Raw genomic sequence first — 144,179 nt, forward strand, 5'->3', positions numbered from 1 at the left:
TAGAGAAACAAGCGATTGCAGATTCGTTAGTGTCATGGTTGCACCATTACTCCAAACAAAATGGCTTGCTGCTAGCCCAACCAGGTCAAAATATCTGACCCATATTACTGGCGCAACATTTTTATCTTTTTATAGCGGATCACCAATAAATATTTTTACATTCATAAACCATGTTGTGGGCCATTCTAAAACTATGTCACGCCTACTCCCGCTCTTCCCCTCTGGCGTTCGACCTCGTCGGTTTACTAACCACTGATCCTGGACACCATCGTTACGTGCACCTGGCATCAATTATTACGCGCACCTGCACTTTATCATGAGGCACACCTGGACTCCATTACCTCACTCATTACCTCCCCCTTATTTGGTACTCGGGACGCTACTCCGTGCTATGTTGTATTGTTCCATGTTCTTTGTCGTATTAAACTTACCACCTGCACCTGCTTCTCGACTCCCAGAGTCTACGTATGCCAAGAGTGTGCAAAGCTGTCATCAAGGCAAAAGGTGGCTACTTTGAAGAATCTCAAATATAAAATATATTTTGATTTGTTTAACACTTTATTGGGTTACTACATGATTCCATATGTGTTCATAGTTTTGATATATTCACTATTATTCTACAATGTACAAACCTTTGAATGAGTAGGTGTGTCCAAACTTTTGACTGGTACTGTACATAGTCATTGAACACTGGTCACTTTAGCACGCTTACAGTAAATGACTTACTCACATTGGTCACTGAGAACGAGAGCACACTGTCCTCATGAACGGTGCGGGCCCACGTTGGCGGCGGAAGAAGGTGTTTAGCTTATCTGGGAGCGAGACATTGGTGTCCGCGATGTGGCTGGCTTTCCCTTTGTAATCCGTGATTGTCTGGAATCTGTGCCACATCTCACGTCTCGTGTCTGAGCAGTTGAATTGAGATTCCATTTTGTCCATGTACTGTCGTTTTTCTTCTTGATTGGTTTGCACTTCTCAGTTTTGTGGGAATGCTGCCATCTATCCACAGTTTGGATAAGTTCTAATTGTCACTGTGGGAACAACATCCTCTATGCACTTCCTGATGAACCCAGTCACTGAGTCAGTGTATACTTCAATACTATTCTCAGAGACGACCTGGAACATTTCCCAGTCAGCATGTTCAAAACATAGCATAGATTCCATTTGGTCAGACCAACGTTGAACAGTCCTTGCTATGGATGCGTCCTGTTTAAGTTTCTGCCTATAGGTGAAGAGGAGCAGGATGGAGGCGTAATATGATTTGCCGAAGGGTGGGCGGGGGTGAGCCTTGTAGCTGTCCCAGAAGGGAGAGTAGCAATGATCCTGATTATGTGATGTTTATGTAGCAGAGCAGATGTGTCCCCAGATTTCCTTTATTAAAGTCCATAGCTACAATAAATGCGGCCTTAGGATATGGGGTTTCCAGTTTGCACATAGTCCAGTGTACTGTAGTTCTTTGAGAGCCATCACGGTGTCGGCTTGAGGGATATTTTGATTCACCTGCAAGTTTTCTGTCACCTCTGTCTGCACAGGGCCACACTAAATACAGTAAAGTGTGTTTAGGGTGGTGGGTATTGAGTTTCTGGTATACAGGCTCCATGGCCATGGCATTACTCTCATCATGTCTTACTTGAGTAATATTTTAACCTTACCTGAGAAGCAGTTAATGGCATCCACATGGCAAATGATGGCGTGTTCATGAACACACCACAGATCTCCATATCACCTTTGACACTACCAAGGGTTGAGGAACAACATACATACACCAGAATTCATGATACATTTTTTTATTCTGTCCTGGTTAAGATGGATTATCGTCATTCTAACAGCACGTCGCAGACAAGCAGTGAGTAGTGTGAAGTCATGTTTTCAAATTTTATTTTGAACTTTGGTCCCGGTTGCAAGTTCTTTAGGAACTTGTTATGATATAGGTGGAAAGTCTTGTTAATTGTGTGGTGATGATGAAAGGGTTGTGAATAACAGTGGCATTGGTGCAGCAACCCGTTACTACAGTCATAGTTACTCTAACACCAATTAGAACCTAAACTGGTCTTGGCGACAGTGCTAAGGGAATTGGGAATTTGGGAGGAGAATTTAAGATGGGGCCACTGTTTGACCAGGAGGAGAATATAGCCAATAAGGATGAGGGGTAAGACACTGTGGACAGTGTACTGTTGGTGCTCCTTCCTTTGTTCTCTTTAGTCTATGAGAAGTGATGAGCCATTTACATGACAGGGTCAATAATGGGTTGCCTTGATACATCAACAACAAGGTACAGAGAAACCATCCGCTGATCAAATTTTCTTGCTGACTTCACTTCAAATGCTAAATCTTTTAATGAAATGTATATGCTTAAATTACCCCATATACACAGCTTTGAGCGAAGACAGAAAACCACTGTCTAAAGAATACTGCTGGAGAACTATTGGGGATCAGTTGAAAAAAGTGATTTCTTTCTTTTAGATTAAGTCATTGCTCACTGTTTTCATGATAGGTTGAAATATGCACTAAAGCTGCACTAATATCTGTTTTCTTATTTTGGTTGCAGGTATTGATTTAACCTCCCAAGTGCTGGAATGGGAATGGAATTTGGAACCTTCAGAAATTTCTCCCATTCAGAATTTTATTTCATTTAATTTACTTCCCTGAAAGAGTATCGACGGCTCCTCTTCATTCCTTCCTTTTTCGGCTTCTGTTTCTCAATGACTACCAGCATTGCTCTGGTATTTACTATTGCGATACAGAAGACTCTCCATTCACCTATGTATGTGCTGAAAGGTGACATTGCTTATATTGACACCTTAACTCCCTTTTGGATTGTTCCCAGAATGATATTCAGTTTTGCCACTGGGATGAATGTTTTTCCTCAAGGATTATGTATGTTGCAGATGTGGTTTGTTCACTACACTTGCAGCTTTCAGTCCTCTGTTCTGTTTGGGATGGTTGTTGACCGGGTTTTGCCATTTGTATGCCATTGCGCTACAATGTCGTCATGAGCTACAATAATTGTCGAATAGCTAGCCTTGTGATTATAATCCATAACTTCATTATAATAACAGCCATGGTTGCCCTTGTTGGGACTCTAACATTTTGCTCATCCAATATCTTATATCATACTCACTGTGAGCACCAGTTAGTGGTTACATTGGCATGTGGGGACACAAGTAAAAACTACTTGGCACGTTTGATCAGTTTCTGTGTGCCCACGGTTGACTTTATGGCATTGCATTGTCATATATAGCCATTTTTGTATTTATTTTATTTATTTAACCAGGTAGGCTAGTTGAGAATAAGTTCTCATTTGCAACTGCGACTTGGCCAAGATAAAGCGTAGCAATTCGACACATACAACAACACAGAGTTACACATGGAATAAACAAAACATACAGTCAATAATACAGTAGAACAAAAGAAAACAAAGAGTCTATATACAGTGAGTGCAAATGAGGTAAGTTAAAGAAATAAATAGGCCATGGTGGCGAAGTAATTACAATATAGCAATTAAACACTGGAATGGTAGATCGGCAGAAGATGAATGTGCAGGTAGAGATACTGGGGTGCAAAGGAGCAAAATAAATAAATACCAGTATGTGGATGAGGTAGGTAGATAGATTGGCTGTTTACAGATAGGCTATGTACAGGTGCAGTGATCTGTAAACTTCTCTGACAGCTGGTGCTTAAAGCTAGTGAGGGAGATGTGATTCTCTAGCTTCAGAGATTTTTGCAATTCGTTCCAGTCATGGGCAGCAGAGAACTGGAAGGAAAGACGACCAAAGGAGGAATTGGATTTGGCCTTGTTTTTTAGCTTATTGTCCTGATGAAAGGTGAATTTGTCTCCCACTGTCTGTTGGAAAGCAGACAGAACTAGGATTTTGCCTGTGCTTAGCTCTATTCTGTTTCTTTTTATCCTAAAAAACTACTAGTCGTTGCCAATGACAAGCATACCCATTACATGATAAAGCCACTATTATTCAGTGATGTTATATGTTGAATTTGCCCCAAACATAACACTTTGTATTCAGGACATTAAGTTAATTTCTTTGGCACACTTTTGCAGTTTTACTTTAGTGTTGCAAACACGACACATGATATTGAATATTTGTTATTCTGTACAGGCTTCCTTCTTTTGACTCTGTCATTTAGGTAAGTATTGTGGAGTAACTACAATGTTGTGGATCCAACCTCAGTTGTCTCCCATTAAAACTATTTCTCAGTTTTCTCCCATTAAATTATGTAACTGTTTTAACGTCACCATTGGCCTCATGGTGAAATCCATGAGCGGTTTCCTGCCTCTCCAGCAACTGAGTTAAGAAGGAGTACTGTAGCTTTGTAGTGACTGGGTGCACTGATACACTATCCAAGGTGTAATTAATATCTTCATCATGCTCAAATGGTAAAGTATGCTTTCAAAAAATTACACATCTGTAACGTGTATACTAGGAGTCGGGAAACGAATTTAATAAATAAACGAACATGGACAAAAAAATAAACATGAGTAGCGTACAGACATGAAACACAGAAAAAATAACACCTAGGGAAAGAACCAAAAGGAGTGACATATATAGGGAAGGTAATCAGGCAGGTGATTGAGTCCAGGTGAGTCTGAGGTGCTGATGCACATAACGATGGTGACAGGTGTGCATAATAATGAGCAGCCTGACGACCTCGAGCGCCGGAGAGGGAGTATACGTGACAGTACCACTCCCTGATGTTCAGCTCCAGCTGCAGGACGCCGACCAGAGGGACGGTCCCGAGGACCAGGAGCGGGCCGGTCGCTTCTGCTGAGGCGCGTGGGCCTGACGAGCCGGCTGAGGCGCGGGGGCCTGATGAGGCTTGTTGCTTCCCTTTGGTGAGGCGTTATTGATCCTGTTCCAGTGTTATATGTCTGTACACTACTTGTGTTTCTTGTTTTGTTCCTTGTGTTATTTATTATTCCCCGAACTTGCTTCCTGACTCCCAGCGTACACGTTACAAAATAACACCTCACCAAATGGGAGCATCAGGGAGTGTTTTTTGTTTTTTGTTAGTGTATGTGACGTCAGGCCCGGGTGCCGCAACTGGGGATACCTCAGCTGGCTCGTCAGGCTTCCATGCCTCAGCCGGCTTGTCAGGTTTACAAGACCCGGTTGACCCATCAAAAGTCTGTTGCCGAGTCTACTGAGGATGCCTCAGCTAGCTCGTCAAGCTCCTATGCCTCAGCTGGTGTGACAGGCTCCCAAGACTTGTTTGGCTTGGCAGGCTCCCCATGCCTCAGCCGGTTCGTCAGGCTCCCCATGCCTCAGCCGGTTCATCAGACTCCCACGCCTCAGCTCGCTCGTCAGGTTCCCGCACCTCTGCCGGCTCGACAGGTTCCTGCGCCTCAGCAGAAGTGACTGGCCTGCTCCTCGGGACCGTCCCTCTGGTTGGCAACCTGCGGCTGGTGCCACGCATCAGGGAGGGGTACTGTCACGTATACTCCTTCTCCGGTACTCAAGGTTGTCAGGATGCTCATTATTACGCACACCTGTCACCATCGTTGCGCGCATCAGCACCTCCTCAGACTTTCCCTAGGCTTTATTGTCTGTGTTTCATGTCTGTACACTATTTGTGCTTTTTATTTATAATACCGCCGAAGGAGACGGCTGCCGTTTTATGATCCTGTAACCAATTATGCTATTGTGTATGTTTTCCACATTATTTGTAACTTATTTTGTACATAATGTTTCTGCCACCATGTCTTATGACCGAAAAGAGCTTATTGATATCAGGGCAGCGATTACTCACCCCGTACTGGAGGAATTCTTCTTCAACGAGTCGGACGGGAAAGATTTACTTCAGACTTCCGACAGGGTCCTCATCCCCGCCATTCGCAAAAGAGGAAAAGATGGAGATATTGTGGACGACAGTCCGGGTGCCTTATAAGGACCTGTCGCTGAGAGGGAAATCTATCTTCACCATCGGTCCTATTAGCCAACGTACAATCAATCAATAATAAAATAGACGAACTACGAGCATGTATATCCTGCCAACGGGACATTAACTGTAATATCTATTGTTTCACCGAGTCGTGGCTGAACGACGACATGATAACATACAGCTAGCGGGTTTTAAGCTTTATTGGCAGGACAGAACAGCAGCCTCTGGTAAGACAAGGGGTGGCGGCCAATGTATAATTGTAAACAACTGGTGCATGAAATCTAATGAAGTCTCAAGCTTTTGCTCACCTGAGGTAGAGTATCTCATAATAAGCTGTAGACCACACTATTTACCAAGATAATTTACATCTATATTTTTCGTAGCTGTCTATATACCACCGCAGACCAATGCTGGCACAAATACCGCACTCAGTGAGCTGTATACGGCCATAAGCAAACAGGAAAATAATCATCCAGAGGCAGCCATCCTAGTGGCTGGGGACTTTAATGCAGGAAAACTCAAATGCATTTTTACCTCAACTCTACCAACATGTTAAATGTGCAACCAGAGGTTAAAAAAACTCTATACCACCTTTACTCCACACACAGAGACGTGTACAAAGTCTCCCTCGCCCTCCATTTCACAAATCTGGCCATAATTCTATCCTCCTGATTCCTGCTCACAAGCAAAAACTAAAGCTAGAAGCAACAGTGACTCGCTCAATGAGAAAGTGTTCAGATGAAGCAGATGCTAAGCTACAGCACTCTCTGGGATTCTTACGATGGCATTTACGTGTACACCACATCAGTCAATGGCTTCATCAATAAGTGCATTGAGGACGTCGTCCTCACAGTGATCGTATGTACATACCCCAACCAGAAGCCATGGATTACAGGCAACATCCGCACTGAGCTAAAGGGTAGAGCTGCCACTTTCAAGGAACAGGTCTCTAACCCGGAAGCTTATCAGAAATCCTGCTCTACCCTCCGATGAACCATCAAAGAGGTAATGTGTCAATACAGGACTAAGATTGAATTGTACTACACCGGCTCCGACGGCCGTCGGATATGTCAGGGCTTGCAAACTATTACAGACAACAAAGGGAAGCACAGCTGTGAGCTGCCCAGTGATACGAACCTACCAGATGAGCTAAATTACTTCTATGCTCGCTTCAAGGCAAGTAACACTGAAATATGCATGAGCGCACGAGCTGTTCTGGACGACTGTGTTATCACACTCTCCGTAGCCAATGTGAGTAAGACCTTTAAACAGGTCAACATTCACAAGGCCGCAGGGCCAGACAAATTACCAGGACGTGTACCTCGAGCATGCACTGACCAACTGGCAAGTGTCTTCACTGACACATTTTTAACCAGTCCTGACTGAGTCTGTAATACCAACATGTTTCAAGCAGACCACCATAGTCCCTGTGCCCAAGAACACTAAGGTAACCTGCCTAAATGACTAACAACCCGTAGCACTCACATCTGTAGTCTTGAAGTGCTTTGAAAGGCTGGTCATGGCTCACATCAACACCATTATCCCAGAAACCCTAGACCCCCTCTAATTTGCATACCGCCCCAACAGATCCACAGATGATGCAATCTCTATTGCACTCAAGACTGCCCTTTCCCACCAGGGCAAAAGCAACACCTATGTGAGAATGCTATTCATTGACTACAGCTCAGCATTCAACACCATAGTGCCCTCACAGCTCATCACTAAGCTAAGGACCCTGGGACTAAGCACATCCCTCTGCAACTGGATCCTGGATTTCCTGATGGCCCGCCCCCAGGTGGTAAGGATAAGGAACAACACATCTGACATGCTGATCCTCAGCATGTGGGCCCCACAGGGCTGGGTGCTCAGTCCCCTTCTGTACTCCCTGTTCACTCATCACTGCATGGCCAAGCACGCCTGCAACACCATCATCAAGTTTGCAGAAGTCACAACAGTGGTAGGCCTGATCACCGGCAACGATGAGACATCCTATAGGGAGGAGGTCAGAGACCTGGCCATGTGGTGCCAGGACAACAACCTCTCCCTCAACGTGATCAAGACAAAGAAGATGATTGTGGACTACATGAAAAAGAGGACCGTGCACACCCCCATTCTCATTGACGGGGCTGTAGTGGAACAGAATGAGAGCTTCAAGTTCATCGGTGTCCACATCACCAACAAAGTATCATGGTCCAAACACACTAAGACAGTCGTTAAGAGGGCACGACAAAGCCTATTCCCCCTCAGGAGACTGAAAAGATTTGGCATGGGTCCTCAGATCCTCAAAAGGTTCTACATCTGCACCATTAAGAGCATCCTGACTGGTTGCATCACTGCCTGGTATGGCAACTGCTCGGCCACCGACTGCAAGGCACCACAGTGGGTAGTGCGTATGACCCTGTACATTACTGGTGCCAAGCTTCCTGACATCCAGGACCTCTATACCAGGCGGTGTCAGAGGAAGGCCCGAAAAATTGTCCAAGACTCCAGCCACCCTAGTCATAGACTATTCTCACGGCTACCGCATGACAAGCGGTACCCACAAGCAACTCCTGAACAGCTAATCAAAGGGCTACCCAGAGCCCTCTTTTACGCTGCTGCTACTCTCTGTTAATAATCTATGCATACTTTACCTCTACCTACATGTACATATTACAGTTCTAATTAACAGAAAACCTAGGAATGCACTCACTGTCTTATCTAAAACACCCCAGAGCTAAGTTTAGTTGATTCAACCATAGGTTAACTACCTTATCTGTTTACTCATTAACTTTAATTACTCCTTGTCTGTGTCACACAATCCCTTCTTATGAACTCATATTGTTAATCAGATATAATAAAACAGAGTATAAGTTTACTTAGTTATAGTTCCATTTAAAATGATTTGTTCGGTCATTTAATCATAATTTTCCTAACACACGTAATAATAGTTACAGAGAATTGGTTTGATAAAATTACAGTCTTCAGTTTAATGATGCCAAAGACACGTTGCATATAAATGATCAACTAAAGGCTTTTTCATTAACATTTTTAAGGGCAGCTCTGGCACAGCTTTTCCTTGAGGGCAAAACCTCTCAGGCCTCGAATAAATTATCAGAATTGGTTAAGGTTAGAGTTTGGGATTGGCTTAAGTTTACGCAAAAGGAAATCGATTGGCAACCGTGTGTTTACACACTCCAACATCACCCTTGAGCCATTTTTTTTTTATTTTTTATTTTTTTATTTAACCTTTATTTAACCAGGTAGGCTAGTTGAGAACAAGTTCTCATTTGCAACTGCGACCTGGCCAAGATAAAGCATAGCAGTGTGAGCAGACAACAAAGAGTTACACATGGAGTAAACAATTAACAAGACAATAACACAGTAGAAAACAAAGGGGGAGTCTATATACAATGTGTGCAAAAGGCATGAGGAGGTAGGCAAATAATTACAATTTTGCAGATTAACACTGGAGTGATGAATGATCAGATGGTCATGTACAGGTGGAGATATTTGTGTGCAAAAGAGCAGAAAAGTAAATAAATAAAAACAGTATGGGGATGAGGTAGGTGAAAAAGGGTGGGCTATTTACCAATAGACTATGTACAGCTGCAGCGATCGGTTAGCTGCTCAGATAGCTGATGTTTGAAGTTGGTGAGGGAGATAAAAGTCTCCAACTTCAGCGATTTTTGCAATTCGTTCCAGTCACAGGCAGCAGAGTACTGGAACGAAAGGCGGCCAAATGAGGTGTTGGCTTTAGGGATGATCAGTGAGATACACCTGCTGGAGCGCGTGCTACGGATGGGTGTTGCCATCGTGACCAGTGAGCTGAGATAAGGCGGAGCTTTATCTAGCATGGACTTGTAGATGACCTGGAGCCAGTGGGTCTGGCGACGAATATGTAGCGAGGGCCAGCCGACTAGAGCATACAAGTCGCAGTGGTGGGTGGTATAAGGTGCTTTAGTGACAAAACGGATGGCACTGTGATAAACTGCATCCAGTTTGCTGAGTAGAGTGTTGGAAGCCATTTTGTAGATGACATCGCCGAAGTCGAGGATCGGTAGGATAGTCAGTTTTACTAGGGTAAGCTTGGCGGCGTGAGTGAAGGAGGCTTTGTTGCGGAATAGAAAGCCGACTCTTGATTTGATTTTCGATTGGAGATGTTTGATATGAGTCTGGAAGGAGAGTTTGCAGTCTAGCCAGACACCTAGGTACTTATAGACGTCCACATATTCTAGGTCGGAACCATCCAGGGTGGTGATGCTAGTCGGGCATGCGGGTGCAGGCAGCGACCGGTTGAAAAGCATGCATTTGGTTTTTACTAGCGTTTAAGAGCAGTTGGAGGCCACGGAAGGAGTGTTGTATGGCATTGAAGCTTGTTTGGAGGTTAGATAGCACAGTGTCCAAAGACGGGCCGAAAGTATATAGAATGGTGTCGTCTGCGTAGAGGTGGATCAGGGAATCGCCCGCAGCAAGAGCAACATCATTGATATACACAGAGAAAAGAGTCGGCCCGAGAATTTAACCCTGTGGCACCCCCATAGAGACTGCCAGAGGACCAGACAGCATGCCCTCCGATTTGACGCACTGAACTCTGTCTGCAAAGTAATTGGTGAACCAGGCAAGGCAGTCATCCGAAAAACCATCTCCTTCAAAAGAAAAATGTAATTCCATGATTATGTATTTTATTATAAAACAGCATTAAGAAGATGTTCTGCAGTTTATTACATTTCATAGATTGTTAGATATATAATATCTATGTTATATGTACAACCAGTGTAATCTATACTATTACTTCAACACAATACAAACATTATAGATAAATAGAGAAACATGTACAATGGAAATCAAATCAACATCCTTGGCTACTGTATTGACAATATCCTATTCTTATTATAACAAAGTTTCAACAGCTTCACTCTTATGGCTTGAATACTTAACCCATAGATTGCTGGATTAAGAATGGGAGGGAATATCAAAAAGTAAAGTGACATAAACACTTGAGTTCTGTAAGGTAAATGACTTGTGTCAAATCGGCTTTGCAATATTTCAAAGTAGCAACCCACAAAGTAGTTGATAATAGCAAACAGGTGTGGAGTGCAAGTTCGCAGTGCTTTGAGTTTGGATTCTTTGGAAGATAATGCACAGACTCTCAGGACATGTGCATATGAGTAAATTATCATAACTAACTGTGGTACACTATACAAAACCACAGACATTAATCCTATTATGTTCACAACAGACGTATTTGTACAGGAGAGCTTTATAAGTGAGTAATTGATGCAGTATAATTTATCTATAGTTTTATCACAAAATCTCAGTTGAAGAGTTATAATGAAAAAGATGAGAAATGCTACCAAAGGGTAAATCCAGGTGAATGCTACAAGTTTATACACTTTTGTCAGAGACATGATGGTATGATATCGCAGTGGATGGCATATAGCAACATACCTATCATAAGACATCACTCCTAAAATTGTAAATTCAACAATAGCATATGTATGTATACAATAGATCTGTGTTCGACAGCCGGCTAGAGATACCTCACTAGGGTGGGAAACTACATTTTTCAACAGTGCTGGCAGCAACGCAGTGCTACCATAGAGACCATTTGCTGCCAAGTTACACACCAGGAAATACATTGGTTGATGCAATGTTTTCTCAGTGTAGATTACTCCAATTATAATGACATTTTCAGCAACAATTGCAATGTACAAAATAAGGAAAATGCTGAAGTACAAATACTTAAGATCCTCCATTCCAAAGTATGCAGACAGTATGATGGATGATACTGTTGATGAATTTTCCATCACCTGAAATGTATTTCTTCAAATACTGTAAGAAAATAAATGCTTAGATGTTAGAAGTAATGTCCTAAATTTAGCTAATTTTCCATCACCATAAATGTCTTGTTTTTAATTTGTATTATATGCTATATGTGAAATAATAAGTAGGGGAGACTGGGGACAATTGTTTCACAGGTCAGTTGTAACAGGCATACATAACTCAAATTAGAAACGACTGTTATTCAATAGTATGATCCATGGTTATATCTCTCATGCCTAAACATATTTGTATTTTTATTGTTAATCCATACATTTTGGGGGGTTTTATTGACAAAACATTTGAGGCTAAAAACAAATATATATTTTTGTCACCTTTCTTTTTGTATTATTAACCTGTGAAAGATCATGTGTTAAACATATATCATTTTTATGATATAGTAAGAAGGGATTTTGATAGGTATAGTTGATGACAATAATTATTGTTGTATTTTCTCATGACTCTAAAAAGTAAAGGCTCCTATGCTTGTGTTAAATTGTAAGGTAGTGTTAGAATTGACCCCTTACATAAAGTTTTATAGTATATAGACACATTCACAGATTTATATCAAATTGCACTTGTTAACGTCAACAAACAAACAAAAAACATTTTTAACATTTAAAACAAAATATTACATTTTGGCAACTCATTTTATTGCCAATACATGCCTAAAAGATCATATGAAAATATTTTATGTCAATTTAATATATTTTCATCAAATATCAGTTTCAAATCATAACATTGGTGAATTGCCCTTCATGTACACCATTAAAGACAGTTACAACTGACTCCTATACTGTTACTATCTTATTGGGGTTATATGAGGTTTTTCAGACTTTGGATCATAAGGCAGAATTGTGACAAGTTCACATTCAGCATAGGTCTCTAAATGGTACTATTAGTTAGCAGACAAATCTACATTGATTTGTGTGAATATTAAACAGTGTATGAGTCTCTTGCAATTTCTACCCTGTAGCATAATTTTGTAGACAGAAATTAAACATGGGAACCATTAAAATCATTCACCTTTGTACTTGTATCTCCCCACCAGTTGTATGACCTGAATTGAAGAGCTTATGAACTCTTTAAATCTGATCTCCTGTCAAATCAGGTCAGGTGGTCTTCACGGCACACCAATGATGAGACGCGATGTTATGAAAATCCCTTTAAACTTCCTTAATCAGTGTGAAAACTGGAAGTTCTGTTTCGGGTTGAAACTGGAAAGAAAATCCTTAATACAATTTAATGGCCCCAGTGAAGCCCCACTGTTGATGAAAATGACTATATCAAACAGATACAAAGTGAATGCATCAACACAAATTCATCCAATGAAGGCCTTTTAAAATGAACTATTTCAGGAGAAAACAAACAGATATTCAGAATATTCATAAATAAATAAAACATCATTGTTAATCTGATTTACCTGTTTCTGAGAGTCCCTATCTATCCAAGCCAAACACTCTTCTCCAGGTTGCCAGAAGTATATCATTATGATATTTTTGCGCACGGCTTTTGTAGACTACATGATGGGAATCACAAGGTAAAAAACAACAACATGGTGATGTGCATGATGGGAGTATAAGGTCAGAACATGGTGATGTCACCTATTTGTCTTGCACATTTTACTGACATCAAGTACCATCCCACAGTACACCAGCTGTAATTTGCATGTCTCTAGACAGCCCATGTCAATTACAATGGTTTTCCAAAACAAATTAACAAATGATGTGAGCAGATTTGTTCAACATTTAACTGTGTAATACGTACAACAACACAGGCGTACCGTTTAGTTAGAGTTTAAGTAATTTGTTTCCTATATTTTTTTATCCTAGCTTGTTGCACAATTGTAAAAGAATTTGCACTGCTTTTATAGACATTTTTTACAATCACATAAAAAGGGTCAATCTGCAATTGTTACATCCATTTTTGGACATTTATATTACTGATTATATATACCTTTTTTCTTTTGAAGAATATCACTTATAAATGCCTAATGAGCTTAGTTCAACTGTCTTACCCAATCAGAACCCATAACATGTTTTTTTTACTGCATTGTTTGTAAACAAACACTGTATTGCCTCAAAACAAGGTTCAAACTAAATTATTGATCTTATGGCTAGTCAGTCCTTGCATCCATAGCTCTGTCTATGAATTTGATAATTCTCCAGATGGAATTCCTCTGCTGTTTACCAAATCAGAAATGCAGTTATTGTTTGAACAGCAGACTGCCCCTTTTACGCAGAACCAGCGACAGAAATGATGCAGGTGACTTGCATTCATTTCTACCACGTGCAGTTTATGACCTACAGTCTGGTTTTCTAAAGTCCAACTCTATCGAATATGTTTCGTAAAATGTACATTTCTGAACACTTACAGTGCATGTACATTTTAGTACATCCAGAGCGACCTACAGGAGCAATTAGGGTTAAGTGCCTTGAAGATGTTCACCTAGTCGGCCTGGGGATTCGAACCAGTGACCTTTTGCTTCTTGCTGCCCCAATTTTTTGGGTGAGGTATGATATTTATTTCTCTAACTTTCTCACTCATCATTATTCACAATTAATTCATGATTATCCATAATCATGGCAGCATCCACATTAATGCAGAAATGTTTAGAAACATATTATATTCTTATTGACAATAAACGTGCCCCAAAATGACACAATATATTATATACCATTCATTTTTATTGGGCACAACATAATTCGAAACAAAACCAAAACAAACTGCAAATGCATCCAACATGTTTGTTGTCACAAGCATGATGTAGTCATTGCGCAATATGGGATCAAAATTCAATACACTGTAAATGAATTTGCCAAATACTTATGATACCTTCAAATGGGGGACATTCCCCACTAAACGGTAAAACAGATACTGTAACATCAAAGTATTCACACACCCTGACTTTTTCCAGATTTTGTGGTGCCTCGAAGTGAGATTAACATTGATTTAATTGTCTTTCTTGTCAATGACCGACAGAAAATACTCTAATGTCAAAGTGGAAGAAAAATTTGAACATTTGGAAAAAAATCATAAAAAAGTAACATATCATATAACATATGATTCAATAAGTATTCGACCCCCTGAGGCAATACATGTTAGAATTACATTTGGCAGCGATTACACATGGGAGTCTTTCTGAGTAAGTCTCTAAGAGCTTTCTGTTACGTTCATTGGATGAATTAGACCAAGATGCAGCGTGATAGGCGAACATCTTCCTATATTTAAAAACGAACACCGAAAAACAACAAAATACAAAACAGGCTACACAGCGATAGACAGCTGCCTCTGATTGGGAACCATACCAGGCCAAACAAAGAAATAGGAAAACTAGAATGCCCACCCAAATCACACACCGATCTAACCAAATAGGGAAATAAAAAGGCTCTCTAAGGTCAGGGCGTGACAGTACCACCCCTACAAAGGTGCGGACTCAGTCAAAACCTGACTCCATGGTGGAGGGTCCGGGTGGGCATCTAGCCTCGGTGGCGGCTCCGGTTTGGGATGTAGACCCCGCTCCGCTCGCTGATCCCTCAGCGTCCGTGGAACCGGACTGCGGATTGTTGCCGGAGGCTCTGGACTGCAGAGGTGCGGACTCAGTCAAAACCTGACTCCATGGTGGAGGGTCCGGGTGGGCATCTAGCCTCGGTGGCGGCTCCGGTTCGGGATGTAGACCCCGCTCCGCTCGCTGATCCCTCAGCGTCCGTGGAACCGGACTGGACTGCAGACCGTCGCTGGAGGCTCTGGATCGCAGACCGTCGCTAGAGGCTCTGGACCGCAGACCGTCCCTGGAGACTCTGGACTGCAGACCGTCGCTGGAGGCTCTGGACCGCAGACCGTCGCTAGAGTCTCTGGACCGCAGACTGTCGCTAGAGGCTCTGGACTGCAGACCGTCCCTGGAGACTCTGGACTGCAGATCGTCGCTGGAGACTCTGGACTGCAAACCCTCGCTGGAGAATCCGGACCTTGGATCATCACTGGAGGCTCCGGACCGTGGATCATCACTGGAGGCTCAGGGCCGTGGATCATCACTGGAGGCTACGGACTGTGGACCATCACTGGAGGCTCCGGACTGTGGACTGTCGTTGGAGGTTCCGGACTGTGGACCGTCGTTGGAGGTGGGAACTGTCGTCGGAGGCTCTGGACTGGGAACTGTCGCCGGAAGCTGTGGACTGGGAACTGTCGCCAGAAGCTTGGTGCGTGAGGCCGGCACTGGTGGTACCGGGCTGGTGCCAAGCACCTCCGGACGAGCGCGAGGAGCAGGCACATCCAGTGGATGCGCACTGGAGACACATTGCTTATCTCCGCAAATCAAATCAAATCAAATGTATTCGTCACATACACATGGATAGCAGATGTTAATGCAAGTGTAGCAAAATGCTTGTGCTTCTAGTTCCGGCAATGCAGTAATAACCAACGAGTAATCTAACCTAACAATTCCAAAACTACTACCTTGTACACACAAGTGTAAAGGGATAAAGAATATGTACATAAAGATGCATGAATGAGTGATGGTACAGAACGGCATAGGCAAGATGCAGTAGATGGTATCGAGTACAGTATGTACATATGAGATGAGAAATGTAGGGTATGTAAACAAAGTGGCATAGTTTAAATGAAGATTGATGTCAAATATCTACAAATTATGGTAATTTAATATATCTAAATATGAATTTTCTATTACATTGAAATTAATGTGTGCTCTTTCAGTTGGTCAGCTCGGGACAAAAACATCTATGGAGAGTACGCTTACTGAAGAACATTAGAATCCCACCTGACAAGGCCAATGAACACTGAGTCAGGGATTTCTTCCTTAATTTCTTCCGCTCTTCACCAACAGGTGACCAGAACAATTCATATGCATTTCTTAAAAAACAAACATTGTAAAAGCAGAATGTATCAGACTTTACTCCAACTTAACAGTCCCACTTAAGGAAGGTGTGCTCATCTTTCTGGATGTTGTGTGTTAAAGTTTGGTAACTAGTTTCGTGAAGTTCCTTACCAATTTTTTATTTATTCTTCTGCCTGTTTAACTCACTGGTTGTAAGTAAGATGACTAGCACGAATGAGTCGACGAAGGCTGCTATGCCGGGATCGTGTTCACAACCTTGCCCACAGTCATGTGGTTTCACCATGCCTTTGAATCATACTCACAAGTGTAGTCTTGTATATCTCGGCTGGGTGCATGGTCAGGCTTCCCTGGATCAAACCAGCTCGTGCGAACACAGTCGGCGGCTGCGTACAAGAGAGGTGTGTAGCCTTCCTTAGAAGGCTTGGTGGGACTGAAGTTTACTTTCCTCCCCTGGATGCCTGTATCTCGGCAGAATCTGAATTGCAGGATACGGGGTGGATCTGGGCATCTGGTCGGATCACATCGAGCTATCCTCGCAGCATGGCAATATACGGTGGAGCTGTCTGATATCTCGGTCTCCTTCGTTATTACACAGGACTCAAGTTTGGATGACGATGTGGGCTCTATGTCCACTTGCCTTTTTTTTTTACAGACGACCTGGGCACAGCCGCATTCAGCCAAGCTGATGTTACATGGATATTCCCACTTTTCGTCACATCAGTGTGAAGAAAAGACAGAGAAAAAGGGGAAGGAGGGCGGGGTGCCTTGTAAGAATTTGCTGACGAGTAGGTAAACCACCACCCCCCTCGGGATTATTGGCGTGCAATCATTTGTGCAATCATTCGAAAACAAACCAGATGATCTATGATTATTAAGACTATCCTACCAACGGAACATTATGAACAGTAATATCTTGTGTTTTACAGAGACGTGGATAAATGATGACATGGATAATATAGAGCTGGCTCGCTTCTCCATGTATCGGCAAGACAGAGCAGCTACGTCTGGGAAGACAAGGGGCGGGGGTGTGTGTATATTTGTCAATAGCTGCTGGTGCGCAATGTCTAATATTAAAGAAGTCTCGAGGTATTGCTCGCCTGAGGTAGAATACCTCATGATAAGCTGTAGACCACACTATCTGCCAAGAGAGTTCTCATCTATATTATTCGTAGCTGTCTATTTACCACCACAAACTGATGCTGACACTAAGACCGCACTCAACGAGCTGTATAAAGCCATAAGCAAAAAAGAAAATGCTCATCCAGAAACGGCGTTCCTAGTGGCAAGGGGACTTAATGTAGGCAAACTTAAATTTGTTATACCTCATTTCTACCAGCATATCACATGTGCAACCAGAGGGGAAAAAAATTCTAGACCACCTTTACTCCACACACAGAGACGCATACAAAGCTCGCCCTCCTCCTCCATTTGGCAAATCTGACCATAATTATATCCTCCTAATTTCTGCTTACAAGCAAAAACTAAAGCAGGAAGTTCCAGTGACTAGCTCAATACGGAAGTGGTCAGATGACACGGATGCCCCGCACCAGGACTGTTTTTCTAGCGCAAACTGGAATATGTTCCGGGATTCATCCAATGGCATTGAGGAGTATACCACCGCAGTCACCGGCTTCATCAATTAGTGCATCGACGATGTCGTCCCCAGAGTGAATGTACGTACATTTCCCAACCAGAAGCCATAGATTACAAGCAACATCCGCACCAAGCTAAAGGCTAGAGCTACTGCTTTCAAGGACTGGGACACTAATCCGGATGCTTAAAAGAAATCTCGCTATGCCCTCAGATGAACCAACAAACAGGCAAAGAGTCCATACAGGACTAAGATTAAATCCTACTACACCAGCTCTGATGCTCGTCGGATGTGGCAGGGCTTGAAAACTATTACGGACTGCAAAGCAAAACCCAGCCGTGAACTGCCCAGTGACGGGAGTCAACCAGACGAGCTAAATGCCTTTTATGCTCGCTTCGAGGCAAGCAACATTGAAGCATGCATGAGAGCACCAGCTGTTCCGGACAACTGTGTGATCATGCACTCCGTAGCCTGTATGAGCAAGACCTTTAAACAGGTCAACATTCATAAAGCCGCGGAGCCAGATGGATTACCAGGATGTGTACTAAAAGCATGCGTGGACCAACTGGCAAGTGTCTTCACTGACATTTTCAACCTCCCCCTGACCGAGTCTGTTATACCTACATGTTTCAAACAGACCACCATAGTCCCTGTGCCCAAGAAAGCGAAGGTAACCTTCATAGATTGTTACCGACGGTAGCCATGAAGTGCTTTAAAATACTGGTCATGGCTCACATCAACACCATCATGTTGGAAACCCTAGACCCACTCCAATTCACATACCACAACAGATGACGTAATCTCTATTGCACTCCACCTTGCCCTTTCCCACCTGGACAAAAGGAACACCTAGGTGAGAATGCTATTCATTGACTACAGCTCAGTGTTCAACACCATAGTGTCCACAAAGCTCATCACAAAGCTAAGGACCCTGGGACTAAACACCTCCCTGTGCAACTGGATCCTGGACTTCCCAACGGGCCACCCCCAGGTAGTAAGGGTAGGCAACAACACATCTGCCACTCTGATCCTCAACACGGGGGCCTCTCAAGGGTGGGTGCTTAGTCCCCTCCTGTACTCCCTGTTCACCCATGACTGCATGGTCAAGCACGACTCCAACACCATCATTAAGTTTCCTGATGACACAACAGTGTTAGGCCTGATCACCGACAACGATGAGACGAACTATAGGGAGGAGGTCAGATACGTGGCAGTGTGGTGCCAGGACAACAACCTCTCCCTCAACATGAGCAAAACAAAGGAGCTGATCGTGGACTATAGGAAAAGGAGGGCCGAACAGGCCCCCATTAACATCGACAGGGCTGAATTGAAGTGGGTTGAGAGATTCAAGTTCCTTGGTGTCCACATCACCACCAAACTATCATGGTTCAAACACACCAAGACAGTTGTGAAGAGGGCATGACAACACCTTTTCCCCCTTCGAAGACTGAAAAGATTTGGCATGGGTCCCCAGATCCTCAAAAGGTTCTACAGCTGCACTATCGAGAGCATCCTGACCAGTTGTATCACCGCCTGGTATGGCAAATGCTCAGAATCTGACCGTAAGGCTCTACAGAGGGTGGTGCGTACGACCCAGTACATCACTGGGGACAAGCTTCCTGACATCCAGCTATATACTAGGCAGTGTCAGAGGAAGGCCCCAAAAATGGTCAAATACTCCAGTCACCCAAGTCATAGACTGTTCTCTCTGCTAATGCACAGCAAGCAGTACCGGAGTGCCAAGTCTAGGACCAAAAGGCTCCTTAACAGCTTAAGACTGCTGAACAATTAATCAAACGGCCACCCGGACTATTTACATTGACCCTTCCCCACCGTTTTGTTTTTGTTTTTACACTGCTGCTACTCACTGTTTATTATCTATGCATAGTCACTTTATAAATGACCTCCACTAACATGTACCCCCACACATTGACTCGATACCGGTACCCCCTGTATATAGCCTCATTATTATTATGCAAATTTCTTGTTACTATTTGATTTAATTGATTTTCAGCCATCAACCGCAAATCTGTTACGTTTTACTCCGGATTTACTCAGGCTAAAAATGTGTGGTGTTCACCCTGCTTTAGAAAGCGCTCTACCACAAGCCAGATTAGCAAAACAGACAATGACACCCCTGGTCCGCTCAATGTACATGCATAACGCTCATACCAGACCCCAGGCATGTAACCTCGGCTGCTCCCCAGAAGCAAATAGAGGAGGCGAATAGGGAAAAGGTTTAAAAGCTAGAGACCTGAAGGACATAGTAATGACCTGTATTAGGCTGTATTAGGACGCAATTTCACCTTAGAGTTTCAAAGGGCAAACTTCATTCAGGAGGGATGAACAGAAAACGCATGGAGATCTCCAACTTGTTGAGCCAAGGCAAAAGCCATGAGCAGGACCATCTTGTAGGAGATGATCTTCAGATCCACAGACTCCATTGGTTCAAAGGGGGCCGCACGCAACACATCCAAAACCAAAGCCAAGTCCAAAGTGGACGCAATAGGTCTCAAGACCAACCTGAGATGGCACACACACCGCCAGGGGTGTGTGCTGGGGTGGCTGGGTAGCCTAGTGGTTGGAGTGTTGCACTAGTAACCGGATGGTTGCAAATTCAAACCCCCGAGCTGACAAGGTACAAATCTGTCGTTCTGCCCCTGAACAGGCAGTTAACCCACTGTTCCTAGGCCGTCATTGAAAATAAGAATTTGTTCTTAACTGACTTGCCTAGTTAAATAAAATAAAAATAAAAATCACCTGACTTAAGTTGCACTGCAGAGATGACTCACCTCACAAAGCTACCATTTTGTTAATTGTGCTTCTTTATAAACAAAAACGTGACTAACTCAAAACATAACTAGTACCGGTAAGTTTCATAATGAAAAATGATCTAACGGGCGAAATGATGAACGCAATATGCTTTATCTATTACCTGGTGCATAAGTTCATCTCGGGCCTAACAACTAGCGTGCCAATATATTCTCCAAACACCGGCTTCTTAGGCATTAACACTTAAATGTAAATACTGTAGCTACCTCAATTACCTCGTACCCCTGCACATCGACTAGGTACTGGTTCTCCCTGTATATAGCCATGTTAATTTTTACTTGTTATTGTTATTCATTATTCACTGTGTATTTATTTCTTGTGTCACATTATCTTTTCCTTTAACTCTGCATTGTTGGAAAAGGACCTGTAAGTAAGCATTTCACTGTTGTCTACACCTGTTGTTTTACGAAGCATGTGACAAATAACATTTGATTTGATTTTAATGACTTCAGCCTCCTGTTTTAATGGTTTAACTGTCTCTTCTTGAAAAACGTGTTGAAAAAAATATTTACGCTTAAATTCCTATTACTCACAATTCAAATAAGAACTTTTAATTATATATTTGTTTTACTTCATATTTATTTTGGAAATAACAGCGCTCTACCAGGTGGTTTGGAAATCAAAAGAGGGTCATACCAGCAATTACATATTTTATAGGTGGTTAACATTGTTAAATGACGACTGATGTCATATTTTAACGAATGAATGTATGTCCATACATGAATATTCAATTACATTGAAATAAATGCATTTTCTGGTGATGTATTGTGCAATGTCCCTGAAAATGGGGGCGACAAATGATTCATGTTCTTCCACAATGTTTCCCACCTGTTCAGACTACATTTGAGATAGTATGGCAAAGTGCAGTTTTGTATGACTATTTTAGGCATTCTTTTATAGGCAACATTAAGTATTTTCAGAGGGCTTCCTCTAGCAAACTTTTTTTTTAACCTGAAAAGGTTCCTCCACAGTGGCAATCTTCTGAACCCATAAAAGTTATTTGAGGCTCCTTTACTTCTAAGAGTGTACAGTAGTTTCAACGAAACTGTGCCTAAATGACAACATATATCGGTAGGAAATGGGTGCAACAGAATTTCCTTTTGAAGTGCCAATGGAATTGTTAAAGATCATATTTTCTATGTGAGTAAGCATTTCTCTGTTATTGAAATTAATTGACAGATGACATATAGACAGTATCATTATGAAGAGTGTGTCACTTTATAGTTAGAACTTTAAAACTATAGATGTTGTTATCCAATTCTATCTGATATTGTGGACATTCTGGAGTGTTCCCAGTACCTTCTGGGATATCGCTGACAAACTGCACATAACTGCACATGGGTAAACATGTTTATCAGAGGTCATAAACATGTCTATTAGAGGTCATTATCCACTTGATACTTTCATCCCCTGGAAAGCAATTAAAGGCCACACACTGATGAGACGCAAAGGACACTCCAACCCAAATGGAGCCCTCTGTGGCTGATGTCTGGGGGATAGTGTGAGCAGATGAGGACAGACCTGTAATGACCTACCGTCAGACAGCACTGATGTAACGCTGATGAAACTGGAGGGATGGAACAAGGATGTGCCCTCTGTGTCCTCTGTAGCCATGGAAATGGTGGCAATTGAAGAGTTTGAGAGGGTAACTACTATATCTCTCCGACCTTTGCATCTAGCGTTACCTTCCTGGCTCGGGCCTTATTGTAGTTGAGAACCTAAGTCAACCAGTGACGGCTCCTCAGAGGAGGTCATTCAGCCTCAGTGAATGTCATGAAAATAAAAATGTGAAAATATTTTTAAAGTTATCCTTTTTAGATTAAACTATACTAAATATATTCACGTAACCCAATAATTGACTAAAACACTACTGTAGACCTTTGCAATGAAGGTCTACAGTAGCCTCAACAGCCCTCTGTAGGGTATCACCATGGGGTAGCCGGAGGGCAGCTAGCTTCCGTCCCCTTAGTACATTGACTTCAATACAAAACCTAGGAGGCTCTTGGGTCTCACCCCCTTCCATAGACTTACACAGTAATTATGACAACTTTTGGAGGATGTCCTCCAACCTATCAGAGCACTTGCAGCATGAACTGACATGTTGTCCACCCAATCAAAGGATCAGAGAATGAATCTAGTACTGAAAGCATAACCTACAGCTAGCTAGCACTGCAGTGCATAAAATGTGGTGAGTAGTTGACTCGAGAGAGAGAAACACAGTTTTAAACTAATTAATTTCTTCAAAAATGAAGGAGAATCAAGAGAGAGTCATTTTTTTCACTTTCAGTTTCACTTAGCTAGCAAATGCAGCCTACTCAAACACTTAGCTTTACTTAGCTGGCCTACTCAAACAGAGGGATGCTATCTTCGCTAGTTGGCTATAACTGTCCAACACTGGAACTCTAGGTTAGCTTCAAGGTCAGCTTTTGGTTTTATTAATTTATTGCCACCGGTGTAACTGCCAAACTGCTTACTGACTATACACTGTAATGTTAGTGCATGATTGTATTGGGTTTACTAATGCATAAGTTTTATTAGCTATATTGACTAGGATGTTACTTTAGCTAATATGGGGTCAACGATGTTTTTATTTATTTATTTATTTTATTTTACCTTTATTTAACCAGGTAGGCAAGTTGAGAACAAGTTCTCATTTACAATTGCGACCTGGCCAAGATAAAGCAAAGCAGTTCGACAGATAAAACGACACAGAGTTACACATGGAGTAAAAACAAACATACAGTCAATAATGCAGTATAAACAAGTCTATATACAATGTGAGCAAATGAGGTGAGAAGGGAGGTAAAGGCAAAAAAGGCCATGATGGCAAAGTAAATACAATATAGCAAGTAAAATACTGGAATGGTAGTTTTGCAATGGAAGAATGTGCAAAGTAGAAATAAAAAATAATGGGGTGCAAAGGAGCAAAATAAATTAATTAATTAAAATTAAATACAGTTGGGAAAGAGGTAGTTGTTTGGGCTAAATTATAGGTGGGCTATGTACAGGTGCAGTAATCTGTGAGCTGCTCTGACAGTTGGTGCTTAAAGCTAGTGAGGGAGATAAGTGTTTCCAGTTTCAGAGATTTTTGTAGTTCGTTCCAGTCATTGGCAGCAGAGAACTGGAAGGAGAGGCGGCCAAAGAAAGAATTGGTTTTGGGGGTGACTAGAGAGATATACCTGCTGGAGCGTGTGCTACAGGTGGGAGATGCTATGGTGACCAGCGAGCTGAGATAAGGGGGGACTTTACCTAGCAGGGTCTTGTAGATGACATGGAGCCAGTGGGTTTGGCGACGAGTATGAAGCGAGGGCCAGCCAACGAGAGCGTACAGGTCGCAATGGTGGGTAGTATATGGGGCTTTGGTGATAAAACGGATTGCACTGTGATAGACTGCATCCAATTTGTTGAGTAGGGTATTGGAGGCTATTTTGTAAATGACATCGCCAAAGTCGAGGATTGGTAGGATGGTCAGTTTTACAAGGGTATGTTTGGCAGCATGAGTGAAGGATGCTTTGTTGCGAAATAGGAAGCCAATTCTAGATTTAACTTTGGATTGGAGATGTTTGATATGGGTCTGGAAGGAGAGTTTACAGTCTAACCAGACACCTAAGTATTTGTAGTTGTCCACGTATTCTAAGTCAGAGCCGTCCAGAGTAGTGATGTTGGACAGGCGGGTAGGTGCAGGTAGCGATCGGTTGAAGAGCATGCATTTAGTTTTACTTGTATTTAAGAGCAATTGGAGGCCACGGAAGGAGAGTTGTATGGCATTGAAGCTTGCCTGGAGGGTTGTTAACACAGTGTCCAAAGAAGGGCCGGAAGTATACAGAATGGTGTCGTCTGCGTAGAGGTGGATCAGGGACTCACCAGCAGCAAGAGCGACCTCATTGATGTATACAGAGAAGAGAGTCGGTCCAAGAATTGAACCCTGTGGCACCCCCATAGAGACTGCCAGAGGTCCGGACAGCAGACCCTCCGATTTGACACACTGAACTCTATCAGAGAAGTAGTTGGTGAACCAGGCGAGGCAATCATTTGAGAAACCAAGGCTGTCGAGTCTGCCGATGAGGATATGGTGATTGACAGAGTCGAAAGCCTTGGCCAGATCAATGAATATGGCTGCACAGTAATGTTTCTTATCGATGGCGGTTAAGATATCGTTTAGGACCTTGAGCGTGGCTGAGGTGCACCCATGACCAGCTCTGAAACCGGATTGCATAGCAGAGAAGGTATGGTGAGATTCGAAATGGTCGGTAATCTGTTTGTTGACTTGGCTTTCGAAGACCTTAGAAAGGCACGGTAGGATAGATATAGGTCTGTAGCAGTTTGGGTCAAGAGTGTCCCCCCCTTTGAAGAGGGGGATGACCGCAGCTGCTTTCCAATCTTTGGGAATCTCAGACGACACGAAAGAGAGGTTGAACAGGCTAGTAATAGGGGTGGCAACAATTTCGGCAGATAATTTTAGAAAGAAAGGGTCCAGATTGTCTAGCCCGGCTGATTTGTAGGGGTCCAGATTTTGCAGCTCTTTCAGAACATCAGCTGAATGGATTTGGGAGAAGGAGAAATGGGGAAGGATTGGGCGAGTTGCTGTTGGGGGTGCAGTGCTGTTGTCCGGGGTAGGAGTAGCCAGGTGGAAAGCATGGCCAGCCGTAGAAAAATGCTTATTGAAATTCTCAATTATGGTGGATTTATCAGTGGTGACAGTGTTTCCTATCTTCAGTGCAGTGGGCAGCTGGGAGGAGGTGTTCTTATTCTCCATGGACTTTACAGTGTCCCAGAACTTATTTGAGTTAGTGTTGCAGGAAGCAAATTTCTGCTTGAAAAAGCTAGTCTTGGCTTTTCTAACTGCCTGTGTATAATGATTTCTAGCTTCCCTGAACAGCTGCATATCACGGGGGCTGTTCGATGCTAATGCAGAACGCCATAGGATGTTTTTGTGTTGGTTAAGGGCAGTCAGGTCTGGGGAGAACCAAGGGCTATATCTGTTCCTGGTTCTAAATTTCTTAAATGGGGCATGTTTATTTAAGATGGTTAGGAAGGCATTTAAAAAAAATATCCAGGCATCCTCTACTGACGGGATGAGATCAATATCCTTCCAGGATACCCCGGCCAGGTCGATTAGAAAGGCCTGCTCGCAGAAGTGTTTCAGGGAGCGTTTTACAGTGATGAGTGGAGGTCGTTTGACCGCTGACCCATTACGGATGCAGGCAATGAGGCAGTGATCGCTGAGATCTTGGTTGAAGACAGCAGAGGTGTATTTAGAGGGGAAGTTGGTTAGGATGATATCTATGAGGGTGCCCGTGTTTAAGGTTTTGGGGAGGTACCTGGTAGGTTCATTGATTATTTGTGTGAGATTGAGGGCATCAAGTTTAGATTGTAGGATGGCTGGGGTGTTAAGCATGTTCCAGTTTAGGTCGCCTAGCAGCACGAACTCTGAAGATAGATGGGGGGCAATCAGTTCACATATGGTGTCCAGAGCACAGCTGGGGGCAGAGGGTGGTCTATAGCAGGCGGCAACGGTGAGAGACTTGTTTTTAGAGAGGTGGATTTTTAAAAGTAGAAGTTCAAATTGTTTGGGTACAGACCTGGATAGTAGGACAGAACTCTGCAGGCTATCTTTGCAGTAGATTGCAACACCGCCCCCTTTGGCAGTTCTATCTTGTCTGAAAATGTTGTAGTTTGGAATTAAAATGTCTGAGTTTTTGGTGGTCTTCCTAAGCCAGGATTCAGACACAGCTAGATGTAGGCTGTGTGTGGCGGTTATGACATGGTTTGGCTTGGAAAGGTTTTTTCGCCTGGTCACATTGAAATCCACAAACGAAGGGAAAAGGGAAAAGGAGGAGGAGAGGGCATTGATGCGAGAAGGAATAGAACGTGGCTGCTATGAAAGTAAACTGTGTTTACACGTGATCAGTGGTGCATCCATTCCACTGGTTCTGTTGAAAAAAGTTTCTTAAACGGAAGCAAACAAAATGGGGATAAAATACCTGAATTTGTCCAATAGAAACGCTTGTTTGCAAATGCTGGACTAATGATTACATCCTAGATAAACTAGATGCAGGCAAGAGTGTGCAAGGTGATGTTGAATGTATCACTGTCTGTCACCTCTAATTTCTTCCTCAACCTGTGTGTACCTACGTTGTAAACTTTAATTCATAGGCTAGGTTGTAACAAACTCATGATGGTGTCGTGACGTGACTTTCATTAATCTGATGACTGTTATTTATTTAATCCACTAACTATGTTTATTTTTTACACAATTTAAATAAATAATGTAACAATTAACTAATTAGGATTTGGAGCACCATGGAAGAAGTTGTTTCACGAGTTACCATCTCCCGAATTAAACTTTAGAGGATATATAAATTATATATCTAACAGTCACGTATTAATCATATCAGTCTCATTCTGAACAGTCGTAACCTTCTTGGATCCGCAAGAACCCCAACCTTGAGCCTTATTCAGTACTACACAAATGTATATAATTATTTATTTATTTACTAACTAACTAAATAATAACACAGAATACACATACACACTTACATGAGACAAAGGTCCCTAGTGGACTGACAAGATATTACGGCTTATTACACAGAGATGGAGAAGGGAGTGGGGGAAATGGCGAGAGAGAAAAAGGGACATTTATCGTGGATACATTCTAGGACTATTTGATCCAAACTTGGAGTTGGGGTCCCATGTTGGGTCCCTGAGAAAAACTGTTAATGTAAACATCTCCCCATGGCCTAACTTTCCTATAGGCCTACATTACTGCAAACAATACAGTTCTACAAATATAAGTTTGTTTATATTGGTGGTTGTTCGTCTTATCTCGATTGCCTATTTTAGTTAGTTTACCCAATTACTCACTGTTTCCCCCCACTACATCACTGATTTTAATACAGAATCACAAGTAATATTCTAATAATTCATTTGAATGTGATAATATGATCATCTGTGGGCTCCAGTGATGTCTGTTTGTGCAAAGCTTTCTGTTTAAAGATTACATTTTTTTTTTAAAGAACCCTTCCACCACCCTGTGGAATGTTGTCTCACTCCTCTTCAATGGCTGTGCGAAGTTGCTGGATATAGGTGGGAACTGGAACACGCTGTTGTACACATCAATCCAGAGCATCCCAAACATGCTCAATGGGTGACATGTCTGGTGAGTATGTAGGCCATGGACATTTTCAGCTTCCAGGAATTGTGTACAGGTCCTTATGACATGGGGCTGTGCATTATCATGCTGAAACATGAGGTGATGGAGGTGGATGAATGGCACAGCAATGGACCTCATGATCTCATCACGTTATCTCTGTGCATTCAAATGGCCATCAATAAAATGCAATTGTGTTCATTGTACGTAGATAATGCCTGCACATACCATAACCATAACCACACAGCCACCACGGGGCAATCTGTTCACAACTTTGACATCAACAAACTGCTAGCCCACACGATGCCATGCACGCTGTCGGCCATCTGCCTGGTACAGTTGAAACCGGGATTCATCCGTTAGGAGCACACTTCTCCAGAGTGTAACTGTCCATCGAAGGTGAGAATTTTCCCACTGAAGTTGGTTACAACGCCGAACTGCAGTCAAGTCAAGACACTGGTGAGGACGATGAACACACAGATGAACGTTCCTGCAGTCAGCATGCCAATCCCGTGTGGCGCAGTGGTCTAAGGCACTGCATCTCTTGGCTAGAGGCATCGCTACAGTCCCTGGTTTGATTCCAGGCTGCATCACAACCATAGAGCATGCATAATTGGTTAGGCTGTCATTGTAAATAAGAATTTGTTCTTAACTGACTTGCCTAGTTAAATAAATAAAGGTTAGTTGGATAGATTATCTTGGCAGATGAGAAATATTTACTAACAGGGATGTAAACAAATTTGTGCACAAAATTAGAGAAATAATAAGGACATTTCTGGGATCTTTATCAGCTCATGAAACATGGGACCAACACTTTTTGTTCAGTATATACAGTATTTATAATTCTAATTTATTGCACTATTGTATAATATATTGCACAGCGTTGCAGATACCTTTTGACAACTTGTCACGCTCTGACCTTAGATATCTCTGTTTTCTTTATATTTTGGTTAGGTCAGGGTGTGACGAAGGTGGGTATGCTAGTTTTTGTATTGTCTAGTGTTTTTGTATGTCTAGGGTTTTGTAGGTCTAGGTATTTGTATGTCCATGGTGGCCTGATATGGTTCCCAATCAGAGGCAGCTGTTTATCGTTGTCTCTGATTGGGGATCATATTTAGGTAGCCATTTTCCCTTTTGTGTTTGTGGGTTCTTGTCTATGCGTAGTTCCCTGTCAGGAACCTTCCGGTTACTAGTCCAACGCTCTAACCACTAGGCTACCCTGCCGCCCCACACTGAACTCTGTAGGAGAACTCTGTAGGAGAACTCTGTAGGAGAAGTAGTTGGTGAACCAGGCGAGGAAATCATTTGAGAAACCAAGGCTGTTGAGTCTGCCGATGAGGATGTGGTGATTGACAGAGTTGAAAGCCTTGGCCAGGTCAATGAATATGGCTGCACAGTATTGTCTCTTATCGATGGCGGTTAACATATCGTTTAGAACCTTGAGCGTGGCTGAGGTGCACCCATGACCAGCTCTACTTTCCAATCTTTGGGAATCTCAGACGACACAAAAGAGAGGTTGAACAGGCTAGTAATAGGGGTTGCAAACATTTCGGCAGATAATTTTAGAAAGAAAGGGTCCAGATTGTCTAGCCCGGCCAGATTTTGCAGCTCTTTCAGAACATCAGCTGATTGGATTTGGGAGAAGGAGAAATGGGCGAGAAGGCTTGGGCGAGTTGCTGTAGGGGATGCAGTGCTGTTGACCGGGGTAGGGGTGGCCAGGTGGAAAGCATGGCCAGCTGTAGAAAAATGCTTATTGAAATTCTCAATTATAGTGGATTTATCGGTGGTGACAGAGTTTCCTAGACTCAGTGCAGTGGGCAGCTGGAAGGAGGTGCTCTTATTCTCCATGGACTTTACAATGTCCCAGAACTTTTTTGAGTTTGTATTGCAGGATGCAAATTTCTGCTTGAAAAAGCTAGCCTTGGCTTTTCTAACTGCCTGTGTATATTGGTTTCTAACTTCCCTAAAAAGTTGCATTTCATGCTGTTCGATGCTAATGCAGAACGCCATAGGATGTTTTTGTGTTGGTTAAGGGCAGTCAGGTCTGGAGAGAACCAAGGGCTGCATCTGTAACTCGTTCTAAATTCCTTGAATGGGACATGCTTATTTAAGATGGCGAGGAAGGCATTTAAAAAAATAACCAGGCATCCTCTACTGACGGAATGAGGTTGATATCCTTCCAGGATACCCGGGCCAGGTCGATTAGAAAGGCCTGCTCGCTGAAGTGTTTCAGGGAGCGTTTGGTAGTGATGAGTGGAGGTCGTTTGACCGCTGACCCATTACGGATGCAGGCAATGAGGCAGTGATTGCTGAGATCTTGGTTGAAAACAGCAGAGGTGTATTTAGAGGGCAAGTTGGTTAGGATGATATCTATGATTTGTATTTTGAGTCTGATAATTATCTGTACAAAACAGGTTATCTGATAATTATTGTGGAAAATACTTGCTTGATATGTTTTCCAGTTTCTTGAAGTATTTGAAAATGCAACTTATCTCTATATGAAAACTGAAACGGTTTATTTTACTAGCCACTCTTATCCAGAGCAACTTACAGTAGTGAGTGCATACATTTTCATACTGGTCCCCTGTGGGAATTGAACCCCCCAATCTAGGCAGTGCAAGCGCTATATGCTCTGCCAACTGAGCCACAAACTCACATCACCACAAACCACTTGATGTCTCAATGTACTCAATTACTGTATTGTGCATTGTTTTTCTTCATGGTGATGGAAAGTCTACAGCAGTGGTGGATAGTAGGAGGAGCTATAGGAGGACAAGCTCAATTTAAGGGTTGTAATGGAATAAATGGAAAGGTATCAAACACATCAAACATAATATGGAAACCACGTTTGACTTCGTTCCATTTATTCCATACCAGCCACTACAATGAGCCCGTCCTCCTATAGCTCCTTCCACCGGCCTCCACTGGTCTACAGCTACAAACTTCTGTACAATACAGTAATGTAAATTTACATTAAGTGGTTTGTAAGGTTGGTAAATTAATACTGCACAAAAGTGGTTGTTTTCCATGTTATTTGAGCAGTAAAAATATTTAATTGATGTGGATGTTTTGTGTCTTTACCCATAACTTTGCGCATTTTGATGTAAATGTTTGAGGACAGGCTTTTGTTCTTTCTGTAAACCATTAGAATGACATTCGCAAAGAAAGGGACAGGGCATCAACGCTCACAATTCCAACTATTGAATCCTGCGAGATGCTATTCTTAATTATACAGCTACCAGAGATGCTGGGATTTTTTTCTTTGATGGTGCTATAGCCATCTATATTGCTCCGCTAATATCAGCACACTACTTTTGTGAAAAAATACATTTTTCAAAAAATATCTATTTTTGTCATGTTTCAAAAATATATATACATTATCATTGTTCAGGTGTTGCAGCACCCCTACTTCCCGCGGCTATGCCGGTACACATATGCATAGCTCATACAATTATATTTTGTTCGAGTCAATGACAATAAATGTTGCAGAGTAAATACGGGGGTCAAATATATCTCATTGCATTGCAAGCTACTGTATACAATCTCTAGTTGTTGTTTTTTTGCAAAGGAAAGGGGAAAAACCCAGTGACCACTAGGGGTCCTCATATACCCATATTTAGATGAAATGCACTTGATTTTTCATCATTACTGTGCGAATGACAAGCCCATTCTATCTATTTTGTGGTATATAATCTATATTTTTTATACTCAGCAGGTAGAGGCCTAGGTAAATTTGTCTACATGAATGGTTTCATATGAGGTGGGTTGCATCACCCATCCTAAAGTGTAAGAAGGCATTTGATACCACAAAGTCTGCTGTATTTCCATATATCCTAGAATGCCATTTCTCATTTAGTTAGTCCCACTTAACCTAAAAAATGCAGATCAGTTATCAAATCAGAGAAAATACATAGATGCATGTATATGTTTAACAGATCCATTAATTTTCTCAAAAATTTTCCAGATAAGTTCATATACAAATCATATGCAAAAGTTACATTTTACACCAGTGCAGCAAACTAGTTTGTGGACTCTATCAAGTACTGTTGAAATCAAATTGATCTGTGCGTATACGATGACACCTAGTGGTCATATGGTTAATTTCTCCCTAACCGTAATTTTTCTCTCCCCCTCGCTGTTCACTGTTTGTTGTGATCTGGTATGTCACTGAAAAATGTCTCCCCTTCTCCACTTCCTGTGCAAGAACGACGATCCAGATGTCAGAAAATGTGGACTAATATGCAATGTATGAGATATTTTGTTGTATACATGTGTTATGCGATAACAAGATGTATAGCTAATGGAGATAACACATCTAGCTAGCTACTTTACAGTTTACAACATGCTAGCTCATAGCTATGTGAATGTATGTGTTCTGGCTGTTATTACTAACGTTACGGCAATTAAAAAGATCATTGCATTGCATGAGAGCTGCATCTGTGTATGTGCCGGCAGTTTTGCATCCAATAGTACAGTCCGTCCTGGTTGTAATGTTGCCAACATCAGAGACTGTCTACCATCATTAACAACACTAGTTCTGCCATGCATGGAAAGTAAGCTAGCATCCTCTTTGATAATTTAGCTAGCTCATCAAACGGTATTTTCTTTGCTATTTCTGCACGGTGGCACTTATTAGAGCCTTGAATCTCATTACTGAACCTTACTGTCACCACTGGTCATATAGCTAGCCATGTAGCCAGCGGGGTTGCATCGGTTTAGATTGGACTTGATTAGAGCTTGCTAGGTAGGTAGCTAACGTTGTCTATCTAGTTAACGAACACTAGCATTGCTAACATGCTAATGTTAGCTATCTAATGACAATACACCATAGTCGTGGGTCCGCAAAAATAAGCAAATGGCACTGAACTCGTGAAATAAAACATGTTATAACATTGCAGTTGCTATTGCTGTTTTCGTTGTTTGTTTTTTGCTTTGTGACATAACAAATATCATTTTTTTTTTTACATTTAACTCTGATATAACTAGATGTATCTAATCTGGTTTGGAAATTATGACTAAAACGGATACGGAACCTCAGAAATAAAAGATCCGGTCACGGATTAGGAGCCACTCCCTTGAGATAAAGGCATGGGGCATTTAGTGGGGTTTATGCAGTGTAGCTACATTTAAAAAACAAACAATAACTTTTTTTCACCTTTATTTAACTAAGCAAGTAAGTTAAGAACAAATTCTTATTTCCAATGACAGGAACAGTGGGTTAACTACCTTGTTCAGAACAACAGATTTTTACCTTGTCAGCTCAGGGATTTGATAGTGCAATGTTTTGGTTACTAGTCCAACACTCTAACCGGTTGTTGTGGGGGTGCTTTGCTGCAGGAGGGACTGGTGCACTTCACAAAATAGATAGCATCATGAGGCGGGAAAATGATGTGGATATATTGAAGCAACATCAAGACATGAGTTAGGAAGTTAAAGCTTGGTTGCAAATAGTATACAGATTATTTGTTGAGCATGTACAGATGGACTATAGACTACCATGTTGAAAATGAAGAGCTACACCACTGAAATGCTACTGAAAGGTTAAAGTCATGCTGTTGACATATTACTGGTAGTCTGTATATAGTCTCTAGAGCATCGACAGATAGGTTATCCAAATAAAGTGTTACCAAAAAAATGTAAATGTATTCATAATTTTCACATTCCAATTTAGTATTTAAGCATTTCATTTTCAACGTGGCACTAATAATTCTCCATAATTAGCTACTTTACTGATGTCTTTGGTAGACATTTGGCACATTTTGATATTGACAAAATGCTGACAGGCAAGTCTACAATTGCAGTCTAGTTATAAACCTTTCACTTTTCAGTTTTATTTTCATTCTCAGTTTCTTTTGGGATATTCTTTGTTGTTCTCAGTATATTTTAGGAGTTAGTTGAAAACCATATTCTTCATCAGACTAGCTATCTGGGCTACTAGGTCATTAATCCACTCATCCCCTGGAAAGCAATTAAAACCACACTGATGAGACCTAAAGGACACTCCGACCAAATGGAACTCTTTGTGGCTGGTGTCTGGAGGTTAGGGTGAGCAGATGAGGGCGAGTTGTAATGACCTCCCTTCAGACAACACTGTTGTAACTCTGATGGAACTGGGTGAGGGAGCATGGATGGAGCCATATTCCCTCTGTGCCCTTGACAAAGATGAGCAAAAAACACTGTAGTTAAATGATACCAAAACTGAGCTATATTTATTACTTTTTATACTAATAAAACAGAAAGATATTTTGTTTAACAAGTAATATATGTTTTTCTCTCAAAATTATTGCCAACCCTGTTTTCAACGCTTTGTGCCAGAGGTGTCATTCCCTTATGGGGCACATGCTCCCTCAGATTTGTCCTGTTTAAAAAATAAATAATAATACTTATTATTTTTATTAGAACATTTCGTTTCTCTGTAATATTCCTAGCCACCTAGCAATTTTATAAAGGTGGCTTTAGCTAGCCCAGATAGGTTCCCAATCTCCCAACCTCATAACTAGCTACCAAGAAGCCATTTCAGGCTATCAATCAAGTTAGAGTAGCTAGCTTGTCTAACTATCTTAGATGGCATTCCAGTTGGCAAGGTTGGTAGACTTTAGAAAAGCAAGCAATTACTAAATGTACTGAAGACCGCTGGTGTGTTTGGCCAAAGACCTCTATTTTCGTCTCATATGACCATAGCTCCAGGTTCCAGTACAAGTGCCAATGCCATTTTGGAAACTCCAAGTGTTTACAGTTCATTCCTAAATAATTGAGACCCCTTGACTTTTTCCACATTTTGTAACATTACAGCCTTGTTCTAAAATAGATTAAATCGTCGTGACCCCCCCCCCCCCCCCCCCCTCATAAATCCACACACACAACCACATGACGACAAAGCAAAAACAGGTTATTTATTTTTTAAATAAAAATAAATAAATAAACATATAGCTCATTTACAGTGGCTTGCGAAAGTGTTCATCCCCTTTGGCATTTTTCCTATTTTGTTGCCTTACAACCTGGAATTAAAATAGTTTTTGGGGGGGTTGTATCATTTGATTTACACAACATGCCTACCACTTGAAGATGCAGATCATTTTTTTATTGTGAAACAAGAAATGAGACAAAAAAAACAGAACTTGAGCGTGCATAACTATTCACCCCCCAAAGTAAATACTTTGTAGAGGCACCATTTGCAGTAATTTTAGCTGCATGTCTCTTGGGGTATGTCTCTATAAGCTTGGCATGTCTAGCCACTGGGATTTCTGCCCATTCTTCAAGGCAAAACTGCTCCAGTTCCTTCAAGTTGGTTGGGTTCCACTTGTGTACAGCAATTTTAGGTCATACCACAGATTCTCAATTGGGTTGAGGTCTGAGCTTTGACTAGGCCATTTCAAGACATTGAAGTGTTTCCCCTTAAACCACTCGAGTGTTGCTTTAGCAGTATGCTTAGGGTCATTGTCCTGCTGGAAGGTGAACCTCCGTCTCATTCTCAAATCTCTGGAAGACTGAAACAGGTTTCCCTCAAGAATTTCCCTGTATTTAGCAGCATCCATTATTCCTTCAATTCTGACCAGTTTCCCAGTCCCTGCCGATGAAAAACACCCCCACAGCATGATGCTGCCACCACCATGCTTCACTGTGGGGATGGTTTTCTCAGGGTGATGAGAGGTGTTGGGTTTGCGCCAGACAGTGTTTTCCTTGATGGCCAAAAAGCTCAATTTTTGTCTAATCTGACCAGAGTGCCTTTTTCCATATGTTTCGGGAGTATTCCCCTTCCCTTTTAGCAAACACCAAACGTGTTTGCTTATTTTTTTCTTTAAGCAATGTTTTTTTTCTGGTCCACTGTACATATGATATGAGTAATGTGTAAACGTAATGTGTAGGGTATGTAAACATTATATTAAGTAGCATTGTTTAAAGTAGCTAGTGGTATATTTTACATCAATTTCCATCAATACCCATTATTAAAGTGGCTGGAGTTGAGTCAGTGTGTTGGCAGCAGCCACTCAATGTTAGCGATGGCTGTTTAACAGTCTTGCACAATTGGTGGCTGACTAAATACTTTTTGCCCCACTGTATATGTATATACTGTACTCTATATCATCTACTGCATCTTTATGTAATACATGTATCACTAGCCACTCAATGCTACCCTACCGATAAAACCCATTGAAGCAGACCTAGGTCATTTTAGATGAGTAGAAATGCTATACAAATTGCACTTTTTTAAAACGTTCTTCAAGAAAATAGAGTTAAAGGATTAAACAGGAGGCTGCAGTCAAATAATATAATTGACTTGAAAGCCAATGTTGTATTATTCAATATTGCTATTAAAATAGTACTCATATAGGAATGGGTAATTGTTTACAAGTTCCTATCTGTCAAATAAAGCCATCGCCAAAAACAATATATTTTCATCTTCTTCTGAGTCTGGCAGCGCAACAAATCCAATGGCGAAATTCAAAGTGCTCCGCACACGCCAGCAAAAAGGTTCCTCCAGGTACCCTTCGCTACATTGAAAAATTAAAGGTTACTACAAGAACCCCTCAACCAACCAAAGGTACATTGACTGCAATGGTTCTTCAGGGAACTCCAGGGTTCATTGAGAATGTCCAGGGTTCCCTGAGTCACCCCTAATTCTAAGTGTAAGGTGCAAAAAAGTGAACTATAACCTCTATTCAGCCAAACAGAGTAACATAAATTATAGGATTATGTATTATGTGTCTTAAATATGCATTTTGGTCATTGGAGTCACAGTAGGATGTGGATGTACTTGATCTTGTCAGTCTTGATCTCGTGGCCACTCGAGACCACATAACTGTGGTCTTGTTCTCATCAGGGTCAAACTCAATGTTCCCAACTTGGGGAGGTCTACGAGTTATGAACGCAACAATGTTATGAACAACAAGTAGTTTACTTAAGGATGAATCAATTTCCTCTTTTCTCACAGTAGCAATTAATTATGTATATTTTTTAAAGAGAATGAATTAGGGGGGACTCGGGGAACCCTCCCTCTTGAAGAGGTAATATAAATGGAAGCACACTCATCTGTCATCAAGCCAGTTTGGGAAACCACTATGAAAGGCAAGTACAAAAGGTATAGAGGTATAAATGTAGTATTGAAATTCTGTGAAATGCAGTATGATTTTAATTTGTTTTGTATTGCTAATGAAGTTAATGAAATAACGTTATTTCAGGTCAACTAAAGTCATTATGGCAATCTACCTGTGATTTGTTTAATTTCTTTTAAACAATGCTATGATTGAAACATGCTAATCTTTTTTATTTCAGCATCAAACATCAACATTGAAATTGAGGGAGATATGGACAACATATCATCGATAGTAATGTTCACATTTTCAGGGCTGGATGAATCTTGGACAAATAGATTAATAATATTTGTTTTTACCCTCCTGGGATTTATTTCGACAATTGCAATTTGACAATTGTTAACGGGCTGTATGGATCCACTGGTTTCTACCCTGCATTATTGTATACACTGACAGGATCAAATATGATCTCACTCAGTAACTGTGTTCTCCAGATATTTGTGATCATGACATATTCCTTATGTGAATTTACTAATTTAACTGTGATGGCTCTTGACAGGTACATGGCAATATGTAGACCTCTGCATTATCAAACTTTCATGACAAGAGTAACCATCTGCAAGTTGCTCATTTTCATTTGGCTGTTTCCCTGTGGTACAACAGGAGTGTCCATTTCAATAATGCTCAGGTGTCCTCTTTGTGGGTCACACATAGACCGACTCTTTTGTCAAAACTGGGCATTAATAGAAGGACTTGCTTGCCAAGAGGACCTTGTTAAACATATTGTCAATGGGTCTTTCTTTGTGTGGTTTCATTTACTGGTAGCATTTCTTATTTTCTCATATGTCAAAATTTACTGTTGCTTGTTGACATTCCCAAAAAAATCAACACAAATTTATGTCTACTTGTTTGCCTCATTTAATAGCCTTTGTCAACTTTATTATTTTAACAATATTTGATGCTATGGACTCTGTTTGGATCCAGGGATGGTCCAAAGGTATTAGGAAAGCTCATGTCGGTTGCTATTATTGTCATCCATTTATCAACCCCATTATATATGGTGTCAAACTAACTCCTATCAGGACACAGATAAAAAAAACATTTTCAGCAGATACAGAGTTAAATACTTGTAGTGTTAAATTGATCATTAAACATGAATTGGTTATTGCTTATTAGTTATATTCTTTGTTTTCTGTTTCTGTCACGCCCTGGTCTTAGTATTTTGTGTTTTTCTTATTTATTTGGTCAGGCCAGGGTGTGACATGGGTTTATTTTGTGTTGTGTTTATGTATAGGGTTTTTTCGTAGGTTTTGGGATTGTGGCTTAGTAGGGTTGTTTAGGAGAGTCTATGGCTGCCTGAGGCGTTCTCAATCAGAGTCAGGTGATTCTAGTTGTCTCTGATTGGGAACCATATTTAGGTAGCCCGGGTTTCACTGTGTGTTTGTGGGTGATTGTTCCTGTCTCAGTGTGTTTGTATTTCACCAGATAGGCTGTATAGGTTTTCACGTTTCATTCATTCATTCATTCATTCATTCATTCATTCATTCATTCATTCATTCATTCATTCATTCATTCATTCATTCATTCATTCATTCATTCATTCATTCATTCATTCATTCATTCATTCATTCATTCATGCATGCATGCATGCATGCATGCATGTATGTATGCATCGAACTAACCACGCTGCATTTTGGTCCGCTTCTCTTTCAACAGAGGAAAGCCGTTACATTTTCTCCCTCACACCGTTAGTTAAGCTGTTGAAAACAATAGAATCAGAGCTAAAATAACACCGCCAAAAAACATGGATTGAAATGAGTAATGGAGTGAATTTAGTTGAGCTATTCTACCTCTAATCTGAAGTATTCTTGTAAAGAGTCAGCTTGTACAGCACTGCAAATGTAATAACAAATTTAAATGTGCCATTCTGGATGCATATTTAGTAGGGGAATTTGTTTTATTCAATAATACATTTTGCTCTGTTTCCACTTACTGTGTAAGGAACACAGGATCTATTTATCAGCCCATGTAAAAAGAAAACTGAGTTGATAAAAACAAATCTAGATGCCTAGACATGCTGGTTGCTAAGTGAACCTTTATTTAACTAGACAAGTCAGTTAAGAACAAATTCTTATTTACAATGACGGCCTACCCCGGCCAAACCTGGACGACTCAAACCCAAGAGAAAACCTCAAACCATAAGAACAGCTCAAGAAGCAGAACTACTACAATGCGGCCCTAGTAGTCCTACCTTCCATACAGGCATGTCTTTACAAACCTTAACTGTGTGATCCATCAGTAGGCAGCAAACATTTATGGAGGTTTACTGTAATGTGATAATGTTATGCATCATGCAAATTTCAGCGATGCAAAAAACTCACCTACAGTATGTAGAAGTTTGAAGGTCTCTCACTGCCATTGAAAAATATGGCCTAAAAGGGCAGACAGCAGAGGTCAAAGACTTATGAGACTATGTTCTGCAAATATAGAATAAGTATATTTGATATAAACAACATACATTGAAGATATGTGTGATTTCAGGCTAACATTGCTGCCTCTCACAGAGATTAAAACATTCCCTGGAAATTGTTAACATATGGACTAAAGCATTTTTTAGATCAGGTGAAAACAATTTTTGCTCTCGAGCTCCTGTCCTGTGATGCTACTGCATCATGAGTAGCCTACTCTTTGCAGGGAAGCAGTTTTACTAAATGTGATTAGGAACAGTATGTCCATTCAGACATCCACATAATTCCATCCTGAGCTTTTCTCACAGTGACCATAGCGTTCCTTATTAAAGTCACTCCTCCCTCAAGACCAACATACAAAACAGGCCACGACTAAAGTTCAGTTCTGTGTTAAAGACGGAGTAGTAACATAATCCTCTTCAGCAGCTAGAATGTCTTGTCAACGTGTGCTCTTCCTGGTGCTCCTGGTTTTCCTATCACTTAATAGTAAGTCTGGATTAAATTTGTGTTTACATGCCTAATGAAAATAGCACTTCTAAATTAAATGCTGATATGAATGCATTGGCATTCAATAGTTACATCTAAGTTGCATGTAATACAGTATATGCAATATGTTTTTCTTAAATTTATTGTTTTATTGGTTCCATTTTGTACTCCTTTTGGTTCTAACTATAGTTGTGCAGAATGAGGCTGCATCATTTCCCTTCTCTTGCCCCACCCTGAGTGGAGTCTGTCGAAAAGTTTGCCTGCCAACAGAGATGTTCTTTGGACCACTTGGCTGTGGAAAGGGATTCTTGTAAGTTTATATTTCAACAGTTCCACATCAAGTAAATGTACTACATAATGGGACACACTTTCCTTTGGAATATGTGGATTTACTAATCCATTATTTTATTTTCAGGTGCTGTGTTTCTCATTTCTTATGACAACTGAGTAGTTCCTAGATCAGTTCTGATCATTAACACATGGGACATATGTGAATAAAGACATCACCACCATCACCTTTTATGATATTTTCTTCTTATGTCCCTCCACCTGATATTGGGATTCTGTGGACTGCCTTCCATGACTTAACTGTGTATCTAACTTCCTGTATATTTATTTGTTGCACTTTACCATTTGTAATTGGCAGTACTGAGTAAAGAAAAAACATATTTCATTGCAAGAATCATATAGTAGAAAAGCAGCTTAGATGAAGGGGGTGGTGGGCGGGATGATAAATACACTGGGAAAACAATGCAATAAATGTGTGTATTAGTGTTCTTGTCACGGTCTTCCTCCTCTTCATCTGAAGAGGAGAGGCGAGAAGGATCAGAGGACCAAAATGCGGCGTGGTATGTGTTCATAGTGAATTTTAATAAAGAGAACACTGAAACACTATACAAAAGAGTAACAAAAACAATAAACCAACAACAACCGTGATGCTACAAATGACACCTGTGCTGACATAAGCCACTAACATAGACAATCACCCACAAACAAACAGTGCAACCCAGGCTACCTAAGTATGATTCTCAATCAGAGACTAGGCCGAAACATAGAAATCCCAAATCATAGAAAATCAAACATAGACTGCCCACCCAACTCACGCCCTGACCATACTAAATAAATACAAAACAAAGGAAATAAAGGTCAGAACGTGACAGTTCTCCTGTGAGGAGTGGAGGTAAAAAAAAACTGTTATGTTACATTATGGTGGTATTATGTTATTCACCACTCTTGTTTGGAAGAATTTATCAAACTTAAAAGAGGGCAATCTTGGATTGCAACATCCATTTCTTGACTATTAATTTCATGATACAGCTCCTAGTGAAAGTCTATAAATACCTTGCACAGGGGGGGCAAGTTTGGCTGCATCTAGCCCACAAATGCAATTGTATTTGTAACATGCCGAATACAACGTGTACACCTTACCGTGAAATGCTTACATACAAGCCCTTAACCAACAATGCAGGCATAGAGTTAAGAAAATATTTACTAAATAGAGTAAAAGTTTAAAAAAATATATAATAATAAGTAAGACAAGAAAATTACATAACAATAACATGGCTATATACAGGACCAGGTTTATGCTCACTCTTTGGTGAGGTAGCCTTTCTGGGCTTTTGTTACAGCTATTTTTTTTTCAGTGTCTCTTGTACAACGTTCCTGCAGGATTTTTGCCTTTTTGCTCTTTGGTGCAATAAATAAATAAATAAAAACAATAAACTTAATGACGTCCTCCAGAGATTATTGAACATTTCCTGTTAAGCGATATCCCAAGTATAAATACATCAGTGTACACACACTAAAGAGTAAAAACATGTGTTTTGCACAAATTTGTGTTTATTTAGACTGCAAACTTCAAGGAGTAGGGCATTCAAGGAGTTGGTCTGATGGTGCCCGCTGATGTCATCAGCCTCCCCCCATGCTTGAGGAGCAAACCTCCCCCCACTTGTGCCATAATGTCATGAGGCAACTGGACCACCTATTGAGATGTGCCTTTTATTAACTAAATCAGGTCATAAATTAGGTGAAAAAGAGACTGGAGTAGGACTTTAAACTCCTGGTACCTCGAATCCCTTCTTCCACTCCACCAACACCTTCCAGTTGCCAGTGCCAGGTGTTTAAAGGTTGAAGCCCTAGGTCTCTTACTTACAGGTTTTCACGGCCCCTTTAGGGTTGAATCCCTATGTAGCTGATGGTAGCCTACTGCTGGTCTGGAGGCTGCTACAGCCTATTACTCGTGTCCAGCGCTTAGGGGTGGTTCAAGTACCTAATGCAGAGGGGCTGTCCATTAGCCAGTTAGATAGCATTTAGGGTTCATGACCCTAAACCAGCGAGCTAATTCCCCACCCTTACACTTGCAACATTATTCACCTGTCTAAATTCTCCCAGGGGTTCTGATGTGCGTGAACTTGCAAGATAGTTTAGCCTTTACCTTTAGCGAGGCCTAGGCATAGGCTAAAACATGACATTTTATCAAAATACTTGCCAGCAATGACCTCATATTCTACCTCAAGTCAACTCATGCATGGGCTGACCCTTGAATCAAATCAAATTGTATTTCTCACATGCGCCGAATACAACACGTGTAGGTAGACCTTACAGTGAAATGTTACTTACAAGCCTTTAACCAACAATGCAGTTTTAGAAAAAAATTGTAAATAAACTGAAGTTTAAAAAACTACAAAAATAATATTAATAATAATTAAGGAGCATCAATAAAATAACAGTAGGCAAGCTATTTACAGGGAGTACCGGTACAGAGTCAATGTGCGGGGACACAGGTTAGTCAAGGTAATTGAGGTAATATGTACATGTAGGTAGAGGTAAAGTGATTATGCAGGTAAAGTGACTTGATTAGCTGTTCATGAGTCTTATGGCTTGGGGGTAGAAGCTGTTAAGAAGTCTTTTGGACCTAGACTTGGCGTTCTGGTACCATTTGCTGTGCGGTAGCAGAGAGAACAGTCTATGACTTGGGTGGCTGGAGTCTTTGGAAATTATTTGGCCTTCCTCTGACACCGCCTGGTATAGAGGTCCTGGATGGCAGGAAACTTGGCCCCAGTGATGAATTGGGCCGTATGCATTACCCTCTGTGGTGACTTGCGGTCGGAGGCAGAGCAGTTGCCATACCAGACGGTGATACAACCAACCATGCTCTCAATGGTGCAGCTGTATAACGTTTTGAGGATCCGGGGACCCATGCCAAAGCCTTTCAGTCTCCTGAGGGGGAATAGGGATTGTAGTGCTCTCTTCACGACTGTCCTTGTGTGTTTGGACCATGATACTTTGTTGGTGATGTGGACACCAAGGAACTTGAAGCTCTCAACCTGCTCCACTACAGCCCCGTCAATGCGAATGGGGGTGTGCTCAGTCCTCCTATTTCTGTAGTTCACAATCATCTCCTTTGTCTTGGTCAAGTTGAGGGAGAGGTTGTTATCCTGGCACCACACTTCCAGGTCTCTGATCTCCTCCCTATAGGCTGTCTCATCGTTGCCAGTGATCAGGCCTACTACTGTTATGCCATCTGAAAAATGAATGATGGTGTTGAAGCTGTGTTTGGCCATGCAGTCATGGGTGAACAGGGAGTACAGGAGGGGACTGAGCACGCAACCCTGAGGGGCCCCTGGGTTGAGGATCAGCGTGGCAGATGTGTTGTTACCTACCCTTACCACCTGGGGGCAGCCCGTCAGGAAGTCCAGGATCCAGTTGCGCAGGGAGGTGTTTAGTGCCAGGGTCCGTAGCTTAGTGATGAGCTTTGAGGGCACTATAGTGTTGAATGCTGAGCTGTAGTCAATTAATAGCATTCTCACATAGGTGTTCCTTTTGTCCAGGTGGGAAAGGGCAGCGTGGAGTGCAATAGAGATTGCATCATCTGTGGATAGGTTGGGGTGGTATGCAAATTGGAGTGGGTCTGGGGTTTCTAGGATAATGGTGTTGATGTGAGCCATGACCAGCTTTTCAAAGCACTTCACGGCGACAGACATGAGTGCTATGAGTCGGTAGTCATTTAGGCAGGTTGCCTTGGTGTTCTTGGGCACAGAGACTATGGTGGTCTGCTTGAAACATGTTGGTATTACAGACTCGGTCAGGGACTGGTTGAAAATGTCAGTGAGACACTTGCCAGTTGGTCAGTGCATGCTCGGAGTACACATCCTGGTAATCCGTCTGGCACTGTGGCCTTGTGAATGTTGACCTGTTTAAAGGTCTTACTCACATCGGCTATGGAGAGCATGATCACACAGTCGTCCGGAACAGCTGATGCTCTCATGCATGCTTCAGTGTTGCTTCCCTCAAAGTGAGCATAGAAGTTATTTAGCTCGTCTGGTAGGCTTGTGTCACTGGGCAGCTCGCGGCTGTGCTTCCCTTTGTAGCCTGTAATAGTTTGCAAGCCCTTAATAAAGATCTACAAAACATTTAAAGCATTCTACCTTCAATCTGGGCAAGTTTAGATCAGTGGCGTGGGCAGTTGTCCGTTGATGGCAGGGCCAGCTAAAATGTAGGTGTGCCAAAATGTAGGCACTCAAATTATCATTCAATTATCATAAAAACATAGCCCACCCTAAACCATACTGTAATCAATTGCACACAACAAACCATCTAAAGTGATTTCACTATCCAGACCAAATAGTATTTTAGGCCTACATAAATCCAGCACTCTTGCATTTAACATGCGACTCACACAGAACTAAACATAATAAACCCATAGGCCTATAGTTTAAATTAATAGACTATGAGACTAGAACATAATGCCCTGATATGACACTAATTATCACAGTTGACTTGGCAACCTCTCAGATCACTGTCTCAGAAACCATGAAATTGTAGGCTAGGTGGACACAAGTGTAACCATTAACATTAGGCAGGCCAAGAGCGTCATGTTGACTCAAAACAAATGTACTTTTTAAATTACTCTGCCATTTTTTAAGTCATGTCCCCCTGTCCTTGTCCTTTCCTGATGATGGGTTCTGACTTCTAAACTTGAAATATTGTTAGACATCAGGTATCCATCCTATGGAAAGGAGAAGGGCCAAAGTCTGGTTGTTACACCAGAAGTTAATGGTTATCTGTAGGAGGAATGTATATGGTGGAGGTCAGGTCACATTAAGGGAGAAGGAACAGTTTATTACCCACGTCCCTTAACTTCCTGCCTAGCAATAAAGATGTAATGTTTAGAGGGAAGGAGTAGACTTGTGCTGGTGGTAACATGTCTTTGTCTGACCCATTGGGTAAATACACTTTGTTTGAGCTTTTCATAGTTGTCTGTGAGTTTTTACTCTGTTCATTTTAGAACCTAAACAACATGAGCCTAAATAAATATATCTAACACACTGCTGTTGTTAGAATCTTAGTGCCGAACAATTGGGATATTTTTCAGCAATTAACCAAAATATTAGTTATTAGCTATTCAATGACATCGGTACAATTATTTTAATTCAAATATTCTACCTAGTTTAGTGCTGAATATGTGGTCAATTACTACAATGACTATACTCAGAGAGTTATGTTTACTCTTTGCTATCCAAGGCAGCGGAGCCCACTGTAACGGCAGATCTCCTCTTCGTCTGAAGAGGAGTAAGGATCGGACCAAGATGCAGCGTGATAAGTGTTCATGACGATTTATTAAAAAACAAGCTGAACACTGAAATACAAAACAATAAATGATGTGATGAAACGAAAACCGAAACAGTACCGTGTGGCGACAAACACTCACACGGAAACAAACACCCACCAACCAACAGAGAAACCCAGGCTACCTAAGGATGATTCTCAATCAGAGACAACTAACGACACCTGCCTCTGATTGAGAACCATACTAGGCTGAAACAGAAACCAAACATAGAAAAACAAACATAGACTGCCGACCTCAACTCACGCCCTGACCATACTAAATAAAGACAAAACAAAGGAAATAAAGGTCCGAACGTGACACCCGCCCCTAGCGCAGCCGGGTGAGATGAGATGGACGTGACAATTCGATGTAACCATTTCACTCAAACTTTAGTAACCACTGCTCGTACAACAAACAGAGATCGAACTACAGACGCCAATGCCACAAATCGTGAGATTCCTTTTTAGAGAACAGCACAATACACAACAAACCAATGGATAGGGGAGGAGACGAAACAACAGAGTATAACCAGGAGAGGAAACAGGTGGGGGGAAATACGTGCAGGTACAATACCAGACACAAACAACAAGCCAAATAGTCAACCTTTCTCTAAAGCATCTTGAACCATCAGAAGTCTCCCTCCTTAATCATGGTTTGTCTTTTGTTCCTACAGCATCTATTAATCATTTGAAAATCTCTGTAGACCTTCAGAAATTCAGAATTATCAGAGTTTTTTCCCCCTAGAAGTGAGGCTCAATCCACCCGTCCAGGGGTGGTATAATTTAAGTCCCTTCATCCCTCCCAAACATAGAAATCATTCAGTAGAAACATACTGCCACCTTCTGGGAAGATGGGGTTAAGGTTTGGTGGGAAAATAATAAAATAATTAAGAAACCCAGTTGAAGTCACGGGGTTGATGCTCACCACATATTACTTCAAATGCTAATTCCTGCAGTGTAGCGGATGGCACCGAACCTAGCCAACCTGCACATCAAGTATGTTGAAAAAGTTCACATTCTAAAGAAGACGTCCAACCCTTTTTTGAGTACCATTGTTTTTTTTAGTACATTTTTGTTCTGACCTAAACTCCCTGATGTCCTTTCACCAATTTGTGAATTCAATTGCAGGACTCCTGCGCTATGGGACATGATGAAGGAGGTCTGGACTTCCTGGACATACGCCTCACCAAATCAGGTACCTCCCTCTCATCTGCTCTATTCAGAAAGAGCACAAATAAATACAACTTCCTCCATGCTCAACGTTGTCACACCCGCCCTAAAGTCACCCTATAAGTCAACTACATAGGGTCAACCACATCTGCTCCAGTGAAAGCGCATTCGACAGAAGGATAACTCTTAGAAAGATTCAGAGCAATTGGCTACAAAAATACATGGTTAAACCAAGCTGAAAATAAACTCACAGACATTCCTAGAGCACAAGTACTGAGCAAGCCCAGAAGCCCTAGAGCTCCACCACAGATAGAACAATGAAACCGATATTTCACTGGATGTATAAATGTGAAGCATCCGGTTTGCGTTTCCACTGAGAGGAAGCCCAGTGGCCAGCAGTGAGTGAATAAGGAACGAGATGGATTTTGCCTGACATTCTGATAATTGAATCATCGGTGAAACATTTGATGGCAATATAGTTTTCTGTCTCCAAAACTACAATATGTTATGAACAGAGTGGACTAAGTAGACTTTACCCTTTGCCAAAGTTTTAAAACATTGTGTTGTTTAGAAGGAGAGCAAAGGCAAATTCAGTTATTGCACACGCGCACTTCAGAGTAGGTGTTCCCCAACAGAATCATGCTAATTTGTGCTATAACCTGCCAATAGGATCTCGCTAGCTCGTGCTTGGCTCAATCCACCTCCTTGCTTGTTCTGCCCACTATGGCTCATTTGTTCCCATTTGAAACGACAGGCTGTGGTGTATCTTGATTTAGTTCTAAAAGTCTTTGGCCAATAAAGGCAAAAATGTGGTACTCGTGAGTAGGGATGGGAGAATCTGTGGCCAGGAACAACAAAAAACAGAAATCATAATGGATTACAATGCAACAGAAGGAGGGGTGTACAATTTATACAAGCTGGTGACTGGCTACAGCTGCAAAATAGCTGACCACTTGTGATATTCTTCAACATCTTGGAGATCTCGGCTTACAACGCGTTTGTCATCTGGATGGCGTTGAACCAGGGAGGGATGTTCCAGAGGAGATGGCTCTTTCTCTAAGAGCTGGGAAAGGCATTGGTAAGACCTCAAATCCAGAGGAGGCAACATATCCCAAGGACCACAGCTTCTGCAGCCATTGTGAGGAGGATTCAGGAGGAGGATGCTGGTGCCCCATCCGCCCAACCCACAGAACCAACAACTCCAATACCGGAAGTAAGTGTGAGTGATGTTGTTGCATGCGTGTGTGCCTGACTTTCTTACCTTGGCTTGCTGCAACTATGTGAGTGAGTGAGTGAGTGAGATGTTAGTAAAATTCCTGAACTAAGTGTTTTCATCATTATTGAATGCAGCAGGTAGCAACAAGAAGAAGTGCGGACCCAAGATGGGAAGGAAGACACAGTACACATGCACCAAATGCAGAAAAATAGATTTGCAACACACACACAGTTAAACTGGGCCTGAGCGTCCAGCTTACTCCCTGGACCTCCCTTAGAGCCCTGCATGGGCATTAATTTGAATCCCTACCCATGCCCGCGACATTCTGTCCCTACCCTACCCAGGCCCCGATTGCGTCTGCCAAATTTAAAGGTAATGAACATGTTTTTCATGAAATGTAATGATATTTTTTTATTTAACCTTTCTTTAACTAGGAGAGTCAGTTAAGAACCAATCATTTTTTACAATGACAGCCTTCCCCGGCCAAACCCTCCCCTAACCCAGAAAGGTGCTGCGCCAATTGTGCACAGCCCTATGGGACTTCAGATCACAGCTGGCTGTGATACAGCCTGGGATCAAACCAGGCTCTGTAGTGACGTGTCTAGCACTGCGATGCAGTGCCTTAGACGGCTGCACCACTCGTGAGACATATTTGGATGACAGCAGATCAAAGTATGATGCCTATCAGTTAAGAGCGTTAGGTCAGTAACCGAAAGGTCGCTGGTTTGAATCTCCGAGCTGGCAAAGTGGAAAAAATCTGCTCCCTGGGTGCCAATGATGCTGGTTAAGGCAGCCCCCTGCACCTCTCTGATTCAGTTGAATACGGAAGACACATTTTGGTTGAATGCATTCAGATGTGCAACTGACTAGCTTTCCCTTTTCCAATGAAAAATGACTGTTGCTGATAAAGTTACTGGTCCCCTCCTCAATGTCAAACACTTGGATTGAGGAGGCGGGATTATTAAGGGGCTCACCTTAACTCTCATTTTATTACACCAATGGTAATATGATATTCTCTTACCTAATTTATATCATTACCAAATCAAATCAAACTTTGTCACATGCGCCGAATGCCTTACAGTGAAATGCTTACTTACAAGCCCTTAACCAACAATGCAGTTCAACAAAGAGTTAAGAAAATATTTACCAAATAAATTGAAGTAAAAAAATATCTAAAAATTAACACAATACAATAACGAGGCTATATACAGGGGGTACCAGTATTGAGTCAATGTGTGGGGGTACAGGTTAGTCAAGGTAATTTATACATGTAGGTAAGGGTAAAGTGACTATGTATAAATAATAAACAGCGAGTAACAGCAGTGTAAAAACAAATGGGGGGAGGGTCAATGTAAATAGTCTGGGTGGCCGTTTTATTAATTGTTCAGCAGTCTTATCGCCTGGGGGTAGAAGCTGTTAAGAAGTATTTTGGTCCTAGACTTGGCACTCCCGTACTGCTTGCTGTGCGGTAGCAGAGAGAATAGTCTATACGACTTGGGTGACTGGAGTCTTTGACAATTTTTGTGGGTTTCCTCTGACATACCTACAGTATGTAGGTCCTGGATGGCAGGAAGCTTGGCCCCAGTTATGTACTGGGCCATACGCACTACCCTCTGTAGTGCCTTATGGTTAGATGCTGAGCAGTTGCCATACCAGGCAGTGATGCAACTGGATGCTCTCGATGGTGCAGCTGTAGAACTTTTTGAGGATCTGTTGACCCATGCCAATTCTTTCAGTCTCCTGAGTGGGAAAAGTTGTTGTCGTGGCCTCTTCACGACTGTCTTGGTATGTTTGGACCATGATAGTTTGTTGGTGATGTGGGAACCAAGGTACTTGAAACTGTCGACCCGCTCCACTACAGCCCAGTTGATGTTAATGGGGGCCTGTTCGGCCGGCCTTTTCCTGTATTCTCTTGATCAGCTCTTTTGCCTGGAGGCGACCGACCCTCTTGTACCTTTTAGTTCAGAGTTTCCCAAACTCTGTATTCGGTACCACAAGCAGTGCATGTTTAGTTGTTTTGTCCTAACAGCTAATTCCACAGCTAATTCCAATTATCAAAGCTTGATAATTAGTTGATTATTTGAATCAGCTGTGTAGAGCTAGGGCAAAAACAAAAAGGTTAGAGTCCCGGGGATCAAGTTTAGGAAACCTTGCTTTAGTTTAAGCTGCTGCAGAAAAACAGTTAGTTCTGCGTTATGTGTGCCCAACGGTTTCTGGACCAATCAGATGGCCCTGAATGTTTTCGCAAATGTCTGGGTAACCAGGCAAGTGTGGAGGGCTGGCTTAGGCCTACTACAGCTTGGGCTGGATGACTGGATGAGTGACTCTGTCCTTCTGGAGGGGCATAGCAGGGTCGGTAGGACGGCCCCAGAACACTCTTCCCATCTTCCCCCATCTACATGGAGCATGGAGCTGGCTGGATGGATTGGATGTGACATGCTGGTATAAATTAGGTAAATTGATTTTAGTTTACCTGCATTAAAGTCCCTGGCCACTAGGAGCACCGCTTCTGGATGAGCATTTTTCTTGTTTGCTTATGGCTTTATGCAGCTTTTTGAGTGCGGTCTTAGTGCCAGCATCGGTTTGTGGTGGTAAATAGATGGCTACGAATAATATAGAGGAAAACGCTCTTGGTAGAGATTGTGGGCTACAGCTTATCATGAGGCACTCTACCTCAGGTGAGCAATACCTAGAGACTTCTTTAATATATCTTTCTGTCCGACTCCCATCTGCTACTGCAAGGACTGGTCCCAAACCCAACCGCAGTCCTACAATGTTAAGTTAGGCGTCTGTGACATAGCTCACTTGCCAGCCATGGTCCCAGAAATGTTGCTCCCTATAGGCAATATCAAATGCACAAAATAACTTAATTAAGAAATAGGTTAAATTACCAGAGATTCTCACATGGCCCTTATATTGTATTACTAGGCTATATCAGTCAATATGCTAGATGTAGATTGAAAAGAGCAGAGTTGGAGAGATATGGGTGATCAATATTTAGGCCAATTTCTATGCAACGTAGTGGGAGGACCCCCCGACCCCCTGCAAGTTATGTCCCCCTCTGCAGATAGCACTGCTGGGTGATTTAAAAAGTAATAGTCAATCGATCAATAATATAATAATACTCTTAGCAAAAATGTTTGTCTTTAATTTACAATACGTAGAATGTATGAGAATAGAAAGGTTCAGAAATGTTGTGTAACATCACAGAACAGTTTAAAACATATATGGCACATAGAAATCAAAACTGGATGTTGTTCAGAGATAGATGGGAGTGGTTAAGTGGAGCTTAAAAACAAACAAAAGATAACTATTGTAAAATATACTGTGTGAAGAGGCGACTCCGGGATGCTGGCCTTCTAGGCAGAGTTCTTCTGTCCAGTGTCTGTGTTCTTTTCTTAAACTTTTATTTTTATTGGCCAGTCTGAGATATATATATTTTTTCTTTGCAACTCTGCCTAGAAGGCCAGCATCCCTGAGTCGCCGCTTCACTGTTGATGTTGAGACTTGTGTTTTGCGGTTACTATTTAATGAAGCTGCCAGTTGAGGACTTGTGAGGTGTCTGTTTCTCAAACTAGACACTCTAATGTACTTGTCCTCTTGCTCAGTTGTGCACTGGGGTCAATGCTCTGCCTGACCAGAAAGCAAAGACCACCATCAACGCCATCACAGGGGGTATGTACAGCAGGTTTGGCGCTGCAGAGTCCATTCACAGCGACCAAGGCAGAAACTTTGAGTCCTTTGTGTGTGTAACCATATGTGAACGGCTGGGTGTGCACAAGACCGCACCACTCCGTTTCCCCAACAGAGTGATGGCCTCATGGAGCATTTCAACAAAACGCTGGCCATCATCTCTGCCAGATACCAGCGTGACTGGGACAAGCACCTGCCCATGGTCCTCATGGCATGCTGCACCGCTGTCCAAGACTCCACCTCCTGCATGCCTGCCTTACTCATGCTGGGGAGAGAGATCCGCACTCCTGCAGAGATGGCATTTGGGCCGACCCCCTGATAGCCCTTCTGTTCCACTGGTGCCAGAATAAGCCAGGAGACTCCAGGACTGTCTTGAGACAGCCTACACCTTCGTTAGGGAGAATCTGGGGAATTCAGATGTGAGGCAGAAAATAAACTACATTGTGTACACCTGGGGAGGCACTTTGAGGCTGAGACTACAGCCCCCTGAGGAAGAAAGGCTGTTGCCCCAAGTTCGACAGGCACTGGGTGGGGTCCTGCAGCATCCTTGAGAGGATGGGGGAGGTGGTGTACCAGGTCCAGCTGCCTCCCAGGGGGAGAAAGGTGGCACTGCTCCGGGACAGGTTATCCCCATACAGAGGGGCCTCTTCGCCCACGGACACCCGAGGGACCTTAACCCCCTGTGTCACTGATAGGTCCCCTGTGGCCCCATCCTTTTCCCTCTGTCCCTGCCCTCATCCCCTGTGCACAAGCGGGACAGCCCCATGCCACAGATTGCACTCCCTTTGCCACGAGTGGACACTGTCCCCATCACGCCTGTGCAGACAAAGTAGACCTCCGAATCTGTGTTTGTTCTCCCTGCTGGTCAGTTATGTGTAACTGTTTATGAGTTTCTGGTCATGTTTATTTGTTTCACAGGGTCTAGCATTTAGTTTATTTGATTTTTTTTAAATTTCCCCTTTATTTAACCAGGTAGGCCAGTTGAGAACAAGTTCTCATTTAGAACTGCGACCTGGCCAAGATAAAGCAAAGCAGTGTGACACAAACAACAGAGTTACACATGGGATAAACAAACGTACAGTCAATAACACAATAGAAAAATCTATATACAGTGTGTGCAAATGAAGTAAGATTAGGAAGAGCAGTTGGAGGCCACGGAAGGAGAGTTGTATGGCATTGAAGCTCGTCTGGAGGTTAGTTAACACAGCGTCCAAAGAAGGGCCAGAAGTATGCAGAATGGTGTCGTCTGCGTAGAGGTGGATCAGATAATCACCAGCAACAAGAGCGACATCATTGATGTATACAGAGAAAAGAGTCGGCCCGAGAATTGAACCCTGTGGCACCCCCATAGAGACTGCCAGAGGTTCGGACAACAGGCCCTCCGATTTGACACACTGAACTCTATCTGAGAAGTAGTTGGTGAACCAGGCTAGGCAGTCATTTGAGAAACCAAGGCTGTTGAGTCTGCTGATAAGAATGTGGTGATTGATAGAGTCGAAAGACTTGGCCAGGTTTGATGAAGACGGCTGCACAGTATCGTCTTTTATCGATGGCGGTTATGATATCTTTTAGGACCTTGAGCATGGCTGAGGTGCACCCATGACCAGCTCTGAAACCAGATTGTATAGCGGAGAAGGTACGGTGGGATTCGAAATTATTGGTGATCTGTTTGTTAACTTGGCTTTCGAAGACTTTAGAAAGGCAGGTTAGGATAGATATAGGTCTGTAACAGTTTGAGTATAGAGTGTCTCCCCCTTTGAAGAAGGGGATGACCGCGGCAGCTATCCAATCTTTAGGGATCTCAGACGATACGAAAGAGAGGTTGAACAGGCAAAAAAATAGGGGTTACAACAATTGCGGCGGATAATTTAAGAAAGAGAGGGTCCAGATTGTCTAGCCCAGCTGATTTGTAGGGGTCCAGATTTTGCAGCTCTTTCAGAACATCAGCTATCTGGATTTGGGTGAAGGAGAAGCAGGGGAGGCTTGGTCAAGTTGCTGTGGGAGGTGCAGAGCTGTTGACCAGGGTAGGGGTGGCCAGGTGGCAAGCATGGCCAGCCGTAGAAAAATGCTTATTGAAATTCTCAATTATCGTAGATTTATCGGTGGTGACAGTGTTTCATAGCATCAGTGCAGCGGTCAGCTGGGAGGAGGTGCTCTTATTCTCCATGGACTTTACAGTGTCCCAGAACTTTTTTGAGTTTGTGCGACAGGATGGAAATTTCTGTTTGAAAAGCTAGCCTTTGCTTTCCTAACTGCCTGTGCATATTGGTTCCTAACTTCCCTGAAAAGTTGCATGCCAGTCCCAGCATGCCAGTATGCCAGTCCCCCTGCTTTCTGTCAATCAATGGAATACCTGGGATGTTTCAGTGCCAGGCGTCCTTGGGGTTGGTGGACAGCGACTCGAGAATTGTTGTGGACATTCGCTCATTTATGTTTTATTCTCAGTCATTACAATAAATGTGTATTTTAGTTTAAGTGTATTTCTTTAAACATAGCCTACACAATACATTTCAACATACCAGTATCTGTGTAAACTTTAAAATACATGTTGGTATAAATAACATTTAAAATTCTGTGAAAAACAGTTGTACTGCAATTGAGTGCAATATTCCCAACATGTAGTATATCTTTGCTGGGGACTCTTATTTTGAAAACATAAAATCCGCGATCGTGGTACCGCCATAATATCCTGCTGCTAGAGAACGGTAATAACTTTATCGCAGTGAAGAATTGGACCAAACAAGACACTGACTGGTAAAAGGATCACACCATTTTCCCCAGATAGCTAGCTAGATAGATATGTTTACATTTCCATAATTGAGACTGTTCTGATTATCAGTATTGAGGAGCAGCCTGACATAAAATACTGTAACTTTCAGATCGCTAGTTACAATCTTAGAACATTAGCTAACGTTAGTTATCCGTGCCGTGGTAAATGAAATTCGTCTTTGTTGTTGTTAGCAGCACACCTAATGTTACCTAGCTAACGTCAGATTGTTCAGCCAATAGCGAAGTAAACTAGCTAGCTAACAGAGTTATTAAGGAAAATAATAGTTTTGTCCACCGGACCGAATGTGTTATTTTTGTCCCCAAGCATTGATTCCAAAATGTTTAACGTCTTTTAGCTGTGTGTTAATTTAACGTTAGCTGGCTAGGTTGCTAGCTACTGTAGTTATCACTGACGAGTAACGTTAGCTAGCTACTGTACTGTATTTGTGTTTTGTATACAGGCACCAACATATCTAAACGTTGATCATAGAAACTATTGACGTTATACTGTGATTTTTTTCCCCCCGTTTATTTGGACTGGTATTGGAATAATTTATTATTATGATATTAATCCCCTTACGAAAAAAGATTGCAGACAGAGAGCAGTATAATTAAGCAATAAGGCCTGAGGGGGTGTGGTATATGGCTAATATACCACGGCTAAGAGCTGTTCTTAAGCACGACGTAACGCGGAGTGCCTGGACACAGCCCCTTAGTCTTGTTATATATGCCAAATATCACAAGCCCCCGAGGTGTCTTATTGCTATTATAAACTGGTTACTAACGTGATTAGAGCAGTAAAAATGTATGTTTTGTCATACCCATGGTATACTGTCTGATATACCACGGTTGTCGGCCAATCAGCATTCAGGGCTCGAACCATCCAGTTTATTACTGCAGTTAGAGTGCAGTATAATTGCTGCAAATACTGCGTCCAAAATAAAATACAAATTTACTGCAGTAATTTTGCAGTACACTGCAATTACTGCGTTCAAAATACCACAGTTGACTGCAGTTACTGCACATTTACTGCAGTTTCAAAACTACAGTATTTTTTTGTAAGGGATTACTATAATCAAGTGATTATTTTCACTCCTCAGGCTGAGCTTCCCTGCTACCTTGCCGTACTCATCCCATTCTCCAAATAGACAGTGAGGCAGGATGCTGGGTCTGTGGTGCATGGATGCCCAACTGGGCCTTCTCACTCTGGTGCTGTGCTGCACACTGGCTCCCTTACCTGCGCACGCATACATCTATGCTGTGAGTCCTCATAATTGTAGAACTGTATGATCAAGTTTGTTGTGGATTTACAAGTGATGTTTGCCATTGCATTTGTCATAAAAAAATGCAGTTTACTGTCCCTGTGTGCTGGCATTGATTTTAAAACTTGTGTCTCTCTGTCTGGTAGCATTACAGCAATATGACTAACATGTTGTTTGAGGACCTGTCTGCCTTGTTTGGATCATCACTACCCAAAGAGGGACTTATGGTGAGAGTAGGGGAGGGGATAACATTCCCATTCATCCAATGGATAATTTGGCTAAAATGACATAATTTTCTTTCTCTTTGTCTTTAAGGGTGTGTTAGTAGAGTCCCGTCCACTCAACAGCTGCACTCCGATAGAACCTCCACCACCACGGCCCACATCTAGTGATTCCAACACGACCACTACTAAGTACATAGTCCTCATCCGACGCTATGACTGCAATTTTGATATTAAGGTTAGTGTGTGTCGCTATGCTGTTGGGTTGCTTAGGACATATGGTGTTTTCCATTTGAATTCAACCTATTTATTTATTGCAACATATTCAGTGTAAAACCACACTGCGTGTAGTGTTTACAATTATTATAGTGTGAATTATGATTTTGTAATTTAATGCAGGTGCTGCATGCACAGCAAGCAGGATTCAGTGCAGCCATCGTTCACAACATGTACTCGGAGACTCTACTCAACATGAACTACAGCAATGGTGAGGATCCTGAAATCGTCTTCAACTTCCCTAAGCTGCCTTTTTCCATTTCTGACAGAATCAGTTCCGTTAGTTTACTTCCCCTTAACCAGTTTGACTGATTTGTGTTCTCACTTCTCAAAACCTCAAGTAGTCTTTAACCAGTATGATCCTCCCAGGAAGTAAATACTTTGGTAATGCTGAGTGACAGTGCTCCCCTTTTTGTGTGTTTGTGTGTGTAGAAACCATTGCAGAGGAGATTGAGATCCCCTCAGTATTCACCAGCTACTACGCCTCCCAAATTCTCAGGACCTTCATCATTCCTGAACAAGGGTGATTTCCATTGATGTTCAATTATTTTTGTCAAGCGCAACGTCCATGACAACCTGTTCATGAGTGACATCACAGAGATTCTTTCTAGCGCTATTCACAATGTTAGATGGGGGTACGACTTAACTATCTGCTGATGAGTTATGGTTGCTAATGTAACCATTCAACATGGGTGTGTATTGGCTCTTTGGTAATGGTCTTGCACCGTAATGAAGATGGGACCTTTATTGGTTAGAGTTGCACTGAAATTTTGTCATATTCTTCACAACATCTTTGCACTCATCATGATGTCAGCCCCGCTGTGTGTCTGGTCCTATGTGGACGTCATCAGCATGTTGGTGATGGTATTGTCTGGCAGTGTTGTCCCTCTTAGTCATAGTCGCTTTTCTGAAAAAAAGCTGATGGTGCTGTATTTGGTATGCAGGGCCTATGTGATCCTCAAGCCGGAATTTGCCTTTCCACTCTCGTATTATCTCATCCCCTTCACCGGAGTGGTGGGCATGATCGTCCTTGTGATGGTTGTCTTCCTGGTAAGTGCCCTTGGGGAACAGCCTCATTTTGTAATGAATGTGGAATTAATTTCACAATTGAATAGTTATTGATTTCATTGCTACTTCGTAAATCACATCCTGGCTTTTAAAGCATACTCATTTTTAGAAATTTCACATACTATAAAACTTAATATTTTAGCATCCCCAAATTGCCTACTGTTTAGAACTTAAGTATGGGTATCTGGACACAGCCTCTGTCTCTTCATTCCCTGTCTTGTCTTGGTTTAGATTGTGCGCTGTGTGCAGTACAGGAAAAGGATGAGGAAAAATAGGCTGACCAGGGAACAACTAAAGAGGATCCCCATTCACAAGTTCACTAAAGGTAACTAGGGGGAGTGTCCCACCACACATTAAAATGAGAATCAGTCACCAGTTTAACTGGTCAAACACATTCTGGAACAGCAGTACTCTATTTCTTCGCTAGAATGTTGAGAAACCCGAATAACAAAAATACCAATCTGATTGTCTGCTCCTGTTATCATTCTGCTCCTGTTATCATTACATTACAGTTAGCATTACAATGCATTTACACATACATGTGAATCTTATTCTTTTTCTAGGTGATGAATATGATGTTTGTGCTATTTGTCTGGATGAGTATGAAGAGGGAGACAAACTGCGAGTTTTGCCTTGCTCACACGGTAATTATAAATTATAATGTTTGTCCCTGTATAACTCGCAATTGTTTTTCTCACAGTTCCAAGGTCATGGTTGCAGTAACTGTTTTATTTCTGTCATCTCTTCAGCGTACCACAGCAAGTGTGTGGACCCCTGGCTTACAGGGACTAAGAAAACTTGCCCTGTGTGCAAACAAGGTGTAACCCGGCCCAATCCGGAGTACTCTGAGTCCGAGTCTGAGGATGAGAGGGCACGTGGTGGAGACGAAGAGAGGGGGGAGGGCGAAGCTGACACCGAGCGCACCCCTCTCCTCCGCCCCTCCAACCCAGGCTTCCCCTCTGGCAATCCAGGGGCCTATTCTGCCACTGTCACCACAGTAACCACCGCGCAGTGCCTAGCCTCTCCCACTCACTGCGACTCGCCCATCCTGGAGTATAAGGGCTACTACTCCCCTCAGGAGGTGTCAGAATCTGATACTGAGGAGGGAGTGGTAGACTCCCACCCCTCAGACGATGACACTGCCCAGCTCATTGGTAGGGGCACAGTGGGGGTCTGAGAGCCTGGAGGTAGATGAGATGAAATTACTTTCTGCTAGCTGAAAAGGGTCAGTCTTGTCCCCCAGTGTGATTTTTATCACACGAAAAGATAAACTGGTTTATGGAGCTGTGGCTATGAAGTTGTCTCAGTCATAGACTTTCTAGAACACTATTGTCACTCAATGTTGCTAGCTCTAAGATGGTAAAATAAAGCCAAGATTCTGCTAGATTTTAGCAGTCCTTTTTAAATCTGTCTTAAACATGAGGCACACATTAAGTACAGTGAATCAGTTAAACATTTTGCTTTAAGTCTTTGCCAGTGCACTCTAACCCCCCACCCTCCTCCTAAACTTAATATTTTCACAAAATGATGTGACAGCCAGGTAGTCTCAATCTTAAAAGGTCATTTCTATATTTTTCAACTTCATATTCTTCTTCTCAAGCACCACCCCAACATCAACATGTGAAAATTTGCGTTTCTATGTTCTGTAGTAAAACAAAATAGTTTCCAATGACATCATCGGTGTTTATTGTGTGATTTTAACCAATTATGAGTCGGCATTGCTTACTAATTGTCTACTAATTGGTTGATGATGTCATTGGAAACACTTATCTTTTTTACTACAAAACATAGAAACGTACCATTTTCACATACTGCATGTTGTTGGGGTGGAGATTATAAATATAACGTTGAAACATTTTGACATTTCTCTAACTGTAGGTATTTGGTTGAAGAAATCCTGTCAATGCACTACTTGACAATTGACATACCCCAAATTCTTATTTTCAATGAACATACCAGGAGATAACCCACCTGAGATGACGGTAAAATCAATGTAGCATGATTTTCTTTGGTAGTGATTGAATAGAGACTCAACTCATTCACCAGAAAGGAAACTGCAGTGCTGCTGTCTCACAAATAACACATCTTCCCCATGCTAGTGGTATACTGTAACCTGTATGCATCTCTGTAACTGGTTTCTTTCATGATATTGTCGGTAAGTGGGAGTTAAATTTACTCTATGGTGAGTTTCATTCACTGTTTTATGGAGTTTTTTTCCTCTCTGATGGATCTGTTGGACAGTTAATTTGCCCTGGACCAGTAATCATGTGGCATGTCAAAGGAGAATATATATATTGTAAACCCCACTGTAATATGTTTTTATTGTCCAGCATCGTTTCTTTTAACTACTTTTACTCCTTTTAAAAGGTCTGAATTTGTCCAGTGTAATTTTATTTCAACCTCTTCCATAAAAAAAATTCTTAATGATGTAATATTTTTTGGGTTTTCTCTCTGTTTATTTTTGGTATAGCTGGTCCTGTGATATGGTGTCCTACAGTGCCAGTCAAAAGTTTGGAAACCTACTCATTCAAGGGTTTTTCTTTATTTTTGACTATTTTCTACTATCTTCTACATTGTAGAACAATAGTGAAGACATAAACTATGAAATAACACAAATGGAATCGTGTAGTAACCAAGTGTTAAACAAATCAAAATATATTTGAGATTCTTCAAAGTAGTCACCCTTTGCCTTGATGATAGCTTTGCACACTATTGGCATTCTCTCAACCAGCATCACCTGGAATGCTTGTCCAACAGTCTTGAAGGAGTTCCCATATATGCTGAGCACTTGTTGGATACTTTTCCTTCACTCTCCTGTCCAACTCATCCCAAACGATCTCAATTGGGTTGAGGTCGGTTGATTGTGGAGGCCAGATCATCTGATGCAGCATTCCATCACTCTCCTTGGTCAAATAGCCCTTACACAGCCTTGAGGTGTGTTGGGTCAATGTCCTGTTGAAAAACTAATGATAGTCCCAGTAAGAGCAAAACAGATGGAATGGTGTATTGCTGCAGAAGGCTGAGGTAGCCAAGCTGGTTAAGTGTGCCTTGAATTCTAAAGTAATCACTGACAATGTCACCAGCAAAGCACCATCACACCACCACCTCCATGCTTCACGGTGGGAACCACACATCTGTTCACCTACTCTGCGTCTCACAAAGACAGGGTGGTAAGAATCAAAAATCTCAAATTTGGACTCATCAGACCAAAAGACAGATTTCTACCTGACTAATGTCCATTACTCGTGTTTCTTGGCCTAAGCAAGTCTCTTATTTCTATTGGTGTCCATTAGTGGTTTCTTTGCAGCAATTTTACCATGAAGGCCTGATTCATGCCTTCTCCTCTGAACAGTTGATGTTGAGATGTGTCTGTTGCTTGAACTCTGAAGCATTTATTGGGGCTGCAATTTCTGAAGCTGGTAACTAATTAACTCATTCTCTGCAGCAGAGGTAACTCAGGGTCTTGCATTCCTTTGGCGGTCCTCATGAGAGCCAGTTTCATCATAGCGCTTGATGGTTTTTGCAACTCCACTTGAAGAAACTTGAAAAGCTCTTGAAATGTTCCGTATTGACTGACATTCATGTCTTAAATTAATTATGGACTGTCATTTCTCTTTGCTTATTTGAGCTGTTCTTGCCAAAATATGGACTTGGTCTTTTACCAAATAGGGCTATCTTCTGTATACCCAGTCTTACCTTGTCACAACAGAACTGATTGGCTCAAATGCATTAGGAAGGAAAGAAATTCCACAAATGAACTTTTAAGAAGGCACACCTGTTAATTCAAATGCATTCTAGGTGACTACCTCATGAAGCTGGTTGAGAGAAAGCCAAGAGTGTTCAAAGCTGTCATCAAGGTAAATATAAAATATATTTCGATTTGTTTAACACTTTTTTGGTTACTACATGATTCCATATGTGTTATTTCATAGTTTTGATGTCTTCACTACTATTCTACAATGTAGAAAGTTGTAAAAATGAAGAAAAACCCTTCAATGAGTAGGTGTTATTAAACTTTGGACCGGTAGTGTGTATATATATATATATATGTAGTTCCACTTATAATATGTATGTAGTTCCACTTATAATATGTATATATAATATGGTCTCCTTAAAAGAGATTCTGTCTGCTTTCTGAAGAAGTTGAACAAACTCAGGAATAGGAACACATTCACTCCTTATAGAATTGACATATCAGAATTCTTGGTTAAACTCTCCTTACATCATCCTTTGTCTACCTGTAGAAGTACATATTATTGTTAGGAGGATAGTGTGTATTTTAAGGGACTATTACCATGCATTGTATATAACATTATAGGATCATATGCACATGCATCAAACTACACTCCCTGAAAAGAGCAGGAGAAGAGGGTTACCAGTACTTAAAGTATTTTATATATTTATGGGTTGTCTCCATCACAGCTATGAATCTATTGCTTTCTGTATGCCTTTTATTGATTGTCTCTATACATTGCCTTCCTAGGAATACCAGAATACACAACTATTTGTTGACAAATTATATTGTGAACTGTCCTCCCATTTCACATGATGTATATATTTGAAATCACTTGTGTTGGATGAAGGTATTTTGTCAAAATGTACTTTTAAGCACATAATCAAAACAATATTCACAGTAGTAATCATGGCTAAAAGCTTCTGTGGTGCTCATGCCAAGTATAGGGACCAAGTTTGAAGTTATATTTAACTATGTATGTCTTCTTCATTCATTTATTTGGTCATTGTTGGTTAATCTTTGATTTCTGCTTTTCCATAACCACCTTCCTCACTTTGCTGAACATTTCTGGAGTCTTGTGACATTTGAAGTTGGTGCCATAAAACTAAATTTACACACACAATCTGTTTCAGGTCTTGAGTTTTTATCAGCAAAGAATCAACTGCCTATTGACAACACAGTTAGAAAACCATAGATACCCCTCCCCCTCCAGCAAACTACCATGAGTAACAGGAAGGGTGTATTGACTGTCTGAGTTGGAAAGTGAAGTAACGGTCATATGATTCACAATGGTCTTTGAAATCAGAATAATCGTTGAAAAGCTATTTCTTTGAAGAAATGTTCTGTTCATTACCAACTAACTGCAGATCTAGTGACTCATCCTGTACCATAAGCATGAATTTGCATCTATTACCCAGCCGTTTACCAGCCCTGCAGTTCCATTTCAGCCATGAATGGTTATGGTCAATGGATTGAAACAGTCACAATGCCTGAGTCGTTCCTATACTGTGTCAAAAACCCATTCATTAATTTATAAGCATATGCCTCAGAGTACAGTCATTAGGCTAATTAACATCAGTGGTGGAAAAAGTACAAAATTGTCATACTTGAGTAAAAGTTAAGATACCTTAATAGAAAATTACTCAAGTGAAAGTCACCTAGTAAAATGCTTCTTGAGTTAGTCTAAAAGTATTTGGTTTTAAATATACTTAAGTATCAAAGGTAAATGGAATTGCTAAAAATGTACTAAAGTATCAAGAGTAAAAGTATAAACCATTTCAAATTCCTTATATTACACAAACCAGACGGAACAATTGTATTTTTTTATTGACGGATAGCCAGGGGCACACCCCAACAAATGAAGCATGTGTTACCATGATCAGAGGCAGTAGGGATGACCAGGGATGTTCTCTTGATAAGTGTGTGAATTGGACCATTTTCCTGTCAAAATGTAATGAGTACTTTTGGGTGTCAGAGAAAATGAACGGAGTAAATAATGTACTATTTTCTTTAGGAATGCAGTTAAGTAAAAGTTGGCAAAAATGTAAAACAGTGAAGTACAGTACAGATACCACAAAAAAACGACTTAAGTAGTACTTTAAACCACTGATTAACATGGAGCATAGCTCAACAAGTCTGGCTACAATATCCTCAGACTGTTTTTCTTTCAATAAGGCTCCACCACACACTTAATTTTTTTAACTTTGCATTTATAACACATCAGTTGTGTACTTGCCCTTTTTGAAAACGTTTGACGTCACTCTGAAAGCATACACAGTGCATTCGGAAAGTATTCAGACCCCTTGACTTTTTCCACATTTTGTTACAGCCTTATTCTAAAATGGATTCAATTGTTTTTTTTCTTCATCAATCTACACACAATACCCTATAATGACAAAACAAAAACAAGTTTTTAGAAATGTTTGCAAATGTACCTTGCTCCGTTCATCTTTCCCTCGATCCTGACTAGTCTCCCAGTCCCTGAAAAACGTCCACAAAACATGATGCTGCCACCACCATGCTTCACCGTATAGATTGTGCCAGGTTCCCTCCCGACGTGATGCTTGGCATTCAGGCTAAAGAGTTCAATCTTGGTTTCATTAGACCAGAGAATCTTGTTTCTCATCTTTAGGTGCCTTTGGGCAAACTCCAAGCGGGCTGTCATGTGGCTTTTACTGAGGAGTGGCTTCAATCTGGCCACTCTACCATAATGGTGGAGTGCTGCAGAGATGGTTGTCCTTCTGGAAGGTTCTCCCCTCTCTACAGAGGAACTCTGGTGCTCTGTCAGAGTGACCATTGGGTTATTGGTCACCTCCCTGACCAAGGCCCTTCTCCTCCGATTGCGCAGTTTGGCTGGGCAGCCAGCTCTAGCAAGAGTCTTGGTGGTTCCAAACTTCTTCCATTTAAGAATGATGGAGGCCCCTGTGTTTTTGGGGACCTTCAATGCTGCAGAAATTTTTTGGTTACCCTTCCCCAGATCTGTGCTTCGACACAATCCTGTCTCGGAGCTCTATGGACAATTCCTTCGACCTTATGACTTGGTTTTGCTCTGATGCACTGTCAACTGTGGGACCTTATATAGTCAGGTGTGTGCCTTTCCAAATCATGTCCAATCAATTGAATTTACCACAGGTGGACTCCAATCCACCTGTGGATGGGCTAGTGGTAGTTGCGGAATGAGTATCAAACATGATTTCTACGTGTTTGATTCCATTCCATTTGCGCCGTTTCAGCCATTATTATGAGCCGTCTTCCCTTCAACAGCCTCCACTGATGTGAGTAGTAGATCTGTGCCAGCATAGAGGGATAGGCCAACGAGTGATATATGCTTCAGTAAGGTTGACTTCTTGGCATTCATAGCAATGGTTATCAACTGTACCACAGACATGGAATGTAAATCACAGAATGTAGAGAAGTTTTTGGGCATACAGGATTTGACTTCAGAAGAGTTACAGGGTGTGTTGAGTCGGGGTCCTCCCAGGCCTTTGGATGATGCAAGAGCAGATATGGTCAAAGTAGTGGAATTTGGTAGTGGGTGTTTAGTGTATGGTTTTACTTTTTGTATTATTAGTATTATTGCTTTTACATTTTTTCCTTTTTCCTTTCTCATTTAGTATCACAAATTATAATGAATTTATATTATAGTCCAGTTGGGGGCGGTAATGTAACATATTGGATGCCATCCGTTGTTAAACTCAAAAGAAGAAACAGCTGCTTCACAAGGAGATGTGAAGCAGCTCATGTGGGAGTGGAGGGGAACGAGGCAGTTGATGTACTGGCTAAAAAAGCACTAAGTAGTGGGGATGTTGATGTGGTAGTTTCAATGAGCAAGGCAGAGGCAAAAAGCAATATATGGACAGTGATGGTGGAGAACTGGCAGGAGCAGTGGAATAGAGATACTAAGGGTTAGGCATTTATTTCAAGCACAGAGGAAAGTTGGGGAGGGGAGAGCAGCAGGAAGGAACAGAAGAGAGGAGGCTATATTTACAACATTAAGGGTAGGACACAGTCAGTAGATTAAGGGTAGGGCACAGCCAGTAGATTAAGGGTAGGAAACAGTAAATAGATTAAGGGTAGGACACAGTCATTAGATTAAGGGTGGGACACAGCCAGTAGATCAAGGGTAGGTCACAGCGAGTAGATTAAGGGTAGGACACAGCCAGTAGATTAAGGGTGGGACACAGCCAGTAGATTAAGGGTGGGACACAGCCAGTAGATTAAGGGTAGGACACAGCCAGTAGATTAAGGGTAGGACACAGCCAGTAGATTAAGGGTATCACACAGCCAGTAGATTAGGGGTAGGAAACAGCCAGTTTAATAAGACCTTACATGTGATAGGAAAGCATCCAAAAGGAAAATGTGAGTATTGCCAGGAAAAAGAGACCGTGGAGAATGTATTGATACAGTGTGGACATTATTGGAGGGAAAGAGAGAGAATGACATCTAGTATGAGGGAGAAGGGGATACAGGAAATTAATTTGAAGTGTATATTGAATGAACGTCATTAGATATATTCTCAAATATGTTATCTTTTTTTTAAATCAACGGGGCCGGCAGGTGGGATTTAGTTTCTCCCTGTCTCTGCCCCACACTCCAGTACAGTAGGCGGCGGTAATGCACCTTAACGTTGGATGCCAACCGCCGATAAATCCCACCGAAGGAGTAGAAGCCGTTTCGCCATTACACGCCTGGAAGAGAGGCCATAAAGGTTTGCTAAAACAACGGTTAAAAAAAAATTGGTGTATGTACATCTATAAAGTTTAATATCATGCTGTCAATGGATGTAGCTATACTAACGTTCATGTTACGTATAGGAAGTAACAGCACATTACGCTTTGTGGCACTTAAAATATAACGTCATTCGGCCTGGGCCTAGTAAAAGCACCAACCATGCTTTGTTTGCGTCTGCCGCTTTTAGTACAATAGTAACGGCTAACGGTAGTTGGCTAGCTATCTTAGCTACAGCGTTGGGTAAGGTAGCTAACGTTAGCTTACTACTCTGAAAATGTAAACTAAGATACTAGTAAATTGGAAGTACCTAATTAAGCTACAACTGGCTACCATTAAAAAAGAAGTATAATACCTAGCTAATTTCACTAAACCTACTTTGAAACTCCTATTCAAGCTAGCTAACGCGGCTCAAACACTAATGTTACCTAGCTAGCTAGAAACATAAACAGCTAGGTAGCTACACCATACTAAAGGTGGTTAGTTAGTATCTTTGTACCTACTTGAAATGTCATACACGATGTTGGTTAGCTACTATAATTTGTCATGCGATTCCCAGTAGCAGCACTAGCAGAGATCAATCAGCAGGCAAATGCTTTTCGACACATTATAGTTATGGACAGAGTCATGTAGATATTCATTTGATGATATTACTAGTTAAGGGCGGCCCAGTGTAACTTGATATATTTAATTTGCTTGGTACCTAGAAAGCTTACCATTTGAACGTTTATGCTAATTTGTAGACTGACTTAAAATTTAGGGCGATGGCAGACAGTGATGATGAATATGATCGCAGAAGGAGAGACAAGTTCCGTCGTGAGAGGAGCGACAACTATGACCGCTCCCGAGAGAGAGAGGACAGGCGTAGGGATGACTGGAATGACAGGTGAGGAAGAGGGAATAGACTTTATTCGACATGGGAAGTGACTATATTCGAAATGAGAGAACATTTCCAATCCATTTCATGCATGGTATTTCACACGTATCTTTTTGCTTTTTCTGTTCACTGGCGCCCATCTGCCAGGGAGTGGGACAGGGGCAGGGAGCGTCGTAGCCGGGGGGAGTATCGGGACTACGAGAGGGGTCGAAGGGAGAGGTTCTCCCCACCCAGGCACGACATGAGTCCCCAACAAAAACGCATGAGGAGAGACTGGTGAGAATCAAATTAATCTACATCACTGTCTTCAAATCTAAAATGTTTGATCTAATCCTCCCTCTGTTTTGATCAGGGATGACCATGGAGGAGATCCCTACCATGGGGTGTATGACTTGGGTTATGGTGGTGGTGGAGGCCCCAGCTACGCTCCTCCACAGCCCTGGGGCCACCCTGACCTGCACCTCATGCAGCCTCACCATGGTATCCCCATCCAGGCAAGGTGAGGAGAGTAGACTGGGCACAACCAACCTGTTCATGCAGAGATGTCGTATGTGGAAAGCAGATAACCATCAAATGGCACCATGTCCCTGACTGGTGCTGTGATTGCTCCAGTGTTAATTTGTCAACCACAACTGACAAAAAGTATTTCTCTTGACTATTTTTCCTGACAAACTATGATAACGAGACCAGATGCCCTGTAAAATAAATACAGTGGGACAAAAAAGTATTTAGTCAGCCACCAATTGTGCAAGTTATCCCACTTAAAAAGATGAGAGGCCTGTAATTTTCATCATAGGTACACTTCAACTATGACAGACAAAATGAGAAGAAAAAAAATCCAGAAAATCACATTGTAGGATTTTTAATGAATTTATTTGCAAATTATGGTGGAAAATAAGTATTTGGTCAATGACAAAAGTTTATCTCAATACTTTGTTATATACCCTTTGTTGGCAATGACAGAGGTCAAACGTTTTCTGTAAGTCTTCACAAGGTTTTCACACACTTGCTGGTATTTTCGCCCATTCCTCCATGCAGAGCTCCTCTAGAGCAGTGATGTTTTGGGGCTGTTGCTGGGCAACGTGGACTTTCAACTCCCTCCAGTTAAGATCTGGAGACTGGCTAGGCCACTCCAGGACCTTGAAATGCTTCTTACGAAGCCATTCCTTCATTGCCCGGGCGGTGTGTTTGGGATCATTGTCATGCTGAAAGACCCAGCCACGTTTCATCTTCAATGCCCTTGCTGAAGGAAGGAGGTTTTCACTCAAAATCTCACGATACATGGCCCCATTCATTCTTTCCTTTACACGGATCAGTCGTCCTTTGCAGAACAACAGCCCCAAAGCATGATGTTTCCACCCCCATGATTCACAGTAGGGATGGTGTACTTTGGATGCAACTCAGCATTCTTTGTCCTCCAAACACGACGAGTTGAGTTTTTACCAAAAAGTTATATTTTGGTTTCATCTGACCATATGACATTCTCCCAATCTTCTTCTGGATCATCCAAATGCTCTCTAGCAAACTTCAGACGGGCCTGGACATATACTGGCTTAAGCAGGGGGACACGTCTGGCACTGCAGGATTTGATTCCCTGGCGGCGTAGTGTGTTACTGATGGTAGGCTTTGTTACTTTGGTCCCAGCTCTCTGCAGGTCATTCACTAGATCCCCCCCCCATGTGGTTCTGGGATTTTTGCTCACCGTTCTTTTGATAATTTTGACCCCGCGGGGTGAGATCTTGCGTGGAGCCCCAGATCGAGGGAGATTATCAGTATTCTTGTATGTCTTCCATTTCCTAATAATTGCTCCCACAGTTGATTTCTTCAAACCAAGCTGCTTACCTATTGCAGATTCAGTCTTCCCAGCCTGGTGCAGGTCTACAATTTTGTTTCTGGTGTCCTTTGACAGCTCTTTGGTCTTGGCCATAGTGGAGTTTGGAGTGTGACTGTTTGAGGTTGTGGACAGGTGTCTTTTATACTGATAACAAGTTCAAACAGGTGCCATTAATACAGGTAACGAGTGGAGGACAGAGGAGCCTCTTAAAGAAAAAGTTACAGGTCTGTGAGAGCCAGAAATCTTGCTTGTTTGTAGGTGACCAAATACTTATTTTCCACCATATTTTGCAAATTTGTATAAAAAAAATCCTACAATGTGATTTTCTAGATTTTTTTTCTCATTGTCTGTCATAGTTGAAGTGTACCTAGGATGAAAATTACAGGCCTCATCAATAAGTGGGAGAACTTGCACAATTGGTGGCTGACAAAATACTTCTTTGCCCCACTATGTATGTATATATATATATATATATATATATATATATATATATATATATATAGCTCCAAAAAATTAAGGGAACACTAAAATAACACATCCTAGATCTGAATGAATTAAATATTCTTATTAAATAATTTTTTCTTTACATAGTTGAATGTGCTGACAACAAAATCACACAAATTATCAATGGAAATCAAATTTATCAACCCATGGAGGTCTGGATTTGGAGTCACACTCAAAATTAAAGTGGAAAACCACACTACAGGCTGATCCAACTTTGATGTAATGTCCTTAAAACAAGTCAAAATGAGGCTCAGTAGTGTGTGTGGCCTCCACGTGCCTGTATGACCTCCCTACAATGACTGGGCATGCTCCTGGTGAGGTGGCGGATGGTCTCTTGAGGGATCTCCTCCCAGACCTGGACTAAAGCATCTGCCAACTCCTGGACAGTCTGTGGTGCAACGTGGCGTTGGTGGATGGAGCGAGACATGATTTCCCAGATGTGCTGAATTGGATTCAGGTCTGGGGAACGGGCAGGCCAGTCCATAGCATCAATGCCTTCCTCTTGCAGGAACTGCTGACACACTCCAGCCACATGAAGTCTAGCATTGTCTTGTATTAGGAGGAACCCAGGGCCAACCGCACCAGCATATGGTCTCACAAGGGGTCTGAGGATCTCATCTCGGTACCTATTGGCAGTCAGGCTACCTCTGGTGAGCACATGGAGGGCTGTGCGGCCCCCCAAAGAAATGCCACCCCACACCATGACTGACCCACCGCCAAACCGGTCATGCTGGAGGATGTTGCAGGCAGCAGAACGTTCTCCACGGCATCTCCAGACTCTGTCACATGTGCTCAGTGTGAACCTGCTTTCATCTGTGAAGAGCACAGGGCGCCATTGGCGAATTTGCCAATCTTTGTGTTCTCTGGCAAATGCCAAACGTCCTGCACGGTGTTGGGCTGTAATCACAACCCCCACCGTTTGAGCAGACACATGCACATTTGTGGCCTGCTGCAGGTCATTTTGCAGGGCTCTGGCAGTGCTCCTCCTTGCACAAAGGTGGAGGTAGCGGTCCTGCTGCTGGGTTGTTGCCCTCCTACGGCCTCCTCCACGTTTCCTGATGTACTGGCCTGTCTCCTGGTAGAGCCTCCATTCTCTGGACACTACGCTGACAGACACAGCAAACCTTGCCACAGCTCGCATTGATGTGCCATCCTGGATGAGCTGCACTACCTGAGCCACTTGTGTGGGTTGTAGACTCCGTCTCATGCTACCACTAAAGTGAAAGCATTCAAAAGTGACCAAAACAACATCAGCCAGGAAGCATAGGAACTGAGAAGTGGTCTGTGGTCACCACCTGCAGAACCACTCCTTTATTGGGGGTGTCTTGCTAATTGCCTATAAATTCCACCTGTTGTCTATCTCATTTGCACAACAGCATGTGAAATTAAATTTATTGTCAATTAGTGTTGCTTCCTAAGTGGACAGTTTGATTTCACAGAAGTGTGATTGACTTGGAGTTACATTGTGTTGTTTAAGTGTTCCGTTTATTTTTTGGAGCAGTGTGTGTGTATGTGTATATGTATATATATATATATATATATATATTACTTTTCATTTTAGTCAATGAAAATGTGACAAGATGAGAATTTCATATGATACTAATGGAAACTTAATTTGACATGAATCTCCTTTTCTGTTTTGTCCAATCCTAAACATGTATGCATGCAGATTATTTAATTCAAACCTCTCATTGGCAGAATTTATATCTTTCAGTTGTGCGGTCTGATTGGGCTGATCTGCCTGGCTCTTAAATCAGTTTATTTGTTGCATTTGCAGACATTATTGCAGTGAAATGCTTGTGTTTCTAGCTCCAGCGGTGCAGTAATACCTAGCAATACATTTACAAAACAAAATAATACACACATAATCCAGAAAAATTAAGACATTTCAGAAGGCGCAACGTCAGAGACCGGAATATAAATGTATACATATAATGTACACTGAAGTGGTCTGTGGTCACCACCTGCAGAACCACTCCTTTATTGGGGGTGTCTTGCTAATTGCCTATAAATTCCACCTGTTGTCTATCTCATTTGCACAACAGCATGTGAAATTAAATTTATTGTCAATTAGTGTTGCTTCCTAAGTGGACAGTTTGATTTCACAGAAGTGTGATTGACTTGGAGTTACATTGTGTTGTTTAAGTGTTCCGTTTATTTTTTGGAGCAGTGTGTGTGTATGTGTATATGTATATGTATATATATATATATATATATATATATATTACTTTTCATTTTAGTCAATGAAAATGTGACAAGATGAGAATTTCATATGATACTAATGGAAACTTAATTTGACATGAATCTCCTTTTCTGTTTTGTCCAATCCTAAACATGTATGCATGCAGATTATTTAATTCAAACCTCTCATTGGCAGAATTTATGTCTTTCAGTTGTGCGGTCTGATTGGGCTGATCTGCCTGGCTCTTAAATCAGTTTATTTGTTGCATTTGCAGACATTATTGCAGTGAAATGCTTGTGTTTCTAGCTCCAGCGGTGCAGTAATACCTAGCAATACATTTACAAAACAAAATAATACACACATAATCCAGAAAAATTAAGACATTTCAGAAGGCGCAACGTCAGAGACCGGAATATAAATGTATACATATAATGTACACTGAACAAAAATGTAAATGCAACAATTTCAAGTATTTTACTGAGTGACAGTTCATATGAAGAAATCAGTCAATTGTAATAAATCAATTAGGCCCTAATCTATGGATTTCACGACTTGGAATACAGACATGGTAGGGTTGTGGATTTTTAAAAAACAGTCTCTGGTGTGACCACTTTTTGTCTCATGCAGCGCCACACATAGCCTTCACGTAGAGCTGATCAGGCTGTTGATTGTGGAATGTTGTCCCACTTTTCTTCAATGGCTGTGCGAAGTTGCTGGATATTGGCGGGAACTGGAACATGCTTTCGATCCAAAGCATCACATACATGCTCAGTGGATGACGTGTCTTGTAAGTATGCAGGACATGGAAGAACTGGGACATGTTCAGCTTCCAGAAATGATGTACAGATCCTTCCAACATGGGACCGTGCATCAGCAATCTGAAACGAGGTGGCGGATGAATGGCACAACAATGGGCCTCCAGGATCCCATCATGGTATCTCTGACCATTCAAATTGCCATTGATAAAATCCAATTGTGTTCGTTGTCCGTAGCTTATGCTTGCCCATACCATAACCCCACCGCCACCATGGGGCACTCTGTTCACAACGTCTACCATCTGCCCAGTACAGTTAACTGGGATTTATATGTGAAAAGTACACTTCTCCAGTGTGCCAATGGCCATCAAAGGTGGCTTACAAAGCCTAATTTCAGTCAGGTCAAGACCCTGGTGAGGATGATGAACACGCAGATGAGCTTCCCTGGGACGGTTTCTGACAGTCTGTGCAGAAATTCTGCGGTTGTGCAAACCCACAGTTTCGTCAGCTGTCCGGGTGGCTGGTCTGACGCTCCCGCAGGTGCCGCAGGATGTGGAGGTTCTGGGCTGGCGTGGTTACGCGTAGTCTGCGCATGTGAGGCCGGTTGGATATACTGCCAAATTCTCGACTGACGTTGAAGGCGGAGGAGTATGGTAAAGAAATGAACATTCAATTCTCTGCCAACAGTTTTGGTGGACAGTCCTGCTTGAGACCTAATCTATGGCATTGTGACACAACTGCACATTTTAGTGGCCTTCTATTGTCCCCAACACAAGGACCACCTTTGTAATAATCATGCTGTTTAATCAGCTTCTCTATGCCACACCTGTCGGGTGGATGAGTTATCTTGGCAAAGGAGAAATGCTCACTAACAGGCATGTAAACAAATTTGTGGCAAAAATGAAAGCTTTTTGTGCGTATGGGGACATTTCTGGGATCTTTTATTTCAGCTCATGAAACATGGGACCAACACTTTACATTACATTTACTTTACATGTTGCATTTTATATTGTTGTGTGTATGAAGACAGCATATGACTAGAAAAGGTGTGTACAGCAGTAGTTATCTCGGATGAGCCATGACTAGAATATAGTTTTCTCCCACACAGCTCTGGTGGTCACGTCAGTCACTCCTCAATCTTTTGAACTGATGCGAAGCCAGGACACTTGATTTGTAACTAAGGTCAACTAGAAACCATGTTTACTCTCTCTTTCTTCCATGTAGACTATTTTTGTTTTAAGATTATATCACTAGTTCTATTTTCCCCATGTGCGCTGTTATTCATTCCTCTGCGTTGCTGCTCCCGCGCTGCGGCCTGCAAATGCGAATGGAATATTAGGAGTATAGTAGTACTTCTGCGTTTTTGTAATGCTGAAGCTCCTTTTCAAGGAAACTAATGTTATTTACCCCGTTGAGGGTTATGATGGGGAGAAAATCTGAGCTGTAAATTGTTTAACCTGAAGCCAAGGCTTTATTACCTATATGGTTAATTATGGCTGGCATTGGTTACAATCTGGCACCATCTCAATGTTTTCAGCTAAGGAATATGAGGGGATAGTATAGGCCTAGTTGGACAAGGCTATCTGAATGTGGACATGATGGAAGTTAGAGGTAGCCTATATATTCATTATTTAATATTGTGACCTGAAATGTCTGTCTAAAACTAGACTAAAATTGTCCAGCGTTTAGGCGATAATAACTCAAACTTAACGAAGGAAGATATGACTAAAAGGTATTTTAAGACTAAATCTAAAATTGCAGGCAAAACTAACACGACTGTTCCACCAAATAGATTATCTTGCCCTTAGGTCAATGTTATTTCACACACTTTTTTTAAAAACTCTGTCCTATGTTTTCTAGGCTAGGTAACATCCATGATATGGACCTGGGCCCACCGCCTCCAGTGATGAAGAGCTTTAAGGAGTTCCTGCTGTCCCTGGATGACTCTGTGGATGAGACTGAGGCAGTTAAGCGTTATAATGAGTACAAGATAGACTTCCGACGGCAGCAGATGCAGGACTTCTTCCTTGCTCACAAAGATGAAGAGTGGTACGTTTATCAGAGCCTTTGCTGAACTATTAGTATTAATAATCAGTGTGCTATGAATTAGACTGTCTACACTGACAACCTCTATTTACAGAAATGGTCTCTGTCAAATAGATGTGATAGTTGAGATTGGAGCCTTTTGTTAATGGCTTGGTAAAGACAGTGTAGTTTGGAAGATATTTGACCGGGTGCAATATCAAGACATGTGAGAGTTGAGTCTAGTTGAAAAATGGTATGGACAAATTTGGTTATCTAAAGCATCCTGAACATACATCATTATTTTCAAAATGACTTTGATCTGTTATTGATAGTGTTAAGAAAACCTAGTTTTTGGGGTAGGCTTATTATGCATACCATGCCACTTTTAGATAAGAATGGTGGGTTATTACAATGGTTGGGCACTATCATTGATGGTCAGTAAATAGCCTAGCTAATAAACAGGATATAAAGATTTGACTGAAGTTAATCTGATTGGATTGTCAGTTGTCACAGTTGTAAATAGAATACGGTTGTCTCTGGTGCTTATCACCTTTTTTTTCCACCGGTGTGTCCAGGGATCATACATTGTCAATGCTCCTTTTTTAGTTTTCTTAACTTAACCAAACCTTCTTCCCTCCCACTCCTCCCCCGTCCTTCACAACAAGGTTTTTGAAGACGAGACACTGGAACTCTTCACAGGAATCGTTGTTAGACAGCTAGGGCTTGCACTGCGCACAATGCAGTTGCTCTTAGACGTACAGTACCAGGAATCTTAGCTAGACAGGCAAATAAACCACTTTGCGCGCATGGAAATATTTTTTCTTTTCTTTAGTATGTGATGCTTTTTTCCCCCATTTTTGTTTTTGTATTTGGATCAAAGCGAATCCCGAAAATGAAATTGTGTGCACACAAACACAGTAGGGGGGTGAAGTGGAGCGCATTTTTACAGAAGAGACCCCTCTCAGTATATATGTGTGTTGTTATACTGGGAGAAGAAAAGGTAAATTTAGTCCACACCATGGCAAATTTGCCCTTCTGAACTGTAAAATTCTGAACTGTTCTTTCTTTTTTTGTCCTTTTTGCCTTTCTGCCTTATTTTTGGTGAGTTAACCTAAAGCTTCCTGATATGTTTCACAAACAGCTATACCCACACACAAACATAACACCATGCAAACTTTGTGAAAAATCTACAGTAGCTCCTCAAACCCCAGAAAGCACCTAGCATTTTCAGGCCCTGTTTCTTCATATGGCAGTCACTTGATTAGGCCTAGCTAGTTGCATTTAATTGATGGACGTGCTGTTTTCCTCCCTAATAAAACATTGCAGGATTCAGGAAGGTTCAGAAAAACCAGGTGTCCTTAGTATTTTTTAAATGTAATGTTTGATTTACTGTTTGGGTATAGAACTGAAGTAGATAGGGCCCAGTTCAGTGTTGTAGGCCAGTTTATTTGGCCTGGCCATGCATACAAGTGCTTTCTTTAACATTCCTCCACTCCATCCCTGCCCGTCTCTCTCCTGTGCCTTTTTGGGGACATTGTTGTAAACGCAGGTTCCGATCCAAGTACCACCCAGATGAGGCGGGCCGGCGGAAGGCGGAGTCCCACAGTGCCCTGCAGAACCGGCTGAATGTCTACATGTTCCTAATGGAGAACAGCTGGTTCGACACGGTCTCGCTGGACATAGAGAAGGCCCAGGCAATCATGAAGGTCTTGGATGCAGGTAGAGTCGTGGGAGGGGAGGCTATGGGAGGTGTCTCTAATGGCTTCATTCATCTTTCTGTTGGAGAGTATTTTGCTGTCAACCTTCGTTTTAAGCAGTGTCAGGAGGAGTGAAGTGTTTGTATTTGTTGGTGAATATTAGTAACCTCAACAGGTTCTATATCCTAACCCAGTCCTTTCCCCTGTCCTTTAGCTGTGATAAAGATGGAGGGAGGGACAGATTATGACCTGCGCATCCTGGAGCTTCCGTCTGAGGAGGAAGAGGAAAGAGGGAGAGCTGACAGGGCAGCAGCTGGGGGTCCGGGAACTGAGCCCCCCAAAAAAGAGGAGCCTAAGGATATGGACAATGACAGCAAACCCCCAGCTGACAAAGAGAAGGTATGCTGTCTCTTGTCGTAACCACTTTTTCTTTGTCCTGGCCTGCTCTACTCTTGCCCTTCAGAACAGGAATCCCTCTTGTCAGCTGGTCATTGATGTAAGCGAACTCTGCCACAGGGGGAGAATGATGCCTGCAGCATGGAGAAGGGTGAAAACGGTGGTGGTGAGGCAGCAGAAGGAGGGAGTGAGGGAGAAGAGGAGGAGGAGGAAGGAGAAAAAGAGACGAAAAGCAAAGAGGTTGTGCCTGAGCCTAAGAAGGTTAGTGTCTAGCACCCATGTGTCTTATTCGCTCCTTCTGTCTTTAGAATGAATGTGGTGTGCTTAACGGGGCCGAATCCTAACTTGAGATCTATGTGAACGTTTGTGTAGTCTTGTATTGATGACGATGAGAAATTTGTACAGGAGTTTAACACAGATCTTAAGTTAGGATTTGGGCTTATTGACATGGATTTATTGACCCTTACCACAACCTATTTTCCTTCATGTGTTAGCTGAGTAAGAAGAGGAAGAGGAAGCACAGTGAAGATGAGGCCAGTGCCTCTGAGAGTGACTCAGACTCGGACTCCAACTCCCATCATTCCTCTGATAAACCTGCCGAGAGGGAGGAGGGTGAGGAAAAGGAGGATGAGGGTGAGGAAGGGGAGGACAAGGATGAAGAGGAGGAAGAAGAGTGTGAAGGTGAGCGACGACAGGACTGAGATGGGGTCACTGTTGAAAATATATTTGAATATTAAAATGTTTTAAGTCTCTAGTCATGCCATCTCTGCACCCCACAAATTGTGTAGCTGACAGAAAAAAAATCAAAGACGAGAAACCAAAGGAAAGAGAGAGGGAGAAGGAAGAGAAGAAACCCAAGGAGGACCAGCCACCGAGACCCCGGCCTCTCCACAGGACCTGCTCTCTATTCATGAGGAGCATCGCCCCCACCATCTCCAAGGCAGAGATCATAGCTGTAAGTTCATTCAATCTGACTGTACAATCATACTGAACACTTGAATGGACTGTCCGAATTATTCTGGATTCCTGTATGAAAAGTTACATTGATGCAAAGGACTCCGATACAGCTGTACCCACACACACAATGACCTTAGGCATCCAAGAGGATGAACTAACCTATTGTTTCTGCCTCAGCTGTGTCGGAGATATCCTGGGTTCATGCGAGTGTGTTTGTCTGATCCCCAACCAGAGCGCAGGTTAGTTCCACTTCCATCTGACCATACCCGCAGCCTAACCCCCTCTGCTGCTAATGGACTATAGTGGACTGTTAAAAATGGAACTTCTGTCATTCACCTCATGTTTGTATACCTTTAACCACCTCCGTCCAATGTCAGGTTCTTCCGTCGCTGCTGGGTGACGTTTGACCGTAGTGTCAACATCAAAGAGACCTGCTGGAACCTCCAGAACATCAGAGTGAGTTTAACAACCTCTAATCAAGACTACAACATTAGGTAGTTCTGGACCTGGAACCCGGTGATGAGCAAGATATTGCACTTGAGTCACACAGCTGGTTAGTGAGTGTTCTGACCCTGTATGTCCCCTCTCTGCTGCATGTAGCTGCGTGACTGTGAGCTGGCTCCGGGGGTCAACAGAGACCTGGCCCGGAGGGTCCGCAACATCAATGGTATCACTCAGCACAAACAGGTGCTGCGAAACGACATCAAGCTGTCAGCCAAACTCATCCACTCCCTGGACCACAGAGGCAGGCTGTGGAGCCACAAGTCCCGTGGAGAGGCAGTGTCTGCTGTGGAGGTACACACACAAGCAATTGGGTGTCTTTGCAATACATATGAGTTTCTTGTATGTTTAATATTGTATTATGTGGTATCAGGTGGCGGCCCAGAACCCCATCCTGAAGAACATCACTGACTACCTGATAGAGGAGGTGAGTGCTGAGGAGGAGGAGCTTCTGGGCGGTGTGGGTGGAGCTGACGCAGAGGAGGGCACCAAGGAGGGCTACCCAGCCGAGATCACTGTGGAAAGGGACGACAAGCTGGTCAAGGTCCGTCCATCTGCCTTGGCTCACACTGATACACAGCCGCTTTACACGCTCTTTGTAGGTAGTGAACTGTGTGGGTTTTGTTTGACGCTAGTCAAATGGTCAAATTAAGAAGGGAAAAGTAAATTATCTAATGGTGACTTGATTTCCTTAATCTCTTCCCAGGTGTTGGACCGTCTTCTCTTGTACCTGCGCATTGTCCATTCCATCGACTACTACAACAACTGCGAGTACCCCAGCGAGGATGAGATGCCCAACCGTTGTGGCATGATCCATGTGCGTGGGCCCATCCCTCCCAATCGCATCGCACACGGGGAAGGTGAGCACCACACTACTGTATATTCAACACTGGCTGGGCATCATAAACTGACACTATTGACTGACTGTCTCCCCCTGTCATGCACCCAGTGTTGGAGTGGCAGAAGACATTTGAGGAGAGGCTGAGCCCCCTGTTCAGTGTGAAGGAGAAGCTATCGGAGGAGGAGGCAGGAAAAATGGGCCGGAAGGACCCGGAGCAGGAGGTGGAGAAGTTTGTGTTGGCCAACACCCAGGAGCTGGGCAAGGACAAGTGGCTCTGCCCCCTCAGTGGCAAGAAGTTCAAGGTGCATCTGTATTTGTGTGTCTGTGTTAGGATGGAAGTAAATTGGTCAAATAGTAAATATTGCATACCCAAAGAGCATTGAGCATGTACTGGTCTTCATCGCCTTGCCAAGGTGTGGTGCAGATTAAAATGTGAATGAATTTGTTCCTTCTGCCTGGCCAGGGCCCAGAATTTGTGCGCAAGCACATCCTGAACAAACACGGGGACAAGATTGAGGAGGTGAAAAGGGAGGTGGTGTTTTTCAACAACTTTCTCATGGATGCCAAGCGACCTTCTCTCCCAGAGATGAAGCCCCCTCCTCCACTCGGCCCAGGACAAGGTGAGGGACACGTTGCACATACAAATAGAATCAGTAGACCTGACACGATTCCCTGTTCTCTCTGACAGTCATGTCTGTTCTACACCATCCAGTTTTATTTTAATGTTCTGTAACATTACATCTTCCTGAACAGGCCCCTAGTGCTTCTAGAATAGTTTAGGTGTAGGTGATGCTGTATCATTGAATCCTTTTTGTCCATATTATTATTCCACTGACTTTGTCTCTCTCTATCTTTCTGTAGGAGTTCTCTCTCCAGGCATGCCCTTCCCTCCCCAAGGCCTCATGGGCTTTGGGCCCGGTCAGCCTCATCCTCCTGTCATGGGTTACGGAGGTGAGCCTCTACCTCCCCACCTGTCATATTACCAATCACATTGTGTAAAAGGGACTTAATGAATCAATGGTGGAAAAGTACCCAATTGTCATGCTTGAGTAAAAGTATAGATACCTTTTTAATAGAAAGTTAGTCAAGTAAAAGTGGAGGTCACCCAGTAAAATACTACTTGAGTAAAAGACTAAAAGTATTAGGTTTTTAACATAAGTATCAAAAGTAAAAGTATAAATAATTTCAAATTCTTTATATTAAGCAAAGTAGACAGCACCATTTTCTTGTTTTTTAAATGTACGGATAGCCAGGGGCACACTCCAACACTCAGACATAATTTATAAAAGATGCTTTTGTGTTTAGTAAGTCTGCCAGATCAGAGGCAGTAGGGATGACCAGGGATGTTTTCTTGATAAGTGCTTGATTTGGACCATTTTCCTGTCCTGCTAAGGATTCAAAATATAATGACTACTTTTGGGTGTCAAGGAAAATCCATGGAATAGAAAGTCATTCAATTTCTTTAGGTGAAGTGAAGTAAAAGTTGCCCAAAATATAAATAGTAAAGTACACACCCCAAAAAACGACTTTAGTACTTTAAAGTATTTTTACTTAAGTACCTTACACCACTGTTTTTACATTAGCACTTGTCCTGACATTTTGTTCAAAGGAAGTTTACAACTATGAAATTCATTTGGTTGCAGCTCTCAGGTGTTCTGACATGACACTACCTTTCTCTTCAAGGTGGACCTCCTTACCCACCAAACCAGTACGGAGGCGGCCGGGGTAACTATGACAACTTTCGTGGACAGGCTGGTGGCTACCCTGGTAAACCCCGCAACAACAGGTGAGACCTTGGTCAGTTATGGACAAACATAGCACCACTAGCTTCTCCTTTTCTGCAAATGACTTACTTGCATTTAGAAACCTCTGTTAATTTTTCTCTGTCCATTTCTATACTGTTCCCCTCCGCTCTGCATCCTGGCTGTTTCCTTCAGAATGTCCCGGGGAGATCCACGCAACATCATTGAATATCGTGACCTCGATGCACCTGATGACATCGACTTCTTCTAGACTATTAATTTTATTTATTTTGTTTTTAATCATTGTGTAATTTCCCTGTCTCATCCCCTTATGTAAAGTAATGATTCATTAGCATTTTTTTTTATGTCTGCAGAGCAAAGTCTCGGTGCAATTGGAACACACTTGAATTGTAAGAAATGTCCTCAATAAAAACTAATTTGACATTAGCACAATTTTTTACAAAGATATATATTTTTTATATGGGTGTATTAGATCAGGAATACAGCAAACCACATATTTGGCATGCAAAAATCAACAAACGTGACAATCAAATAGAAAACAGGACTTGCTTAATTCAAGCCAATCCTGTTAGTTATATTTCTAATCATAAAGCCTAGAAATGTTTAGCTTTATTAGTTGGGTGCTGGTCTGGCTTTGCAGATGAATGTATAGGCAACGGTGCAGTGGTTGTCATTGAGTTTCCCAGATGTGATATGGGCACAGTCCTCTGTGCCCCCTATAGAATGCCCCGCCCAGTTATCAGGTTGGCCTGGCATCCATTTACTGCAAACACACAGTGAAAATACAGTTATTGTACTATTCAAGCACCCGACATAACAATAAGAACAAAAAATTGTCCAACTCATAATGACTTGATTGTACTTGCCTCCGGTTCATGATGTAAGGACTCCCGTTGACCCACTCCCACTCTCCAGTCCTCTCATCTGACAGGCCAAGCCAAAAGGGGTGACCAACACTCATTCTGTTTACAAAGACCTGTTACAGCGGGAATGAGTGTCAGGACAGGGTCTTCTAAATTAATGTCTAAATGCATTTGATGATCAGCAGAGGGCAGTGTAAAGCCCTCAAGAGTGCGGAATTGTGCCAGTTCTGTATCTTCAGCGTCCATACTGAACCACTTTGAAAATGAACTAAATGCAACGAACAAATAAGTTCTAAGGATGGATGTAGGTGTGTGTAACTGTGACGCACCCACTCTTCTTCGTCAGTTAGGATGAGCAGTGTGGCATCCATAGACCTACAGGAGTCTCGGGCTGTGTACCATGAAGCCCGGTAAGCCGAGAAGAAGTAGCAGCTGGAGTTGTGAAGATTCCAGCCATCAGGACAGCCCACTTTAACACGTAGAAGAGATACGGATGGATACACTAACACTATATACAGTTAATTTGAAGAGTGTGACACATGAAGTTGACTATTATATAATACTGAGATTGAATAGGACTAATCTAGGGACCGGGGTTAAGAGCGTGTCAGAAATCAAATCAGAGTCATAATGACCATATTTTAATCAGAAAGTATCCCAAGCACTGCAGCTGACAAATCTGATACACTAATGTCCATGATAACCATTAATAAGAAATTGAAAATGGACCAACCTTTCTTCGGTAGTTTTGATGAGTGAAAGGACACACGTTCTGTCATATTTAATACTGATCTCTTCAAATCAGATAACTTCATCTCCAGACTACCAACTGCAGAAAATGGACGTGATGATAACACAAACATTGTCATATTCTGTCTAGCCGATTAAACTCAACTCCACCATTTATGATGTAGCGTTATTTGTGCGACAACTAGTGTGGGCGGATTTGAGGTCCGACGTTAAATACAATTACGTTTTTATGAAAACTACTGATTTCAACACCTAAAGAATAGCCCGCAATTACATATCTATGTAATAGGGTGCTATTATTTGGGTCCTGTCATCAATAGTTTCGGATAAAAACTCAATTTTATGTGACGTCGGCGCTCGTCTACCCACAATAGGTCCGCTCAATTCCATCATAAATCGTTGTGTTTAGTCGGCTACCTTCTGTCCTAAACCATTGGATCGTAGACCATGGACTTGAACTGTTGTGTTGTTTCATGTTATACATTTGTGTTATATATTTTTTTCTAATTTCACTCATGCTCCTGTAGCTATTGTTTTTAACTGCATAACAAGTTATGCTGTCAGATTCGTAGTGATGATTGTGTTCTATATATTTTAATCTAATCTATTCTGTTTCCTAAAAACTGTAACTGACAAGTAGGCTGAAAAAAAACATACAACAATGTCCAAGATAACCAATAATCAATAAGGATTTGAATGTGGACCAACCTTTCTCATGTAGTTTTGATAAGTGAAGGGACACAGATTCAGTCAGATTTGACACGGATCTCTCCAAATCAGATAACTTTCTGTCCACACTGCCAACTACAGAAAATTCCCATGGTGGTAAACAGGTTAATAAAACAGAAAATGTTGATATAGATAGACTATATATGGGTAATAAAAGGAACATTTGTAAGAGCTCATGTCCGGATTTGGGATATGCGCTGTTGGCTGGACGTCATTGAATTTGCGTAGGCTTAAACACTGGTATACACTGATTTATAAAGCCATATTGGGTAAAATGCCATTTTATCTCTGTTCTTTAGTCAGGTCGGTAAATACATATCAATTACGGTCCCATTCTCATTTGCTTCTAACAGTATCAAAAATTAGAACAGGTCATGGTAGAAATAGTTTTAGTTACTTAGCTCCGTGGTCCTGGAATTCTCTCCTGAACATTTTAAAATATTATGAGTTTAAACACTTGATCGATGTATATTTCATATAAGAGTGCAAATTGTTTTTAGTCAAGACTTTCGTGTTTTTTTTTACATAAAATGTTTTTGTTGTACTGTATGTGTGTTTATAGTTGTGTTTAATGTTGTGTTAGTGTATGTAAGTTGTTTTATCTGAAATGTTGTTCCCCCTGCTGCTATTGGACCAGGTCTCTCTTGGAAAAGAGATGTTATCTCAATGAGAAAAACCTGTATAAAAAAAGGTAAAATAAATGTAAAAAATAATATATCCTTTATTTTTTGAGGAATCATGTACAGTACTCACACCGACTTGGCATCAGGATGAGCAGAGACAAGGAGAGAGTGAGGGTAACACACAGTGCTGCACACAGGTACCACTGGGACCGGCCAGCAGACAGCAGATGAACGTACCCATGAGAGGATTCTGGAAACACATACGATACGAATGAACTTTCATTTTGCCCTGGCCCATACATGGTGATGTTGTTGTTATATCTCCTGTCCCTTTTATTGGCAATCATGGAGTCACAAGGTTCCTATTCAATACATAGTATACAGTAAATTTCCATACCTGGTCTCCACCGTGCTTTATCTTCATTTTCATCCATAGCGAATAGCTCTTGGAGCAATTATTTTGTGTACGTCATTGATTGCTGTAACTGATAGAGACTGGTTCAATGTTTGATTAGTCCTTATATATCCTGTGAATTGAGGGTGGGTGGGGTGGGGTGGGGTAGGGTCACGGTTGAAATTTCAATTCCCTTATCATATTCGCTGACACAGGTCACTTGCACAGTATGTTAGAGTCAGCATGGGGTCATTATAGTCCCACTGGGCACATACGTCAGTTCAACGTCTAGTTTGATTTACATTTGGTTGAGTTGTCAACCAACGTGAAATCAACCAAATTATTACTAAAGTGAAAGTCAATCAGTAAAATACTACTTGAGTACAAGTCTAAAAGTATTTGGTTTTAAATGTAAAAAAAAAAGTTAATGTAAAAGTATTCATCATTTCAAATTACTTATGCAAACTTACTTAGGCAATCCAAACAGCACAATTTTCATGTTTTTTTAATTTACGGATAGTCAAGGGCACACTCCAACACTCAGACATAATTTACAAATGAAGCATTTGTGTTTAGTGAGTCCGTCATATCAGAGGTAGTAGGGATAACCAGGGATGTTCTCTTGATAAGTGTGAATTGGACCATTTTCCTGTCCCGTTTTAAGCATTCAAAAAGCCCTTTCGTGTGTCAGGGAAAATGCATGGAGTAAAAAGTACATTTGTTTTTTATTATTTTGGAATGTAGTGGAATACAAGTAAAAGTAGTCAAAAATATAAATAGTAAAGTACAGATACCACAAAACACTACTTACTGTAAGTACACCACAGGGTAAAAGTTGGGTGCAAAAAAGACAATGCCCTTATGAGGATTTCTTGCAAATCCAATCAGTTTTTCCACGTTGATAGTTTTTCTGGGTTGAAATTATATGGAAATAACATTGATTCAACCAGTTTTTGCAGAGTGGGGTGTTTCCACCCTTAATTTTCGTTGAATTTAAAGCTATTAGTTTCAATTCTGTTTTCTTACGATTAGAGACTTGGCAATGTCTTACTGAAACATTGCTATGCATGACCCCAAGTAAGTCTCTTCTTATTATTGGTGTCCTTTAGTAGTGGTTTCTTTGCGGAAATTCGACCATGAAGGCTTGATTCATGCATTCTCCTCTGAACAGTTGATGATGAGATGTGTCTGTTACTTGAACTCTGTGAAGCATTTATGGGCTGCAATCTTAGGGGCAGTTAACTCTAATGAACTTATCCTCTGCTGCAAAGGTAACTCTGGGTCTTTAAGAGGAGCCTCTTAAAGAAGAAATTACAGGTCTGTGAGAGCCAGAAATCTTGCTTGTTTGTAAGTGACCAAATACTTATTTTCCACCATAATTTGCAAATACATTTATTAAAAATTCTACAATGTGATTTTCTGGATTTCTTTTCTCATTTTGTCTGTCATAGTTGAAGTGTACCTATGATGAAAATTACAGGCTTCTCTCATCTTTTTAAGTGGGAGAACTTACACAATTGGTGGCTGACTAAATACTTTTTTGCCCCACTGTATCTACGGTAGCTTTGATTGGACTGATCATGTTAACATCATACTTTCAAAATCTTAGCTAGCTAGCAGCCATCATCATGAATCAAGTCGACAATATACTGGCAAATCCTTTTTAATCCTTGTCATATGAAGATAAATAATGAAGAGAAAATCTAGATAAAACGTATCGGTGCTCATCGGCCATTGGAAATAAACATTACACAACAAGTTAGAAATTGCAAGCTCAACAATGAGTGGATTGGAGGAAATCATTGGCTATCTGCAAGCATTGCAAAGCAATCACTAGGCTGCTATTCAGTGGAGTGAGTGTGTGGTCCCAAATCTGTGTTTAAGGGTCTCTTTTCCAAGCTTATAAACATTCAACATTGGCCATGCTGTCAATCCAGCATGATTTCTGCCTCGCTCAAAACAATTGTTAACTCCTAACTGACTTCAGTGAGTTCAAGACAACTGGGAACTCGGGGAAAAAATGAGCTCGACTGGGAAAATATGTTTTGAATGGTCATCCAACTCGGCATTGTAAGTCGGGAACTCAGGCCTCTTACTAGAGCTACGACCTGAAGATCACTGAGGTTATCATGATTCGACTTTGTTTTTTTCAGAGTTCCCAGTTGTCTTGAAAGCACCATAAATCCAGATAATCCCAGACTTTGATGACAAGGTTTGATGAAAAATTTGCCCATGAAAGATCGCCGTGCCACCTTCCTGTTCAAGTGAGTACAGCACAACAAGGTGAGTCCAAAATGTCTTGTATGCTGCTGCATACAAGATGTAATATGCCAGGGAGATATGTATACTGTAACTAAGAAAGTAATACTAAGTGTGTGTTGTCTTCTAAGCTGTTAGTAGCCCATGTGCCTCACCCTAATAATTTGGTTTATTTTCCACTCTTAATTTTGCCCACTGTTCTGACTTGTTGGTGCACACATGTAGCCTATAACCTGTTTTAAAGAAGAAATGTAATCATTGAATATTGTAAGAGCTTTCATTGTCTGCTTATATGGCCCCTTTATTTATCCTATGGTTCTGACTTGGTGTACAGGGAGAACACTGTAAGAACAGCCCATGTTCTGATTTCTGTTGCTGAACATTTCGAAAGTGTTGAACAAATAGTAATATTGACTACGTCTGTCCTAGCTCGCTCATTAATGTCTTAATCGAAATTATGGATTGCCTCTTCCCCTTTTCGTACCCTTATGCCATAGTTGTGTACATCTTAATTTTCAGTAGAAACCACGTTTGTTTAAGCAAGTCATCCATATCAGTTAAGTTTCCTTAAAATGCAGTAAATGAGGCTGAAGGAATTGTTTCGCTGCCAGACAAAGCTCCGCTGATAGCCAGGTGTAGCATTGGTAAGATGTTGGGACTGCTGTTGGGACAGCTTTATTTAGGCCCTAACAGTTTGTGGGCACCGTTTGTCACTGTTATAGTGCAATTAACATATTGTTTAATGTTGTGTTGTGTAGTGGCTTTGCTGGCATGCATCCCCAATTTTTTGTTTGCCCCACCAAGATTTACATGCTAAAATCACTACTCGTAGCCATACACACCAACAACCGTCGTTTTATATAATAACACAAGAATGATATGCGCCCCAGTACGATATATACAAGTCTAAAGGAAATTAAGCCGTACATTCATTTTTTTTTGCCAAACAACCAGTTACATGAGGGAAAACCAATGAATACATCATTCTGGCATGGCGGCCATGCCCATAAAGGTTGTAGCTTAGCATTTTGAAGAGTTGCAGCCTCCTCGATGCTATGTTGAACCTCATGAGAAGTTTCGGATTCCATTCTCCTTCCTGGTAATATGTACTTGTCAGGTCCCTCACAAATGCCAGCTGGATAAGCTGAGCTTTTTGTTAATGTAACATGCTCTGTGTTCAGAGTTCGTGTTCACTGAATACGTTCTTCAGGGTGGAGAACGAATTATCGCACATTGCTGTAGATGCCCCAAAAATGTTATTAATGTTTCAGTGCCAACAGCACAGTCGGCATTGTTGACAAAGGCCCTCCTTATCGTTGAAGAACACTGAGTGGGATCCATGTGTTGTTGCTGTCTGTGGTTGCGATTTCACTTTTCAAGAATGTGGTGATCCATAATGAACTCTGCTTCCACTGGTTCAGTTTTGGTTAGATTCAACAGATCGTCAGGTGCTAGTGGCTAGGGTAATGGAGGTGCAGGTGCTTGTTGTGATGTTACCCTCGTGCTGCTGGTGCTAGGCCCTGGCTCTTCTCAATCTTGTTGGTCTGCAGGTGGTGTGGGGGATGGGCGTTTATTATATTTGCTGCTAGGCTCCTTACACACGCACTTCTGCTTTTTGTTCGTTATTATTTAATCCCAATTATATGTACTCTCTTAGCACCCCTGGTGTGTGTGTGTATGTGTGCACACACATGGGTTCCACCTTACTCATCAATATATTATGTTAACAAATGCTGTATTTTTTACCATATTAAGTATGTCGTTTGCATAAAATAGTATAACATGTTGTATTCTAATTTCATAAATTGTTACAAACTCTCAGTTTTGAATAAAACATGAAGATTTGTTAATAGTATGACCACCCTACCTTCAATTACTGGTCTTAAATAACTGTAACTATGTATTCTGTCATTTGTATGCCTCATTGGCATTATATAGCATTTTAATTGAATACATTTTATTTGAATCATCATAACAATATGACCATCCTATGCTGAGATATTGGACAAAACATGTTGGGTAAAAAAATCCAAACAGGTGATTTGGTGCTATTGTTGACTATTCTTTTTTAAATGTATTTTATTTTAACTTTATTTAACTAGGCAAGTCAGTTTAAGAACAAATTCTTATTTACAATGACGGCCTACCCCGGCCAAACCCTAAACCCGGATGACACTGGGCCAATTGGTGCCACCATATGGGACTCCCAAACACGGCCAGTTGTGATACAGCCTGGAATCGAACCAGGGTCTGTTGTGACGCCTCTAGCACTGAGATGCAGTGCCTTAAACTGCTGTGCCACTCGGGAGCCGACTCGTGATTAACACGGACCTCTCCACAACTTTTTCCATTAATTTAAAAATAAGTTATCTCAGCAACTCCAATCCTCATGAAATAGTGTTTGTGTTACTGCAAAGCTTCTTTATAACTTGTAATTTAAAGTATAACACCAGAACCAAAGTTGAATTTGGTTCCCTAACACCCTACCACATGCAGTAGTATATGTAATGTAGGCCAATTTAGACTAGGCTAAATATTGAGTATTTATAATATTTAGACGACAGTAGATGGCTGTTAGGAAAATAGATAATGTTTACATGGAGATATCAGTAATTTTACATAAATAATATGCTTACTACAGTTGTTTTCAGTAATATGAGGTTTTATTACAATCGAAAACGCGTTATTATGGTCCAATAACAATAAAATGTCCCTCACGCCCACCGGTGAAATTATTATGCAGCGATGGTGGAGAAGAAAATAGCAGGTAATGTTTGGTGGTGTTTGTATTCTTAAACTGATTGATCTACTCTGCTGTTGGTGATCAATTAAAATGAAAAAATGACTCGCAGCATCTCCTTACGCTACACTAGTGAGATCCCATTAGCACACTCTCCAACTAGATATCACAATGAAAATAAACGGCATGTTGCTCATCCTCCGCGCGCATCTCAAGATCAGTAACGTTAGTAACGGTCCGGGGCAAAGTCAAAACCCACCATTGTAATTTACAATACTTTATATATTTATTGTACAGTGTCCTCTTAATTGATTACAACAATTCATACTAAATACGTTATTTTTGCAAATTCATATTTTGTTTCCTATCACATCCTTTTTTGTTTTACAGTGCGATCCCAGGACCCAGGCCAGCGGCGCGTTTTGGACTGCGCTACGCGCCAGCGACGCTTAACCAGACAGCTAGAGGCACTTGAAAAGGACAATTTCCAGGATGATCCTCATGCCAGCCTACCCCAGCTGGCCAAGAGGCTCCCTCAGTTTGATGACAGCAATGAGTCTGGTAAAGGAAACATAATCAGATCAGAGATATAATATTACTAATATTCCAAGACGTTTTGCAATGACTGCTCTGTCAATTCATGACTCACACCACCCATATCTTCAGGCAAGAAGAGGAAGAAGACAAGAGGAGATCATTTCAAATTGAGATTTCGGAAGAACTTCCAGGCTCTACTGGAGGAAGAGGTGAGGTCCATAAGTCAGCCCCCTCTGCAGCTATGCTTTCCTCCCCTCACTTCAATCATCTGCTCCTTCTCTTTACAATCCTTCTCAGTTTCATTCCCTCTCCCACCTGCTCCCTGTAGGAACTAAGTGGGAATGAGGGACCTAACTACCTGACTGCTTGTGCCGAGCCCTCCAAACTGCCGCAGCGCCACTTCTGTGCCGTGTGTGGCTTCCCGTCTCCCTACACCTGCATTTCCTGTGGGGCACGCTACTGCTGTGTCCGCTGCCTGGGCACACATCATGAAACCAGGTAAAACCACTGACGCTGCAGAGGGCTCTTCTCTTTTGGTTTAGTGTTGTTAGTGCTATGATGGGTAGAACTTGTGAGAGTTATTCCACTCTTAATTTAGCACAATTTTCCATGACTCCCTCTCTCCCTCCTTCTCTCACAGGTGTCTGAAGTGGACTGTGTGATGCTCTCAGTTGGTACGTGTGAATGGCTGCCTCATTTTATTGCTTGATCATATGTCGTCCTGTCATCAACTGAAGGACAGGTTTCTTTTTGTGCAGCATCAGAGTATCTGAATGAGCTGTATGACTCCCGTCCAGTCAGTCTGTATGAGCTATATGACTCTCATCCAGTGAGTCTCAATGAGTTGTTTGACTCCCAGTCAGTCTGAATGAGCAATATGACTCCCGTCCAGTCAGTCTGAATGATCTGTATGACTCCCATCCTGTCCGTCTGATTGAGCTGTATGACTCCCGTCCAGTCAGCCTGTATGAGCTATATGACTCTCATCCAGTGAGTCTGAATGAGTTGGTTGACTCCCAGTCAGTCTGAATGAGCAATATGACTCCCGTCCAGTCAGTCTGAATTTTTTATTTTATTTTTTATTTTACCTTTATTTAACTAGGCAAGTCAGTTAAGAACAAATTCTTATTTTCAATGACCACCTAGGAACAGTGGGTTAACTGCCTGTTCAGGGGCATTATGAATGAGCTGTATGACTCCCATCCTGTCTGTCTGAATGAGCTGTATGACTCCCATCCTGTCCGTCTGAATGAACTATATCACTCTCGTCCAGTATGTCTGAATGAGCCATATGACACCCATCCAGTCAGTCTGAATGAGCTGTATGACTCCCTTCCATAGCACCAGACAGTGACTGAATGGGGAAAGTGCTGTTGCTATCGCAGCAGGCATGTGGTGATCTAATGGGAGCCCCTGCATGAGATAGCGATAACTCAGAAAGTGAATGGTGTTCACTCCATAGTGTGAGTCTGCGCTTTAGCCTAGGCCTGAATTTGACAATCATATACTGAACAAAAATCTAAACGCAACATGCAACAATTTCAACCATTTTACTGAGTTAAAGTTCATAAAAGGAAATCAGTCAATTGAAATCAGGTAATTAGGCCCTAATCTATGGATTTTACATAACTGTGTAGGGCACAGCCATCGGTGAGCCTGGGAGGACGTAGGCACACCCACTTGGGAGCCAGGCCCTGCCAATCAGAATGAGTTTTTCCTCACAAAAGGACATTATTACAGACAGAAATACTCCTCAGTTTCATCAGCTGTCCGGGTGGCTGGTCTCAGATGATCCTGCAGTTGAAGAAGCCGGATGTGGAGGTCCTGGACTGCGGTTTTGTGGCCGGTTGGACGTACTGCCAAATTCTCTAAAATGACATTGGAGGCTGCTTATAGTAGTGAAATTAACATTCAGTTCTCTGGCAACAGCTCTGGTGGACATTCCTGCAGTCAGCATGCCAATTGCATGCTCCCTCAAAATTTGTGGCATTGTGTTGTGTTTTACAGAGTGGCCTTTTATTGTCCCCAGCACAAAGTGCACCTATGTAGTGATCATGCTGTTTAATCAGCTTCTTGATATGCCACATCTGTCAGGTGGGTGGATTATCTTGGCAAAGGAGAAATGCTCACTAACAGGCATGTAAACAAATTTGTGCACAAAATTAGAGCAAAATATTATTCATGTGCGTATGGCAAGTTTCTGGGATATTTTATTTCAGCTCATGAAACATCAGACCAACACTTTACATGTTGCGTTTATATTTCTGTTCAGTATAGATTCAAATCTGGATTTTATTAACAAGGCACTTTTGACGCCTCAGTGCAATTTTTTGATTTATCAACAACAAAAAATACCTTGTATGAGTGATATTTGTCTAAAAGCAAAAAAAGGACACTAATTATTAAAACCTTAAACCAGCACTTGGGCCATGAATATTTTTTAATAGAAAGACGATATATTTACAAACACTTTAGACGGGCTACTTTTGAGCAGTAGCCAAAAAACTAATTTCTGAACTTGTGGCAATATCCTGTGGTCTAAGTGGACCCTGACCACAAACCATATTTATTGAAATGGATATCAGCAGTAAGTCATACTTTCAATATATTACTCTATTACAGATAGTCAGTACTCGGCAGCTCTACTGCGGAAGTTATTCAAAAAAAAGGTAGAGTTATTATAAGTGAAAGAATGTTATGACCACAGATAAACTGCTCAGATGCTGCAGGTGGCTACAAAGTCTGATTGATTGTACTCAACATGTATGCACAATATTTATTTTAATTTTATAAATCCTTAGTCACACAATCAATCTCTGTTTGTTAGATAATGGAGAGTGCATCTTAGAGTTATTCAGATTCATGGCTAAGTTATTGCTACATATTAAGCACATGCACTGTTCCCTTGTAGTCATTCTTACAGTAAATTCAGTCAAAAACAAATTGCCTGGCAGCTTTGTATATTCAGGAATCGATGATTGGGACATCACTGGATCAGATACTGAGTTGGAATGCGTTCCTTTCATTCAAGTAGTCTCACTGTGGAGATTGGTAGGCTACAGTATCTGACTGTAGCCTATCTGAAGGGCATCATGACAAAGTACGTAATTCACATAGTCCTTGTGGGAGCAGTCTTAATGATTGGCCTTCATGCTCTGCAGCTCGTCTGAGAGTCCACAGCTGGCCTTGTGTCCTTGTGTCCATCCAAGAGCTTGGCTAGGGCCTCCATGTAGAGGTCATGATAGAGGTCCACTTCCTCCTGAGTGGGGGAAGGCCATTTTGGCACTGGGATAGGACCACCCACTGAAGAGGAATACACAATGAAAAAATGGGTGAAGCAGAGTGAGATACTTAACACAATGTTGCTGTACATACTGTATACCATAGAGAATGAGAGCATTTGTTCAAATCTACACAAGCACTGCGTTCTACAATCAGTTTACTCAAAGCGTTTTTCTGTGAATATGTGAATTGCAAAGGTTTCTATCAACTTACTAAATTACTTCTGAAGCCACTACTTCTGCACACTACTGTGTAACAGAAAAAAACAAACCTCAGTTACCGAAGGCGACTCTGTGGAAGAGATTGTGCATCATAAGACATTTTCAACATTACAAACAGTGGTGACAGGGCAGTGGTAAGAAATCCAGAACCAGTGTTCACCCATGAACAGACACTGGGCAAAGCCCATTATCTTCTTAAAGAGTTGCTGTAACCTCCAGCCCACATTGCCATCTGAGAAGATCACCTTGTGGAAGATATTGTTCTCCCCATACGAGTAGACGAGCATCAGATCAGCACTGATGAACAACGAGAGAGATTAGAACTGACCCGCTGAGTTATTATGGGTCTCTATCTAATAAATGTACAAATAAGTAATTCATAGACCCAGCCTAAAGCAGTAAGCCAGGCAGCTTGGTGGACCTAGGGATCAATGATGTAGCTATGTGATGTATGGTTGTATTATTTTATAACTACAACACTGTGCTTTCTTGTGAATTTGTGGCCTTTCTCTACAGGTCCATTCATAAAATAGATAACTCACCCAAACTCCAGAGCCACCCGGACAAAGCCTTTCCTCTGCTTCATAACCACAGTGTTGACCCCAAGCAGACTCAGAAGAGACTCAGCAGCGCCCCCTATCACAATCACTACCGCATTGCCTTTCTCATTTTTAGCACCAACTGAGCAGAGGCAAAGAGAGATACAGATTGAGGAATAGAAGCTGGGACATTAATGTGTAGAAACAGTGTTCAATGCTGTAAAATGAATAGAGGGGTGTTTAAAATGATTAAAACCAAAAATAATCCTGTCAGTTTAGAAAGTTTGGCATATTCACCATACATACACTATACATACAAAAGTATGTGGACACCCCTTCAAATTCGAGGATTTGGCTATTTCAGCCACACCTGTTGCTGACAGGTGTATAAAATCGAGCACACAGCCATGCAATCTCCATAGCCAAACATTGGCAGTTGAATTGCCCTGCTGAAGAGCTCAGTGACTTTCTGTCATAGGATGCCACCTTTCCAACAATTCAGTTCGTCAAATGTCTGCCCTGCTAGAGCTCTCCCGGTCAACTGTAAGTGCTATTTTTGTGAAGTGGAAACTTCTAGGAGCAACAACGGCTCAGCCGTTGGTCGACCACGCAAGGTAATCTATAGGTGAAAGAAACGCAGGGGAGGTGCTGGCTAGCGGAGTGGACACTTTTAAAAAATAAAGGAGAGCTGCACACTCTAGGAGCTCAGATGCAAAAAAATATATATATATTTTTACGTCCAACGTTTCGACAGACAAGCTATTTTCATCATACCCTGATAAAGACAGCTTGTCTGTCGAAACGTAGGAACATTATTTTATTTTTTTGCGTCTGAGCACCTAGAGTGTGCGGCTCTCCTTTATTGTTTTAAGTAGACCATACAAGGTCACAGACTGACGAGTAAATATCATCTGTCCTCAGTTGCAACACACTACAGAGATCCAAACTGCCTCTGGAAACAACAAGCACAAGAACTGTTCATCAGGAGCTTCATGAAAGGGGTTTCCATGGCCATGCAGCTGCACACAAGCCTAAATTCACCATCTGCAATGCCAAGCGTTGGCTGGAGTGGTGTAAAGCTCGATGCCACTGGACTTCGGAGCAATGGAAACGCGTTCTCTGCAGTGACGTATCACGTTTCACCATCTAGCAGTCCGATGGACACATCTGGGTTTGGCGTCTGCCAGGAGAACGCTACCTGTCCGAATGCATAGTGCCAACTGTACAGTTTAGTGGAGGAGAAATAATGGTCTGGGCTGTTTTTCATAGTTTGTGCTTGGCCCCTTAGTTCTAGTGAAGGGAAATCTTAATGCTACAGCATACAATGACATTGTAGACGATTCTGTGCTTCCAACTTTGTGGCAACAGTTTGGGGAAGGCCCTTTGCTGTTTCAGCATGGCAATGCCACAGTGCACAAAGCAAGGTCCATACAGAAATGATTTGTCGAGATCGGCGTGGAAGAACTTGATTGGCCTGCACAGAACCCTGACCTGAACAACATCAAACACCTTTGGGATGAATTGGAATGCCGACTGCGAGCCTAATCGCCCAACATCAGTGCCCGACCTCACTAATGCTCTTGTGGCTGAAGAGAAGCAAGTCCCTGCAGCAATGTTCCAACATCTAGTGGAAAGCCTTCCCAGATGAGTAGAGGCTATTATAGCAGCAAAGGGGGGACCAACTCCATATTAATGCCAATGTTTTTAGAATGAAATGTTCGACGAGGATGTTTCCACATACTTTTGGTCATGTAGTGTACCTTCATTGGGAAGTAGTCCCTAACTTGCTTTGCTCTTTCCAGTTTCTCACAAATGCAGTTCTCCTCCCCCTGGTGGTGACAGTGCAGTACTGTCACAGAATCAAATAAAGTTACACACAATCAGGTATGAGATTTTTGTTTACTGTTTACTTGAGAGTTAAAGATGCACAGCAAATTCGTAACATATTGTACGATTGGATTTGTAACATACAAATTGCCATACGAAATGACCGATGTAGTACATAATTGGATTACGTGGTACACAATTGGATGATGTGGTACACAAAAAATTGGGACCCGTTTTGGCTTTTGTGCCATATGAAGTAGAGAGTAGACAGCGGGCACAGAGAGGTTAACATAAGGTACACCGTCAACCCAATACAATCCAGACCTGAGGAATAGGGGATGGTGAGTGAGTCCACAGGAAGGGATGCACTTAGAAATGTCATTTTTTGAAAGAAAAGCACATTTTTTGTTCATTAAAATAACATCAAATTGATCAGAAATACATTGTAGACATTGTTAATGTTGTAAATTACTATTCTAGTTGGAAACGGCTGGTTTTTAATGGAATATTTACATAGGCATACAGAAGCCCATTATTAGCAACCATCAATGGCATGTTGTGTTAGCTAATCCAAGTTTATAATTTTAAAAGGCTAATTGATTATTAGAAAACCATTTTGCAAGTATATTAGCACAGCTGAAAACTGTTTGTTCTGATTAAAGAAGCAATAAAACTGGCCTTCATTAGACTAGTTGAGTATCTGAAGCATCAGCATTTGTGGGTTCGATTACAGGCTCAAAATGGCTAGAAACGAAGACCTTTCTTCTGAAACCTGTCAGTCTATTCTTGTTCTGAGAAATTAAGGCTATTCCATGCGAGAAATTGCCAAGAAACTGAAGATCTCGTACAACGCTGTGTACGGTAGTGTATGTAAGTGTTCAGAAACATATTCTATAGAGTTGGACTTCGGAAAACAGACTGTAGATCATAAACTGCACGTGTTTGAAATTAATATCAGCCACCTTCATAGGTTCCGTCGCTGGTCCTGTGTTTTTCTTTGCAACTCTGGCTAGAAGGCCAGCATCCCAGAGTCGCCTCTTCACTGTTGACATTGAGACTGGGTACTATTTAATGAAGTTGCCAGTTGAGAATTTGTGAGGCGTCTGTTTCTCAAACTAGACACTCTAATATACTTATCCTCTTGCTCAGTTGTGCACCGGAGCCTCCCACTCCTCTTTCTATTCTGGTTAGAGCCAGTTTGCACTGTTCTGTGAAGGGAGTAGTACACAGCCGGCTTTATTGTTTGAACAGCAGATCACTGACACAGGACCTGCAGGGGGTCTGCGAAAATCTCTATATACAGTATTTGATACACTGCCGATTTTGCAGGTTTTCCTACTTACAACGCATGTAGGTCTGTAATTTTTATCATAGGTACACTTCAACTGTGAGAGACAGAATCAAAAACAAAAATCCAGAAAATCACATTGTATGATTTTGCATTTTATTGCAAATTAAGATTTTGCAAATGACACTTGTTGGAGCCAATTACGCTCACTGGACGGTCTGACATAGGCTTTGAAAAAGCACCCACGAATAAGCTACCAGTGCAGCAGGTGCCGCTGGCAAGCTTTCTTAACTAGGATATGCATTTTTGCCAACACGTGACTAACCTTTGTTTAACCTGCTAAACAACTGCTCTTAGTGTACCATAGAAAGCCCTTGTTTCTCTATGGTGTAGTAGGTCAGGGCATAACGAGGGGGTGTTCTAGTTTTACATTTCTATGTTGGTGTTTTGGTTTGGTTCCCAATTAGAGGCAGCTGGTAATCGTTACCTCTAATTGGGGATCATATTTAGGTAGCATTTGTCACACCTGTGTTTGTGGGATATTGATTGTTTGTGTTAGTGTGTCTGGGCACTACGTCCTCACGGTCTTTGTAAGTTTGTTATTTTGTTTTGTTAGTTTCACTTAAATAAATATGTGGAACTATACTCACGCTGCGCCTTGGTCAGCTCATTTCCAAGATCGTGACAGAATATACCACCAACAAAGGACCAAGCAGCGTGAAAATGAGGTAAGGAAGTTTTGGACTTGGGAGGACATGGAAGGACAGCGTCGACACCGGGGACCACGGCCACAGAAACCCCATGGAGCTGGTGGTCGAGCAGCAAAGAGTGCCAGAGCCTGTTTGGGAGTTGGAGGAGGAATTTGATGAAAGATTCCGGAGAGAGGTGGTAGCGATGAGAATGCTGCCGTACAGATGTGCTGAAGAACGTGACACCAGTGCTGCCGGTACCACCTGTGCCGGCTCCACGCACTAGGCCTCCAGTGCGTCTCCCCAGTCCAGTGCGTCCTGTGCCTGCTCCTCGCACCCTCCCTGAAGTGCGTGTCACCAGTCCGGTGCCACCTGTACCGGCTCCACGCACTAGACCTCCAGTGCGCAGTCACAGTCCAGAGCTTCCGGCGACGGTCCCCGGTCCTGAACCTCCGGCGACGGTCCCCGGTCCTGAACCTCCTGGCGACGGTCCCCGGTCCTGAACCTCCTGGCGACGGTCCCCGGTCCTGAACCTCCTGGCGACGGTCCCCGGTCCTGAACCTCCTGGCGACGGTCCCCGGTCCTGAACCTCCTGGCGACGGTCCCCGGTCCTGAACCTCCTGGCGACGGTCCCCGGTCCTGAACCTCCTGGCGACGGTCCCCGGTCCTGAACCTCCTGGCGACGGTCCACGGTCCTGAACCTCCTGGCGACGGTCCACGGTCCTGAACCTCCTGGCGACGGTCCACGGTCCGGAGTGTCCAGGCACGGCGTCCAGTCCCGCTCCAAGGCCAGAGCCTTCCTCTGCGCCAGGGTGCAGTCCAAGCACGGCGTCCATCCCAGCTCCATGGTAGGAGCCCTCTGCACCAGTGTCCAGTCCCGCTCCTAGGCCGGAGCCCTCCTCTGCGCCGGTGCCCAGTCCAGGCACGGCGACCAGCCCAGCTCCAAGGCCGGAGCCTTCCGCTGCGCCGATGTCCAGGCACGTCGTACAGCCCGGTGCCATGGTCGGATCCGGGGTCTGGGGGGGGGGGGGGCTTCGACCCGCACCAGAGCCGCCACCGACACTAGTCACCCCCCCCTCCTAACCCTCCCATTTGGTTTCAGGTTTTGCGGCCAGAGTCCGCACCTTTGGGCCAGGGCATGACGAGGGGGTGTTCCAGTTTTACATTTCTATGTTGGTGTTTTGGTTTGGTTCCCAATTAGAGGTAGCTGGTAATCGTTGCCTCTAATTGGGGATCATATTTAGGTAGCATTTGTCACACCAGTGGCTGTGGGATATTGATTGATTGTTTGTGTTAGTGTGTCTGGGCAATACGTCCTCACGGTCTTTGTAAGTTTGTTATTTTGTTTTGTTAAATAAATATGTGGAACTATACGCTGCGCCTTGGTCCGCTCATTTCCAAGATCGTGAAAATGTGTTTGGAGTTCCCTTTCTAGCTAATAGGCGATGTTAGAGTTTCTACTTTCTCTTCCAAATATAATTTGGAGGTCAAAATAATTAACTGTCTACCAAATCTATTCATTTTAAAATGTTTATTACTTCTCCTTGCCATTATCATTCACCTGATGATAGACAAGATGTGAAGCACTTTTTTTTTTTTTTTTTTTGCTAGGTTCTGGGTCACCGGTTTGCCTGGGAGGGGGTCCCTGGGCAAGAAAAGGTTGAAGACCCCTGCTGTAGGCCTACACCCTGTAGAGACAGAAGGGCGCTTCCACATCTGGCTTTCAGGGGTTGTGAAATATGAAAAACAAGGTGTAGACTTATCACCAAATATGACTACATTTTAAAAGGGACTCACTATATGCTACATTATCTTGGACATGATTCTCATTAATTTGACTACTCATTATCCTCTAACTCTGGCGCATTTCTCAAATAGACAACTGGTGCTCTACAGGCCTAGCGTCACCTGTCGCCCTTCAAAGAGAATAAAGCACTAAAGGTAGGCCTATAACTATTTTATCTATCTAGAAAGGGTATTGCACTTATACCCTCAGCTTTCTCACATTTCTTCCATCTCCCTGGTTTGGAGCTTAGCCATACACAGTACATAATGGATATGATTTCTCCAAGTGATATTTACATATAATCATAGAGAATCTATGGCTACATACAGACAATGAAAACACTTTTAAAAAATGATCAGGAGGAACCAGGTAAAGACTATTTTCTCTGGTCAAGACTTGTAATTGACTAATGCCTGCATGACTGGAATCTGAGGCTGAGATTTTTTCATTCTTACCATGCATAAGCCGTAAAACAATACCGATTTTTAAAATGCTCCACTACATGACAGTGCCTTGATTACTTCTGGAAGTTTGTTTTGCACAAAGACTTTTACGACATTGTTCACTATCCAGTATCAACTTATTTTTGTTCCATTTTTGTTCCATTGCCAAGGCAGCAGCTACTCTTCCTGGGGTCTGGCAAAATTAAGGCAGTTATTCAATTTTTAAAACATTACAATACAATCATTACAGAAGTCACAACACACTAAGTGTGTGCCCTCAGGCCCATACACCACTACCACATATCTACAATGCAGAAATCCATGTGTACGTGTGTGTATAGTGCGTATGTTATGTGTATGCATGTGTCTGTGCCTATGTTTGTGTTACTTCATAGTCCCCGCTGTTCCATAGTGTATTTTTACCTGCTTTTTAAATCTGATTCTACTGCTTGCATCAGTTACCTGATGTGGAATAGATTTCCATGTAGTCATGGCTCTATTTGTACCTTCAGCATGTCAACACCTCTTACAAAAACAAGTAATGATGAAGTCAATCTCTCTTCCACTTTGAGTCATGAGATTGACATGCATGTCATTGTTAGCTCTCAGTGTACTTTTACTTTTAAGCCGTGCTGCTCTGTTCTGAGCCAACTGCAATTTTTCCAAGTCCCTCTTTGTGGCACCTGACCACACTACTGAACAGTAGTCCAGGTGCGACAAAACCAGGGCCCGTAGGACCTGCCTTGTTGATAGTGTTGTTAAGAAGGTAGAAACCAGGGCCCGTAGGACCTGCCTTGTTGATAGTGTTGTTAAGAAGGCAGAGCAGCACTTTATTATGCACAGATCTCTCCCCATCTTAGCTAATGTTGTTTCAATATGTGTTGACCATGACAGTTTACAGTCCAGCGTTACTCCAAAGCAGTTTAGTCACCTCAACTTGCTTCATTTCCAAATGATTCAGTATGATGTGTAGTTGAGGTATAGGGTTTAGTGAATGATTTGTCCCAAATAAAATGCTTTTATTTTTGGAAATATTTAGGACTAACCTATTCCTTGCTGACCATTCCGAAACCAACTGCAGCTCTTTTTAAGTGTTGCAGTCATTTCAGTCACTGTAGTAGCTGACGTGTATAGTGTTTAGTCATCCACATACATAGACACACTGGCCTTACTAGTAAGGCTTGAAAAAGGGCAATACCCTGGGGGAATTCCTGCTTCTACCTGGATTATGTTTGAGAGGCTTCCATTAAAGAACATCCTCTGTGTTCTGTTAGACTAGTAGCTCTTTATCCACATTATAACTGTGGGTGTAAAGCCATAACACAAGTTTTTCCAGCAGCAGACTATGATCGATAACGTCAAAAGCTGCACTGAAGTCTAACAAGACAGCCCGCACAATACTTTTATCGTAATTGATGTGCCCTACCGGCTCACAAGCATTCAGAAAAATGGGCAGTTGCTAGTTCAGCTCAAAGAAAACAAGTTATTACCTATTCAGTAACACGGCAACTGAACAGGGCAGCGCCTAGGCCCACAAACATTCAGCAATATGGACAGTACCGCGACCAGCGTGAAATAAGGTAGCCTAAACAGGAGACTGCCAGTTTATTCAGCACCACGGTCACTGAACAGCGCCTTGCCCTGACAGCTCATATAGCCAGAGAGGAAGAGTCGAAACAAGAGTGTTTACTCTGCCCCAAATCTGTCCACGAAAATCTAATCAAATCAAATCAAAAGACGACCACGAGGTGAGAAATGTCTCTATTAAATTAAATTTACATTTACATTTGGTCAACAACAGAAAATAATTTCTAACGTGCTACGCGAGGCTTATTTGATCAAATATAAGTTTAGCAATGGTTAGGTTGTTATGAATGCACTTATATGAGTGGAAGCGCATGGAATTTCGGCAACTTTGAAAAAAAAACTACTTTATATTGGAAATGTGCCTGTTATTCACACGCCTATCTGCCCTCTCATTGGCTAGAATGGTCCCACCTGATCTCTCCTCCTCCTGGTCACTCAACTATGTTGTCAATATAATAGATAATTTTTGACAGCCTAATGAGTGAACCTCTTATTGCAGAAGGCAAGGAGAAACATGCATGGATTAAAATAATACCACCACGACAGACAGCCTAGAACTTGTAGCATAATAGGCAACTGTTATAAAGTGGTAATTGAATAGACATGATATCTGTTTTTCAAAATTATCGTAGAATGTAAAACAGTTTTTGGACAGTTCCACCGCGAATAAAATCCCAATTTAACTCACTCTGCTCACTATTTAGTTTACAGTTCTCAATATGAAAACATACCTACAGGGGCGCAATAGGAAGAACCCAATGAAGTGATAGGGTGAATAACTATGTTTAACATAACTGTTCATAACATAACTGCCTATTCAGATAAATTGATGAATTGCTTAAGTCTTGAAGTGATTGAATGTATCTCTGAATATTTTTTTTGAATCTGTCTGTTAGAGTTCAACGAGTTTCATGTAAATATGTGTCATGTCAACCGGTAAACATTGTGCTTTTTCCAAGCCGTGTGTGATTGTATGTGTGAATTTATATGTGTTGTAGCCTCTCTGTCATTTTCTAAGGTAAAAAGATGTGCTGCTGTGAACCTCGGATATAAAAAGCACACGCTGCCAGACTGCTTACGTCTGCAATGAGACCGCAGACGAAATTGTAAATACTACTCAACCTTAGTCGATAGAGAGAGGCGGGGAAAAGGGCAGACATAGAAATGTAGAAAACAAATACATAGAAAATGTATACTCGGTAAGGCGGTCAGATATGTCGACTCGACAATTTAAAAAAACAGAGCGTCACATCGGTTGAGCGAGACGCGCATTATGGAATCTTCATAAACCTGCCTCGTTGCATCCGCTATTTGATCAACCAATGGCCTCCTCTGGAGAACAATTATTAATATTAATATAAATGCAAATATCTGGTAGCGCACCGCTTGTGTTTATTTGTGCAGTTGTTCATTTTTTTAATTTAAGCCATCCATGTTTTATCGGATGGTTCAGATAACGTGCAGAATCTAGGAGCGTTCCATTATTTTATTTGTGAATGGGTTTTTTGGGGGGGAGAATAGCATTTTGTAACGTCGCAATGAACTGCACCATGGATTTCAATCAGAATTCTTAAAGGGTAGCCCATAGTGGCAATTTAATCGGTGAACAAATAGAAACGCTGTGCATGTAAACAAGAGCCAGCAATCTTCTAAGATCCGCCCATTTCGATATTCTATCTTTCATTATTTCTCGACACAATTGGAAAAAGTGTATTAATTTTACCGTTCTTCCAGGAAGACGGCAATGTCATCATCAACATCCCGGCGTGGTTTTGTTGTTGTCTGATTTTACTACTGGATATTGGCACTTACCCCTGCGCCAAGCCATACCTCCGTTGTTTTACAAGGTAATGCCTTTACATTTATTTCCCTTAACATGTTATAGGAACAGCAAATGTTGCCTCTTATTTGAATAACCAAACGCCATCGATGAAATCATATTCCCTTGATATGCAATTGCATGTGATATACCCTACGGTTTAATTGCATGATAAGTCAATGTTTATAGGAGCGAGAGGTGTAAGTGTTTTTCCACAACAATTTACGCACTTTCTGCTGTAGCACAAGTAGCCTAGTCTACTAGAGGCCATATCGTGTGTTTGTAGGCGATGCAATTTTCCACAAAAACTGTAGTCAGCATGTCTGCTTTATTTGCCACAGAAGTATAAAGATAACGTAGCCCAGGTCTTAAATTCAGTAGTGGCTAGTGCTCGTAAATATTTCACACGATAACAAGAAGTCGATCAGCTGACTCGTGATGATGGAGCCCATGCATGGCATCGTTTTAATCATATGAGCGGACCACTGTGTCAGAAAACCACTCGTCAGACGTTGTCGTCACGTAAAACATACCGATAGTTTCATTGGAATTCATAATAATTACATGGTTGATTTTGTTTATGTGGATAAATATTCTGGTGTAGACATTACGCACGCCTGTGCGCGTTGTCAGGTAAATTGGTTTGCCATTTGGGCTGTTGGGTTGGGGATGTGCTCGTCTGGCTGGGATGATAATTTGTTTTCAGGAGTTCGTGAAGCTATTTTATATAATTGCTTCAGATAATATAATTTAATCTCAAATAAATGTAATGACAACGTGAGAATGCATATGCTACATGTCATATCCACGGTCGTTGAATTGGACAAACATAGAGGTGGAGGCGTGCCGGGTTGTGTGTGTAGCATTTCAGTGCTGGATACGGGCTCAAACGTGACTCCCGCTCACTCACACACATACATTTTAGGCAGATTTTTTTTATGTTGTTGAGACTGACAAATAAGCACCAAATGTAGACCTACTAAATTACAGGAGGGGGGTTGGTGGGGTGGGGGATTTCAAGGCTTTTTGTGTGACTGTGACTGCAGACATGTATCCCCACCCTTGCAGAGCAATATGGAGCATTTCTACACACACACATTCAATGCAAATAATTATAAGCTTTTCATGAATAATAATCATAATTACATTTTATTTGGATGGGCGTAATGAGGAGTTTAAGTTAAGAAGCTCAACTCCACATGCGCAATGGTGTCTACACACATCTGTAGGCTATCAATTTATTTGACTGAATCCAATTCCCAACCTGGTCTCAGAACATTTCATATTATTCTTTGTGTAAATCGGAGATACTTCATTTTGTATATGTTACATTTCGTATGGTATATATTAATTTGTGCATGTCCATCATCCATTTCGTATGATGTATTACGAATTACAATTCGTATATGTTATGAATTTACTAAATGTACAATATGTTACGAATTTTCTAAATGTATGATATGTTTATGAATTCCAAATTGTTGTGGCTAATGTTAGCAAGGTGGCTAATACTAATGTTAGCTAGCTGACTAACGTTAGCTTGGCTAGGGGTTAGGGTTATAGGTTAAGGTTAGGGTTAGGGGAAGGGCTAGCCAACATGCTAAGTAGTTGCAAAGTAGCTAAAATAATTAAGTAGTTGAAAAGTTGATAAAATGTTCAAGTTGTCCGTGATGAGATTCGAACAAGCAACCTTTGGGTTGCTAGACATCCACGTTATTATTATTCATTTTTGCCTTAAGTAGCCTTCTGTCTTATGCACCATACCAAACATTACATATCATACTAATTTGAGTGTGTCCCTTATTGACATTTACTATGTTACGTCTAGTCTATGAGACCAGGCTGCAATTCCATATCCTGTCAAACACACTCAGGTTCACATACACTCAGGTTCAGGAGTGTATGTGTGTAATATGTGTCCATTGAATTTCTGGTCAGTTGAATTTACTGCAACTTCCAGTGCAATACATGAATTGACTGGCATCTAGATGGCACCGCTCCTTACTCGCTTCTATGTTTGTTTTATGATTTGCTTTTATAGTGAAAGCTTACTTACATCGTGGTATTATACTATAGATGTACGTATATATGTTGGGGTTGGATCATATTTCTGTTTGAAAATAAATCTCCATATAGAGATTTCTGTATGTGTTTGCATCTCTGTTAGTGTCGGTGTGTCTATTAGAGAGTGCTTTAGGAACCAAGGTGTCCTACAATATTGTTTAAAACAGAGGTTAAAAGCATCAAGCATCATCATCCTCACCCAATGTCCCTGAACTCCTTCAAAGTTCAGTGATTATAGCAGACAGAGAATCTCAACTACTAGTGGTGGTGGACAAGAACACAGCGCCAACGTCTTTCTCCTACTACAAAGGTGGCCAATGCAGTAGTAACGTACAAATTCCCACCGAACCCTTTCTCCCTGAAGGTCACACAATTCAGTGTTTTCATTGCTAATGCTATCTTCCATCTGAGAAAGGACAGTTGGTGCCAATGAACCCAATGAACCCTCTATATTTTGAGCAGCTTCTCACTCAGGAAACATGAATGAAAAACACACACGTTTCAGCAGCATTGTTGGAATCCTCACATAATTCTGGTATCCTTTATTTCAAGATATCAATGAGTAGGATGCAAACAGCAACACCGGCGTGGATAGGTGTGTAAGTGGGGATGATGACTAAAGGAGGGAAACGAGGGTACCCTGCAATGAACGAGAGAGGGAAAGAGAGAAAGGCAAACACTATTTAGCCATTTTCCTTTGAGGGCTAGTCGTTCCAGACAAAGACGTGGTGGGATTCCAGAGATGACGAGTGATTGGAAGATGGAGGGATACTCAAATGAGCCCGACAGACAGGGGGCAAGAAAAAGCTTACAGCTTGCGAGAGAGACAGAGAGGGAGACGGAGGGAGGAACTGGCGAGTGTCAGACAGACATGGCAGATGCTCACGTTTAAAGCTCCTTTCTCCACTAGAATTCTGGCATTGCCGAGCTCCCGATCTGGCTGATCTGAGATGAATCTTTTACCGCAGCTTTCCTGGAATCTCAAAATTGTATTTGACCGGACCAGAATGTGAGCAGTATGATTATATACAGTATGCTTTGGAGCCCTGTTTGTAGGGAGGGAGGGAGGGAGCGAGCGAGTGAGTGAGAGAGAGGGAGGGCGAGAGAGAGAGAGTGTCTCTGAGTGTGGGTTAAGGAACCAGAGCAGGTGCAGTAATATTAGACTGCAGAGTGACTGTGGAGTCCAGCTGTAGTCCTCTCTAAAGCTGGGGATGGATGAGAGCTGGAGCCTGGTGCTGGGTGCTCACAGGATGAAGACCTATCCCAGATCTGGTAGTAGATTAGTGCAATCTCCACAGTACCATGCATATGAACGTGATGAGACTGACAGCTTCTCTGAGCCAGGCAAATTCATGTATCAAGATCATTATAATGGATATATCCAAATGAATGGCAATAGAAACGAAGGTAAAACAAACTAAATTGCTGTCATTTCAGCTGCTTGATGCGTGTTCGAATTAGTTGGCTAGATAGCAAAGGAGAAGTAGCTAGCCTGCATAACTACATGGCAATTATTTGTTTACGCAGAAACTCCTCAAAGTTTGTAAGGCTCTGGAAGTATAGATCAATCATAATAACTACCATTATACAACTAATAAACACGACAGAGATGAGTGTTTCAATAAGAGACTGTGCTGTGTGTGTGTCTCTCCTAACAGCCCTCTCATCTGCTCATAGTACTCAGCTTGTGTTGATGAGCTCCTCTCCATCTGATCGAAACTCACACATGAATTTACTAAAAACTCAAAAAAGGGGAAAAGGTTAATCGAGGATTTATACTATAGTAAACAAGAGAGGGAGGAAGACAGAAGTAGAGAGTTGGATTTAGAATACAATCCCTGCTCATCAACAGAGGCGGTTGAAAGGAACAGAGGAGGACAGCGATAGGGAAAAACAGATAAGCGACGTAAATGGTTCAAATAAGTGGTTTAACGGAACATGAATCATACACAACAGTGAGGGAGGGAAACAGCAGAGCAGCAGAGCTCCCTCCAGTAGCATCCCTCCTCTCTTCCACTGGCTGGCCCAGAAACAGCAGAGCAGCAGAGCTCCCTCCAGTAGCATCCCTCTCTCCTCTCTTCCACTGGCTGGCCCAGAAACAGCAGAGCAGCAGAGCTCCCTCCAGTAGCATCCCTCTCTCCTCTCTTCCACTGGCTGGCCCAGAAACAGCAGAGCAGCAGAGCTCCCTCCAGTAGCATCCCTCTCTCCTCTCTTCCATTGGCTGGCCCAGAAACAGCAGAGCTCCCTCCAGTAGCATCCCTCTCTCTTCTCTTCCACTGTCTGGCCCAGAAACAGCAGAGCAGCAGAGCTCCCTCCAGTAGCATCCCTCTCTCCTCTCTTCCACTGTCTGGCCCAGAAACAACAGAGCAGCAGAGCTCCCTCCAGTAGCATCCCTCTCTCCTCTCTTCCACTGGCTGGCCCAGAAACAGCAGAGGTAAACATGTCAGACAGGCTGCTCCTTGCTGCTCGCTCCACTTCAGGGGCCTCATTTATCAAAGTGCGTGGGCAGAGAAAAGACTCTAAAACATGCGTGTGCCAGTTTTCCCGCAAAGGTTGTAGGTTGTAGGTTGTTATCAATTTTGAACTTGTCTGGAAAGTGAGCATATCTCCACGCAAAATCTCAGACCATGCGTAGGCACAACTTCTAGTGGTTGATCAACTGTAATGCAAGCAAATATTGTTCTTTTGAGGGAAATAGCCTATTTAAATGTAGTATAGTATGGGTAGGATAAAGTATTGCTGTCCGATTGGAGTGCACAACATAGCCTATTTAAAGTAGCTGTCCAGTGTTTCCAGATTTCTATGAAATATAATCTATAATTAATTACAATAAGAGTCAAATAGTTTTGCTTACAAAATATGGTAATAAACTCTTAAATGTAACTAAATGTAATCGAAAATGCAATCTACATAATACCCAAAAGTAATGATTTATTATGAGAGGGCCATAAACAATAACTAGTAATGCTGCATACTCCAAGAAAGGTTGAAATCTCACCTTTCTGGTAGAAATAGTTATACATTTCTGAGGTGTAGTCACTTTTAAGGACACAAGCTCAAGTACACAGTACAAAAATGACAAAATATGAAATATTTTATATGATGTATTTCCTATTGAACAAAACTGGTTGAATAAGGCTTGGAATGACTTATATTTGTTCTAAAGGTAGTATAATCAATTAACAAAACAACTAACTATAAGATTTCACCTTCCTTATAACTTTGTATATTTAGGGTTAGAGAAAATGTGCGTATTTTCTTGATCACAACGTCTGCCCCAGTCGCTGTGAACTTCAAACAGAGCTCTAGCTTGGCTTCATCCATGTAGAGCACACTTCTCCAGCGTGTCAGTGGCCATTGAAGGTGAGCATTTGCCAACAGAAGTTGGTTACAATGCCGAACTGCAGTCAGGTCAAGACCCTGATGAGGATGACGAGCACGCAGATGAGCTTCCCTGAGACGGTTTCTGACAGTTTGTACAGAAATTCTTCAGTTGTGCACACCCACAGTTTCATCAGCTGTACGATTGGCTGGTCTCAGACCATCCCGCAGGTGAAGAAGCCAGATGTGGAGGTCCTGAGCTGGCGTGATTACACATGGTCTGTGGTTGTGAGGCCGGGTTGGACGTACTGCCAAATTCTCTAAAACGATGTTTGATGCGGCTTATGGTAGAGAAATGAACATAAAATTATCTGGCAACAGATCTGGTGGAGATTCCTGCAGTCAGCAAGCCAATTGCACGCTCCCTCAAAACTTTAGACATCTGTGGCATTGTGTGACAAAACTGCACATTTTTGAGAGGCCTTTTATTGTTCTCAGCACATGGTGCACCTGTGTAATGATCATGCTGTTTAATAAGCAGGTGGATGGCTCTATCTTCTCCTTATACCATGCTAATTGTCATGGATCTCATCTGGGTTTGCAATACAGTATGTAAATATATTCCACTCAGTAATAGACCCCAACTACAGTATTTGTTGTCACTCTTAGACACTGTTGTCTTCTCAGACAAAATATGCGTTAGCAATTTGGGGAGATGTTAGACTACCATTATAAAGTTAAAGGTGTTGGTATACTCCATCTCTCTCTACCGCACCTGCCGTGTCGACCTCTGAATGCTATGTAAAGCCAACTGACATTTACTCCTGAGGTACGGACCTGTTGCACCCTCTACAACCACTGTGATTATTATTTGACCCTGCTGGTCATCTATGAACATTTGAATATCTTGAAGAACGATCTAGCCTTAAAGTCCTCGTACTCCTATAATATCCCCCGGCACAGTAAGAAGAGGAGTGGCCACCCCTCGGAGCCTGGTTCCTCTCTAGGTTTCTTCCTAGGTTCCTGCCTTTCTAGGGAGTTTTTCCTAGCCACCGCGCTTCTACATCTGCAATGCTTGCTCTTTGGGGTTTTAGGCTGGGTTTCTGTATAGCACTTTGTGACATCTGCTGACGTAAAAAGGGCTTTGTAAATACATTTGATCGATTGATGATTGTATTCATACAGTCCTGGTTCATTGCTTTATAATGCTACTAAATATCTTCAATGATATCAGAGGCATTGTAGGTTTGCATAAAAATAAATGTGCTTATTTTATTGCCATGCAATTTTGTTTGCATATGAAACAAACCAATGCTCTGCATTATACAATAGAGGAGTTCAGAGCAACAAGGAGGGGGCAGGGCAATGTTGCAGGTTAATTTGCATAAAATACGAATGGATAGTCAGATCCTGTTTAGAAAAGGATGCTGGCTTCGTGTTCTGGAGTGTGTGCGTCTTTAAGCTTCTGCCCCCTCCTCCCTGAGGAACTGCATTTTTCCCATTGTCATTACTGCTACCCTTCTCTCTCTCTCTCTCTCTCTCTCTCTCTCTCTCTCTCTCTCTCTCTCTCTCTCTCTCTCTCTCTCTCTCTCTCGCACACACACACAAACACACCTTCCCTCTTTCTACACACACATGCCCTCTCTATTCCTCAGCTACCCAGAGGGGAGGGATGAACGCAGCAGCACAGACAGCACATGACAGTAGACAGACATAGCCAGCCAAGATGATCCCCAGAGATTTAGAAGTGGGAGGGATATCAGTGTGTGTGTGTGTGTGTGTTTTTGTTTGCATGATGTGTGCTGTTTTGTTTGTTTATTTGTGTGTGTGCATGTGAGTGAGTGATTGAGTTTGGGTGTGTCTGTCTTCCTTTCTGTCTATGACATGATGGTGGCTACCAAATTTCCCATGGCAACGCAGGACACCAGCAGCAGGTCATGCTGGCTTTGCCGTTTAGAGTGTGTGTAAATTCAGACTCACAGAGCCAGCCGAGGCAGAGTGTGTCTGTGTCTGTCCCTCGAGGGCAGGCTGTCCTGTTGGATGAGAGACTCAGCAGCAGCCCAATGGTATCACCAAGGAGTGTGGTGTGCTGCTTTGCCGCTCCTCTCATCATGGCGCGTATGCTGCACATACTGTACCACACATGCTGAGCTTCCAGTGCCGGTATATACGCTCTCTTTTCCTCTCTCTTTTCCTCTCTCTCGTCCTCTCTCTCTTCCTCTCTCTCTTCCTCTCTCTCTTCCTCTCTCTCTTCCTCTCTCTCTTCCTCTCTCTTTTCCTCTCTCTTCTTCTCTCTCTTCTCTCTTCTCTCTCTCAAGCACACACACACACACACACACACACACACACACACACACACACACACACACACACACACACACACACACACACACACACACACGCAAAGCAGAGCTAAGGTATTGTCTGGGACTCCTTGCTGAGGGTGTTTGTCTGAGACAGTAGAGGTGGTTGTGTGTGTTTGGCCTCTCCTCCATTAAAAATGTTCTTGAGCATAAAGTGTGTATGTGTGTGTGTGAATGCGCACATGCTTGTAGGTGATTGTGTGTTCACGTGTGTGTTGTTAGCCCTTGAATGTTCATGTACTGAGTGCACTGAGTCACCTTGGTTACTGAAGATTCCAACCAGAGATGATGAAGCCAATGGCAGGTTACTGAATATTCCAACCAGAGATGATGAAGCCAAGAGCAGGTTACTGAAGATTACAACCAGAGATGATGAAGCCAAGGGCAGGCTACTACAGATTCCAACCAGAGATGATGAAGCCAAGGGCAGGTTACAGCAGGAGGGAGGGGGGGAGATGGAGGTCACTGAGTGCCTTCGTATGTTGACTGCACCATAGAGAGAGAGAGAGTTGAGAGAGTATGCACAACTAGTTTACTTTAATTGTCTTATGCTTGCAAAAATAGAAAATAATTGTACGGTAATATACAAAAAAAGTAATTCAAATTTACTATGCACGCAAGTGTACACACACACATAAACATATATCTAAATGTAAAATATACAGTACAAGTCAAAAGTTTGGACACAGCTATTCATGGGTTTTTCTTTATTTGGACTATTTTCTATATTGTAGAATAATAGTGAAGACATCACAACTATGAAGTAACACATATGGAATCATGTAGTAACCAAAAACGTAACCAAAAACAAATCAAAATATATTTAATATTTGAGGTTCTTCAAAGTAGCCACCCTTTGCCTTGATGACAGCTTTGCACACTCTTGGCATTCTCTCAACCAGCTTCATGATAAATTATTTTCCAACAATCTTGAAGGAGTTCCCACATATGCTGAGCACTTGTTGACTGCTTTTTCTTCACTCTGCTGTCCAACTCATCCCAATCCATCTCAAATGGGGCTCCCAAGTGGCGCAGCGGTCTAAGGCACTGCATCTCAGTCCTAGAGGCATCACTACAGACACCCTGGTTCAAATCTAGGCTGTATCACAACCAGCTGTGATTGGGCGGTGCACAGTTGGGCCCAGCGTTGTCCGGATTTGGCCGGTGTAGGTCGTCATTGTAAATAAGAATTTCTTCTTAACTGACTTGCCTAGTTAAATAAAAGTTACATAAAAGTTGGGTTGAGGTCAAGTGATTGTGGAGGCCAGGTCATCTGATGCAGCACTCCATCACACTCCTTCTTGGTCAAATAGCCCTTACACAGCCTGGTGGATGTGTTTTGGATCATTGTCCTGTTGAAAAACAAATGATAGTCCCACTAAGCAAAAACCAGATGGGATGGCGTATCGCTGCATAATGCTGTGGTAGCCATGCTGGTTAAGTGTGTTGAATTCTAAATAAATCACTGACAGTGTCACCAGCAAAGCACCATCACACCTCCTCCTCCATGCTTCATGATGGGAACCACACATGTGGAGATTATCCGTTCATCTACTCTGCGTTTCACAAAGACACGGTGGTTGGAACCAGAAATCTCAAATTTGGACTCATCAGAACTAAGGACAGATTTCCATCAGTCTAATGTCCATTGCTTGGGTTTCTTGGCCCAAGAAAGTACATTCTTCTTATTGGTGTCCTTTAGTAGTGGTTTCTTTGCAGCAATTCTACCATGAAGGCCTGATTCACACAGTCTTCTCTGAACAGTTGATGTTGAGATGTGTCTGTTACGTGAACTCTGTGAAGCATTTACTTTGGCTGAACATTCTGATAAATCTAATGAACTTATACTCTGCAGCAGAGGTAACTCTGGGTCTTCCTTTCCTGTGGTGGCCCTCATGAGATCCAGTTTCATCATAGCGCTTGATAGTTTTTTGTGACTGCACTTGAAGAAAGTTTCAAAGTTCTTGATATTTTCCGCATTGATTGACCTTCATGTCTTAAAGTAATGATGGGCTGTTGTTTCTCTTTGTTTATTTGAGCTGTTCTTGCTATAATATGGACTTGGTCTTTTACCAAATATGTCTATCTTCTGTACACCACCCCTACCTTGTCACAACACAACTGATTGGCTCAAACACACACCTTAACAAGGCAGACCTGATAATTGAAATGTATTCCAGGTGACTACCTCATGAAACTGGTTGAGAGAATGCGAAGAGTGTGCAAGGCTGTCATCAAGGCAAAGGGTGGCTAATTTGAAGAATCTCAAATATAAAATATATTTTGATTTGTTTAACACTTATATGGTTACTACATTATTCAATATGTGTTATTTCATAGTTTTGATGTCTACAATGTAGAAAATAGTATAAAAGTCCAAACTTTTGACTGGTACTGTATATGTAGCATATTAATGTGTTATTGGCAGAATACTCATCACATAAATGAAAGTTAGCCATATTATCATCCTCCATTAGCTTCTGCCAATCAGTTACGTGTGCTAGTGGAACAGAAACCCAGTGGTACAGCCGGGTGAGAGGAGGAAGGAGGATGTTTATTTGGAGTATATTTTCTGTTCCAACTCCATGAAAGATTCATTGGTCACTCAGTTTGAACAATGCAGAGGAAGAGGAGCAGCAAATGCTGGGTGGAAGAGGGAATATACCAAACAAGGAGGGTGTACTACATCTGTGCAGTGTGTTTATCTGTATGTGTGCATGCGCGTGCACGTGTGTTTGCGTGTGTATGTGTATTCACTGTTAACATTTTTAAATATGAGACACCAAACCCATTCACAGGGATGGTTAACTCTCGAGGTTCCACTAGTCCGTACCGATCTGGATAAATCCACCTTCAGTTTAATGCCCCCCATTTTTGGATAGAGGACAAATCTCCCTACATTTTGACTCTCTGGTGCCTCTAGGACAGTTTAGGACTTTAATGTTAAATGAATTTAATGAGAATTGCAGCGATTTGGATTGAATGTAAATCATTGTACTTGTGGTGTTTGAAACTGTAGTGTTGATTCTGTAATTTGGTGAAGATTTTTAATTGTTGTACTGCTGTCCTCGGGGCACCTTTGTAAATGAGACCCTGATCTCAATGGGTTCCACTGAATAAATACAAATGCCTGTCACATGCATTCATTTTTCTTTTGGAGAAACCCAATACCACTCTATTTCCCAAGCGTTGCATGATTGAATGCTTTTTTCTGGGTCTTTGAATTCATTTGTTTTGGTGTAAGCAGTAATTGGCAGTAATTGGCAGTAATTCCATGTGGTATCCCAGTAGGGTTCCTCTCTGACCATACATTACATCACAGTGACTCAACAACACACTGTATTATTTTGCCTTGTTCTGTCATAAGAAAGGTACATTATCTATTCCTATAGCCAAACAACAACAACAAAAACAACAACAACCATACACACCAAATACAGCATGGTAACCATGGTTGCTCCCAATCTCATTTCATAGTAGGCCTATATGGATTTCCATAATGCATGTTTGTGTGATTGGCTGGTAGCCTGAGAGCTGACTGTCTATTATCTGGAGAATATATAAGAATGGCATCTATTTGTTACAGATATACCATGACAATTAAGACACGATGTAGGTGTACACAGAAATACTAATTAAGCAGGGTAAAATTGGATCCGTAGCATGTTAACTTTCCCATTCAGATAATAATGAACGACAGCGCTAACATCCCCCTTTGTGAATATTTAGTAGATGGAGAGAGACACATGCAGACAGTGTTGCTAGGAGACCACACACTCAGTGACTGGCGTGAGAGACTGGCTGGTTTCACAGGCAGCCCTCCCCCAATTCTTACAGTCCAGCTTCTTCTCCCTTTTCACTGTTTGTCTATCGTCTCCTCTTTTCTCCCTTTTCTCCATTTACGTATCCCCTCTCTCCCTTCCTCCATTTCGATATCTATCTCTCTCTCTATCTCTCTCTCTCTCTCTCTCTCTCTCTCTCTCTCTCTCTCTCTCTCTCTCTCTCTATCTATCTATCTATCTATCTATCTATCTATCTATCTATCTATCTATCTATCTATCTATCTATCTATCTATCTATCTATCTATCTATCTATCTATCTCTGTCCCCCTCCCCCCTCTCTTTCTCCCTCTTATCCTCCCTCTCCCTCCCTCCTTCCCAGTCCTTCTCTCCCAGACTGATTGGCTGCAGCGTGTCGGACTGCCACGGCGTACAGTCGGGCTTGTTAGAGTGTGGTGAGGGTGACAGTGTGGATGCGTGCGGCGCGGGGTCAAGCCATGATAGCACACAGTGCGGTGCTGTACAGTGTGGCGGTGTGGTGGTTCCCCGTAACAGGCCAGCACTGTGGTGTGACAGACAGCAGCCCCATGGCCCAATAGAGCAGACGGCCTGACAGCCAGGTGCTCTCTCTGCCACCACTGGGAGGCAGGGTAGGAAAGGAGGGAGGGGAGGAGTGGCAGGGGAAGACGGGGAGGGATGAGGCAGGGAACGAGGGGAGAAGGGGGAGACAGGGAGGGATGAGGGAAGGAATGAGGGGAGAAAGGGGAGCCAGGGAGGGATGAGGGAGGGAACGAGGGGAGAAGGGGGAGACGGGGAGGGATGAGGGAAGGAATGAGGGGAGAAAGGGGAGCTAGGGAGGGATGAGGGAGGGAACGAGGGGAGAAGGGGGAGACAGGGAGTTATGAGGGAAGGAATGAGGGGAGAAGGGGGAGACAGGGAGAGAGGGAGGGAACGAGGGGAGACAGGGATCGGGAGATGAGAAGGGGGAGTTTATATAGGGCTCATTGTCTCGGGAGCTCCGTCTCCCACAAACAACCCAGATGGCAGCGAATGCGAAGCGTGGATTCAGAAGTCATCCAAGGTTGAGTTTAAATAGGAGATGTAGAAACAGACACAGTCCTTTGACAACACAGATCCTCAATATACTGTACGCCTGTAAGGTTAGCCACTCCCTTTTTACAACCAGAGATGATTCTCACAGTAATTATTGTTTGGTTAGTTCAAACTGTGGGCATATCTCATTTTCATATTTTTTCCACATAATTTACTGTTTCAGTTCTCTAACTTTTACTCAGTGAGCATTTGAGGTTATAGCTCGAAGGGTTTTGTGTGTGTCCATGTGTCAGTGTGTGTGTCCATGTGTCAGTGCAGTGTGTGTGTCCATGTGTCAGTGTGTATGTCCATGTGTCAGTGTGTGTGTCAGTGCAGTGTGTGTGTCCATGTGTCAGTGTGTGTGTCCGTGTGTCAGTGCAGTGTGTGTGTCCATGTGTCATTGTGTATGTCCTTGTGTCAGTGTGTGTCCATGTGTCAGTGTGTGTGTCCATGTGTCAGTGCGTGTGTCCGTGTGTCAGTGCAGTGTGTGTGTCCATGTTTCAGTGTGTGTGTCCATGTTTCAGTGTGTGTTTTGTTTGCTCATGTGCCTGAATGGCTAAATTATCTGCAGCCTTGCATGCAGATCCAGTTATGTGAATCACACCTCCATCTGTCTCCATCTGCCTCCATCTGCCTCCACCTGTCTCCATTTGCCCCCACCTGTCTCCATTTGTCTCCATCTGTCTCCATCTGTCTCCATCTGCCTCCATCTGTATCCATCTGCCTCCATCGGTCTCCAACTGCCTCCATCTGCCTCCATCGGTCTCCAACTGCCTCCATCTGCCTCCTAGCTCCAATGAGGTGGATTAAAATTTCTTCTGACCCTGTAAATGCCTCTTAAACTGATTTTAAAATCCCCAAATTGCTGCTTTAATGTGTCAGTGTGTGAGCTTTGGTTGCATATATAAATTGTGGGCTGCATACACAATATAGCCTATATTGTGTGTATGTGTGTGTATGTATGTATGTATGTATGTGTGAGTGAGAGTGCGCGTGCGCACAAGTGAGTGTCCGTACATGTGTGCATGCATGTGTGTGCGTGCCGTGTGTTTATACTGTAGCACGTGTAAGAGCTGAATAAGACTGCATGTGAGTGCTGCTTTTGCCTCCACGTTCATTTAGGCTCTGATAAGAACATGCTCTAGGAGGACATGGTGTGTATGGTGTGCTGCTGTATGGTGGAGTAGTGAACCTGATGAACCATCTCCCATGCAGTGTCCTAATCCTCAGCAGCCTGGGTACTTGCACACTTCTCAACAGCTGTAATGCGACAATTGCAGGGCTGCCTGCTCAGCCACCAAATCCTGGAAGCCCAACTCAGTGGCCCTGTTAACAGAAGGCCAACCTACACTTTCTCAGCTCACTAACCTAATTAACACTGAGTCACACAGCACGCCACACCATACTACGCCACACCACGGAGGGTAGCCAGGCCGCAGCATGCAGCGGGGCATTGTGGGTAGGGAGGCCAGGGCTCTGGACAACAGGAATAACAGGAGCTACGATGACACACAGGGCCATCTCAGAACCATGATGGGATGACACCGCTCTCTGTATGATCTCTCCCAAAAAAATGTAGTTGTTTCAACTTATTACTATTAAGTAACTGGTTCCACGGCCTTTTTTTGTTTACTCAACTTTTCATTCAAATGTTACCTAAACTTAAAATTTGTAGTTGGCCCAAACTTATCACGGCTCAGGAGACGACCCTGATGCAGACAGTTCGAAGTAACAAAGGTTTATTACAAAAACAGGGGGCAGGCAAACGACAGGTCAAGGGCAGGCAGAGGTCAGTGATCCAGAGCAGAGTCCGAAAGGTACAGAACGAAAGGCTCAGGGTCAGGGCAGCTCAAAATTGAGAAAAAGTAGGCAAAAATTGAGTCAACTTAAAATGATTTGTTTGCGCAACTTATCTCATATGTTCATTCAACTCGAAATTATTATTATTATTACTTTTTTATTAACTAAAAAAGTCTGTGCAACTGGTTACACACACAAACAGTGCTTTTAACATACACTGTTTTCAACATACATAATTACATTGTGCATGTTCATTTTTACAGTAGTCATTATTCAACATGCAATCTACTTGGGATTTGAACTCACAACCTTGTGGTTCATGGCATTCCGATCTTCTATTAATCTGACTATTCTCTAATTCTTACAGTCCAGCTTCTCCTTTTTCACGGTTTATCTATTGCCTCCTTTTTCTCCAGTTACTTATCCCCACTCCTTTTCTCCAGTTACTTATCCCCACTCCTTTTCTTCAGTTACTTATCCCCACTCCTTTTCTCCAGTTACTTATCCCCACTCCTTTTCTCCAGTTACTTATCCCCACTCCTTTTCTCCAGTTACTTATTCCCACTCCTTTTCTCTCTATCAATCTGTCCCCACTTCGTTTTTTGTCTATTCATGTTTTTCTCTACCCTGCTCTCTTTATCGGCTTCCCTCATCTTTCCCTTTCCCTCCTCTCCTCTCTCCCTCGAGCTCCTGCCTGAGCTGTCTTCCTCCCTCCCTCCCTTTCCCTCCTCTCCTCTCTCCCTCGAGCTCCTGCCTGAGCTGTCTTCCTCCCTCCCTTTCCCTCCTCTCCTCTCTCCCTCGAGCTCCTGCCTGAGCTGTCTTCCTCCCTCCGTTTCCCTCCCCTTTCTCTCTCCCTCGAGCTCCTGCCTGAGCTGTCTTCCTCCCTCCCTTTCCCTCCCCTTTCTCTCTCCCTCGAGCTCCTGCCTGAGCTGTCTTCCTCCCTCCCTTTCCCTCCCCTTTCTCTCTCCCTCGAGCTCCTGCCTGAGCTGTCTTCCTCCCTCCCTTTCCCTCCTCTCCTCTCTCCCTCGAGCTCCTGCCTGAGCTGTCTTCCTCCCTCCCTTTCCCTCCCCTTTCTCTCTCCCTCGAGCTCCTGCCTGAGCTGTCTTCCTCCCTCCCTTTCCCTCCCCTTTCTCTCTCCCTCGAGCTCCTGCCTGAACTGTCTTCCTCCCTCCCTTTCCCTCCTCTCCTCTCTCCCTCGAGCTCCTGCCTGAGCTGTCTTCCTCCCTCCCTTTCCCTCCCCTTTCTCTCTCCCTGTCTTTCAATGCATCTCTATCCATCCTACTCTTGAGGACTGTTGATCTCTCCCCTCCTCCCCACCTGTATCTCTCTCCCTCTCTCCCATGCCCACTCCTCCCTTTCTCACTCTCTATATCTCTTGCTATCTGTGTCAATTATCAGTTAATGTGACTATTCTCTCCTGATTGATTTGATTGACTTATTTCAGCATTTATGGTTTTCTGTATTAGTTGTGTAATGTTGGTGGGTATATTACGTTGTTTTAATCACTATAATAAATACAATTGTTTTACTTTAGAGGACTTTTAACAAAGCTGAGATTTACTTTGGATTGCAAGGTGTAAAAGTACATTTGGAATCAGTCGTTGACACAGACATGGTGGCATAGCAGGAAGAATGATATGCCATGAACCAAGTGTTTGCGAGTTCAAATCCCAGGTGGTGACATGTTAAATAATAATTACTGTATAATGAACATGCACAATGTAGTCATGCATGTCAAATATGAATGTTGAAAGTGTTATATGTCAAAAGCAGTGCATGAGTAGCTAGTTCCACAGCCTCTTTTAGTAAAGATACCCTAATAATAATTTCTATTTGAATCAACATATGAGACAAGTTGAGCAAACATATCATTTTAAGTTGACTGAATTTTCTCAATATTTTATTTTTTACAGTGCATACAGTATATGGCTCTACAATCTGAGATTTATAAGACATTAAATTGGCTACCCCAACCTGTAAAAAAAACATGTAAAGTCCAACATGAACAACAACGTACAGAGACAGACGTACAATAAGTTACGTATAATCTAATGGAGTATATTTTGTTTAATTCCCTGTGCTGTTGGAAAAGGTTTGATACAGTTATGTGTGGGTGGATTCCTTGAGTGCTATATTAAATGTGTACTAGTCGACCATTATTGATTTTGTCCACATTGGATGTTGGCATACTTTTGATCCAGTGTTTGTGATGCTTCTCAAACCAAAACCAATAGCAAGGAAAGAGTCCCGTGCAGTATAAGTAAAACCACCAAAAGCCCCTGAACTCTCACACTGACAGCTGTGCTTTTCATAGCCAATCGCAACACTGTGCTTGCATACTCCAATGCACACCACACTGTTGGGCATTCAAATATCTGCCTCACAACAAGCCTGACTCCTCATGTCATGTGCACGAAGCCTTGTGTGCGCTACATATGACCAACCACATTACTGCCTGGGTAGCTGACAGCTTTAGTCAGGCAACCCCAAGGCCCCCAGTCAGAGAGCAACACAGCAGTTGAGTTACCATGCTTACTCAGATAGTCATAATTGGATAATGAACATATACTGTAAATAGTGTTTTCATGTGATCCACTGTAGGTTGGGCATTGGTGTAAACAACACAGTGGCTGAGTAAACATACAGTACCTGTGCCTTACTGTCTGGCTGCCTGGGTGCCTGGCCCAATGCACAGTTTGTTTTAGCCTGGAGGACAGGATATCCACCATGACACAAGGAGCCTTCTTAGCAACGTTTCCTGCATTGCAGCGTCCGTTTGTCTGGATGCTTTCAGACATAGTTTATAATGCTGTGCCTCATCTCTGTTTTAACTTTCCCTCCTGATCATAACTCCTACCCTGAATCCCTCCTGGTCTGTTCACCTGTATGGAAGACCCCAACCTGGTCTCGGAGTATTTTTTAAAATTCTATATGTAAATCTGAGACGCTCCATTTAGTATTATTTGTGACGTTTCGTATTATATGTATTAATTTGTGGATGACATTTCGTATGACATGTTACGAATTACAACTCATATTATATGTTATAGATTTGCAAAACGTGCAATATGTTAAGAATTTGCTAAATGTACTATATGTTATGAATTTGCAAAATGTATGATTTATTACGAATACTAGCTAGTTGGCTAGGTGGCTAACTTTAGCTAGCTGGCTAATGTTAGCTAGGCTAGGGTTAGGGTTATGTTTAAGAGTTAGGTTAAAGGGTTAAGGTTAGGGTTAGGGGAAGGGTTAGATAAAAGGGTTACGGTTAGGGTTAAGGTTAGGTGAAGGGTTAGCTAACATACTAAGTAGTTGCAAAGTAGCTATAAAGTAGCAAGTTGTTGAAAAGTTGCTAATTAGCTAAAATGCTAAAGTTGTCTATGATGAGATTCGAACTCATTCGAACTGTTGTGGTTGCTAGACGTTCGCGTTATACTCCTACCCATCCACCACGACCAACCATCCTACTTTAATTTTAAGTAGCCATCTGTCTTAAGTAACCATACCAAATGTAACATATCATACTAATTTGAGTGTCCCGGATTTACATTTACTATGTTACGTCTAGTCTATGAGACAAGGCTGAGGAGCCAGGTACTATAATCGTGCTGTGACTGCTACTGCCCTACATACAGCATGTCGACATGAGAGCTGTGTAACTGTGTAGGGGAGCTGTGTAAAAGGAGAACTGGAAGTGACAGTCATGTCAGCTCAACTTGCAGTAGATGACTATTAACAATGCCACTGTCTCCATCTCCTCTGTGTCTAGGTGATTGAAGTGTGGCCTGCAGTGACATCCATCCCCTTCTCCCTATTGGCCTTCTATACCATGAGCTCTGGCTCCGCCCAGGATGTGGCGGTGGAGCATTTCTTGCGTGACATAGAGAGGCGGGGCAAGCGGCTACATTGTGCTGTGATTGGTTGTGAGGAGCAGCGTCCCCGCGGCGACATGAACCTGCTGTATCGTAAGAGCCGGCTGGACTGGAGGCACAAGGACCAGGATGGCAATAAGAAGAGGTGAGGAGAGGTGAACTGATCTCAACTCACAGCAGCATGCTGGACTGGAGTGATGGAATGCGATTATTCAGTTGAGTTGAGTTGTAAATCTCTGAGCTGAAGTGGAAGAGTTTTCTCGTTCATATTTTATGTGTAACCATGTCGAAAGGAAGTAGAGAAACAAGAGAAGAGAGGATCAGAAGGGAGGAGCTTTATTGCCTTCATTATAGGGACAATGTGGCCCATTGGTGCCTATGTAGATTATGGCAAGCGTACACACACTTACACACCCGCAGGCTCACACACACACACACACACACACACACACACACACACACACACACACACACACACACACACACACACACACACACACACACACACACACACACACACACACACACACACACACACACACACACACACACACACACAGAGCTCTGCTCTTGGCTTTTCTTCACATAATGGAATGAGACAGAAAACAGTTGCATCTCTGTTCTCCATGATGAACAGGCTCAGTGCTGTTTTCGCTGCCTGCACTAGCTTCCCCCCCCTCTCAATAGGAAGGTGTACAATGACATTGTTTCCCTGCTGGTTCACTGCTTCATAAGGGAGGATGGCAGAGTTAAGGCACATCAGTAGGACAAGACTACTCATTGTGACCTATAAACAAGGCATGCATTTAGATGTGTGTAGTTTGTTACGTTTTATCGCTCTTGCTTCCTCTACCTCAAACAAACATGGCAACCTGCACTCAGGGATCATTCACAGGCAATAACCTCCTAAATGAGGCCTTTGATTGCATGCTCGGGAAGCAAAACATCTCTTCCTCCTCTCCTCACACACGAAGAGACCCAGTTTACCGCTCCCTCTCTTTCTCTCTCTCTCTCTCTCTCTCTCTCTCTCTCTCTTTCTCTCTCTCTCTCTTTTCTCTCTCTCTCTCTCTCTCTCTCTCTCTCTCTCTCTCTCTCTCTCTCTCTCTCTCTCTCTCTCTCATTCTAATACACGCACACACACATCAGACACACACATATGTGTGCACCCACACACTCAGTTCCCAGTCTTTCCCAGCAGGGAAACAAAAGGTGGTCGGAGCCTCCAGCTCCATTCGTCCGGTCCTGCTAGGAAAGTCAGATTTGACCCATTCATCCCCTTGTTCCTTCCTCACCATGGCTACCTCTCCCCTCCTTTCCTCACCATGGCTACCTCTCCTCTCCCCTCCTTTCCTCACCATGGCTACCTCTCCCCTCCTTTCCTCACCATGGCTACCTCTCATCTCCCCTCCTTTCCTCACCATGGCTACCTCTCATCTCCCCTCCTTTCCTCACCATGGCTACCTCTCCCCTCCTTTCCTCACCATGGCTACCTCTCCCCTCCTTTCCTCACCATGGCTACCTCTCCCCTCCTTTCCTCACCATGGCTACCTCTCCCCTCCTTTCCTCACCATGGCTACCTCTCCCCTCCTTTCCTCTCGGAATGGTCTTGGAATCGGAGAGACAGGTTGAAATGGTGATGATCCATAGCTGACACACTAAGTAGAGGCTTTTTATATACTGTGCTATACAGCCAATATATCCCTTCTAGGCGGTTGTAGTGAAGAACGGTTTCATTTGAGGTCTTTTCATGGTAATTGCTGCGCAGTGTTTTTCTACTGACTTCAGCCACTGTTGTTATGGCTGAGTCACCTCTATAAAGGTTCATTTACAGAGCTATACCGTATATTCTATATGTAATGACTCCAGATTTGGACCATGTCAGCTGCAACTCCCCATCCCGTTTAATTGTCCGTTAAGGTACACCGTTGTATGTGTATTCTGCTCAAATGTAATCCATCATTAGCTTGAATTGTGAGATATTGATTTTGGTTTCTCCTATTAGGAAACCAAAGATGTTCTGAATCTGTTGCATTCCTGCATGATGGTAGTTTGGATGAGGTCATGATGACCTTCAAAAGATCTTCAGGGATTATCCATTTGACGTTTTGGCTTTAGAAAGCAATTAAGAATTGAGTTGTCTGTTTAATCAAAGGAACAGTACAGTAGTTCATACATTCAATTCCGATGTATTTACTTTTCATCAAGGAAACTCCAGTTGAGATTTTTATGCTGCACTGCCACACCTTTCTTCAGGCACTAAACGCCCCTCACACATTATATGTTTTAAGGGTGCTTTTTCCTTTGTGCTCTTGTTTGTAGTGTGTTTAGTACTTTGGCAAGCAATACCATGTGATTTTCTCAGGATTCAGACAAACCACTAAACAAATAAACAGGCAAACCAGTTGCCATGGAAACAGATACAATACTTGGCAGAGGTCATGGTGAGTGTAGTAAAGGGACAATGAAATAAAACAGATAAAGAATTAGTTAGAGCAACCCAGTAACACGGTGACGTTACACACAGGAGGATTATAGTCAGAAAGGAGCAGCTAGATTTGGGAGGGTTTTAGGGGAAGCAATTTCCTAATTTAATGTGTTTGTGATCTAAGGGAGCAGTTGTGGAGGGATAGAAATGGAAGGATAGAAGAGTTCTGAAGAGGGGGGGGGCCCCACCCCCATGCAGATACCGGCATGCACAGCTGCTGCACTGCCTCGCCCAATCTCGCATCACTCACTCTCTAACGGGAAACTACGCTCCCCGTGCCATCCATGCACGAGGAGCTGTGTGTGTGTGTGTGTGTGTGTGTTAGAGAGAGAGAGAGAGAGAGAGAGAGGCAGAGGAGTAGGGGGAGCCGTAGGACTGCAGATTCAATTGAATGTAAGCTATGTAGAGACCATTTTTAACAGAAAAAGAAAAAAGGAGAGAGGCAGAAAAGGGGAAGGCAACACAATGGGAAAATAAATGGGGGAATGTTGTTCTTCCTGTGTTGTTCAGCTCCAGCCAGAAGGACCCCTCCTCAGCCACGGTGGGCAAGGTCCGTGACTTGGCATCCTTCCGGCGCCACTTCCGCATGGGCTTCATGACCATGCCTGCCTCCCAGGACCTGTCCCCTCACTCCTGTGCCTCTGCCATGGCTCCCCGCTCCCAGTCTTGCCACGCTGTGGGCGCTGGAGACACAGGTCTGGAGAATGGGGAAGATTACTCTGACACCCAGTCACAGCACGGCGGGCGCTGCCCCCCTGCTAAACCCAAACGCCATCCCAGCACCCGTCTCAGCTCCTCCTCGGATCCCAGAGCACCTCACGCCCCACCGGACGCCCCTCCGCCACCCCCGCCCACTCACCTGCAGGCCAAACACTCAGAGAAGAAGAACGGTAGGCTATGGAAACAGTAATGAGGGCAGTGAAGTGGGGAAGTGTGAAAATGTGTGTTAATATTATTTTCCCTGTTGTAATTATTGAATTATCTCTCATTCATTGCTCTCTCCCTTTCCCCTGCAGCCATGAAGAAGTCTGACTCAGGAGACATGTCCAAAAAGGTGCCGCCTTTGAAACCCAAACGAAGCCCCAGTACTCAGCTCTCGTTTGAGCCCCCAACTCCCTGTGTGCCCCCTCTTGCCACGCCCATCCAGGGGGGTGAGGGTCAGCCTCAGGGGGACGATGAGCCCGTCTACATAGAGATGGTGGGCCAAGTGTTCACCAGGGAGAGCCAGACTGCCACCCCTCACCCTGTCACGCCCGTAGCCACCACGCCTGATTCAGACTCAGACCAGAGTGAGGCCATCTATGAGGAGATGAAGTACCCACTGCCAGAGGACAGAGAGGGACACAAACGCCTCCCTCTCAAACACGAGAGACTCAAATCCTCCAAACACCACCACTCCTCCTCTGGCACGTCCGCCCATCTACCTCGCCCCTCCTCCTCCCCCTCCTGCTCCAAACCTAAAGCCACAGTGTCCATCTCCCACTCCTCACCCCTCCCCTCCTCCACCTCCTCCACCCCTGTCCCCCAGCCCCTCTCCTCCAGCCCACACCCCCCACGAGCCCCTACGCCCTACCTCCTCCAGGGAAACAAATCAGAGACAGAGTCCACCAGTAAGATCCCAGCCCCCTTCCCCAACCTGCTGCAGCACCGACCCCCGCTGCTCGCCTTCCCCCAGCCTGCTGCTGCCTCCAGTGGGGTCGGGGTCCAACACAAGGCTGCTTCTGCCAAACTGGGGACCATCAGCATTCAGAACTCCTCCAGTATGACAGCTCCGTCTAGCACCTCCTCCTCCTCCACCACCCCCTCCTCTAACCTCCCTGTGCCCCTGTCAGGCTCTAAGGAGTCTAAGGACAGAGACAGAGACAGCCAGCTCGGCCCTGCACCAGGGCTAAGGGCCAGGAGCCACTCCACACCCCTGCCCCCTTCCTCTAAGTCCACCTCCCCCTATTCCCACCACCACCACCACCATCCCCACCCTCACCACCGCCCCTCACACTACCACCACTACCGCAAGCCAGAAAGAGGAGACTCGCCCAACCCCAACACCAACAACAAGAATGGTTCGGAGACCTTCTCCAAGTCCATTGCCCAGACCCAGACCCAGGGCTCGGGCAAGGAGGGAAAGTCTGTGAGCTTCTGCTTGAAGTTAGACAAAGCAGAGAGGGACAGGGACAGAGAGAGGGATAAGGACAGAGAGAGGGACAGAGATGGTCACAGGGACAGTCACAGAGACAGAGACAGGGACAGTGACAGGGAGCGACACAGGGAGAGAGACAGAGAAGCAGGTTTCCACTTTACCTCCTCTCAGGCTGAGAACACCACAAACAACCTTTCATCCCAGACCAGTGCCAGTTCAGCCACAACCTCGTCCTCCTCCTCTTCCTCCCACTCTCGCCCTCACTCTCGCTCCCAACTCCACCGCTACCACACCCCCCACGGCCTACCCGCCTACAAGCCCCCCTCCTCAGACAGCCCCCTGCTCTGGACCTACCCCTCGGTGGGCTTCCGGAGACCCCCGGCGTACGACAGCCTGCGAGGAGGGTCTCATCTGCCCTCCTTGCACCACCAGGGTCACGGTGATGTGGCCTCTAAAAGTAGCACGGTGCCTGGGCCCGTCCAGGGGAAGGCTGGGTTCATGCCCTGGGACAACAGTGGCTTTGGAGACGACGGGTCTTACTTGCCCATGCAGAGGAAACTGTCCTTCAGCCAAGGCAGCAGAGAGACAGAGAGAGAGAGTAAGTTAACATGTGCTGGATGGCATCGTGGGTTTGAATTGAGTATTGAAATGTATCAGACGTTCCTCAGATCCCTGGGGAAGGGATAATCAGACTATTAGACTGTAGCTAAGTGACATCTGTCACTACACTATACTTTGTCAATAGACCATTATTCCATGTTTACTCAACAATTCCCTCTGACATTCCCCTCTCAGAGGATGAAGGGCGGGCGTGGAATGGCAGTGCCGATGCCCTCCTGAGGATAGACAAGGAGGACCTGGGCCCTGGACGTCGAGGAGGAGGAGGCCACTCTGGGATCCCAGTACGCTTCACTGGAGGGAGGGGGCTGGGCCACAGTGAGTCCCTGGCTGGGATGGAGGGGGGGTCCTTGGGGTTCCGAGCCCTGCCTAGAGGGGGTCTCCCCCTCCCGTGCCAAACCTTTCCAGCCTGCCGCAATGGAGGTAAGCACTAAGACACCCAGCACAGACTCCTTCACCCAGAATATTTTCAAGGAAAGGGGTATGTCTAGGATTTCACTAGCACATAAACATCGCTTTAGAAAAGAGACGACATCAGCAGATTTATCTGAAGATCCTATTACGTGCATTTCTTAAATCCACAGTCGCATCATCATGGTGTTATGGGTTAAGATCATCAGTGGCAGCATATGTAGTACCAGAGCTATATATACACACACACAGTCAGGCACATCATACCTCCCCCCACATGTAAGCATAGTTGCACATAGATACATGAAATAATGCAATCCATTTTATACGCACAGCCATTCTCCCTGATAACATGAACAGCACAGTTGATTTGTGGTCATAGACAGCTATATGAACAGTGCTTGTTTTTTCTGTTCCAGAACTGGGTCGATTGAGCCGCTCATCATCCACCTCTGGGGTGAGACAGGTGGGTGGAAACGACGTTCAGCGGCAGAGCAGCCTGCCCCATCGAGAGGTACTGAATCAGGTGAATAATACCTATTATTATAATGACGATGATTATTATAATGACGATGATCTTTGGTATTACTGTGATTACTGTCATCTGTACAAGTAGTAGTATTGGAATTATTCTGAAGAATATGGCCATTCTTATTATTCCCTGTGCTGATAGCAACAACACTCCTCCTGAGCTATTTATAGTGTGGAGATATGTTCAGTGAGCAGAATAAGGTTGCGCCTTAAAGAATAAGTCCAGGGGAGAGCGATGCTCTAATTGACGCATGCAGAGACGCGTGGATGTAAGAAGTATGCTTCTCTACAGTGTTTTGGGGCAGTGAGACACTGTCCAATAGCGTTGCATTTTGCCCAGTCACTTGGCTGCATCTCAAATGCTGACGCAGTTCGAGTGTGCTGTGCTGTGCTGCAGAGACTGTTGGCGTGTTGCTGCGTAACCCTCCCTTGCACGCCACGGGAGCTACAGGCTCTAATATGGTGTCACGTTGCCGCCTGGTGGCAGGCTTGGGTGCAACACGTTCTTATGGCTGTTGTGGTTGCTGGGCTTGGTCTTCAGTGCTACAACAGAGATTCAGTGTTTACAGCAGGGATGGGCAACTTTGATGGGGTTGGAGGCCACAAAAAAATCTGAACTCATCATGAGCCGCAGTGGCTCACGGGTCTACGTACCCACATCCATACCCACATATGCAGTCTACTGATTTGTGCAGTTAAACTACTTAACTCTCTTAACTAAATGCTTTATACCATTAGCCAAGGCCAGCCCTAGCGTTTTGGGGCCCCTAAAAGAGATTTGGTTGGGGGTCCCCTCCCCCTTGAGGGCAAAACATTTTACTGGCTCCATCGTGACGTCGGAGAGAGAACATTTGATTTGCAATTCTACACATTTTGACATAACTTATGCCATGTTATTATGATATCTGAGTGAGAGTGACTAACAAAATCAATGGGGCACATGCCCTGCATGCCAGATTGCTATTTGGCCATGATTACTACAAGTTTAGATAGCTGGCTAGACTTAACCTTTTACTGCAGTGTGCTTAATCAGGGTCACACAGAGTCTTTCTTGGCAGTCTTAAACAAATCTACTTTGAAACAAAAGTATACACCTCACACACATTGTTATAGGCTTAAACAAATACATGTCAGATATAGAGTTGAAAGTATAAAATGTTGAGTTTGCATCCCAATATTAGTCTTTATAGACATCACAGAAGACTGAAATATAACAAAACCGTTTGACATAGAAACACCAGATTTTCAGTGTTTTATTTGTTTTAATTAACATTCCACCCATGATGCCACTAGAGGGAGATTTGGTTAATTGACCTCACCAATCAAAAAATGGTTAGCTCACATGGCTAATTGAGTGACTGTCAGTGACTGACATAACATGTAACACACTGTGGCAAACTGTATTCATGCATACCCCACATTAGATTTGAGGTAAAAAAAATATTTATTTAAATCCTCTCCTTCCACCCTCCCTGCCCCTCTCTCTGTCCAGTTGCATGGGCTGTCCCAATCCTCCCAAACGCCCTGCAGTCCTATCCTGTCCAGACAGCAGCAGCAGCTCCAGCTCCATCAGCAGCAGCTGCAGTTACAGCAACAGCTCCAGCAGCTGCAGCAGCAGCACCACCTCCAGCTGCAGTTCCAACACCTGGCCCAGCTGGCCCAGGGACAGCCTCCCACCACCGGGGGCGCTGCCACGTCCGCAGCCCAAACCCAGAGGGATGGCAAGCTGCTGGAGGTCATTGAGAGGAAGCGCTGCCTATGCAAAGAGATCAAGGCCCACCGCCGCCCAGAAAAGAACTTGTGTAAGCAAGACAGCATGCCCATCCTGCCCAGCTGGAGACGGACCCCTGAGCCCCGGAAGACGGGCACGCCCCCCTGTCAGAGGCCCCAGGCCGTGGTGTGGGACACAGCCATCTGAGTGGAGGGTTGTTGGGGCAGCGGAGGTACAGTAGAAAAACAGGGGCAAGTAAATAAGTACTATTGGGTACGATTGTGGTGAGAATCAAGAAGTTTACACATGGAGAGAGATGGTCCCTCTCTACAAAGGGAAAGAGGATGGAGGACTATTTCCTCTCTTAGGAGTGACAGTGTGATTACCACCGACCTCCACAGAAGGGTGAAAATATACATGAGAGTAAGATGAGAGTTTTGTGCTCTCACATAGTAAAATAAACTTTATTTGGAGCTGATACAAGGTGTACCACGTTAATGAGATTTTTTGAGGTGTGTGGGCCAGAGAGATAATGAACTGAAACATAAATTGTTATTTTGCCAAGAGTGATCAACTCTACTTTGTAGAGATATACAAAGATTGGGAAGATTCAGTTGAGGGATATACCAATCCAATTTGAAACCAAGAAGAGATATATGTACAATCTTTCAGTACAGTGTGATTTCTTCCACTTTAGTTTTAGTATTGTACAAGCCCTTCCTTAACTCTTTATTAATTTCTTAAACGCCAGTCAACTCAGACTTTGTTGAATCAAAAAAAGGGGAGAATTTAACCTATAAGAGCAATGCTGGTTTAAATAATTAGGCCTCATTTCCCCTAACTTAACTGCAGTTTACATGAATTTTCTCTCCCTCCACTGTCACAAATGGCTGTTGGTAGGGAGAGTTTGAATGAGACTTCAGGTTGATCCTCAGCAAGACACATCTTATACAAACTTATGTTCAAGCACACGGACACAGACACTGTAAACACACACACACACACACAGTATTGTACAGCTAACCTTGTGGGGACACACAATTTAGTCACATTCAAAATCCTATTTTCCCTAACTCCTAACCCTAATCTTACCCTTACCCTAACTCTAACCCCAACCCTAACTCCTAACCAAAACCCTCAAATTAACCCAAGCTCCTAACCTTAACCCTTAACATAATTCTACCCTAACACTAATTCTAACCTTAACCCTAAACCCCCTAGAAATAGCATTTGACCTCATGGGGACTAACAAAATGTCCCCAGTTGGTCAAATGTCTGTTTTTCTACTATTCTTGTGGGGACTTCTGGTCCAATTTTATAGGCACACACACACACACACACACACACACACACACACACACACACACACACACACACACACACACACACACACACACACACACACACACACACACAGTTGAAGTTGGAAGTTTACATACACTTAGGTTGGAATCATTAAAACTTGTTTTTCAACCACTCTGAAACGTTTCACTCAAATTAAAAAATGTAAAGGCAAAACTACCAAATATGAATTGAGTGTATGTAAACTTCTGACCCACTGGGAATGTGATGAAAGAAATAAAAGCTGAAAGAAATAATTCTCTCTACTATTATTCTGACATTTCACATTCTTAAAATAAAGTGGTGATCCTAACTGACCTAAGACAGGGAATTTTTACTAGGATTACATGTCAGGAATTGTGAAAAACAGAGTTTAAATGTATTTGCTAAGGTGTATGTAAACTTCCGACTTCAACTGTATCCTCTCTAGCCTTTGATTAAAAAGGAGAAAGGATTCTTATTATTAAAGAAACATGTTGAATGCATATGAGATGGTTTGGTTTGCCTTGTGGTCTGGGTATCAGTAGATTGTTATTGTGGAGATGAAGTGGGGGAAAATACTACCTAACGGTTTGCATTTTTGTAATGTATATATACAGACTTTCTCAGCATTCCTGCAATTTTACAGCAATATGTTCCCAATGTGAGCGTAACATTAATATTAAAACATGTCAGCCGGCCAAAACATATCTCGGACATGAACTCTAAGTCATAGTTAACATGTCATATCATGCATGTCATTGAACAGACATAAAGTACTGTATAAAACCATATCAATGAATCGACTACAAGTTATCGTGTGGAGATGGTCATGTGAGATTGTCCGATTTTCACATAGATCTCGAAGATGCCATTCTATCACTACATACACCATGAAAAGTCCTGCTGAAATGTTATGTTGTGGTTGTGTAAAGAAGATGAATGTGTTGCCGGGGAAATCTTTTGAACAAGTTAATATAATGGCAGATGGCACTTACTGTACACTCAAACATAGTAGGCATGCTGAGGGTTTAATATTTTGTTATTAGTAACAAAAGTAGTGCACTGGGAATTTACTAGACTTGTATTAGTCGACTGATAAAGCCGTCTGTAGCGCGGGCTAAGGAATCTGCACTCAAATCATACTGTACACTCAAATCATACTGTACACTCAAATCATACTGTACACTCAAATGAAATACAAACGGAAAATTGTACAAAACAACATCGCCGGTCGAAAAAAACACCACCGGTCCTGCGGACTCACAGTAACTTATTGATGAGTGTCCCATCCCACAAAACAATAATATCAACACAGGTAGTAGGAGATGCTGCAGTTGATAAGGCAGTGCAACATCATCACACACACACACCTCAAACAGAATGCTGGAAGATCCTGCCCAAAAACACAGAATACCCCTATATAATATGTAAATAGATATGTACAGCTGTATTGAAAATGTAGCAATTATTTCCACTTTCATACTTGTAATCAATAAATATAATGTAGCATATAATGTATAAATGTATTTGTTCATATATTTTTTTTAAAACTTTTTTTTAATTGGGTACTTAATCTGTTGCAACTGGTCCACACAGACATTACTGTACGCTTTTACCAATACATGACAAGCCCTCAAGACAAAGGCAGTCTCACAATTGTTGTATCATATTTATGCAAGATTCCCTTTAAGCAGTACATACAGTTGTTGTATTTATGCCCTTTTCTACATACATTGAATTTATGTACAGGTTTGAACAACTCAGTTTGACCATTTGTTTGGACATTTTCTGAAATACTTTGCTGCTATCTCAAACTACTACTAGCTACTGTTGTTGTTTATTGAATTACAATGGCATTTGTGACCATATCTAACATTACTACTCTTGTGCTTATTGTGACATACTTTTAATTGATTTACTGAAAACCATGTGAGATGAAGTTTGTACTGTGAAGAGTCAATCTCTCTGTACTTGTATTCTGGCACTTGAATGTCTCCTGGTTGATGTTGTTGTTTTACTAGTTAGCACCAACCTGTACAGTTCCAGTGCCACCCTGTGAAAAAGTATCCAAAATGTTCAAGTGACATTGCACCAATGTTACCAAGATACTGCTTCACTTTTTGCTACTCAAGGTTATTATCACCCATTGGACTATAATTTCAACTAAACAAACAGAGATGAGGACCATGTTGAGGGGAAGTGCAATGTATTCCTTACATTGAAAACGTCAGAGTTTGGATTCTATCCCAAACCCATTGATAAGTGTGCCCAATTGTATTTCAGATATACCAAGTAGTCATCTTTTTAAACATTTATTACAACAATTGATAACTTAGGCATCATTTACAAACTAGTTTACAGAAGCTGTCAGCTTTGTGTGTCGCCTAAAACAGTGGCCATTATATGAGTGCCATACTATATTGATATGGTAAGATACGGTGTACCTTGGAAATCACTGTAGTGCTATATTCACATTGATATTGTCATTAAATCAGTTTTATATAATGAACAGGATTTTTTGCATGTCTTTATGTTTCATTTCATGACAAACAGAAGCATACAAATATGATCTATTTGCTTTATCTCTTCACATCTCTTATGTATCACGTTCAATAGCATTGGTACGATAAGTGGTGGTGAATGTAGAACATTGTCTCTGGTTAAAACATTGCAGACAGACAGAATGCACTCTAACAGGATTCTGCTGCAAGGCTTTGAACCCGGTGACACCGCCCAGACACAGACGTGTTGTAATGTCTTAGATCTCCAAGTGAGGGCACCATTCACATCCACTGTACCAGTTACTATTCTCTCTCTGAGATTCATGTACCTATCATTTCAGTATATTTACACACACGCACACAGACACACACACACACACACACACACTGAGATGCGAATGAATGCTGGTGGCATATCCTATGGCACACACGCACACAGACACACACACACACACACACACACACACACACACACACACACACACACACACTGAGATGCGAATGAATGCTGGTGGCATATCCTATGGCACACACACACACAGACACACACACACACACACACACACACACACACACTGAGATGCGAATGAATGCTGGTGGCATATCCTATGGCACACACACACACAGACACACACACACACACACACACACACACACACACACTGAGATGCGAATGAATGCTGGTGGCATATCCTATGGCACACACACACTGAGATGCGAATGAATGCTGGTGGCATATCCTATGGCACACACACACACACACACACTGAGATGTGAATGAATGCTGGTGGCATATCCTATGGCACCAGAAGTACAGCAGAGTAATCTAACAGCCTTTAGACTTGACCTCTGCACTGCTATGAGACTGACTGGCAGACCAGACGCCCCTGCCACACAATGCATCAATTTAGCTAAGGCAATGAGCTACATTCCCTATATTATAGACATCAGTTTCCAGTTGTGTGCAAATAAGCATCATATTGATATTGTGTGAGGCAGCACCATATGGTCCTCCCTCTTTCTCCTCCTTCCCTCATGACAGCCGGGTTTCGAGGACTGCATGGGAATTAACCGCAACATAATGAATAAATCCTCAGAGGAATCTGCATTTATTCAACAGTGTGGGTTTCAGGGAGGGGATGCTGATTGGTAGACATTTTGTTTAGATGGATGTTATTATATGAGCTATGTTCAAGAGCCTAATTTATGAGCAGCACCACTGTCTTCACACACATGTACGAGCTGCATGAGGAATCCCAAGAGCTTATATCATTTGCTGGAATGCTTTTCACTCAAATCCTTGCTCTGCCATTAAGCGAGCAACACAGGTTGTAGCGCGCATATGATTGGTTAGAGAGGCAAGCTGGTTGGCTGCTGGTGTTCTCTGGTGAGAGGGGAGGAGGATGATTGTAGCTTTCTCCTCCGAGGGGTTGGAAATGATGGGTAGGGGAGGGGGTGATGCTTGAGGGGTAAGTGAGGGTGAGCGAGACAGAGGCTGGTAGAGAGCGAGACAGAGAGAGAGAGAGAGAGAACGCTTTACCGCAGTATCACTACATTTCTGCATCACTCATCAAAACTCTGCGGCATGCTAACTAGATCTGGGGGAGGGCTGATACCGGGTTTGTGCTGAGTGTAGTTTCAACACCACCGTCGTTTAGTATAGATTGACTGTAATTAGATACAGTAGCACGGAGCCGCCGGATTGTTCATTCTCTTCTTTCAAGCAGCTCGTCATTTGTGCGCTCGCTAACGACTTTCTGCAGCCTATCTGAGTAAAATATTTCACATCTCACCAAAACGCCTATTACATTAGCTTATAACGCCCGGTAACAGTCCGTGGATTAAACAAATTTAGCAAAATGGCAAAGGATGCTGAGAAGAGCACTTGGAAGGACTTCATATGGAACTCCAGGACCCGAGAATTTTGTGGCAGGACAGGGAGCAGCTGGGGTGAGTCTTCTACTTAGTAATGGTCGCCTGCAGCAATGCAGTACAGATGGCCCCTCTACATCTAACACAGGGATGGGCAACTCCAGTCCTCAGGGACCGGAGTGGTGTCACACTTTTTCCCCATCCCTAGCAAACACAGCTGATGAAACTAATTGCATTCTAAACTGAATATGATTATTTTTTATTGGAGTCAGGTGTGTTAGCTGGGGCTGGGGCAAAAGTGTGACACCAATCAGGCCCTGGAGGAATGGAGTTGCCCATCCCTGCTCTAACATAATTGCAGGTCCGCAGCACCTTCTAGTTGGCTACAGGTTTCACAATGATGTCATGAGCACCCTTTATTTGTGCTGCTTGAATACTTATGAATGCGTAAAGAGTCAAATAATGTGACCCAGCAGAAATGTAAAATGTGTGCAGCATTCAATGCGCAATTTGAAACCGCTGCCTCACCCGAGCGATCGCTTAATGAGATTGGTCGCTTTCCAGTGCAAGGCGGTGCTGAAATTCAAATGCGGCATTATGTGTGGATTGCCCTTGTGGGAGCGGGCAAAATGTTCCCTGCATTATTCTTTTTCATTTATTAATTTATGCCACTGAGTTTTCCTGCGCAATGCGTCTTGACATAAGGGTGGAGGCAGTGCCAATATTTTTAATGAAATGAATATGCCAGTGCACAACATTTAAATACCATTCTCTGTTGTTGCCTACTTTTTAAAGGCTACAGTAGGCCTCTTTAGATTTAATGGTCTTTACTTAAGCTGTCTTCTGGCGCAGAGCACCCCTTCCTGAGATGTGAGGGCCAGTTGTTACTTCAAATAGCTTCAGAAGTTATTAGCCTGACCTGTTATTAAAGTTACTTCAATTGGCTTTACCAAACACAAATGTAGTGGGTTTGCGGTATTCACTTCAACTATAGGCTATTTGCAATCAGTTACAATGTACGTTTTGTTTCAATGAACAATCAAATGTATAAGATTAAAGTTGTATCGTCTGCTTAGTGTCAAGATCAGCACAATAATCTGCACTGACAAGATCTGAAATAAAATAGGTAATGTAGTCTAGCATCCGAGATTTTAAGCGATGACCACAACGTTATAACTTGTGCACTCTTTCAACGCCCTTAATAGCCTGCAACTATTTCAAATCGCTCTTTTCTAATGACATTGAGGCGTTTTAATCTGGGTAAAGCTGAGGGCCACATTCTATTTGTATCACCTCCAACCCCCCAGCCCTCTCCTCTCTTAGTGTGAGTAAATCTGTGCAGGATTTAATCCTAATCTAATGACTTCATTGGCTGGCTAGCGGAGTATCAATTGTAGTTGTCAAATCAAACTGTATCAATTTCAGAACATTCCCTTTAATTGATTGTACAGCTAATCAGAATGGTTTCGGATGTAATCTGTCTTTAATGTAAATGCAATGATTTGAGATGTCAACCACACACACACATACTCACACACATTGCATTTCGCATTTCCACAAGAAACCGTGCCCTTGCTACGATATTGATGAATGGAGAGAAATGTAAGTCATAGGTCTACTGAGTGGTGTATTCACTGACTGTAGTTTCCTTTGCAGTAATTCTCCCAGAATGCACTCCTTCATCCAGCTCAGTGTGTCCCATATGCTTTGAGGACTGGTGGCCTGGTTAAGCTGCACCTCTCTAAGGCTTGTTAATTAGGCTATTTCTGTAGTGAGCCAAAACGTTTATAGCCTATACATGGTCCCTGAACTTAGTACATCCTTATTACCTGTCTGCGCCTAAGTGACCCATGTATCCAGGTGCTAGTCTGCATGTATCTGTCTTTTAATCAGCTCTGACCTCCCCCACAGCCCACAGAACAAAGATGGAGACGTATAGACGAACCACACCAATCTTATGCACACATGTGGACACACATGTGGACATGTGTGTGTGTGTGTGTGTGTGTGTGTGTGTGTGTGTGTGTGTGTGTGTGTGTGTGTGTGTGTGTGTGTGTATGTATGTTTCACAATTATAGAAATAGTTCTTAGATCCATCGGCAATTTCAAAAGTACATGAATATTAAAACAACCATATCACATGCATATTCTTTTATCCTTACCACATTTTCCATTCAAAGCCTCTTGTTTCATAACACAGCTTCAAAACAGTGTCCACCGCGTTTGAACACTAATCAAACAAACAAAAAGAAGAGAGACACCTTTTAAAAGGCATCCATGTTGCCATTGTAGGAGGGAAAGCACAGGATGCTACCGGCCTATTCAGCCCCGCCATTTTGTTCTTTGCTTTCAACTCTCCCGGTGATGGGGGGGATGAAAAGAGAGGCGGAGGAAGAGTGAAAGAGAGAGGGCACGGTGTCCATCATCGGCCGGGGCATGGTGATGAGAGGTCAAGCAGGACAGCCAGTGAACTGGACACCCTCCTGGTGTGGTCAGAGGGAAGCTGACCCTCTCTACACTCCTCTTGACCCTCTCTCTGGGTTTGCACACAACACCCAGTCTGTCTCCCCACAGGGATGGGTGGTATCTGTGGTTACCATGACGCCCCATAATGTTAGATCAGATAAATAATGTCAGGTTCCCCTCCCTGATGGTAGTCCCTCTCGGCATTGGTTGTACCAGAGCCAGGGCTAGACCCAGGGCCTGTACAGCAGGGTTTGTCCTTCCAACACACTATGTAACACAGCTCCCGCTCCATCCCTATCTCTCTTCACCACATCTCACCCCACCCCACAGGATGCCACTCTGCTCTCCTCTCTGCTTACGATCCTCTCTATAAGGTTACATATCTATGTAGATCCCCTCACCCTGGGGACTGGCAGACAGACACACTTACACATTCACTCTCACTCACCAAGAAGCTCCAGTGTTCGTAACTTTATCCCATGGAGGAGCTTCCCCTTGCTATTTTGTTATGGATCCCTGTAAGCCTGGCTGTGCTGTGAGGCCCACGGCTCCACACAGCTCTAGGCCTGCTGACAGAGGAAACCCTCATGCTGTTCTTTGACAGGGCCCAGGTGTGGAGCTCCACATTGGGGGCCATCTAGCAGAGACACAGCAGGCCTACACCCCAGGACTGGTCTCAGGTGACAATGCTGAGATGGCAGATGGAAGGGAAGGAGGGCTACTGATAGGCTCAGTCAACTCACCTGTTTTATTCATTATAATTTACACTAATTGTATATCTCACATCCTGTATGACCATATAATATTTAGCAGCTGTGGTGATTTTATCTTATCAACCCAACAGAATGGTTCAATAGCCACCCGTTCCCTTTGGGCCCAATGCTGATATGTTACCGTGTTGGTTTGGTCTCCATACGGATTGTGTTAGTGGAATACTGTGCATGGCAGCTAATCCCCTGACCCTCTGCCCTAATCTCCAGGGGTCTTCTCTCCTCCTCCCCTTTCTACTTCTGTCACCACTCCTCCCTCTCTTTTACCCTCCCCCTCATCGCGGCTCACTCCCCCATTGTTAGTGTTACTTAATAATTCATTAGGACAAAGACCAGACATTCATCCTGGATGAATCAGCCTGGTTTAAGGCTGGGGGAAGGGCGTGTGTCTTTATGTGCAGGTTGTGTGTTGTCGGCAGTGTGAGTTCAGACATGTATGGAGAAGTGTGCATGTCTAATTACTGTTTCCATAAATAGATAGATATTCAATATCCATTCATTGAAACATTTGTTTGTAGTGTATGTTTGAGATATATATATATATATATATATATATATATATATATATATATATATATTTATATATATATATATATACACTATAGAAGGAAGTAAAGGCTTCTGGTTTGAAGTAAAGAGGATTAATCCTTACCTCCTGTGTCTTTTCATCTATTTGAACGTCAGCACGGTATAATGTGATAAATATAGAGAGAGTGGTATAGTGTGATAAATATAGAGAGAGTGGTATAGTGTGATAAATATAGAGAGAGTGGTATAGTGTGATAAATATAGAGAGAGTGGTATAGTGTGATAAATATAGAGAGAGTGGTATAGTTTGATAAATGACAATGACTTGGATCATAGACAACATAACACCTACTCTACATGACATTTTCACTTGTCAGCATTTCAGGCCTTGTTATAACACAGGGCAAATAATAAATGGCACCCTATTCCGTATAAGTGCGGAATATGGAACGGCCATCAACTGAAATTGCCCCACTGTATAGGTAGTAGAGTGCCATTTTGGGAATAGCCATATTTTGTTGAATGTTCCCTTTCCTTTGATCTTGTGTGATGTTAATGCTGTATCTGTTTGCTGGTTGTCTCCCTCCCAGGCCTCATCCTGCTCTTCTACCTAGTGTTCTACATCTTCCTAGCAGGCATGTTCTGCCTCACCATGTATGTCATGCTGCAGACCTTGGATGACTACAAACCCACCTGGCAGGACAGGCTTGGCACACCAGGTAGGATGAACTAATACACCAACACACCAATGCCACATTCTAAGAGGTTTTGATACACTAAAATCTCAGAAATCAAGCTAACATTTTGACAAGTCTCTTTACAACTGCTACTGTATAGTCAGTAACAGCCCGGACAATCACAAATAGTGTAGTATACATGTGATGTTGGCTAAAAGCCCTCCCCATCTTCTCTCTTCTCTGTTCTGCAGGCATGATGATCAGACCCAGGGGAAAGGCAATGGAGATCTCCTACAACACCACCAACACTGAGACCTGGGACATGTACATCAAGACACTGGACAACTTCCTCTCCCGTGAGTCTGTCTGTCTGTCTGCTTGTCTCTGCCTCTCTGTGTGTCTGTCCCACGAAATCACATTTCTATTGTGGAAAACAACAGGGTGAAACTGTATTTCTCTCCCATCCAGCCTACAACAACTCTCTGCAGGCTGAGAAGAATGAAGAGTGCACACCGGACCAGTACTTTGTTCAGGCAGACAGTGGTGATGTGAAGAACAACCCCAAGCGCTCCTGCCAGTTCAACCGCACCTTTCTAGAAAAATGCTCGGGCCTTGATGACCATACCTATGGATACCAGGCTGGCAAACCATGCATCATCATCAAACTGAACCGGGTATGGGAGAAGCAGAGATCAGAGAACGGCTGGGGAGGGAAGAACTTGGCATGTTGCTAGGAGACGTAAGGGAGATGGGGATGGAGCAGTCATGTGAATGGTTGGGAGCCTGGAAGAGATCATACTAATTAAATACAAACAATGTTGGCCATTTTTTAAATTGTTATATTGACAATCACAACCATTATCAGTTGACTATATCCGCTTTAAGGAGGGATGATGTGGGGATGGTGGTGGAACTCTCAGGTTAACGCATGTCTGTCTGTTGGTCTGTCTGTATTCTAGGTCATTGGGATGTTGCCAGGAAAGGATGGCCAGGCTCCATTTGTCACCTGTGGAGCGAAGGTGAGCCTCTCTCTCTTTCAGTTCTCTCTCTCTCCCTCTCTCTCTCTTTCAGTTCTCTCTCTCTCTCTCTCTCTCTCTCTCTCTCTATCTCTTTCTCTCTCTCTCTCTCTCTCTCTCTCTCTCTCTCTCTCTCTCTCTCTCTCTCGCTCTCTCAGAATGAACCCCTCATGTCTCTTGTTCTCATCTATGTCCCCCATTACCATCCTTCATGTCTGTGTCTTTCTTTGCTCGTCTGTGTTGCATGACACAATGTCATTTCCTCATTTCAAACCCTATGTGTATGTTGTTGTTGTTGTTCTCTTCTTTTATGTTATACCGTCCATTTTGTCCTTGCACTCTCAGAGGTACAAGGTTGGCAAAGATGAATGGGTAAGGGTGCCACTGTAGTGATCTTAGTGACAGATAGAGAAGTAGATATGTGGTGTATAGTTGCTAGCGCTACGCTAGCACCCTCGTCATTTTATATTCCAAGATATAGAGGTTCAACAGCTTTATTGCATAGCATATACAGGTAGACACAATGGCTAAAGTAAATGTAAATAAATAGTATAGTCTAATTGTCATGGTGTCCTTTCAAAGCTCATCCAGTCCTTCAGATTGGGCAGTCTTTCCCTGCTTGACCACACACTTCCGACAGATCATGCTCTAACATGCTCTAACATGCTCTAACTAATGGCCTTGATCCTCTGCCCCTGTAGAAAGAAGACTCTGATAAGATTGGAGAGGTGGAGTACTACCCTGAAAATGGCACCTTCAACCTCATGTACTACCCTTACTATGGCAAGAAAGCTCAGGTGAGAACCCCCCAATACCAACCTGGCAACACTCAGAAATCATCACTTATAAACCTTTGTTTTATGGTGGGATTAACTAATCTTTTGTTCCAATGTCATTTCTAATGTTATTACACATTATTTTGCCTGTGCTTTCAACATGTTATAGATCAAATGTTGCTGAAAAAGAATGCTTAAAGCCTATGTAACAATATCTTGAAAATGGTTAACTACTCCCAGGTGAACTACTCCCAGCCGCTGGTTGCCATCAAGTTCCTCAACATAACCCTCAATGAAGACATCAACATCGAGTGCAGGATCATCTCCAACAACATTCCTCCTGGGAGTGTAAGAGACAAGTTTGCGGGGAAAGTGTCTTTCAAACTGAGGATCAACACTAAAGGCTAGATGTACATTCTCTCTCACTAACATGTCCACCCACCTCTACATTCTGTACACAGGTACACACAGACACACACACACACACACACACACACACACACATACAGAGACAGATAACAGAATTAACACCCTCCGTTTGTCGAATAGAATATGTTTACAACTTCAATTTACCCTCGATGTCGGGCATTGTATGTCCAGTGGAGTGATGATGTCAGAATGGTGGAGTTAAACGGGTGGTAATTCTGCCTCTGTTTCTGTGTGTGAGCTTCGATTCTTTTCTGTAAATTAGTTTGAGGTGAAGTCTATTTATACTGCATGACTAACTAGGGGATATAGTGGACATAAACATGAATGATTTCAAAGTTTGCAAGGAGAAGCAACGCCTCTTACCAGTTTACTGTTGCTCCTTCATCTCTGCCTCCCTATAGAGTGCCCCTCTATATACAAATATACACAAAATACAATACAACCGTGTATATCTATTTATATATCATAACCTTATATCAGTATGTCTATTTTGTTGCGCTTGAAAATAATCCAACAGCTAAAACATATGATGAAAAAACATATTTTTGTGGATGAAGGGAGAGATTGGAGACATTTTGCATGTGTGTACTGTCTTTAGTGCCCTAAGAAGGCGGGAAGCCCCATGTCTCAGCTCTCTGCTCTGCTATGTGGGATTTATAAACGAGGCTATGTTAAACTGCTGGCCACCAGGAGGGACCACACTGCACTCTGCAGTGATCATCCAATTTAACCCATAAGAAGATAGCATCTCCAACATGGGGAGCTACAGAGGTCAAGACCTTTGAGTCTGTGTGTACGTGTGTATGTTTGTATGTGTGTGAGTATGCACTGTACATTTAATTTGTATGACCAAATTCCATTTGCAAGACAGAATGCATACTGTAGGTCGGGAAGATGCATATGCAATGTGCAATATTAATTAAGAATGACACATCATGCACATTGTACACATTAAACAGGACTCTTTTGTCATTAACACTTGAATTGCACATGGTCATAAATCGGATTAGGCTTCCATAACATGAATATACACTTCATTGTCCTTCCATGGTTTATGTTCACATCGGTGTTCCTACAGCTCAAGGCTTAGGGCTAGTTTGTTTGTTCATAGTTGTTTGCATGTGCATCGCATCTATTGACATGCCTCCTATACATATAAGAAAGAGATGCTGTTCTTCTATTTTGTATTGATTTGCACTGGTTTGTGTTTTTCTTGTGAAGACGAGATGCTTGTGGTTCTGTGGAGAAGGAAAAATAGAGAGTTTGTTTTGTTTCTACGTTTGTTGAAATTTATATTCAAACATGTGGTACCATTTGAATCAGTTGTACATGACTTGTTACTGCTGTAATAGTGCATCTCAGTTTGAAGGCTGTCTCCAACATCTGATTACATCGGCCAGAATGTCTGTAAGGCTGGTTTGGTGATAACGGTAATCTGTTTGATTTATTTTTATTTTGGTAGGAATCTCTACCATTACATTGCTTTAAAAAGGGTGCAACAGACCAAGCAACCTTGTAGTTGGAGGGTGTACTATAACTGAAAGCACCTACAGTTGAGCATGTGCAAGAGCGTTTATGAACTTGCTCTAGAATGATGGTCAATGTGCTGGCGCACAGATGCCCTGGATGTGCTGCTGCACTTGGGGCTGGATTCAATCCGTAACGCTAAACTTCGGCATACAGATTGAATCCAGCCCTTGATTCTGTACACATAATGAGAAAAACCAGTTGAGGAATCTATGGATCTGAGCGAGTGCTGCTGAACACTGGCTGTGACATTGTGGCAATGTGACTCTGATCCTTCTTCAACGTCATAGCGACACTTTTAGAACCTTAGCATCTGTTCACTCAGCTTAAGGGTTGGGTTGACTTTTAGGACCTTTCTTCGCTCAGTCAGTATAAGGTGTATATCAATCAATTTTCCTTCATTTTGGTTGAAGTTGCACCTCAGTAATATCATCATCATGAAGACTTGACAGTATAACAATAATCAGTATATAAATTATCTGTTTAGTTTGATAGCTGTATAATACACGTTGAGGATTGACTGAACAAAGTCAATTGACTCCATGCTATACATCCATGTTGCGTTTGGCCTACCAGTAGTCCTTGTTTTTGACATTGTGAGACAATGGAGTGAACAGTGCTACTTCCTCGTTAGCATTCCTGCTCCACTCAGTCTGTTTCGCATGCTGAGATTTCACTGTAATCTCTTAATCTGGTCAGATAATCTAGAGCAGGTACTTTATCCTCTCTTTGTAGTTCCTCCTTCCTATGTCAACCCCTCTCCTTCTCTCTTTTGTCCACACACACACACACACACACACACACAGAGAGAATCATCCACCCTTTCTGTTAAAAGATGTCAGGTGAGGAATGACTGCGGTATATGCTTGGTTCCACAGTTCCTTTAAGGTCTATATTATTATTATCATGGTTTTATCCATGTGACCCATGTATTGCCATGTTGTATCACAAGATGTTTTGTCCCATGAGCCCATTCCATTCACAATTCAATCTACAAGTACATGTGTATACATGGTGTGTATCCATGGTGTGTGTAGCCACACAAATACATATATGTGGATATATTCCAATTGTAAAATGAATGCTTTCCTTTTCTGCCTACAAAAAAGTAGTCCTGCCACATTCCCTCCAACCAAAGATATTCATGATCATTTTAACAGTATGAAATAATCGTGCTGCAACTACAGACCACAGATCTCTAAGAGAAAGGGTTTAATTTATGAAGGATGAAGGAAGTCCTATTCTTATATAATGCTACGCACAGAAGGAGCAGGTGTCACTAAATAACAACAGTGCCTCCTGGTGGGTGGACAGATGTGTTGTTCCCCAATATCGCCGAATGTTATTTAATGTTATCTCCATATATCTGTTTTTCTATGATAATTTGGAGATGTCTTCAAAAAGCAATATATTCATTTCCTGTGTTGCTGATGATGGTTTCTTTCTTGGAATGGCTGTAACAAGTTTATAGTAGCATTAATCATCATGAGAGTGAGGAAGAAGACAGAAAGAACATGTAAATATTATGTTCACAAATGGATATACAG

General features: G+C 42.6%; 7 protein-coding genes and 1 pseudogene across 16 annotated transcripts in view; 6 read left to right on the plus strand and 2 right to left on the minus strand.

Moving 5' to 3' along the window:
• Window positions 1-10,422: 10,422 nt before the first annotated feature.
• Window positions 10,423-13,234, minus strand: LOC109891788 (olfactory receptor 142-like). Its single transcript, XM_031825912.1, has 3 exons — window positions 13,121-13,234; window positions 12,724-12,914; window positions 10,423-11,709 (listed from the first exon to the last, which is right to left on the minus strand). The coding sequence occupies exon 3, from the start codon at window positions 11,682-11,684 to the stop codon at window positions 10,740-10,742; it is 945 nt and encodes a 314-aa protein (XP_031681772.1). The 5' UTR covers window positions 11,685-11,709; window positions 12,724-12,914; window positions 13,121-13,234; the 3' UTR covers window positions 10,423-10,739.
• A 24,196-nt stretch (window positions 13,235-37,430) lies between these two features.
• On the plus strand, window positions 37,431-52,116 carry LOC109891789 (olfactory receptor 5P3-like; annotated as a pseudogene).
• LOC109892672 (E3 ubiquitin-protein ligase RNF167-like) lies at window positions 52,014-62,249 on the plus strand. 3 transcript variants are annotated; one of them, XM_031826573.1, is made up of 10 exons: window positions 52,014-52,023; window positions 55,673-55,826; window positions 55,975-56,055; window positions 56,144-56,287; window positions 56,449-56,536; window positions 56,758-56,848; window positions 57,270-57,375; window positions 57,625-57,718; window positions 57,957-58,037; window positions 58,143-62,249. In XM_031826573.1, the coding sequence occupies exons 2-10, from the start codon at window positions 55,728-55,730 to the stop codon at window positions 58,568-58,570; spliced, it is 1,212 nt and encodes a 403-aa protein (XP_031682433.1). In that variant the 5' UTR covers window positions 52,014-52,023; window positions 55,673-55,727; the 3' UTR covers window positions 58,571-62,249. The 3 variants fall into 3 exon arrangements, with proteins under 3 accessions (XP_031682433.1, XP_020340968.1, XP_020340969.1); XM_020485379.2 differs by lacking the exon at window positions 52,014-52,023 and adding an exon at window positions 54,452-54,551 and having other exon boundaries at window positions 55,667-55,826; XM_020485380.2 differs by lacking the exon at window positions 52,014-52,023 and adding an exon at window positions 54,541-54,728 and having other exon boundaries at window positions 55,667-55,826.
• A 3,458-nt stretch (window positions 62,250-65,707) lies between these two features.
• LOC109892674 (serrate RNA effector molecule homolog) lies at window positions 65,708-80,612 on the plus strand. Of its 7 annotated transcripts, none has more exons than XM_020485383.2 (20): window positions 65,708-65,834; window positions 66,615-66,740; window positions 66,864-67,007; window positions 67,084-67,230; window positions 73,867-74,055; window positions 75,581-75,750; window positions 75,943-76,127; window positions 76,245-76,385; window positions 76,619-76,805; window positions 76,913-77,079; window positions 77,259-77,320; window positions 77,459-77,537; window positions 77,682-77,876; window positions 77,956-78,126; window positions 78,289-78,442; window positions 78,532-78,725; window positions 78,887-79,043; window positions 79,285-79,374; window positions 80,107-80,209; window positions 80,361-80,612. In XM_020485383.2, the coding sequence occupies exons 2-20, from the start codon at window positions 66,619-66,621 to the stop codon at window positions 80,434-80,436; spliced, it is 2,733 nt and encodes a 910-aa protein (XP_020340972.1). In that variant the 5' UTR covers window positions 65,708-65,834; window positions 66,615-66,618; the 3' UTR covers window positions 80,437-80,612. The 7 variants fall into 7 exon arrangements, 6 of the variants coding, with proteins under 6 accessions (XP_020340972.1, XP_031682438.1, XP_031682439.1 ...); XM_031826578.1 differs by having other exon boundaries at window positions 65,785-65,867; XM_031826579.1 differs by having other exon boundaries at window positions 65,785-65,867; window positions 66,879-67,007.
• A 3-nt stretch (window positions 80,613-80,615) lies between these two features.
• On the minus strand, window positions 80,616-83,663 carry LOC109892673 (asialoglycoprotein receptor 1-like). The gene is made up of 7 exons (XM_020485381.2): window positions 83,549-83,663; window positions 83,282-83,401; window positions 82,508-82,603; window positions 81,783-81,878; window positions 81,379-81,518; window positions 81,053-81,162; window positions 80,616-80,949 (listed from the first exon to the last, which is right to left on the minus strand). Exons 1-7 carry the CDS (start codon window positions 83,583-83,585, stop codon window positions 80,799-80,801), a joined length of 750 nt encoding a protein of 249 aa, XP_020340970.1. The 5' UTR covers window positions 83,586-83,663; the 3' UTR covers window positions 80,616-80,798.
• Window positions 83,664-88,536: 4,873 nt separating this feature from the next.
• Window positions 88,537-90,844, plus strand: znhit1 (zinc finger, HIT-type containing 1). Its single transcript, XM_020484273.2, has 5 exons — window positions 88,537-88,571; window positions 88,935-89,105; window positions 89,211-89,290; window positions 89,410-89,579; window positions 89,722-90,844. Exons 1-5 carry the CDS (start codon window positions 88,550-88,552, stop codon window positions 89,741-89,743), a joined length of 465 nt encoding a protein of 154 aa, XP_020339862.1. The 5' UTR covers window positions 88,537-88,549; the 3' UTR covers window positions 89,744-90,844.
• Window positions 90,845-102,129: 11,285 nt separating this feature from the next.
• Window positions 102,130-132,578, plus strand: LOC109891791 (neuronal tyrosine-phosphorylated phosphoinositide-3-kinase adapter 1-like). The gene is made up of 7 exons (XM_031826580.1): window positions 102,130-102,590; window positions 120,752-120,999; window positions 123,850-124,229; window positions 124,356-126,074; window positions 126,272-126,517; window positions 126,925-127,031; window positions 128,529-132,578. Exons 2-7 carry the CDS (start codon window positions 120,812-120,814, stop codon window positions 128,952-128,954), a joined length of 3,066 nt encoding a protein of 1,021 aa, XP_031682440.1. The 5' UTR covers window positions 102,130-102,590; window positions 120,752-120,811; the 3' UTR covers window positions 128,955-132,578.
• Window positions 132,579-134,051: 1,473 nt separating this feature from the next.
• atp1b2b (ATPase Na+/K+ transporting subunit beta 2b) overlaps window positions 134,052-144,179 on the plus strand; it is a 10,955-nt gene continuing 827 nt past the window's right edge. Inside the window, exons 1-8 of one of the 2 annotated variants that reach the window (XM_031826581.1) lie at window positions 134,062-134,521; window positions 138,798-138,926; window positions 139,136-139,240; window positions 139,353-139,558; window positions 139,844-139,903; window positions 140,246-140,272; window positions 140,602-140,697; window positions 140,917-144,179. The exon at window positions 140,917-144,179 is cut by the window's right edge and continues 827 nt beyond it. In XM_031826581.1, the coding sequence (XP_031682441.1) occupies window positions 134,431-134,521; window positions 138,798-138,926; window positions 139,136-139,240; window positions 139,353-139,558; window positions 139,844-139,903; window positions 140,246-140,272; window positions 140,602-140,697; window positions 140,917-141,084 (882 nt within the window). In that variant the 5' untranslated portion in view covers window positions 134,062-134,430 and the 3' untranslated portion in view covers window positions 141,085-144,179. Of the gene's footprint in view, window positions 134,522-138,797; window positions 138,927-139,135; window positions 139,241-139,352; window positions 139,559-139,843; window positions 139,904-140,245; window positions 140,273-140,601; window positions 140,698-140,916 lie in introns of both variants that reach the window. The other variant, XM_020485384.2, reaches the window with a different exon arrangement.

This window comes from Oncorhynchus kisutch, linkage group LG6, assembly GCF_002021735.2.
Source record: "Oncorhynchus kisutch isolate 150728-3 linkage group LG6, Okis_V2, whole genome shotgun sequence".
Taxonomy (NCBI): domain Eukaryota; kingdom Metazoa; phylum Chordata; class Actinopteri; order Salmoniformes; family Salmonidae; genus Oncorhynchus; species Oncorhynchus kisutch.

Excerpts from the sequence above, each read along its gene's own strand:
- LOC109891788 (XM_031825912.1), bottom strand. The coding sequence starts at position 11,684 with ATGGAAAATTCATCAACAGTATCATCCATCATACTGTCTGCATACTTT.
- LOC109892672 (XM_031826573.1), top strand. The coding sequence starts at position 55,728 with ATGCTGGGTCTGTGGTGCATGGATGCCCAACTGGGCCTTCTCACTCTG. Across the intron at positions 55,827-55,974 it reads CGCACGCATACATCTATGCT|CATTACAGCAATATGACTAA; the intron begins GTGAGTCCTCAT and ends TCTGTCTGGTAG. Across the intron at positions 58,038-58,142 it reads AGTTTTGCCTTGCTCACACG|CGTACCACAGCAAGTGTGTG; the intron begins GTAATTATAAAT and ends TCATCTCTTCAG.
- LOC109892674 (XM_020485383.2), top strand. The coding sequence starts at position 66,619 with ATGGCAGACAGTGATGATGAATATGATCGCAGAAGGAGAGACAAGTTC. Across the intron at positions 77,538-77,681 it reads GGAACCTCCAGAACATCAGA|CTGCGTGACTGTGAGCTGGC; the intron begins GTGAGTTTAACA and ends TGCTGCATGTAG. Across the intron at positions 79,044-79,284 it reads TCCACTCGGCCCAGGACAAG|GAGTTCTCTCTCCAGGCATG; the intron begins GTGAGGGACACG and ends ATCTTTCTGTAG.
- LOC109892673 (XM_020485381.2), bottom strand. The coding sequence starts at position 83,585 with ATGGATGAAAATGAAGATAAAGCACGGTGGAGACCAG. Across the intron at positions 81,519-81,782 it reads ATCAAAACTACCGAAGAAAG|TGGGCTGTCCTGATGGCTGG; the intron begins GTTGGTCCATTT and ends TACGTGTTAAAG. Across the intron at positions 80,950-81,052 it reads CCTTACATCATGAACCGGAG|TAAATGGATGCCAGGCCAAC; the intron begins GCAAGTACAATC and ends GTGTGTTTGCAG.
- znhit1 (XM_020484273.2), top strand. The coding sequence starts at position 88,550 with ATGGTGGAGAAGAAAATAGCAG. Across the intron at positions 88,572-88,934 it reads GGTGGAGAAGAAAATAGCAG|TGCGATCCCAGGACCCAGGC; the intron begins GTAATGTTTGGT and ends TTTGTTTTACAG. Across the intron at positions 89,291-89,409 it reads AGGCTCTACTGGAGGAAGAG|GAACTAAGTGGGAATGAGGG; the intron begins GTGAGGTCCATA and ends TGCTCCCTGTAG.
- LOC109891791 (XM_031826580.1), top strand. The coding sequence starts at position 120,812 with ATGAGCTCTGGCTCCGCCCAGGATGTGGCGGTGGAGCATTTCTTGCGT. Across the intron at positions 121,000-123,849 it reads CAGGATGGCAATAAGAAGAG|CTCCAGCCAGAAGGACCCCT; the intron begins GTGAGGAGAGGT and ends TGTGTTGTTCAG. Across the intron at positions 124,230-124,355 it reads ACACTCAGAGAAGAAGAACG|CCATGAAGAAGTCTGACTCA; the intron begins GTAGGCTATGGA and ends TTTCCCCTGCAG.